Source organism: Phaenicophaeus curvirostris, chromosome 1, assembly GCF_032191515.1.
Source record: "Phaenicophaeus curvirostris isolate KB17595 chromosome 1, BPBGC_Pcur_1.0, whole genome shotgun sequence".
Lineage (NCBI taxonomy): Eukaryota > Metazoa > Chordata > Aves > Cuculiformes > Cuculidae > Phaenicophaeus > Phaenicophaeus curvirostris.
The window spans coordinates 85186737-85308632 of NC_091392.1; the positions used below are offsets into that span (position 1 = coordinate 85186737).

The window sequence follows — 121896 nt, forward strand, 5'->3', positions numbered from 1 at the left end:
GACTAGACATAAGAAGGAATTTATTCACAATGAGGGTGATGAGGCACTGGCACAGGTTGTCCAGGGAACCTGTGGCTGCCCCACCCCTGGAGGTGCTCAAGGCCAGGTTGGATGGGCAGCCTGATCTAGTGGGAGGTGTCCCTGCCCACAGCAGGGAGGTTGGGAGTGGATGATCTTTAACGCCCTTTCCAACTCAAACCATTCTATGATTCTGATACATTGCATAATCAAACTACTTTTTTAGGAAGTATTCATACTTGCCCCAGCCTTGCTCATTTGTTGAGAGCAGGCAAACCTCTAGGAGCTGGCGTATTTTCAGATTATATGTATCTCTTTAACACTAAGAATCTCACTAGGCTTGAGAATCTCACTGATCAGACTTGGTCACAGCCTCATCCAAGCTCCTGCACTTGTTAAATCTTGACCAGATCATTCTCTTGTGCTTAAGTGGCTTGGGTTTTGAAGTATCCAGTTACTTACATATGTTCTACAGTCATACCACTCCAACTGGTATTAATACACTTTTGTCTTTTTAAATGTTCCAGGTTTCTATTATGGCCAGGTGCTTCCTGACAACTACAGAATAATTGAGGCCTCACCTTCTTCAGCCCCAAGTATTTGTGAAGACTGCAGCTGCCAAGGTCATACTAGACAGACCTAAGCCAGTTAACTCTTGCCTATCAGGAACTGTTTAAAACCCAGACATATAGTTTCCTAACATGCATTAACATAGTGCATGGAATGCTTTTTAAGCAAGATTCAAAGTGCAGCTGTTGTCATTTCATGCCTGTCCTCCTCCAGCTTTTCATTTTTGAACAGCTCATTTGAGCTGTCACCTCCTACATGAGTCAAATCCTAGATAAAACATACAGTAAGGTAAAAATGCTCCTGCAGAAGTGATTTCTGCCCTTGAGCGTAAATTGCTGCCTTACAAGCTTTGCTGCTGTGGGTCACATTAGCTCCAGCAGCACAAAACAAACGTCTGATTTGGAAGACGGTTAGTCCAGGACAAATCAAGGCATTCTTCAAACTCGATCTTTAAAACTGCAATGCAACATAAACCCAGAGGCACCAAGCCTGCCAGCACCTGCTCTCGGGCACTTCAAACACATTCAAGCATATTTCATCTTAAATCACTACATTTTCATTAAATCCTTCAGATTACTTAAACAGTCTTCCATGACTTCTGGCTCAAGCTGCAAGTGCTTTCAGCTACGACCTCTGAAAGCACTCCCTCCATTTCTACTCATGTGCAGTCTTTTCAGCAGCTATGACAACACTCGCAGACCACTCAGCAACCAGAAAGGACTGGGAGCAGTGTTTCCCACTCCACACGCTTCGTTCTGCCTAGCCAGGCTCATTTAGGAAAGCAACAGGCATTGCTGCCCCTGTTGGGGGGAAGATGAAGTATTTCGTTTCCAGGGAAGAGTTTAATTCACAGGCTTGTCTACTTATGAAGCCTCCCACCCCCAAACCACTCAGACATTTGCTTACTCTGCAAGATTTACATTAGTGACAACATAATCTCAGTGACTTCAAAGTCCTTGGGATGCAAGCAGTTTGCATGCCACTTGTTGCACAGAATCATAATGGTTTGAGTTGGAAGGGCCCTTAAAGATCATCCAGTTACAACCCCCTGCCATGGGTAGGGACACCTCCCACTGGATCAGGTGTCTGCAAGCACCATGCAGCCTGGCTTGGAACACCTCCAGGGATGGGGGAGCCACAACTTCTATGGGCAACCAGTTCCAGTGCATCCACACCCTCACAGAAAAACATTTCCTCCTAGCAGCTAATCCAAATCTCTCCTCTTTCAGGTTAAAACCATTACCCCTCTTCCTCTTCCTGCACTCCCCGATACAGAGCCCCTGCCCCACTGTCCTATAGCTCCTTTAAGTACTGGAAGGCTGCCCCAAGGTCTCCCTGGAACCTTCTCTTCTCCAGGCTGAAGAACCCCAGCTGTCTTAGCCTGATCTCACAGGGGAGGCACTCCATCCCTCTGATCATCTTCATGGCCTCCTCTCGACTCACTCAAACAGACCCATGTCCATCCTGAGCTGAGGACTCTAGATGACCATTCACTGGGAAGAAAAAAAACTCAGAAGCAGAGATAGTCACTACCTATTTTTAATACCAAGAGCAAAGAGTATCATAGCTTCACTTGGATGCATACCTCGAATCAGAGGCAGGAGAGAGGACAGCATGCATTCACCTCTATCCTGCTGAAGTGCAACATCCTGCAGCAGGTGACTTCCCTGTAAGATACGCAACTTGACACAACACCTGAAAAACTTCATAGGCAGCCATACCTGCAGCACCCTTGTGACACACAGATACCTTCCATACCACCACAGCACTACAAGACCTCCCTAAACCCCCACTGCACTGAAGGTGGGGAGGCTCTGCTGCCTTTAAAAGCTATTTGTCTCTACAGTGATACCAAAAATGCTAGCAAATAAACTCTAAGACTCATTTGGGAGTTTTAGAATGCAAGCACCCTTTATCAGGGCTGGGCAACATGAGGAATGATCTCCATCAATTGTGTGCAGTGCGACAAGAGCTAGGACAGAACAAATTTCCCAACTGCATACGGATAAATTCTCCCAGAAACGTTATGCATATTCTATCACTTTCCAAGGACTCATTTTAATGTTATTATGGGCTTCACAACAGCCAAATCTCTTGCTAACTTGGAGCTTTGGAGCCAGCCCTGCCCAACCTTGCATTTGAGACAGGGAAAGGCTGCGAGCAGGGACTGCAGGGGGAGAGACACCTGTTCAGCACAGATCACACCGAGCACAAGGAGGAACAGAGGAGGAACAGTGCCTGGAGAAACACTGCTGGAAAGAAAACACGCTCTCAGAGCGACATTCAGTCTGACTTTCAAGAAGACGCAATTGCTTAGATGAAACTTAACCTTAAACCAAAAATATTCCACAGTTTGTAACAGTAACTGCTTCTTGTATCAGGGGCAGAGCTGGCTCCAAACCTCCAAATGAGCAAGAGATCCGGCTGTTGTGAAGCTCACAGTAACATTAAAATGAGTCCTTAGAAAGTAATAAAACATGCACAAGATTTCTGGGGGAATTTATCCACGTGCCTGTCAGTAGGAAACGTTTTCTGTCCTCGCACCTGTCTGGCTGCACCCGACGGATGGAGAGGGCTGCTGCCCGGCCCCATAAAGGGTGTTCGCTTTCTAAAACTCCAAAGCGAGTCCTGGAAAGCTTATTCCTCGGCCTTTCTGAAATAATAATAAACCCTGTCCCGAAAAGGAAACACGCTCTCAGAGGGACACTGCCTGGCTTTCAAAGAACGCCAATCCTTACACTGAACTCCACTTTAGCTCAAATCAAAGATATTCCCCTTTGGGTCACAGCGACCGCTGCTTGTATCCCAAAAGCCTGATACCCGAGGCGGTTCCTCAACGCAAGCGCCCCCTGAGCCTCCATCTCCCCCCACCCCGGGCCCCCGGTGCTCACCGGTCAAGCTCAGCCGCGCACCCCGAGCGACCGCGACCGCCCCGCCGCCCCCGGCGCTTTATCGCCGCCGCCTTAAGCCCCGCCCACTGCCCCTTCCGCCCCGCCCACCCCACGCGGCCCCGCTTAAGCCCCGCCCACTCTCAGTCCAGCCCCGCCCACTCATCATCATACCCGCCTACGCCCCGCCCACTCCTGCCCGGAGGAGACGGACCTGGGGGTGTTGGTTGACAGCGACTGAACATGAGCCAGCAGTGTGCCCAGGTGGCCAAGAAGGCCAATGGCATCTTGGCTTGTATCAGAAACGGCGCGACCAGCAGGTCCAGGGAGGTTATTCTCCCTCTGTACTCGGCACTGGTGAGACCGCTCCTCGAATGCTGTGTTCAGTTCTGGGCCCCTCACCACAAGAAGGATGTTGAGGCTCTGGAGCGAGTCCAGAGAAGAGCAACAAAGCTGGTGAAGGGGATGGAGAACAAGCCTTATGAGGAACGGCTGAGAGAGCTGGGGTTGTTTAGCCTGGAGGAGGCTGAGGGTAGACCTTATGGCTCTCTATAACTACCTGAAAGGAGGTTGTGGAGAGGAGGGTGCTGGCCTCTTCTCCCAAGTGACAGGGGACAGGACAAGAGGGAATGGCCTCAAGCTCCGCCAGGGGAGGTTTAGGCTGGACATCAGGAAAAAACTTTTCATGGAAAATGTCATTGGGCACTGGCAGAGGCTGCCCAGGGAGGTGGTTGATTCACCTTCCCTGGAGGTGTTTAAAAGACGGGTGGATGAGGCACTGAAGGACATGGTTTAGTGATTGATGGGAATGGCTCGACTCAATGATCTGGTGGATCTTTTCCAATCTGGTTATTCTGTGATTCTATGATTCACACCCTCACAAGCCATGCCCACTCACCTACCTCCCCTGCCACGCCCTGGCCATTTCCAACCCATTCCCCAGCTCCACCCCGCCCATTCACAGTCACGCCCCGCCCACCTTCACAGCTCCTCCTTCTTCCCCGGGGCCACCGAGCCACAAACTTGCTAAGGGCGCACTCAATGCCTCCATCCAGGTCATTGATAAAGACATTGAACAGGGCTGGACCCAGCACTGAGCCCTGGGGAACCCCACTTGTCACTGGCCTCCAGCTGGATTTCACACCATTTACCCCCACTCTCTGGGCCCGGCCATCCAACCAGTTTTCCACCCAGGAGAGTGCGCGCCTGTCCAGTCCAGAGGTCCCTTCCAACCTAAACCATTCTATTGACTGCATATAGGGCTTTCCCAAACATACCCATTCTCTGACAGAGCAATCGCCAGCTAAGGTTTCCAGGCTTTGCCAAGAGTTTGCCACTGTGACATGTCAGAAACAGACAAATTAGAAGTTACGACAAGAACTGCACGGCTGCTCAGGCTGAAGTGTTGAAACAGCACGTGAAAAGGAGAAACAGCACTGTGGGAAGCACAGGAGGCATGGAGGAGGATGGAACTACTGGACAGAAGGCCTGTTTAATAGTACAGGGCGCAAGGTCATGTGCTGCTGGGATAAAGAATTATTACAGCCAGAAAGGACCTCTAAGATCATCTAGTCCAACCACCAGCCCAGCACCACTGTGCCCACTAAACCATGCCCCAACGTACCACATCTACGTGTTTTTTTAACACTTCCAGGGGTGGAGGCCCCAGCCCTCCCCTGGGCAGCCTCTCCCAGTGCTTCACCACCACTCTTTCAGTACAGAAATTTATTCCTGATATCCTATCTAAACCTCCCCTGGTGCAACTTGAGGCCACAGTTTCTACTGTAAACCCTCACTGTTTCAGCAAAAGAGGAAAGAAAGCACCTGGGGTATTTGCCTTTTGAAGGATAATCAGGAATCAGTAAAGGAGGAAAATCCAAAACATCCTAGGAACACACCAGTTGACGTGTTTCTAGTAGAACTAAAAAAAAGGTTTCACGAAATGTCGGGAAAGACCCAGAACATCTGTTGTCCTCTTTGGTCATACGCGGTCAAGAAAGATGAATAAAAACCTGCACACACAAGGAGAGGAGCCCACCTTGTAAGTGGAAACTGAAAAGTTCCTCTCTGTCCATCGAACACAAATACACTTGCCTTGTTTCACAAACAAAGCCAAAGCTGAGCAGGATTATGGGTGGGTTAGTTCATTCGTTTCTTTTTCTCCAATAGTGCACAATTGAGATAAACAACAGGAAAAAATAGTTATATATATTAAAGGATAACATTGACAAAAGAATCAGATTCAGTGCAAGTTACCATCTCTTTGTCCAATAAGATAATCATTAATTCAGAACATCACGGAGGGGAAGGAGGGGAATAAAATTTGTTTCAAGATGGAGCTAGAAAAAAAAATACGTAATCTGATTGTCTGCAGAGTTGGATGTAAGGAACCTATGTCTCTGTCAACAGTTTTTTCCTCTGTTTCTAAAACAAGAAGGAAAAATAGGGAACTGAAACAGTAGTAGCAGAAATGATGGAGGCATAACCGCCAGTTAGGAAATCTCTCCCTTAGAGGTCAAAAGAGCAAATAATTTTCCCTCTTATGAATATTTCTTCAGCAATATTCCTGCCTGAAATATTACCATTTGATGGCAATAACTGATTATTTTGCATACTACATTTTCTGTTGCCCTACAGGCAAACAGCAATTAAATTACAGATCAATATATATTGTTGACTTGCAATATTCATTCTAGCCAAGCTCATAAATCGAGCTTTAAACTAGATGTGAAGGGGGAGGGGGTTGAGCCCAGGCTAGACAGGAACGAGCCTGGACGTGGGGAATTGGTGATTGGAAGAGGGTGCGCGGGCGAGGACCACCAGTACCTCACCGCACAAAAAGTGGGGGAGAACACACCTCGGGGTGTTAAGGGAGATGCAGGCACTCTGGTGTCAACTACTCCAGTTACCAGGCAGTTGGGAACGAACCCTGTTCCCTCTAGGAGGGCTGAAGGCTCGGCAGCTCAGCTGAAGTGCATTTACACCAATGCACGCAGCATGGGAAATAAGAAGGAAGAGCTGGAAGCTGTCGTAGGGCAAGGGGCCTATGATGTCGTTGCCATCACGGAAACGTGGTGGGACGACTCATATAACTGGAGTACGGCTATGGTGGGGTATAAGCTTTTCAGGCGGGACAGGAAGGGTAGGAGAGGAGGTGGGGTAGCCCTCTTTGTAAGGGAGGACTTGGACATCACTGAGATGGATTGTGGAGATGAGGAGGTTGAGTGCCTGTGGGTCAAAATCAGAGGAGCCCACCAGAATGTAGATTTTGTGATGGGAGTCTGTTACAGACCACCCAACCAAGGAGAAGCAGCTGATGAGCTCTTCTATAAACAGCTGCGGTCAATCTCTAGATCGATGCCTCTCGTTCTGGTGGGACACTTCAATCTGCCTGATATCTGCTGGGTGTACAACACAGCAGAAAGGAAGCAGTCTAGGAGGTTCCTGGAGTGCGTGGGAGATAACTTCCTCGCACAGCTGGTGAATGAACCAACCAGGGAAGGTGCCCTCCTGGACCTCCTGTTGGTGAACAGAGAAGGCCTTGTAGGGGATGTGGCGGTAGGTGGACGCCTAGGACTAAGCGACCATGAGATTATAAAATTTTCTGTTCTAGGTGAAGTGAAGAGGGTGGTTAGCAAGACGGTAACATTAAATTTCCAGAGGGCAGACTTTGATCTCTTCAGCAGGCTGGTTGGTGAAGTCTCATGGGAGACAGTACTCAAGGGCAAGGGAGCCCAGGAGGGCTGGGAGCTCTTCAAAAAGGAAATCCTAGCAGCTCAGGAGAAAGCCATCCCCGTGGTCCGGAAAAAAAGCCGGCAGGGGAGAAAGCCAGCTTGGTTGAATAGAGAGATCTTGAGGGATGTCAAGAAGAAAAGAAATGTTTATGGCCTCTGGAAGAAGGGACAGGCCTCTTGGGTGGACTACAGGAGGGAAGTGAGATTGTGTAGGGAAAAAATCAGAAGGGCTAAGGCTCAGCTAGAAATTGGATTGGCCAAGTCAGTGAAAGATAACAAAAAATCTTTCTACAAATATATAAATAATAAAAGGCGGACTAGGGAGATCATACAGTCCCTATTGGACGCAGAAGGAACAACAGTGACAGGGGATGAGGAAAAGGCTGAGGTACTTAATGCCTTCTTTGCCTCAGTCTTTAGTCGTAAGGAGGGTTGTTCCGTCTGTGTACAAACCCAGGAGCTAGAGGAGCATAATGAGGCTCCCATGATCCAAGAGGAGGTGGTCAGAGCCTTGCTAGCCCGACTGGACAGCCACAAGTCTATGGGGTCGGATGGGATTCACCCTAGGGTACTGAAGGAGCTGGCGGATGTGCTGGCCAAACCCCTTTCCATTGTATTCCAGCAGTCCTGGAAGACTGGGGAAGTCCCACTGGACTGGAGGCTGGCTGATGTTGTGCCCATCTACAAAAAGGGCCGCAGGGAGGACCCAGGAAACTACAGGCCTGTCAGTCTGACCTCAGTGCCAGGGAAAGTCATGGAACAGGTGATCTTGAGTGCTATCATGAAGCACATGCAAGAGAACCGGGTGATCAGGCCCAGTCAACATGGGTTCACAAAGGCAGGTCTTGCCAGACTAACCTGATCGCCTTCTATGACAAAGTGACCCGGCTACTGGATGAGGGAAAGGCTGTGGATGTGGTCTTCCTGGACTTCAGCAAAGCCTTTGACACAGTTTCTCACAGCATTCTGCTTGAGAAACTGTCAGCCTCTGGCCTGGACAGGCGCACACTCTCCTGGGTGGGAAACTGGTTGGATGGCCGGGCCCAGAGAGTGGTGGGAAATGGTGTGAAATCCAGCTGGAGGCCAGTGACAAGTGGGGTTCCCCAGGGCTCAGTGCTGGGTCCAGCCCTGTTCAATGTCTTCATCAATGATCTGGATGAAGGCATCGAGTGCACCCTTAGCAAGTTTGCGGACGACACTAAGCTGGGTGGAAGTGTCGATCTGCTGGAGGGTCGGGAGGCTCTGCAAAGGGATCTGAACAGGCTGGACCGCTGGGCAGAGTCCAATGGCATGAGGTTTAACAAGGCCAAATGCCGGGTCCTGCACTTGGGGCACAACAACCCTGTGCAGTGCTACAGACTAGGAGAAGTCTGTCTAGAAAGCTGCCTGGAGGAGAGGGACCTGGGGGTGTTGGTTGACAGCCGACTGAATATGAGCCAGCAGTGTGCCCAGGTGGCCAAGAAGGCCAATGGCATCTTGGCTTGTATCAGAAACGGCGTGACCAGCAGGTCCAGGGAGGTTATCCTCCCTCTGTACTCGGCACTGGTGAGACCGCTCCTCGAATACTGTGTTCAGTTCTGGGCCCCTCACCACAAGAAGGATGTTGAGGCTCTGGAGAGAGTCCAGAGAAGAGCAACAAAGCTGGTGAAAGGGCTGGAGAACAGGCCTTATGAGGAGCGGCTGAGAGAGCTGGGGTTGTTTAGCCTGGAGAAGAGGAGGCTGAGGGGTGACCTCATTGCTCTCTACAACTACCTGAAAGGACGTTGTAGAGAGGAGGGTGCTGGCCTCTTCTCCCAAGTGACAGGGGACAGGACAAGAGGGAATGGCCTCAAGCTCCGCCAGGGGAGGTTTAGGCTAGACGTTAGGAAAAAATTCTTTACAGAAAGGGTCATTGGGCACTGGAACAGGCTGCCCAGGGAGGTGGTTGAGTCACCTTCCCTGGAGGTGTTTAAGGCACGGGTGGATGAGGTGCTGAGGGATATGGTTTAGTGTTTGGTAGGAACGGTTGGACTCGGTGATCCGGTGGGTCTCTTCCAACCTGGTTATTCTGTGATTCTGTGATTCATTAGATATCAATAAAGGCAAAAATAAACCACAGCACATGCTGCTGTTACAGATGTTGAAGTATGAATAAAAGGTTCACACTTTACATTATTTGTTTACAAGTTCTTGTTTCACAAAAATGTAAAAATTAAGAGGCCACAGCCCCTCTCTGCCCTTGGACAACCACCATCTCGCCCTTGTGCTGCTGCTGCTCAATCCCCCATCTCTGCCCATGTCCCCTGCACCTTCTCCCAGCTACAGTCCCTCCTCTCCTGTTCTGTGTGTACTCCCTTTTGGGATACACACCACAGGACCTGTTTCAAAGGGAGGATGGGGAAAGAAGAAGGACCAAATGGCTCTTGGGATGGCAGCATGACAGTGGGGAGTAGGGTCTGGGAGCTGCCAAAAAGGGTCTGGGAGCTGCCAAAACAAAGGCAAGTATGGAGTTTTGTATGAACATAGTACAACTTGTTCATTTTAATCCAGGGCAGCAAATTTGGCAGAAGAAACACACTAAAAAACATGTAAGTCAGCTCAGTGACCTGGCACTGTCAGATTAGTTCCCTTACGTGATGCATTGCTGAACGTAATGTGTCACTATAAATCTTGGTTGGTGCAGCTGCTAAAGCCATAAAGTGAAGCAGAGTTATTAATACACTGTAGTAGTAGCTGTCATGCTCTGTTCTGTAATTGAGCATCAAATCAGCAGTTGGGAAACACTTCTGTTTTGTCTGACATGTGAAGTAACTGCATTTTTGCAGATGCTGAGGCCATGGAGACAGGTAGAAACGTCCCACCCACATGGGGTTATGGTGAAATTCTCCTGCAGAGTATCAGAGTGAGCCCCTTCCTCTGCTACTAGCTGCCTTTACAAGTCTTTGAGGTTTCCTGTGGGGATTTGCAGCAATCCTTCCTCCTGATATATGGCCAAAAGTAGGCACAAAGTTCAGGATAGACACACAGAGTGTACTAATGCAGGGAACTGCATTCTTTCAAAAATCTGAGGTCAAATTTCCCACTAGAAGCACAGCAACAGCTGGGAATTTCCTGGTCCAAGGGATGATATGCTACTGTGTAGGGCTTCCCAGTTCCCACCAAGGCCTGAGCTCAGCAAAAGCCAAGAGATAAGAGATGCTCCTCAAAGAAGCAAGAAATGCCACCAAGCGCCTTCACCACAGGACTTGTGCAAGCTTCTGCTGTGTTTAGACCTGAGGAGGACAGAAAATCCCAGAGCCGCTCTATCTCTCATGAATATCTTTTTTTAACATGTCCCCACTCATTAGGCTTTCAACTGCTTTGCTGCATGCCACTTTCGGCAACTCAGGCTGTGGGCTGCAAACTTTTCTTCTCATGAACCCTCTGCTGTAGATGCCCAAAACTGGGGGTGTGGGTGGATGAAAAGCTCAACAGGAGCTGGCAATGCGCGCTTGCAGCCCAGAAAGCCAATTGTATCCCGAGCTGCAGCAAAAGAAGTGTTAGCAGCAGGTCAAGGAAGGTGATTTTACCCATCTACTCTGCTCTTGTAAGACCTCACCTGGAGTTCTTTGTTCAGTTCTGAAGTCCTTAGCACAGGAAGGACATGGATCTGTTTGAGTGAGTCCAGAGGAGGGACATGAAGATGATCAGAGGGCTGGAGCACTTTGCAAATGAGAACAGGCTGAGAGTTGGGCTTGCTTAGTCTAGAGAAAAGAAGGATCTGGGAAGACCTTATAGCAACCTTCCAGTACTTAAAGGAGGCTACAGGAAAGCTGGGGAAGGGCTTTTTATCAGAGAGTGCAGGAATAGAATGAGGAGGAATGGCTTTAAGCTGAGAGAGGGGAGATTGAGATGAGATATTAGGAAGAAATGTTTTCCTGTGAGGGTGGTGAGGCCCTGGCACAGGTTATTCAGAGAAGTCATGGCTGCCCCATCCCTGGAGGTGTTCAAGGCCAGGTTGGATGGGGTTTTGAGCAACCTGATCCAGTGGGAGGTGTCCCTGCCCACGGCAGGGGGTGGAACTGAATGATCTTTAATGTCCCTTCCAACCCAAACCATTCTATGATTCTATGAAAACTTTTTAAAAGCCTGAGGGAGCAGAACCATTTGAACGTGTGACAAAGTACACAAGCCATATTCTTCCAGTATGGAAGAGGGGGTTCCACCTCTGCTCAGACTCCCAGAACTTTTGCTTCCACAGCAGGAGACTCAGTTTTGCTGATCCAATATGCTGTGAGGCCCAGGAAAGCCCAGTTTTCTTTTCCCTTACGAAGTAGCAGGGTAGACACATGCTGAGATGGAATGTGCTCACTGGAGTGAGTGGGCAGCGGTCGGTCATCTGACTTGTTTTTCCCTTGCACCTGAGCTTGCCCCAACCACTTAATTAGTCACATGGTTTCCTGGAACCCAGGGGGGAAACGAACAGTCAAAAATTTCAGTGATGCAGGAGAAGAAGACAAAGGCTGAAGGGGGAAGCAGAAGTGGGGGGAGAATGAGGGTTTGCAAATCAGACTGAAAAAAATATTGACTCTATTTTGGGAGTCATGAGCGACTCAGGACACATCACCTCAAGCTGCAGGTGGCAAACACAGCGAAGGGGGGTACAGAGAAACAGTGAGGTTGTTCAGGCTGTGCAGCTTTGGTTGTGTGAAGCCCTTTCATGCCGAGCTGCCCATGGGCTCTTTCCCACAGATTTTGTACTTTTCCCTCGCTACAGGTTTTCACTTTGAAATCAAATCTTTTACATATTCTCTTGTCATCCACGGTCCCAGAAGCCGGTGTGGAGTGTATTGGTTACACCATGACCTGACCAGCCCCCTGGGAGCCTGCATCTGTGAGCCCTGCATCTGTGAGCTCTGCCTCTTGCCTCTGCCACTGTTTTTAGTTGCAGGTGATCCTGTTAGCCCCCCACAAATCACAGACTGGAAAGCTAACAGAGATGATTAACCATCTCTTAGCAGTGAGTGGATGAAGGTAACAGTTTTAAGCTGAAAGAAGGGAGATTTAGATTAACTATAAGGAAGAAATGTTTCCTGTGAGGGTGGTGAGGCACAGGTTGCCAAGGGAAGCTGTGTCTGCCCCATCCCTGGAGGTGTTCAAGACCAAGTTGAATGAGGCTTTGAGCAACCTGATCCAGTGGGATGTGTCCCTGCCCATGGCAGGGCGGTTGGAAGTAGATGATCTTTAAGGTCCTTTCTGACCCAAACCATTCCATGATTATATGTTTCTAAGACATAATCCCTGAATAATACACTCTTGCCATAAAACTCATAACCCCTTCAAGAATTTGCATTTGCCTGCAGTCTTTCTTCAAATCTCCCACAAGGTGGATAATCCAGGGTTTCTCCAAGGTAATTGTTAACTGCTTTCATGACCAAAGGTCCATACACAGTTTGATCTGGTTTTAATTTCTGCCTTTCTTTTCAGTATACTTTTTTTGCTTTTTAGATTATAGGGGGGGTTATTGAAAAACTACAATCTTTTAAGGCTTTTTAAACAGGCTCTTTGTCTCTAGTTGGTGGCAATGACTACTGGAAAGGAGGTTTCATACAGGTAATGCAGTTCGGTAGCTTAAAATAATCTAAATGAAAGCTGTCAGAGACTCCCCATGCTCAGATACACAGTCACATCCTTTCCTTTGGGTCAGGTTTATGTGATTTAAAACTAATCCATCCAAAAAGAGGATTTGCCTTTGGCTGGAGCAGCTTGCCAGCCAGGCTGCTGCACAATCACACAGGTAATACAGCAAACAAGGGAGGTGAAGCAGGATGACAGCAAACTCTAAGCTGCAGTAGACTGGCACTCTTGGAAGCCTTGGGGCCCATCTAAACAACAAAGAGATGTCTTAGTCTGCTCAGTGGACCACCAGCACCACACAGAAATTCTACAGCCGTGGGAGGTGCTGTCCTGCCGTCTGTCACCCAGTCAGACTGACAACTGGTGCGTGGTCCCTGCTGGAATCCTTGAAGAGCACATGGATAGCATCCACCAGGATCTCCATGGTGGCCTGTCCGTTCTGCACCATGACAGCTGCTCAATCCACCTCTCCTGCAGGAAGGGGTAACAGTCTCCTTTCCCACCAGGTTTCAGTCTTATCCTATCAGGTCAGAAGCAACTGCTGGTCTCACCTCCTCTGCAGCCAGCCAGTGTCCCACAAGGATCCAAGAGGTCCTCACAGGCTATTTTTGCAACGGTTTTGCCTACAGCTGTCTTGTACAGAGCTGCACAAGAACAATCCTTGCAGAAACAGACAATGAGGACTGTCCAGCTCTCTTATCTCATATAGGGGAGGTAGGGCAAGGTTACACACTCCACCTGGGGAGATAGCTTTACCATAACTCTTTCAAATGAAATCTGACATTTTATCTCTGCTCAGAAACTTGCGAAGTCTGGCCAATGCTGGGGAAAACTCACAGCTATGTGGTAAACCGCTTAGGACAAAAAGGTTTGAGGAGAAAGTGAAGTGTTGGGGTCTCTGGAGGTGAGAAGGAAAAGCTAAGTCTGGTGATGTCTTGGGTTGTAATGTTTTGCACAGGCATCCTGCTAAGAGCCAAGGAAGAGTATCCATATCTATGGGTTGAAAAGTGAATACTCTGTCTCCTTTCACCAAAGAATAGACCTGAATCTTATGATGGGCAGATGAAAAAGCGGTGGCACCAAGGTTTCTGCACTGCCCCATATTCTTCAGCGGTGTCACACATAACAAACTTTGGAATCAAGGAAGATTACCAGAAGATGTGATCCCTCTTGTCTACATCACATCAGATTTCAGTGCTGAATGCAAGTCATAGCTCACTTAGCAGTGAGGCATCATAATAAAAAACTAGATTTAGTTATAATTCCTGTTTTGCAGTTCAAAATCTACTGGTTGCATGAGAGCTACCATAAAACAGAGGAGTGAAGCAGCTTCCAAGATGATGGGCCAGACATTTGATTTTCAGTGACAAGAGCTTAGTCAGATGTTTCAAACAAGGCCAGTAATGCATTATTTGGTATGTCTTCCAGTTTAGGTTGCAGTGGGAAGCATTAGTGGTGCATAACAAAAAAGGCTCACAGGGATGCAAAAAAAATTAAAAGGATGCTTGCAGTTTGAGTCCTCAATGAGAAGCCTCAATCTAGGAAGAGTTAAGGCTAACTGCTGTCAGCTTTCTTCTGCCTGTGGACCACCCTGCCAAGTGGGATGTGGATTAAAGGTGGATGTAGACCTGTAACAGACCGTAGCAGCAAGCTGATGCATTTCCCAGCAGACTTTCCATCTACTTGATTTCCTGTAGGCAAACTCAGCTCAGACAAAGAATCCTGCTCGTGGTGACCATCACACAAAGCAGCCAGAGATCACTCACTAACTGAAGGCTCCTCCAAGCCAGTGATTCACAATCACAAATCTTGATCCCAGTGTGACTTCCCCGGGTTTCCCAGATAACTGTTCTTCTAGGCCTCCTTTCTGCACCACACATGCCATTGGCATTCACAGATCTGCTCTGAGGATTGATGATAGGACCTGAGGGAATGGCAGGAAGAGCTGCCAGTGGACGTTTAGGTTGAATGTTAGGAAAAGTTTCTTCACCCAGAGGTTGGTGGACCACTGGAACAGGCTTCCCAAGGAAGCAGTCATGGTGCCAAGCCTGACAATATTCAAGAAACATTTGGACAGCTGCCTCAGGCACATGGTATGAATTTGGGGATCGTCCTATGCAGGGACAGGAGTCGGACTTGATGATCCTTGTGGGTCCCTTCCAACTCTGGATATTCTATGATTCTATGGTAGCAGAAATTGGAATTGGAAGTACAGATGTTGGATTTTCCAGTGGTGCTCTCCTCTGATCACCATCTATATCTATTCTATCCCACACTGGATGTTGCACTGAAGCAAACTCCAGATATCGATCTCGAAAGAGTAGCCCACTGACTCCATGATGAAGAAACGAGTTACTAGAAATCCACTCTGAGGTTGTCCAAGAGTCATCTCTACCTCATTACCAAAGTGAAAAAAAAGTCAATGCAAAACATACAAACAATAGCAAACCGGGGGTTCAGAAACACAAGACTAATTTAAAAATAATAGGATTTTAATAACATATTGAGAGATTCTTTAATGATATCTGTTTGCTTCCTGAGTATTTGTAAGATGACAGGGCTGGGAGGTGGGAAAACCTTCAATATGAGCAAGGATGAGATGAGATGGAGAACTGCAGACGTGGGGAACTGTGTGTTCCCAGGTGTGTGAGGATCAGTATGGAAATTACTACTTAAATACTGGCTGTTACCATAAATGCTGGTCACAATAAAACTCTCTAAGACTCTTTTTGGAGTTTTAAAAGCAGGCATCCTTTATTCAGCGCTGAGTGCTTGGGGGATCAGCTCCTCCTAAGACATGCAAGCCCAGATACTATACTAGAGTTCTTTATCTTCTCATGACGTGGGTACGTATCTTATTCCTCAAAAAGGCTTTACATATTCACACTGTTTCTCGGAACCAATCTTAATAATGGCACACTCATTACGCTTGCCATATCTACTCTAGGATCTCTCTGGTGATGTTCAGGACCTGCTTCAAAGCATCTTTTTTTTGAGGAACTGGCCTGCTGGGCATGCATGGCGATGTGCAACACATCCCCTCCTCAAGGCTGCCCTCCTCCACCTGGGCAATTCTGGCTTTCCAGTCCCAAAGAACATTAAGCGATCATTATTGTATATGGCTATAAGTCTGTACAGGCTGTCATCGATATAAGAAGCAGTCACTAATACAAAAAGCGGGACGTTTTGATTTAAGCTAAAGTAAATTTTAGTTTAAGCAATTGCGTTCTTTGAGAGTCAGCCATAACGTCCCTCTGAGAGCGTGTTTTCTTTCCAGCAGGGTTTCTCCAGGCGCTGCTCCTCCTCGGGAGCTGAGAGCGCCTTGTGCTCGGTGTGATCTGTGCTGAACAGGTGTCTCTCCCCCTGCAGTCCCTGCTCGCAGCCTTTCCCTGCCTCACACGCAAGGTCGGGCAGGGCTGGCTCCAGAGCTACAAATGGGTGAGAAATTTGCCTGTTGTGAAGCCCATAACAACATTAAAACGAGTCCTTGGGAAGTGATAGAACACGCGTTAAGATTTCTGGGAGAATTTATCCACGCGCCTGTCAGTGGGAGATCTGTTCTGTCCCAGCTCCTGTCTGGCTGCACCCGATGGATGGAGATCGCTCCTCGTGTTGCCCAGGCCTGATAAAGGGCGATCGCTTTCTAAAACTCCCAAACGAGTCTTGTTGAGTTTATTTGCTGGCGGTTTCTATCTCGACATCACGGCAATGGAGAAAGAAAGCGCCCCGACATCATCCTCCAGAGCCTCACGCCCGCCGTGCTTGCCAGCACCGACCGCCGGAGCCGCCAGCGCTGCGAGCCTGCAGGTGAGGCCCCGGCGCCATCTTGGGCGCGGCTGAGGCGGCTCCGCCATGTTGGGAGTGGCCCCGCCATACTGGGAGTGGCTAAGGCAGCTACCCCGTGTTGGGAACGGCTGATAGTCCGCCATGCTGGGCGCGGGTGAGGCAGCCCCGCCATGTTGAGAGCGGCTACGCCATTCTGGGGGCGGCTGAGGCGGCTCCGCCATGTTGGGAGCGGACATGCCGTGCTGGGAGCGACTAAGGCGGCTCCGCCATTTTGGGGGCGGCTGAGGCGCCTCCGCCATGCTGAGCGTGGCTGAAGAGGTTCCGCCATGTTGGGAGCGGCCCCGCCATGCTGGGAGCGGCTGAGGCTTCATGTTGGGAACCCTGAGGCGGCCCCACCATGTTGGGAGCGGCCACGACATGTTGGAAGCGGCCTCAGCCTCTCCGCCATGTTGGAAGTAGCCGCGCCGTGTTGGGAGTGGTTGAGGTGGCTCCGCCATGTTGGGAGCGGCCACGCCATGTTGGGAGAGGCTGAGGCGGCTCCGCCATGTTGGGAGCGGCCATACCATGCTGGGAGCGGCTGAGGCGGCTCCGCCATGTTGTGGGCGGTCCCGCCGTGCTGTGGGCGGCCCCCGCCGCCGCCATGTCGGTGCTCACGGGCGGCCCGGTGCCGGTGGCGGTGTGGCCGGGCCTGTTGGTGGGCGGTGCGGAGTCATGCGGGTCCGCGGAGGCGCTGCGGGCGGCGGGGGTGTCGGCCGTGCTGACGGTGGGCGCGGAGGAGGAGGCGGCGGTGGTGCCGGGGCTGCGGTGCCTGCAGGTGCGGGCGCGGGACGAGCCCCGCGCCGACCTGCTGAGCCGCCTAGACGAGTGCGCGGCCTTCATCGACGCCGCCCGCGACGGGGAGGGCGCCGTCCTGGTGCGATGGTGAGCGGGGAGGGGCCACGGCACCGGGCCGGTACCGCGGCCCCGGGGGAGCGGGTCGCCCTAGGGCTCGTTTGGGAGCTTTAGACAGCGAGCGGCCTTTATCGGGGCTGGGCAACACCAGGAGCGATCTCCATCCGTCGGGTGCAGCCAAACAGGAGCTGGGTCAGAACAGATTTCCCACTGACAGACATATGGATAAATTGCGCTAGAAATCTCACGCGTGTTCTATCACTTTCCAGGGATTTGTTTTAATGTTATTATGAACGTCACAACAGCCAAATCTCTTGTGAATTCAGAGCCACCTCTGCTTGACTTTGAGACATGCTAACCTATTATATATTTGAGTATAATGTATAGGTTTTGTGGTTTGAAAACTAAAATGTAGGATTAGCTTGAGTAATAACTTTTAGCTAGCCCGTGCCTGGATACTGCAGTACCTGAAGGAAAGGTGGAAAGGGACTTTTTACAAAGGCTTGTAGTGATAGGACTAGGGGCAATGGGTATAAACTGGAGAGGGGCAGATTTAGACTAGACATAAGGAGGAATTCCTTCACCATGAGGGTGGTGAGACACTGGCACAGGTTGCCCAGAGAAGCTGTGGCTGTCCCATCCCTGGAGGTGCTCAAGGCCAGGTTGGATGGGGCCTTGGGTAACCTGATCTAGTGGGAGGTGTCCCTGCCCACGGCAGGAGGGTTGGAACTGCATGATCTTTAAGGTCCCTTCCTACCCAATCCTTGCTATGATTCTGTTTATGCTCAAGTAAGGACTTTGAGCAAGACTGCAGTTAGAAAGGATGTGAAAAGAATGTATGTAATTAGCCAGATAACAGGGACTAGGACCAGATGCGGCCTTGAAGAGGAGCCTAAGGAGTCTTAAGAGCATGCGCAAGAAGGGGATTTGAGAAGTTCAGCTGTTAGGGAGACCTGCGGCCTTCATCCAAAGACCTCCAGAAGACCCCCCCAGAGGGCAGAGTGCATGCACCAAGGGGAAAAAACTTATGTAAATAGATTCCGGGAACTGAGTATAATAGAGGCACCTATTCCAGGAAAAATAATGAGTATGTAACGTGTTTCCTGAATTCTATATGAATATGTATATTTAACCAGTATAAAATTCATGAAACCAGCCTCAATAATTGCACACACATTAAATGGAGCAACCCCCTGTGTGCCTGGCACTACACAGGAAAGAGTAATAATCAAATTGGCATTAATTATTGAGTTTGGCTTTTTCACGGCATCAAAACGGAGGTGATTAGAGAAGAAGAGATATCTGTTCAGCACAGATCACACTGAATAGAAGACGTTATCACCTCCAAAGAATGAGCAGTGTCTGGAAAAACCCTTTTTGAAAGAAAACATGCTAATCAGCGGGATGTTGTCTGACTTCCAAAATCACAATTACTTAAATGAAATTTAACCCTACTTTAGCTTAATTAAAAAATACTCCACTTTTTGTAATAGTAACTGCTTCTTGTATCAATCCTGTCCTTGCAGCCATGCCGGGGTGAGCCGCAGCGTGGCCGTGGTGACCGCCTACCTGATGAAGACGGAAGGGCTGAGCTGGGAGGAGGCATACGCTGCCGTCAGGGCCGCCAAACCAGATGCAGAGTGGGTGCCTGTCCCCCCATTCCCCCAGCCGGTGCCCCTTTTTCCCCCCTGTCCCGCACCCTGTGCCCTTCTCTGTACTTCGAATGCTAGAAAATTGATGAAAGAAGTAGTTACTGTTACAAAATTGGAATATTTTTTATTTAAGCTAAAGTAGGATTAAGTGTCATTTCAGTAATTGTGTTCTTTGCAAGTCAGACAGAATGTCCCTTTGATGGCCTCTTTTCTTTCCACCAGGGTTTCTCCAGGCACTGCTCCTCCTCTGGAGCTGATAACGCCTTGTGCTTGGTGTGATCTGTGCTGGACAGGTGTGTCTTCCTTTGCAATACCCTCTGCTTGCAGCCTTTCCCTGTCTCAAACACAAGGTCAGGCAGAGCTGGCTGAAAATTCAGAAGAGTTTTGACCATTGTGAAGTTCATAATAACATTAAAATTAGTCCTTGGAAAATAACAGAATATGCATAAGAGAATGCATAAGAGTATGCAAACACCCTTTATTAGGGCTGAGCAACATGAGGAGCGATCTCCATCAATCATGTGCAGCCAGACAAGAGCTGGGACAGAACAGTTTTCCCACTCACATGCATGTGTATAAACGTTCCCAGAAATCTTATGCCTGACTTTGCGTTTGAGACAGGGAAAGGCTGCAACAGAGGTGATTCCAGAAGAAGAGACATCTGTTCAGCACAGATCACACTGAACACAAGAGGTTATCATTTCCAAAAGAGCAAAGTGTGTAACAGTATCTGGAAAAACACTCTCAGAGGGACATTCTGTCTTTCAAATAATACAGTTGCTTGGATGAAAACTTAACTCAAGACATTAACTTAAATGGAAACATTTCCAGTTTTTGTAGTAGTAACCACTTCTTGTATCACTCTTGCCCCACAGAATGAACCCTGGCTTCCAGGCGCAGCTGAAGCTGTACGAGGCCATGGGCTGCACCGTGGATGCGAGCAGCCCCCTCTACAAGCAGTACCGGCTGCAGGTGCTGACCGAGCGCTACTCTGGTGAGTGGCGGGGGGCTGGGAGCGGAGCTTGGGGCTGGCTCCCAAGGAGGCTGGAGCCAGGCGGGAGCAGAGCGGAACAGGGAGTTCTGTTTCAGAGTTGGTTGGCTTTGAGTATTGCCCTCAAAGTGGCTGAGCCCCAAGCTGGCTGGGCAAACTTTTGCAGTGTGCTGGCTCTAGGGAGTTCCAGCTCATCAGTGGTGGGGAAAGATGCTTGAGAAATAATATCAGTAAGGAACTGTTCTCTTTAGCAAAATGCAGAAATGGTCAAGGTCACTTTGGTGTGTTTCCTGATTTTTGATGTACCTGGCTAGGTAACCTTAACACCATCTAAAGAGAAGACAATGAAATTAAAAAAATAAAAGTAGCAAATGCAAACTTGGAAGTTGAAATCAAGGTATGAAGTCAGCTTTCATATTTTAATTTGCAAAAGGCTGACTGTAGTAGATGTGTGTTCATAGGTGTAATTTTATAATAAAATAGTCATGGAAACCTAGAATGGTTGGAATGGACCGTAAAGATCATCCAGTTCCAACCTCCGTGCCATGGGCAGGGACACCTCCCACTGGATCAGGCTGCCCAAAGCCTTGTCCAGCCTGGCCTGGAACACCTCCAGGGATGTGGTAGCCACGACTTCTCTGCACAGCCTGTGCCATTGCCTCACCACCCTCACAGGAAAACATTTCTCTCTAATAGCTAATTTTGTAGGATGTCAGATCTGTTCTATCTCCTACTGTGTCTACTTCATGTTCAAATAAGAACATAAAGCAAAGTGCAACCAATTTACTGTTGTTAAGGCCAAAGTCTAGATGCCAGTTCCTTGCATTAAGTGAATCCCCATCTTAGGTGTGGTGGCATGAAGCTTTTTCATTTTAGCTTACCTAATGGTGAGTAGATGAATGAATGCAAAGAAGGTGGCTTCTGCATGCCATAACTGGGGCAGAGGGACAGCGCTGCGTCATCTCGCAGAAGTGCAGTGTGGCTGTGTTGGCCTGACTCACAGCTTAGTCTTGACCCTTCTGCAGAACTTCAAGACTTGCCCCGAGAAGTCTTTGCTGCTGATCCAACCGGTATGTGTCAAACTCCAGACACAGAGATTCTCTACAGGTGCAGGAAATGCAGGTACCAAACCTTTTGTATTTCTCCATAAAATGTCATTTGAAATCAGATAGTGCTTGTAAATCAACGGGTACGTCATTATTGCCAGGACAGGGATGAGCTCTTGCCTACGTTTCTTTACTGTGTGCACCACAGCACTATAGACAAATAAAAGTATCTGGTGAAATACAAATGTTTTTATTCCTTGGAGTTGTGCAGCACTTGTGCAGCCCACCCTGGCATGTTCTGCAGGCATATATAATTCCCCTCAGCTCTGTGAAGGTGCCTGCTCTGAAACCATAACTTCCAGTTTGGTTTTGACAATCGGTTTCTCCAGAAGAAAATTCTTGTAGATTTTGGGGTTTGGTACATTTCAGTCCTTTATGGATTGCTTAAAGTGAAACCAAGTTATCCTGTTGTTTCCCAGGGGCAGGTTGCTTCAAGTATAGGAGCGTAGATTTGAAGGTTTAGTAGGCAGGAATTGTTTAAATGTAGATCTGTTGAGGAAAGAGCGCAGAGCTGGTGGCAGAGCTCAAACCACACCAATCCCCAGATTTGCTGGGAAGCAGCGTTGAACAGAGTCAGCGCGGGCTGACCTGTTGCAGGGTTTGTAATCCTCGTTACTCAGTGTCGAGAGCTCCATGTCCCCGTTTTCTACTGTCTCTAGGTTTGCCCAGTTAAAAATCAACTATTTAACTTCTTTTTCCCTGCTCTGTCCTGGAGGGCAGGCGTGCTCTGTTCCGTAGCTCCAGCATTTTGTCCCACACGGAAGGGAGTGGCCCAACAGCCTTTGCCCACAAGAGGATAACGGGCTCTGCTCAGCTGCGTGGAGGCAGCCGTGAGACGTGCACCTCTTACTTCACCGAGCCTGTGCAGTGGATGGAGCCAGCGTTGCTCGGAGTGCTGGAAGGACAGGTGACAGGGAGCATCCACTTCGGTTTTTCATTTGTTTGGGTTTCTTTTGGGTTTTTTGGTTTTTGGGTTTGTTTGTTTTTTTGGCAAAGGCAGAACAATTTGTTTCTGTTCCTGGATGAGAAAGCCCCCACAGAATGAGCGAGGCCTCCCAGCCTTTCTTGCCTGAATTCTGCAGCTTATAAACAGATTCTTACATGTTAAATATCCTTCTCTAAGGAAACAAGCTGATGGTCTTGTTGGACTGAGAACACTAGCCAAGGTGTCGGACAAGGGATTGCTGCTGTTTCTTTTTAGTATGAGAAAAAGGGTTTGTGGGCCTTACAGAAACCTGTTGTGGTCTCAGGCTGACTGAGCCTTTCTGGAAACCAGCAAAACTGTCCTGGAAGCACACCGGGTCCAAGCAGCTGCATTTCCACACCCTTCCTGCTGCCAGCACAGCTGCCTGCTACACCCCAGGGCACGGCCAACATCAGCCGTGCTGCTTTAGCTCTTTTCAGCCCATTTACCTTCTGAGAAGCGTTACAAGGGAGGGAGCTGGCTCAGCGCATGTTACCGCCATTCAGTGCACCATAATCAGAGCTGCGTCTGCGTGTGCCTTATGGTGCGTCACATCTGTTTCCCTTGCAGCTTCTGTGTCCCAAATGTGCTTCAAAGCTGGGCTCCTTCAGCTGGCGGGGGGAGCAGTGTTCCTGTGGCCGCTGGGTGACACCTGCCTTCCAGATCCACAAAAGTCGAGTGGATGAAGCGAGGACACTTCCCCTTGGTAACATCCAAGCTGCCAAAACCTGAACTTACTGCTTCTTTCGACGGATTTCTCGACGTCCACAGAGGACTGACTAGTCTGTGGTTGCCAGGAGTAAGCTTGCGACTTCCACCCCTGTGTAATGCAGTGGTGTTACTTGAGTTTATTTTGCTTCATTCCAGTTTGCTGTATCTCCAGTATATATAAAACAGCCAAACCCTTCCTGGGTAGAGGTGTTATCCGCTGCTCATATATGTACAGAAATGCCCAAATGTAACCTTTTTTGTATATTCTTACTTCATCTGTTGCACATTCCAGAGAGTCTCAACTCCCTGTGTAAAAAGAATGCTAACATGTTACTCTCAGGCAAAGGCCAGTGGTGCTGCTTATCTTCCACTCCAGAAATTCCCAAAACACACAGGTGAGATCCCACAAGGATTTCACAGCATGAGCTACACGGCAGGGAAATATTTTAAGGCTCAGCAGTGCCATAAAGCAGTAGAGTTACAAGTGTGGCGTTGGCACACACGGCAGCTATGAGTAGGGAAAGGCCTGTTCACAAACCTGTGCTGCCATACAACTAGTCCTCAAACTCTCTGCCCCAAGGACAGTTCCTGCACTGTAACGCTTCCTTCCGTGTGGTAGCCATGCAATGGGAGAACTAAGAAATGCTTAGCAGTTTAAAGAGTGCAGGCAAATAAGATTTTAAGGAAGCACAGTGTGCCGGGTGCACCACTGTGGCACAGGTTTTGCTTGACAGAAGAGAAGAGGACATAAAGGCCTACCTTAAATCCATTTTATTCTCATTGACTTCAACATTTTTTTAATAATTTTTGTTTTTATAACACAATTTCCAGCAACGTACATTATGAAATATACAAGATAAAGTAGGTGGGGGATCTGCCCAGCTTGTCATTCCCCCCAAAGCTGTGGAGGGAGGACACGCAGGACACGGTGAACATCAGAATCTCAACACTGAAAACAGACACAACTCAAAAAAAGACAAAAATATATATGAAACTGTTTGAACTGGTCACGCCTTAGGGCCAGGTACAGCACAATAAATATTAGAACTGCATTATCTTAGACATCTGTAAGATTTATAACATCCTCTATTTAAAGAGATAAGAACATCTGGTTTCTAGCATGAAATGCTACATAGTACAGTGGTGGAGGATACGAACGATGAGGAATCCATCAGGGCTTGGATGGCAACTACTCATTCACACATGCTCATCAGTAAAATAAGCAGCATACACCGAAAGTTTAGTGAGCTGTAAACTTAACCATTCACTACCAGAATATCAGCTGGAGGAGCAGCTCCTTTGGGAGAACAAAAGATAGTCGATCCCTTCAAGTTTCTCCCTGACAAACAGTGTGTTGATACCGTAATGGAAGTGGCAGTGTTTGGTCCGTAGTGCGAGATACTTTTGCATCGCTGCCGTTCAAAGCAGGCAGCCGGAGGAAATGCTTTAGTGCAGAATTAATGCTTATGCAGCCCCACTGCTGCCTGCCTCGGGGCTAGAACAAAGCAGCAGCCCTCAGCTGGAACCCAGCTGGGCACAGTGCCGCACCACAAAGCGGCACTGGATGTCGCCTCACACAAGCGAGAGGGAAAGACTAGAGAAGGTGCCAGCATTTCTCTCTGCAGCAATGATATGCGTGCTGGCCTCCCGGAGTCGGACAGAAAGGCTGCTCTACGCTCATTCCTCAGCTCATAGTTTTGCTGATGAACAGCAGTTGCGGCTGCTTGACAGTGTTTGCAGAGCACAGAGCAGAAGACCAAAGTCACTGTTTTCTCTTGTATCGTTACCAACAAGGCAGGAGCAAACACATTTTGTACTTGCCAGCCTTCCCCCATGCATCCCCTGCCCCCAGAGGTGGAGCATCATACATTCCTCCTACACGAGAACCGGGGGCCTTCTGTGCGACTGCCAAAGAGGCCACATGAGCACAGGTGGAGGAGGAAGGGTAAGCACACGCTTTCTTTAGCATGACCTGAGCATTGCCCCGGGAGGCAGCTGTGCTGGCAGGCGGAGCACCACTGAGGAAGGACTGTATTCCTGGTCCACACAACGTGGCATCACTGTCACTGCTATCTAACAGCAGTAGTCACAAGCTTCACTAACTAAAGCAGCCAAGTGTCATGAAATTCTATGGGTGAGCGTGAGGCAAGGTGAAATCCTGCTGGAAGCTGAGCCCCTATGGCTTTGATTTTAGCTGATGCCGAATGCAACAGATCTATCTGTACTACGTAGGAAAATCAAGCTCTGTTCTCCAGCGTACAAAAGTAATACTGGCTGCTTGTACGTGCTAATCTTATAGCTAGCCCCTTCCTGGGGAGATTCAGAACTACTACGTTTCAATACCAACAGACGCAGAAAGGACAGAGTGGGGAAGAATTTTTGGTTGTATCAACATGTCATCAGAAAACAGTCAAAAATCCTGTTTGAGACTAGGGAGTTCTACCTCATGATAGTCACTGAGCAAAGTGCCACAGCTAAATGCCCTTGCCACTAACTTACAGCTTCAGACCGTACCGCGTGACTGCATTAAGATCTACACTCCCTCTGCCAGAACAGCTCAACTGGTCACATCCCAAGGGGAAAGGCTGGTAACCAAGAGAGCCGGGAGAGGCGAGGTGAAAGTTTTCCCACCCTAGAAGTGTACAACAGCGCTTCCTCACTCAGCCAGGCCCATTCACACATCACTCGCCATTCCAGACACACAAAGCAATGCCAAACACAACTAAGAGGAATGTTTTGTAAGGACACTCTGAGTATGAACAGGGAAAACAGAGGGCTATTTATCAACTCAAGTACTGTTGCATCATTCTTTTAAGGTAGGGAAGCAGAGGAGCTGAGATGAGGAATTGAGAGGACAAACTGGAGTGGTCACAAAGGTCGAGTCTAGTCTTCCAGACTGCGAAATGCATTCTGCATATCCTCAAACAGCTGAGCATAGTCCGCCTTGATTTTTGCTTCACCATCTTTCACAGGGTCCTGAAAGACAACACAGCGAATGAACAGATCGGTCAGGAAAAGCCTCAGTACTTAAGACAGTCTTGCTTTGCCAGTGCTGTAACTTCTCGACCTCAGGATTAACACTTGTGAACTCCAGAGCAGGCATTATAGCTCCATCTCTGCCTCCCATCTGTATTATGAACAGCCACAAGGTTTAAAACTCACCCTCCTTCCATGTTTGGTGAGCAGGCAGTATGGATACTGGACAGAATTGTTTCCCCACGCCATGAGCAGTGCTTCCTTTATTGAAAAGCAACAGATTTGGAGGGGATTCAGCAATGCCAAGGGTCTGAGTTAAAGCTCTGGGATTCAGGAGCTTCAGAGATCAGTTCTAGCTCCTTTCTATCCCCAATCCAGAGTAAGGATCTTTGTGACTCAGAAATGCTCTGCTGTACTTTTAGGGGTGCATCTCTAATACGAGGAAGAGCTACTTTGCTATCACTCGGAGGTTGCTTGGTTCCAAGCAAAATCATATTGTGAAATCATAACAAGCTCAAGATTATCTTTGTACAGCTTCATTTTCTCAGAATGCTTTTCATGAAGGAAAAGGGAAAAACTGTAATGATCAGCTTTGCTCTAAGGCTGCAAGACCTTTCCCACAAGAAGCAATAACTGCCAGGCTGTGAAACCTGTTCAGTGCCTTAACCACTCCCTTCTCAGCACGGCTTTCCTCTGGGTCAGTGCAGCCCCTGGGAAACACAGAGGACTCTCACATATGAGCGCACCACTGCTTCCTTGTCTCTCCAAAGCACACAGACTGCAGGATGCAGAACGTTTGAATTCTCATGCCTTTCAGACTGTTACCCAGGAAATAAAATTACCTTTCATAACTATCACTGTATTAGAGGGCCAGCTCTGCTACTGCTGTATGCCAGATGTCTTGTGGTGGCCAAGGTTTGTAAACAGCCTATTACTTCCCCTGTCTCTATACAACCTGCTCTCAAAGAAGATCATGTCCCCACGCGTATCCTGTTATGTTCTTGATGATCTGAGAATATATACGAGGAATCTGCTGCAGAAACAAGGAACCCAGCAGGAACAGAATACCTGGGGTGCCAGAATACCTCATTTTAAACATAATTTTACCTTACAGTACTTGTTCTTGAAAGAGCCACAATATTGGCTATAAGCCAATTTATATATAAGCCAATACAACTCAATAATAATCATCATGGAATAGTTTGGGTTGGAAAGGACCTTAAAGCCCATCCAGTTCCAACCCCTCTGCCATGGGCAGGGACACTTCCCACTGGATCAGGCTGCCCAAGGCCCCATCCAACCCGGCCTTGAACACCTCCAGGGATGGGGCAGCCAGGACTTCTCTGGGCAACCTGTGCCAGTGCCTCACCACTCTCATGGTGAAGAAATTCTTCCTTATGTCTAGTCTAAATCTGCCCCTCTCCAGTTTATACCCATTGCCCCTAGTCCTATCACTACAAGCCTTTGTGAACAGTTCCTCCCCAGCTTTCCTGTAGCCCCTTCAGGTACTGGAAGGTCGCTATACGATCTCCTGGGAGCCTTCTCTTCTCCAGGCTGAACAAGCCCGACTCTCTCAGCCTGTCCTTGTATGGCAGGTGCTCCAGTCCTTGGATCATCTTTGCAGCCCTCCTCTGGACCCATTCCAACATCATTATCGTCATCCAATTTATAACTCTTTGTGAGAGTTATAACAGGATAAACATCATGCTTCACAGAGAATATTCCTGCGCTACTTCAACATCAGCCAGCACCACAGGTTACCGTCCTACCAGTAAGCGCTGCACCAGCACACTCTGGGTTTAGAAGAGCTGTTCCCCAACAAGTCAGCTACCGCAGTTACCCAGACCAGATGCTCCAAGCCACTTGTTTGCTCTGTAGCCTATGTTGAAGCTACTCCTCCCTTCCTCTCATTTCAGTTACCCGCCTCAGGCCCTGAAGCCAAACGCAGGGAACACCACAATTACTGCAGGAGACCTGCACTGCTTTCCTTGACTTCTGTGTAAACAGCTCAATCAACTTTTCTATCATTCACTTTTTAGCATGTTTGTGGATTTGAACTTCGGGCTGCTTCTATCTGTTAATACAGCTGCCTGTGAACAAGTCATGATCTTTTTACAGAATTTTATCACAAAAACCCCCAAACAACCAGCAAAGGTGCTTGTACGATCACCATGAATATGTGAATATGTGTAGCGTAAGAGACCTTTGAAGGTGGGGTTACCAAGGCGCTGCAGCCACTGTCGCCCAACTAGATTTCTGCACTGCCCGCTCCTGTGCTCACAAACTAAAACCAGTTGTTAAGTACGTTCAAAACAACAGCCAAAAGCCTCTGTCTGTCCTCCTTGAGCTAAGGCAACTGATGGCCACCTTTCAGTAGGAGCCTTCCAGAGGCGCTGGAAGCTCACAAAAGAAGTGCAACCCAACTCCTTATGGTCATACCTTGAATTTCATGGAGGTAAGTCTGTAGAGGATTTCGCTCATGTTCTCTCGGATGATGGACCACGTGATCTTATTGTCGCTCTGGGCTGTGGTTTCTACAGCACGGCGTGCCATGTCATAAAATGCAATCATATTGGAAAGCATTCCCACGGTTTTATAGAAAGGGCAGAACCTGATGGAACAGAAGAGGATCTGTCAGGCATTTTGTAACAGCTAACAGGACAAGCCTTTGCTGCTGCCTTCACAATGACTCCGATTTCTCAGGTGAAAGAGAGCACGGGCTTTTGGGTACCTCCCATCACAGGAGAGAGACTGCCTCTGGCAGGTTCCACGCTTTTCAATAAGCAAACCATAAGCTAAGACAACCATTCTGAAACGAGGTTTCTGAAGCAGCACCCAAATGCCGGGCAAAACAGGAGAGAACAGGAACCATCGCTGGACAAGTCTCACATCTCAATCTGCGCCAATGCTAACAAGAAAGGGAAAACACCAGAGCAGCAAACGGAAGCTGTCCTTCCTGTTTTATCCATCATGGGATCACGCTTCCTCCAAGCAGCCTGGGTTGACCCGACAGGTCTGCAGTTTTCTTTGCTCACAGGAAAGGGAGTGTTTCTGTAACAAGAGCATTCACAGGCAAAAAGCTCCATTTTTAATGGGCAGATGACTGCCATGGAAGGCACCTCGCCATCATTTATATGCTACATCATGCTACTTCCAGTGCTTCCTTACGGCATAGAAGCGTACCTGCGCTAGGAACCTAACCAAAGGCACGCACCAGTATAGAACGATGCACGTCTAAATTTTTAGTGACAAGTATCTCAAGACCTCCTGATCTACCTGGGCTGGGGAGTGAGATGAAGTACAAAAGGACCCTTGTCAGGCTGTTAAAACACACAGATAACATGGAAAAAAGCAAAGCTGACAGGAATAACAAGCATTGCACTGAGGAAAAGATCCAGTAAGTTTTTTTGATGGATCAAACATACTCAAGAATTGTGCAACAGTGACTGAAAACAGGTTTTTGCAGTCCCCAAAGTGTTGCTAGAATAAACAGGGAGACTTTGGGTGTTGACTGTGAAAACAGTGGTCTCCTCCTAAGGAAGATAAGAGGATACGCTATTGCAGAAACACTGGCTGACTGAACAATAGATGAGGGCCTGAGAAACCCAAAGGGTGTGCCTGCATTTGGAAAATGTCTGCAGGTTTTGGGTAAGACAATGCAAATCCAGCATTCCATGGCCTACCTGAGCACAGTTCTCCCATTTGTTTACAGTAAGTACAATTAATTTCTGCACTGATTGGTTTCCAAGTAAAACAGCTGTCTAAATCCAGACTACACAAGACCCAGAGGGCAGAGAGGCCGGTCAGATCTCACCTGTCGTAAGGCGTATAACCATTCTGTTGCAAGAAGTCATCTTTTATCAGCTTGGCAACCTCCAAGGTAATTTTATCTGTTTCTGCCAAGGAAGCCTAGAAAAGTAAGGTATGTTGTTAGTTTAGCGCTCAGGTCTGTGAGGACACAGTACATCCTGGCCAAGAACCATTACCTTTCAGCAGCTGCTTTCCTCCCACCCTCTTACGGCGATAGCTTCCAGCAGAATTCTGTCTTTTGGGCATTTGCTACAGAACAGCCTATTTAATTGGCTGCCAAATTAAAATGGCAAACAGTCAATAACTCTACTTTAAGCCCATCTCATGATAAACAATGGGAAGCAATTTTCCTTCAGGTAACAGAAAAGCCACCGGACATGCAAGATGCACTTGGCTCTGCTGTGAGGTACACTGCAACATCACCTTCCTGCACAAAGAGGTAAATTAATTTTTACTCTCCTCGATTCTTATGTCCGTGGGAGGAAAACTAGATCTCAGCATGCTAAAGCAATAAGTAATCTTCAGGATTTGATAGTAGCCTCCACAGCTACCAATGTGCTTTCTCTGTCTGGCATTCAAGACAAGTAAATGAATTGATGACAATGCCTGTCAGTCTGCAGGACAGTCACAGCCCTGCTGCTGCTGGCACCACAGGTCATTCTTCTCTGCCTTCACTATCCTTCTGCTAAAGAGGGCAGAGCAAGTTTTAAGTACCACTGCTTGCTCTCTAGACAGTAAGTTTGGACTTCTTTTTTCTAGAGGATACTAACCGAATTCAGAGCTAAAAATTAAAAAAAGAAGTATCTGATCCTTCTTCCACAATTCCCCGTTTCTAGAGGTTTGTTGCAGTTGTTAGCCAAGCCCAGACTAAAAGAAACTGTTAAAGATAACATCTCTGAGAACAAGATCACTAATTCCAGTACTTCTGTCATGAGAATAATGCCTAATTACAAGCACCTGTTTATCAAAATCTCTTCCACACCAAGGAACTGATTCTACCCTACTCTGTAAACTAGTCTTTTAGAAAGTGTTTTGTAAATTGAAAATTGCAGAGGACCCTTAGATCACATTTCTTTTTCTTTGAAGACACATCTAGAGAAAGAACTCTGCTAGGCAAGATCTGGTGAAAGGCCCCATGTCAGCTGGGCTAGAACAGCAGTGAATATGAGTTGCACCAGGACCAAACTCTCTCCAGACAATTGCAGTCAATACGTGTTACCGCACTGCCACTGCGGTGTTAATCAGCCAGCTCTTTTGAACCTCATATGATTAAGTTACCATTGAATATGTGCTAGGCAGCTGTCAACTACCTGTCCCACATGAGGACAGGCTGAGAGACCTGGGCTTGTTAAGCCTGGAGAAAAGAAGGCTCTAGGAAGACCTTAAAGCAGCCTCCCAGTACGGAAAGGGAACAGGAAAACTGGGAGGGGCTCTCTATCAGGGAGTGCAGGGATAGGACGAGGGGTGAAGGTTTTAAGCTGAAAGAGGGGAGATTGAAATTGGACATTAGGAAGAAATGTTCTCCTGTGAGGGTGGTGAGGCACTGGCACAGGTTGCCCAGAGAAGTCCCAGCTGCCCCACCCCAGGAGGTGTTCAAGGCCAGGTCGGATGAGGGTTTGAGCAACCTGACCCAGTGGGAGGTGTCTCTGCCCATGGCAGGGGATGGAACCGGATGGGCTTTGAGGTCCCTCCCAGTCATTCTATGATTCTATAATTACCATATTTACAGTTCTATGCTGAAACACAGGGTTTTCACTGGGTCCCCTTTTGAGAGCTCTCAAGGGAAATCTTCCAGTCCAAGTTCTGCTTTCTCTCCAAAACAATGAACTAAGCAAAGGAAATTAAAGAATGCCTGTAAAACGGAGCCATATGTCATGACAGAGGTTTCCACAGGGAAGCCAGGTAATTGCCAGTTTTTAGAAAAAGCAGACAGACATCACTTCTGTTTCTGCAGGCCAGCTTGTAAATGCCAACACCTCTGTTCTCCAGCTGGCAAGAGAGTTTCTAATAAAATGCAACCCTTCAGATGACTTCAACAGTAAAGATCAGTTTATATTACTTCTCTAACAAAGATCACTCTCAATGGAGTACTATCGTAGATCGCAAAAAAGGGCACTTCAGCAGGACTAGAACAGGGAAACAAGTGAAGTTTAACTCCAGCATTAGATGCACTGCAACCTAATTTATGTGAGAAAACTAACATCAAGCCAAGGTTTATCCAGTCTAAAGAAGTATTTGTCATTAGAAGTCAAACAACATGTAAGAAACAAGAGTTAGAGGCAGGAGTGTCTGACATGAGCCAGCGGTGGGCCCAAGTAGCCAAGAAGGTCAATGGCATCCTGGCTTGTACTAGAAACAGTGTGGCCAGCAGGAGCAGGGAAGTCATCCTTACCCTGTACTCAGCACTGGTGAGGCCACACTCAAATCCTGAGCTCAGTTTTGGGCTCCTCACTACAAGAAAGACATTGAGCTGCTGAAGCGCATCCAGAGCAGGGCAATGAAGCCACTGAAGGGGCTGGAGAACAAGTCTTATGAGGAGCAACTGGGGGACTGGCATTGTTTAGCCTGGAAAAGAAGAGGCTGAGGGGAGACCTTCTCACACCCTACAACTGCCTGAAATGAGGTTGTAGTGAGGTGGGTGCTGGTCTCTCCTCCCAAGTAGGAAGTGATAGGACAAGAGGAAATGGCTTCAAGTTGCATCAGGGAAGCTTCAGATTGGATATCAGGAAAAGTTTCTTCACAGAAAGGGTTCTTGGGCACTGGCACAGGCTGCCCAGGGTGATGGTGGAGTCCCCATCCCTGGAGATGTTAAAAAGACAGGCAGACGAGGTACTCAGGTTTAGTAGTGCACAGGCATGGTTGGACTGAATCATCTCAAAGGTCTTTTCCAACCAAATGATTCTGTGATTCTAAGTCTGGTCTAAGATATGGTCCAAAGCCTGCACTGGTGACAAGGAAGTAGAGGATGGCTCACCAACACCACATTTCCTCACAGCTGGTTACTCACCTTCCCCACAAGCTGCACAATCTCTGCAAGGTCCTCTTCCTCTTGTAGGATCTCTTTGGCCTTTGTCCTGAGAGGGACAAACTCTGTAAAATGCTTGTCATAGTACTCATCCAGGGCACGAGTGTATTTGCTGTAACTGATCAGCCAGTTGACAGAGGGGAAGTGCTTGCGTTGTGCCAGCTTCTTATCCAGACCCCAGAAAACCTGTCAGAAGCCAGAAAGATCGACCAGTGTTCCAGATGAAAAACAAACTCAAATAATTCAAGGCAATAAAAAAAAGCCAAACGCAACACAGAAAAGAAGTTTGAGTAAAAACAACATTGCAAGACTATCACAAATGAAAGCCTGAGAGAGAAAAAGAGTCTTCCTTCTGTTCATTTAACTACGGCAGTGACTTCCAAATACACTTCCCACAAAATGATGCATCTTTTAAACTGAGTTCAGACTTATTCAGCTTGAGACTCCTTGTGAGGGAGAAATCAGCCATTAAAAAGACAATATCAATAGTGGAGTCTAAGTGGAGACCTTTTAAATCTAACTCCTTTTCCCAAAACTGGGCTGCAATCAGTTGCAAGACATTCTTCTCCCAGTCAGGTGCTCTGGGGACTTTTTTGGGGGGTCTCAATGCACCTGTTGAGAGTGGTCACTTTCCATCTCAGCTGAGTGCAGCCACATTTGAAGTGCAACTCAACAGGCAGCAATTGGGAAGCACATGGATATTCCTGAACAGTCAGCATTAGAAGGAATTGCGATCTTTTCCCCCTCTTCCAAAGGGGTCTCAAACATGTCAGTTTGGAAAGACCGTCTCGCAAAGTCACCTTTTACACTGTTAGAACATTTTCCAAAGCACTCTACAAAGCTGCCTGTGTCACATCAAAGCTCTCGCGCCCCAGCCACTGGCACAAACACACCGAAGCACAATCATTTTGAGTCTAACAAAGTGGACAGAAGAGCCGCAGCATTATGGGATGTACCTGAACAATGCCCAGTGTAGCAGATGTGACAGGATCAGAGAAGTCACCACCTGGGGGAGAGACACTGAGCAGGAAAAGATAAGGAAGAGTTATCAGTGTTGCTTTCACAGTTTAAACTGAAGTACTGAATGTATGACTGCACAGTTCAGTGATCGCAGAAACCAGAAGAGTCAACACCATTTCATGTTAACAGATTGCAAGCTTCCACTGCAGAAAGTGCTCAACGTGTCCCCACACAGATGCAACATCAAGCGTATCATGAAACACAGTTACATCAGTGGCTGATTGACAGTACCAAGGTATGATGTCAGTCACTTTAGCTCCAGGCAGTAACTCCCAGCTTGGATTATCAAACCTATCTCAATTGCAACAGATTCAGCAAGCATACGCATAGGACACCATGAAACCCAGTGCAGTGATTATTTTACAGAAAACAATATCTCAATTTGAAATTATTTCAGATATTCACTTACACAATAACCATTTCAACTTCATGTGAGCTCAACACCCTAATTTATGTCTTTCCAGAGATAAAAAATACATGTATCTTCCAATCTCAAAAGCACAATGCATTTCTGTACGTACACTGTGGACAGCAGAACAAAGCAGAGCAAAGAACAGACTCTAGGTGTTCTTGCAGATATTAAAGGTCCTCCTGAAAACGTGCAGGGAGGATATTTACTTTGCCCACAGTATGATATAAAAATCAATACACCCTAAGAGAACGTCAGGGGATCACATGCTATTCAGACATCGTGCCTTGAGATATGCTGCTGCATGTAATTCTACCCTATTTAAGCAAGAGAATCGTGAGTCATTATGCCCCCCAAGTGCACTCAGCTGCTGCTCCTGCTGCCTCTTCTTTCCTGCTCTGAGCACTTTGACATACTTTTCAGCGACAGCTCTAGGACATTCTGCCCTGAGACGTTTACTCAGATTGCTGCAAGTGACTGCTACTCCACACCTCACAGAACTACTTGTCCACATTCATTTGCTGCCCCCACAAACAATTTAGCAGTAGTTGAGGGTGAACAGAGACTAAATATCTACCTACTCGTTCGTATATTTTTAGTTCTGCAGCTACACAGCACAACGTTACCTTCTTTTTGTCTGAAAAGAGGTACTTTTACATTCAAATTCACAGAGGAAGAACTGCAGCCAACGCAAAGCAAAGAAATGCAACACTCACGCTCCAACAATGCTGACACTGCCTTCCCTTTCAGGATTTCCCAGACACTTCACTCTGCCAGCTCGCTCATAGAAAGATGCTAGACGGGCACCAAGGTAGGCTGGATAACCACTGTCTGCAAATACCAACACACAGCAATTGAGTCAAAGGCTCGGGGTTTAAGGGATGCATTTAGAAGACTAAGCTGAGAAAAGACTACTCACCAGCTGGCATTTCAGCCAGTCGCCCTGAAATTTCTCTGAGGGCCTCAGCCCACCGGGAAGTAGAGTCTGCCATCATACTGACGTGATAGCCCATGTCCCGGAAGTACTCTGACAGGGTGATCCCTAGAACAAAGACAACAGCGTGCTGCAGATACAGTTCAGAAAGGAATACTATGCTAGTCTGTTCTCACTAAGATGCTAGTAAGCCACATTATTTAAGTTTACAATTTGATGGCAATAGACACTGAAAATTCTTCTTTCTTCCCACAAGATCATGTTCTTGCTGTCTTTTCTTCATTCACCACTTCTCACTGTCCTCATTTTTGCTTAAGAACCTCTCTGGCTGATCTTGCATTCCTGTGTACTTCTTTGAGGATACACAACAACGTCATTGATGTTACTCCTTGCCTCATTGAAGCCACGAACAAAGCCTCTTACTGTAAAATGTCTCCTTCCCTTTCAAACTACCACAATGCTGCCATGAAAAAAGATCATGTTTTATATGAGTTATCTGACAACTTCTCATAAAAAAGAATTTAAAAATCCTAAGAGCCTGCAAACGTAAGAAGATTAGCCTGACAACTCAATACTATTCCTGCCCATTAAGCCAGTGTATTCATCAGCAAAAAGCTATTTAGAAACAAAAACTTACATTAATTAAAAAAATCTACATGAGAGCTGATGCTGTAAGTTCACTTCAAGAGCAAAATCAACTAAAATTTGAAAATGATAGTTATAAACAAGCAGGTCAAATCAAATTACAGTACTAGGACTTTGTGCAGACAAGGTCTGAAAGGGTTGACTTCTGAAACCAAGCATGTTTCTTGGTACTAACCATCTCAGTAACCGAAAATAATAGAGCATGATGGTATCCTCTACCCATGCAGCCTTTTCCAGCCTCCTGTAAATCTTACCTGTATAGATAGAGGCTTCTCTGGCAGCCACAGGCATGTTGGAGGTATTTGCTACCAGAGCTGTTCTCTTCATGATGCTTTCCACCTTGCCGTCAACCTCCATTGTTAACTAAAATGCAAGGAAAGAAAAATAAATAAAAAAAAAAAAGTAACAGTAGCAAATATTTTTGGGGTTTTTTGTTGTTTGGTTTTTTTTTTTAATATCTTACTTGCCTTGTATCAGGATACTCCTCTCAAAGCTACTCTACCAAAAGCAGAAACTCGATTGAAGATTTCAGGACACTATGCTGCTTTGCCTTCCAGATTGCACACAGCTTAACTCTTCCATGTAAAAGCCTCAGCCTTATCTTATCTTCTGCAATTGGCAAGTCCTTATTGATCCCATTCAAATAACTAATGGTAAACCCACTGCATAAGGAAGTACATTATCCTCACTCAGCCTACTAGGCTGAGTAAGAGCCAAAAATCTTCGCCTCCTCTGTCATATGCCCGTTAGGATTAAGAGCTTTTTTTCCCCACCAACACCGATCAGAGCTAGTCTTTTGACAACTGGACATAAAATAACCCAGGTGAAGCCTCACAAGCACCTGAAAAACACAATGCATATCCTGACAATTGTGTAGAATTCCACTTCTGAATATCCTGGGATATACTTTTTTTCATGGCCACTTCAGCTTGCCTTTCTCATCTTGTAATCAGTCAACACACCAAGGCCTTTTATCCCGTATTCCTGTCAGGGGAGTTTCAACCTAACAGCTCAGACTGTTTTCTGGTTTCTTTCCCATATTTTACAGAAGACTCTGCCACACCTAACTCACTAACATATAACATCAGGTAGAAGGATTGGTAAACTTGTTGCTACCTTTTCTTTTTTTTATCTTTTAAACCAGGCATTTTCTACTTCCTTCAGAAGGTATTCCTAACATGTCAAAAATAATACCCGCTGTTTGTATCACCACCCTGTAAATACAGATGCTGCATTCGCTATGCATGGTTAAGCCAAATGTTAGACATTACCCGTCAAAGGGAAAGTGCTTATAACTGGGACAAATTACACCCTAGCATTCATTTTGGCTTTACTTTAAACAAGCTAAAAGGTAGACCCAAAAAAACCTCCAGATGTTTACTGAGGGGCACTGAAATCATTCCTGAATGAGCAAGAAGGGATTTTTGCTACTACAGTCAGAACTTGCAGCAGGGAGACAAGATTATAATTTCAAGTCACTCGACCAATATGATATTTTATTCTGTTACAATACCAGTACAACAGCAAGTCTTCCCAAGGTTTATTCTCCATGAATTCTCCATACTAACCTCAGGGAAATCTCTCAGTACTTCAGACATTTCATTTCCTCTTTCTCCACAGCCTACATAAATGATGACATCACTGTTCGAGTACTTGGAGAGAGACTGAGAGATCACAGTCTTCCCACAACCAAACGCCCCAGGAATCGCTGTTGTACCCCCTTGCACACACCTGAGTAAAGAAAAAGGACTCTGATTTGGAAGGAACTTAAAACAAACTTAGTTTTATTTTCAAATAAAACTCACTAATTAAAAGCAGAGTGACAGGAGTGGCATTCAGTGTTCTGGGCGAGAAGCACAGAGGTATTCTGCTAAACCAAAAGACTGAGGGAATAAACTATCCTTTTGTTCTACTGTCCTTGGAGTACACGAGTTATGCTGGTACAACAACTAGACTTCCAGGCTTGAAACATAGCAGTTTTCACAGCTGGAAGCACTGATGGAATGCGAGCGTTAAAAGAATGACTGTACTTAGCTGTGCATTGTAAGAATAAACAGCACAGTATTTTAGGATCAAAATTACTGAATTCATTGTCTTGGAAGTTAGCTGCTTAAATGAGCATTTTGTTTTACAGTTAAGTGCAATGGTTTTCCTAAGTGGTAACCTCAAAACCATTAGGATCTACACACCCTCAGGACCACAGAAAGTGATCCTACTTGTGTGCTCGAACAGAGATATCAAGCTTGAAAGTATCTAGCCATTCTATAGATTTGGTGCAATTATGTTTAATTTATACTTGTCCATTCTTTTCTAGACTAATGCATTAGAATTATCTTGTTAACTTCCTTCTCCTTTTTGCATCAGTACGTTCTCCTGCCAAATACAGAAATATGAGGCATTCAACTAAATAGTTTTTGAGATTAGTGAAAGCTTGGGGTTTGCTTGCCCTTCTAAAAAAAAATAAGACCTCTCCCTTCCCTTCAAAAGAGAGATTTCTTACCTACTAGAAAATAAAAGATAGCACTTACGGAAAGAGGGCATCCAGGACCCGTTGGCCAGTTAATAACGGATGATTGGCTGGTAACTTCTCAGTAACAGGACGGACTTGACGTACAGGCCAGACCTGGACCATAGTGAATTTCTCCTTCACACCTTCAAACTCCAGCTCCAAGACAACATCCTAACAGAGAGCAGCAGACATCTGAAGTAAGCAAACAGCTGCACGCTGGATCAGCAAGTGAACTGTCACCTCAACGACTGCACAGCTAGATCTTTGATACCACCACAGATTTCTCAGAACCTCAACACACCATCATCCTCTCCCAAGGCAAGGCTCTTTTCCATATTTCCAAAGCCACTGGGGAAGAAAAGTGCAAACCGAAGCTTCAACTGAAAACATACTTTTGAAGAGCAACTGAATTTCACGTATCCATAAGACCCTGCAGATCCACACAGAGGTCAGGAAACATGGGATCCTGCTCTGCCATTGGGAAGCCATACACATAGAAAGGAACTGCCTAAGATAATTCTGTGATCCCTGCAGGCAGGGTAGCATAAGCAATTGTTAACCGAGGCATCTTGTTGCATGAAATATCTCCTAGCTGGTGTCATGCAGAACAGAAAGAGTGCATCAGCCATATGAAAGAAAAATGGAATATACCAGCAACTGCTCTTTAGGAGACTTACTGAAGTGTCATAGTTTCCTGGCGGAGCAATGTATGTAACTGTACCCCTGTTCCGTGGGGGCAGCATGATTTTGTGTTTGATAAGGGAGTTTTCATTCACCACACCATAAATATCTCCACCAGTGATGTGGCTGCCGACCTAAAATAAGAACAGGCCTATTAGTCAGAAGTGGGAACTACAGTTTTAAAAAGAACCTTGACAAAGAACAGCATAAAGTAACTATCACTGTTAAGTCTAGCACCGCGATTACTCCCTTTATAAATGTGTTGTTACAGCACAGTAGCATATCTACATAACTCATTACCCTAAAAGCACATTGCTAGCAACACTATCTGGGCTCAGACACCTTTCAAGCTTCAGACAGCAGCAATTACTGACTGATGCAATGAATTCTCCTCATTTCTTTTATGCCTCTCAACTTAATGTGTTACATTGAGAAAGAATGGCATATGCTAACCTGTACGGTTGGAAAAAAGATGCTGCCAGGGGCTACAGCCATGACACTTTCCAACTCTAAGGTACCTTCACGATTTGTGAAACATGTGCTGCATTCATTCTTTTTGTTCAGGTAACACCCACTCATGCTAATGCTCAGTACAACTTCATTAGCTTCCTTGCTGTTTTGTAAATACATTAAAACTTCACAAGTTTCTCATATGCAGTAACAACACATCATGAGCCACATCAAGTAAGTTTTGGTGATCCCCGTTCCGGTCTCAAACATCACTACCACCTCCTACTACCCCTTTTTACAAACTTAAATGCAGCATTAACCCTAGTTCCCAGCAGTTACAGCCCTGGCACACTGTTCCAGACCCAAGCTCTGCAGGAAGAGTAGCAAGAGTTCTGAAAGACAGGCTTGTTAGAACCTACCCGCAGATTTTTTGAAGGCGTGAAGTCCCATTTGACATCTCGGCTCAAAGCTGACACGTTGACACCTCTAGGGATATAGATACTTTTGGTCAGAGCGCTAATGTCTGAAAGCGGCCTCTGGATACCATCAAAAATAGCTCCCATAATGCCAGGCCCTAGTTCCACTGACAGGGGTTTGCCAGTACGGAGTACAGGATCTCCTACAGAGACACCAGCTAAAGATTTGCTGAGGAAAAGTTCATCCAGAGAAAAGGAAAGAAACAGGGCATCACATTCACAACACCTTAAACCACTTTTCTGACTTTCAGGTAATATTTTTATTACTGTATTACACACCATCATTTGAAAAGCATGTAGGCTTTATACTAAACTCAATGTGAAATTGCTAAAGCAACAAAGCTGTTCATCCTCCAGAGAGGCAAAGTAGGGGTAAATATTTTGCTTTATGACCATTAGTTCAGGTCAACCATATAGATGAGTTTACTGGAGTGCCAGGCAGCAGGATGACATAATGTCAGATATTTCTTAAATCTTCAAATCCAGAAAACAAGTTTGACTTTTAAAGTCAAACAATGCTATGAAATACGTATTTTTTTGCTCCAGAATTTGTTAGAGGGCAAAACTATTTTAACCTTGAGCCTTGCATACCCTTCTTGACAGCAGCCTAATTTTAAAGGGAGTTTGTCCAAGACCAGCATTATTATTTCTCTCCTCTCTAGAATCAAGTTGTCCAGTCTACGCACTGTCTAAGCTCCACAGATGCACAATGAGATCCTCTGCAAAGTACCAGCAGTTTGGCAAAAGGCTCTGCTAGAACACAAAAGAAGCCCCCAAAACCCTATGCAAGAGCTGAGATTATTTGCAAATTGACTTCAGAGAGCCCTGTGACAGAGCACTTTCATCAGAAACCTAACAATAAACTATATTCAAACTTAGTCCATGTACTGACGGGAGGCTACTAGATGTTACAATGATGATGCCATCTAAAATGTTAAATTATTAGGTATAGACAGGAGCTAGTCACCAGTTTACTATTCTGCTCCTCAGGACAAAGCTTTGCGAGCCAGCGCAGGTTTTTTTCTTAGCCTCTACAGATACACAGAGCCAACTCTTAAGTTAAATAGAAAATGAGGGGGGAAAAAAAAGTCTGACTTCAAGTTTTATGACCTCTTTTCTTGCATTCTCTTGTGCATAAGAGAAAATACATTTTAAGTTAACTAGATGTTAGAATACACACTGCATCCTAGCTGGACCAAGAGTCTGCAAGCGCACTTGCACAAGCAAAAGGAGTGATCTATTACATCTGGCAATCACTTTACCCAGAAGAAGACATTCTGCCCACTTTACATTTCCTGTTTAAGAGTTATACAAGCATAGTTTTCAAAAGCAAAGAAGAAACGCAACAAAGGCTGCTTGGTAGTTTTGCCATTCACACTGGACATTTGTCAAACAACTACCTTTAAAAAGAGCTGTAACGTTTAAATAAAAATCAACTTCAACTCTAAAGGAGACATTATTTGATTTTCACTTAAACTAAAAAAAAAACTCCTCAGTATCAGACAAGTATGATTTACCTCCAAAGCATCAGAATTCACAAAACACACACAAAACAGCTGTCCTGCTGGCACCAGAACTGCCATGCACTGGTCCCAGTCAGCTTTGTTCATCGTCTTCTCCCCAGTTACCACCTGGACTGCACAGTCTGGCAGGCCCAGAGGGATCAGTGAAAAGGATACATGTTTCTTCATACACCTGGACAGTTGCCAAATCACCTTCCAGTCGGATAATCTCCCCCACCAGCTCGCTGTGGCCTACTCGTACCAGTTCATACATAGCAGCCCCTGCCATGTTGCACGCCGTAACCACTGTAGAAGACAGGCGGATAAGTGAATATTTTCACTGTAGCTGAGGAAATTTACTTACCAGAGGTCAGTAAGGACTGCACAGCATAAGCCTGATATTACCCCAGATCACAAGCATGTTCTTAATTTTACAAAAGGAATAACTTGGCTACCACAAATCTTGACATTTTTAGTTATAAATCCGAAGAAAAAGTTCCCGTGTTCTTTTCACTCTGTTCCTTTATGCTCAATAAGATGACACTATCAGAACATATTAGTTCACAATTTATACCATAATCTCTCTTATCTATCTTGACAGATGACGAATGTTTAGGGTTTTACAGAGGCAGTGAACTTTGATAGACATTATATAGGCACTTGTCTCTAAGTTAGCTGGGCCACAATCCCGCCTGACTAAATTAAAACATTCAAGAAAACGAAGAAGCTCACCTGACAGCTGGTAGTTACATAAACCTGAGGTGAGGATCAGCATTTTCAACCCACTCAAACCTCTGTTTACCTTGGTAGCATCTGGATGCCAACATAAACTATTCCCACGTACAGATCAAGCCAAGCTGCTTGCTAAAGGCAAGCCATGTCCCTGTATCCAGAGTGGCAGATACCTACAAAGCTTTTAAGGAATTGCTATTTTGATGTTTTATTTTGTAGAAAAGTGATGTAGATACCAAGGCACTTAAATTAACCTTCATCAGATGAAGAATGTTTTATAGCACGTTTAGGGCCTGAAACCTCCTACTGTTTTCAGTTAGATATCAGCAGGTCGTACAAGAGGCTAAGGTACTTTAGGACAAAATTTATCATGTCTTTTACATTATAATATCAATCTTGCATACACGGTCATGTATTTACACAAAAATACGTCTTCTACGTCTTAGGGAAAAAAGCTCTATCAGTTTAAAATTTTTTTAAGTATCACTTCCGTAGTGAAGAAATTGGCAGTTAAAGAACAGGCATTTATTTAGGTAAATATGAGCCATGGGATTTTCTTATTCATCAAATAAGCTGCATTATCAAAAATATATGCCATTCTTCTGTTCTCACATTCCCATTTTGTCCTTCAGCTCTTGAGGAGAAGGCAGGAGGGAGCAGAAAAAACAGTACAGTCTGCACATATTCAAAAGCTGTTACTATCAGAGCCTAAAGAAGCTATTTAAGCTGATAAAGACAGAGGCAGAGTCCTCTGCCTCCCAGTTGCACTATCGCCACTTTGTCACCTTCCCTGACCCTTGTAGCTCCTTGCTGAGCTCCTCCAGTTTGCGGTGTAGTAACATAGAATGGCTTGACACAGGCAGTATTCCAGAGAGTGCGGGGTCAAACTGCGTTTCAGTGAGAATGGATTATGCATTTCACACCCTTTTAAAGAAGCTTAAAACACTGGGCCTGCAGGTTTCTGACCAAGTGGCTTTATTTCATCCAGAAAGCTTATGACATTTTTATTATTATTCATCAGCCTGCTTCTGTTCACTGCATTTTTAAATAAAAATAATTAGCAGTAGCATCTTGTCAGTGTATTTCTTAATATTTTATCAGACTATAAGTCAAAGTCATTGATCCTTCTTAAAAACCAGCCTTACCCCCCACAGAGCTCTACTATACCTCTCTGCTTCCGAGTTCACTTCCAAGTTAACAAGACTAGTAAGACACTAGAAGAAACAGAACCTATGATTTCCTTTATAAATTAGTACCTACCGGGTCCCGAGACTCCATGGACATAGCCAACAAAAGCCTCTCTGTCCTCATCACGGATTTTGGGTAGCTTGGAGAAGTCCATTTTGGCTGTTCAACTGTACAGAAGGAAAAATGGAGTCAGTCCTGAAGAATACACACATGTACTCGGTTCCTCCTATTCTTCCACTCTGCTGTCTCCTTGTTTCCAGTCAGGAAGAATTCTGAACATAAATAGTCTGAAGTACCTTAACCACACTGACTTTAAAGGTGTAGAAAGTTAAAAAGTAACTCATTTAAAATAAACGAAAGAACTAACATCACCTATTGCAGAAACACAGGGGTAGAACATCACTCCATACTACGCTCCACAAAGCATAGTTAAAAACACAGTTACACTCCAAAAACGCCATACCACCACTGGAATTTTTTCAGGCCTAATAACAGGATATTTAAACAAGGTAAAATATCTGTGGTCTTCCACATCTCATCTACTCTACTTCAAAATATGAAGTTTTCCAAGATTCTGAGTGAGAGGTTGTTCTGGGGTTGCTTTACCTTCTGGGGTTGCTTTTTAGTCTCTAAAAAGCAATACCGCAAATATTAGTGGTGAAAATTCCATTTTAGCTCTCTTAATCTGCTGAATCTGAGCGTTCAGAGGAAGAAACATATATTTTCACCAACATTAGCACACAAACACACAAGTCCTCTGTGTGCATCACAGCTAGGTATCACGCAGTCTTGTGTCTCAGTGAAACACAGGGAGCTTTGTGGAATTGTGCTGAATAATGGCTGAAAATCCAGCTTGCAACAGTTAAACAACCAACTGACATCTCCTGCCCCTAATCATTTAGAAAATTGAAACAACTGACACAAGAAAAGCTGGTTTAGAAACAGACCTCCTCCTCCATCCATCTTTGGGCTGTAACTGACAGTCGGGGTGTCCTGCCTCTGGTGCCGATAAGAGTCTGTAATGGCTTTGCTGTGTTGGCCCTTAACGTGCTTTGTGTTACCTTGGAAACTGAACAGTGTTAAGAGAACTGCAAGGCAACTCTACCCATTTCTACTGTAGTGACACACGGTACCGCGCTGGTGAAAGGTGCGGTTTGGCAGCCCCAGCACGCCATGCTCTCTGTGTACACACAGGGCCCGGCCAGCAAAAGCTCATGGTTCGGTGAAGAAAATCAAGTGACGCATCTGTTGACACAGTCCTTGCGAGAAGCTTAACCTAACTCAGCACCTTTTGCAAGATGGCAAATACAGAGGCATAGTCAGGCTTGAGAACCCGCTCTGTGGACAATGAGGAAGACAACTACACTGCCAGCTCTTACACTATCATTACAGGATGCTTCTCTACCTGCTCTTCAGGAGCAGTAGGTAGTTGCTGTTCTTAAAATCTCATGACTGTTTTCCAGCTTTTTAACACCATATTACAGAGCCTCTTTATATTTAAATGTTTTAAACCTATGGCTCTGCTCTGCAAGAAATGGATCTCCAATGATTCCAAACTTCTATTCATCCAGAAGGAAGAGCTTCTTCCAGGTTCCATGTCTGGCTGGAGTGGATTGTGTAACATGGCTACTGCTCATTCATTGCCCAACAGCCACCCCAACAGTCGATCACGACTCGGTCACCAGCTGGGAGCAGAACTGCTAACTGTTCTGGAGCTCGATGGCCCTGCAGGTCAGATATCCATTAGATCCCTCCCCTCTCCACAGCAATCTTTTGTCCTTTAAGCTGCCTGTTGCTCAGGCCCAGAAGACAATTTCAATTTCACTACTTATTTCTCAAAAGTCTAGTCTAGCAAATGGCAGAAGGGAGGCCCTTGCAAAGCAAGGTGCAGTCCCTGAGCATCAAGGTAAGAGCTGGTTCTGATCAGACCAACAGGACGACTACTTAATCTTATTTGCCTTTAACAATTAAAACATTGCAAAACTAAAGCACAATTACTGTTCATACTGAAAAGACACAATTGATCTTATAAATACACATCCAAAACATTTACTTCAACATACCATAAAGAACATCTCTATGGTCCTACCACCAAAACCTTCTACAGAAGTACAACAAAGAGAGAGCTCAAAAAAAATTTGTGTAACTGAACTAGTGACGCTGTTTGGCAGTTAGTATAGGCTCCCATATGGAAGAGTTAATTCACAAAGGCAAGGAGAGGCAGAAGAACACTGGCCAGTTTTAATTTAAATCAAATTTTCTTCATATCCAAAACCTGCAGGTCAGCTAGCTGACCGCCACTTGAAGCGATGGCTTATCTTTCAGGGGCACAAATCAGAACCTAGGAACAATCAATCTGCAGTTAAAATGGCATCATGACACCCAGCACCTGCCTCTCTTGTTCCTGTGGCTGCTCTGCTCCCTCTCTCTTCCAACAGCCACCTTCCCAAATTACTGGCCTTGCCAACTCAAACAGAATGGGATCACTCTGCTACACTACCTACTAACACATCGATAAACCCTGTCTTTGTCCTGATCTTTAGCATCTGCACCAACTGCTTTTGAACACACACCTATTACTATTCCGAGGGCAAAAGACACGGTGAATTTCTCCCCACCTTTGTTCCATCCCTCCTATGCACCTCCAAACAAAGTACATACAGCCTAAAAGCCAATGCTGACCCAGGCAACCGACCTCTTTTTTATGAGGCTACACATCTTTCAACATCTAACACGAATTAAGGGGAAAAAAAATGCTGTTATTTGTCTCTGCATACTTTTATCATGCTTGTGTATTAATGTTATGGATTTTCATTCTAGACAGAAAAGTGTTTGAGGGCAGGAATGTTGCTTTACTTACCTACACTTAAATGTTTTCATTGCCAATACTCACATAAAATGCAGTTCTCTAAGGCACATCAGAATTTGCCAAACATACATGCGTGCAAACAGCATGTACTTGATCCAGAAGCCACGGTATCTTGCCATTTTAGAAATCTACTGAGTTCCTATGGCCTTTCACAGGCCTCTCGTCAACACTGGTTGTTAGGCACTACATGCAATCCACTCATACAAAGCTCACTAGCACACCTACACAGGGAATTAGGGTAAATTTAATTCCCTTATGAGCAAAGATGCATCTTGTATCCTTTACAACTTAAAAAAAAAAAGATTTTCCCTTGTCTTAAAGAGTTCAACAATTGACTTTAAGCGTTCTTTTAAGGTCACATTCTGCCTAACATGCCAGAAACCAAAATATTACTTGCTGCAGAACCATCTCCGATTGAAAGGTGATTTATTAAAACAATTTTATAGTCATAATTAAACAAGAAAGGGCCTATGGCCTGAGCCTTCTACCACAGCACAGCAATTTGGCTACAGAGTAACCCCAAAATGTAACCATCCTGCTCTCAATGCCAGAGAAAGCTGTTCACTATAACAGTTCCTTGTTTTTGCTTCAAACATTCGATCAGTTCCAGAATTTCCACAATTAATTCTTCAAAATTAAGACTCTAGTGAGATTTTTAGAAAGATCCTTCTTGCAGCAAGGAAGAAAACAGATGACTATTTTACCATATAAACACAGACTCTTACCTTATTTTGCAGAAACAGGGAGGAACAAAAATCCACAGGCCCACTGAAGTGAAGCCAGAATTCAGCAGTTAAGCTCCACTAACAAAATAATTGTCCTTCTAGTGCCCCTACACAGAGGGATGAGAAAGCCTGCTGCAGAGAGGAAAGAGATTTCTGACACACAGCAGAGGCATAACCACCTGACTTGATGAGTCATCAGTCTGTCTCTCCCCACCAGCACCGAGGAATGCCGCAATAGCAAATGAGGCTACCTAGAGCCCAGCTGAACTCCCATCTGTGTCCTTCCGACTGCACAGGAGCGAGCATCAGAAATTAAAAGCAGCATTCCACATTCACATTAAGAACTTCCTACAGAGCCAACAATCCCAATGTCTCAAACGGTACACACCACAATGTAAAAATCCTTGAAAGAGAAATAACGTGCTTCCTGCTAGAATCTGTCTACCTACCAGCCTTTCAGAGTAATGTATCCATGTCAATGTGTGCTTTATTCTGGAAGAGCTTAACAGAACAACTGCTTAACAACACACTGCACAAGGAGGCGCTGAAGACACTGCAATCCTAATTGCTTTAGTATGTAGAGCAGATATGGATTGTTGTCAAAATACGGAGTCTTGCAGGGCTTACTGCTACTGACTCGATGATCCAGCAGGTCCTTTCCAACCTAGCGATTCTATGATTCTAATGCAAGAACCACTTCCCCCAACTAGCAGAGGCACTGATGCAAATGCACAAGATCCAACACCTTAGCAAAGCAGATTCATGTGCCACTTCAAGTGACAGCTGCTAGAATTGGTTGTTGAAGACCAGACAGGCATAGGCATTGCCCTACACGTCATACAGGAGACAAGCAGATACATGGTCTCTCCTCCAAGAAGCTGCATGAGCTGAAGAGTTCCCTGCAGTCTTCGGAACTTCTTAAAACTATCTTCGCAAGTTCTATGATTAGCAACACTTCAAACTGGCAGAAAAGCTTAAATACGCTAAACTATAGTAAATAGCACAAGATCAGTAATTTAGAAGTAGCAGCATTACATTAATAAAGTAACCAGTGCTAGGATTCATTCTGCTGCAGTAATTTGGAAAAAGGTCATAGATTTCACTACATCTGAAAGACTCATGTGTTTTGACATCCTCCAGTAGAAAAACTGAGTCAGAATAGAAGCTCATACATTCTATATGCAAGAAAACTTAATAGGCATATACAGTAAAACACAGCTAAACAAACACCTCTTTCTGTTCTTAGTAGAAACCTAGACATTACAGGACAGTAAAGATCCACAATCCACATGGGACAATGAGCTTAGTGTCACATTTGAATCATGCTTTAGAATCAAGATTGCTAACGTTTACTGTGTTCTCCCGAGGAGACTTTGGTACAATGCATAAATCCCACTTCCTGGCTGTATGAGGATGTGTTGCAAAGGCCTCATAAATAACTGACTAATTACTACCATAGATTTCTTGTAACTTGGACACTTTGTGCTTCCTCTTCCAACAGACAGGATTTTTAAGAGGAAGTACTAATGAAAAATACAGTGCTGAAATACTAGACAAATGCAGAAGTTCAGGAGCATTTCTGCATCTAGAAACCATGATATTGCCCTAGAAGAAACAGCATGCCCAGAACTCTAACACAGGTCACTTGGAAGGGAAGCCAAATAATATTCTCAGGAAATCTGCTCCTTCATACTATGCAGAGTTATAATTTTACTGTAACACAGTAGGGAAAATGACTCCAGAGTTCTTAGCCTCCATACAACAGAATTGTTGTGGTTGGAAGGCATCTCTAGAGATCATCTAGATCCAACTTCCTGCTCAAAACAAGTAAAAACAGGCTGCTCAGGGCCACATCCAGCAGGTTTTGATTATCTCCAAGGATGGAGACCGCACAACTCTCTTGGCAACCTGTTCCAGTGCTCAGTCACACTTACAGGAGAGTTTTCTTATATTCAAAAGGAGTTACCTGTATCTTGGTCTGAGCCCATTGCTCTTTGTTATTTCAGCAAAAACTGCTGAAAAGAGCCTGGCTCCATCATCTTTGCTCCCTCACATTAGGTGCTTCTATACATTAAAATAAGATTCTCTAAGCCTTCTCTTCCAATGGTGTATTATCCCAGGTCTCTCAGCCTTTCCTCATATGAGGATGCTCCAAACCCTTAATGGACTTTGTGGCCCTTTTCTGGGCCCACTCCATTAAGTCCATGTCTTCCTCCTCCTGGAAAGCCTGTAACTGGATGCAGCGCTCCAGACACAGTTTCCCTAGAGCTTAACTGAGGTGAAAAAACACCTCCCTCAACATGCTGGCAACGTTCTTCCTAATGCAGCTCAGGATGATTATGTCGGCCTTCTTTACCAGAGGGGCACATTGCTGGCTCATGTTCAGCTTTGTGTCCACCAGGACCCATAGTCCTTTTTGGAAAAGCCATTTTACAGTCAATCCATCCTCAGCCTGCAGCAGGATGTGTGGTTATTCCTCCCCAGGTGCAGGACTTGACATTTAATTAACTTCATGATGTTCCAGTCAGCCTATTTTTCCAATCTGCCAAGATCCCTCTGAATGGCAGCAGAGCCCACTGGTATATCAAACACCTTCCAACTTCCTATCACCTGCAAGCTAAAAAAACCACGCCGGAGTGTCCTCCTGTGCTCAAGGCAGTGATGTGGCTTAGTCTTCTCACCACACAGAAACCAAGAAGCTAACTGTATCAACCTTCTTACCTTAACCTCAGAGTTAGAAGTATAATTGTTCCTTAAACTCAACAATATAAACATTCTTCCATTTAATTATTCATACAATTCCAGTTGCCACAGGGCACTTTGAGGCCACCTCTGCACTCAGTAGGTCAGGAATCTGCTTAAGTGATGCTCAGCTACATACTGTGGATCCACCTGCAACCATACAAAACAATTCATCTTTCATGCAACTTGTTCTTGGGTGTTATAAGGCCCCTTCTTCTCACATGAGGCTTGCTACTCCACACATACACAGTTAAATCCAGTTGTATTCAAGAAAAAAAGATAAGAAATAGAACTGTGCTGCCACCGTCAGCACCATACACAGTGGCTACAGAGCAAGACTGTGAAACACGGCAATTCATGAAGCGCATCACAAGCTCCTAACACCTTCTTCCTCAAAACAGACTGGGACTTACCTGGGGGTATGCCAATACATGCAAGCCTGATATTTCAGGCAAACATCATGCTTTGTACATAAGCTAACTATGTGTTTATATTTAATACATATATACGGCATAAGAGACTCTTCCCTACCACAAAGATGAGGTGTGAAGTCTGTTCACGCAAGAAATACCAATACCTCAAATTGTTATTCAAGCACTCAAGTTTTTATTGAGAAGCTTAGATTTCTTCAGTTAGCCCAGAACAGGACTAGAAGAACATTTTGTTTGAACGTGTCTAAGAATTTAGCACTAGTGATTAAACTAGATGGTTTTCCATAACTGCTTTGACCCACTGAAGATTTCAGCTCAGTAGCGAACTGTCCTTCTGACTACAGATGCAGTTGTCATGCTATATTTAAAATTAATAAAGATCTTAGTTTTACCAACTAAAATACTCTTGTTACTAGAGAAAACCACATTTGTTCACATGAAAGAAGTCTTCATCAGCTGACTGGCTATATGCTACAGTTTTCCATAGTAGGGTTTTCAACATCAGTTCTTTCCTCTCAGTCCAGAAGGTTTCTCCATACAAGCTCTAGAGATGGAAATGTATGAGCATCACCCACCCCCCACATTTCATACTTGCTACACTGCTTCACAAGTTTCCTACTGCAAAAAAATTAACATTCCTTTCAGCGTGCTACACATCCTGCCCCTTCTTCGGCTTGATAAAGACTTTCACATAAAATAAAGATCTAATGCAACTGAGATCCAAGCCATAACACACAATACTAATGCAATATTCACTTCTGTGACCCACAGTCATCTTCTTATCCTGATTCTGTCACCTAGCTGGTAGGGCTGAAAAGTTCATCAGCCCCCTGCTTAGTGTAATGTTCAGTCATTTCCTCTAGACCAGCAATATTTTCATTGACCTTACTAACATTACTGCAAAGCTAAAACCCACCTTTGCTTTTGTTAAATAGAAGTCACTCTACTTTTTGGCATCACTCCTTGAAATACTTTTTGTTGCTCTAACCTTTAAGATAATAAACATCAGAATGAGATGAATGCAAAGCCGTAAGCAATTACAGCAGCAAACTTGACTACAGATCAGTAGAGTAACTTCTGAATAGTTGAAGACTCTTACCTTAAGAGACGAAAGGTACACAATTTCATAAAACAACTATTGTTAGATTTGCAAGCACAGCTCAGTTTCACATGCTTAAACATATTAGTCATTCAGGCTCTCTGAAACACACTGGCTCCTCTACAAGCCTCACCACTGTCTAACCCCATGTCCCTAAGAGCAAGAGTTAAAATACTGAGCACAAGTTTGGAATAAGCATTTCATCATTACGCTTAAACTTTCAGAGTGGTCCTTAAAGTCAGGATATTATTGAATCTTCAGTTTATTACATGAGGTACTTGATGGCTAATTTGAAGAGCTGAACCAGGAGGAAGTTAGCATGAAAGTCTTTGGGAAACATCCAATACCCCTAGCAGGTAGAAGTACTCTTTTGCAGCACTTAGGTCTAATGAAACACTTGGTTGGAATGACAACACACACTGGCACTGGATTCTAGTAAAAGGAAATTAACCTGGGGTCGACTTTTGCTGTAACAGAAAACTTCATCTTTATGTTTTAAAGGAAGTTAAGCCGCATTTGGCAATTTTATGTTCAATTACCTGCAGCATTTACAGCTTCTTTAGGACAGAGCCCCTCCAACATATTAAATTCTAATATTGTTTAAACTACATATTGTGGTAGTTGTCTGAATATCTACCAGGTGAAGCAAATTTACCTCATAATAACAAAATCCTGACGACTTTAAGGATCAAGAGGAAATTAACATAAGAGAATCACCTTACCAATGTTACCTGCAATTAACCAGAAATACCATTTTATTTTTTTCTGAAGAGCTGTTTTTTATGGTACTACTATCATAATGAGAAACAAATTAAGGATATAAATGTAATAATGAGGAGGACCAAATGTTTGTCCCAGTAACTGAATTTCTTGGAAGATGCAGCTTCTTTCCTACAATATTAAAAACCAGTCAAGTCATTCTTCAGGCTATTAAAGGGAACTTGCATACCTGCTATTTCTCCAGCTAAAATAAACTATTCTAACAAAGGCACATTTTTCTCTCTATAAAGCTAGTAGCTTTTCCCGTAACCTTTCCATCTTTCACCACCCCGACCATCCCAGCCACAACACGACTGCTCTTCACGTACAGGGCACACAATGCAGACCAGCAGCACAGACATACAGAACACCTATCTCTTACATAGTTTTAATAACAAATCACTCCAGCAAGTGAAGATAGCTTATAGCATCCTAAAAATGGAACACAGTGAGGGGAACACTTAGGCATTTTTCTTGAGATGCCACCTGGCAAAAGGAGTTAGGTGGACAGACTTGTCAGCTGAAACTCAGCAGCACACCAGCGTTGCAACTTGGGCATGAAAATCCTTACAACATGAGCGATCTTCAACTGATTAAGAAGGACAAAGAGAAGACTTTTACATTACAGAGACAGCCTCTAGGAACACTGCTTCTTTCCAGCGTTTGCATCCACAATGGGTCCATTTTCAGCAGATGTTGTAGTTCAGTTAGCCGTTTAGCAGGATGAGGCTCAGCTCCCTGGGTCTTCAAAACTGTCTCAGCAACAGTCTTAAAAATTCTTCACATGATTACACTCATGTCAGACAGCTAACACAGAAATCTCAGCACTAAAAAAATGTGGCCACAATGCCAGCTTCCTATGCTTGTTCTAGTACTTCCTGATTACTTTTGATATGGACATTTTAAGACACCCACAATGGACTCCCCAAAATGTTGTAAACCATGACAAAAGTAAAGAACTGTAAACGGGCACCAGGCATGTATTAGATCACTGTCAGGCAAATTATTTGTAAAGAAAGTGAGCACTGACACTGAAATTCACCGTTGCACAAGTTCAGAGGAATAATCAAGCTGATGAAACAAGAAAATTAATTGAGCAGCTAACACTGATCTTCATTGACTTTCAGGACATAACCACACATACCTTACTGTTTTTCAGAGTAAGTGTACCATTTCATTAAGGACAGGCATTAAAAGGAAAAGCTTGTTATAGCAGCCTTATCATATATGGAAGTGTAAAAAGCTAGCAGTGAATGGCCAATCTTTCTAAGAAGTGGGGGTGTTTAGCTCTGATATAATTCCACAAACATGGGGAAAATAAATGCATAGACAAAATAAAGTAACCAAACCAAAAATACTTACGAGACTGCAGAACTTATTGCCATGGGATATGACCAAACCCAAGAATTTAGTACAAGCTTAGCCGTCCCCTTTCAAAGGAGGGGAAGGAGCAAACACAACAACAACAACAAAACGTTTTCAGAACATAAAAGAAGGTACAACAATAACTACCAGAAGATCCAGTCTAAGCCAGTTTTGCATGTTGGACTTTTAGGTCATTACTGGCTTAATCTGTACAAGGAGAAAAGGTCAAAAAGTTTAGGTTCATTCCACTTCCTCAGCTGGAATAGAGCTCTATTTCTGTCTGTCCAGTTGGAAAACTAAAGAAGTCACATGTTTTAAGAGAGTGAGTAAGAGTGAATGAGCATGATATTCCAGCTGACCACAATGTCCATTTTCCTTAGTATAAATCCACTCTAAAAAAAAATCATGTGGATGCCATTGTTCAACAATACCTCAATACTTCCAAGCCTAAAATTCCTCACTTTTCTTTGTACCAAATGACAGAAGTCTGGAGGAAAAATTCTAGGCAATGTAGTGTTGGGTGGTTGTGTGGAAGGACAGACAGAGAAACAGGGAGACAGACAGAGAAACAGGAAAAACATAGGGAATATTACTTGGCCAGCAATAGCATGCAAAATTTTATGGTAAATACCAATGTAACCAAAGACATCAACTAGGTTACCCTGTAATCCTCTTACTCTTTATAAAAGAGTAATTTGGAACACAATCTTAGCTCACACCCAAGCTCAAGGAAAAAATGTCTGTAGGAATTTTCAGGGCTCAGGAATTCAAATTATTATGGTACCAAAACACCAGAGGTGAAGTATAGTGCCTCTAAATGTACCTCCAGGGAATCACTTAGTAATCTGCTTGTCTATAGTGGCTTTGGATGACAACATGCAATACCAGTACCCATGTGGCTCTGGAAGATAAACGCACAAAGCCATATCTAGGCGGAAAAATTAGACAACAGCAGCAAACCGAAGCCTGCAGACTTTGCAAATTTGGATTAATGAGGTATATAACAGCTAATCATAGAATCATAGAATAACCAGGTTGGAAGAGACCCACCGGATCATCGAGTCCAACCATTCCTATCAAACACTAAACCATGCCCCTTAGCACCTCGTCCACCCATCCCTTAAACACCTCCAGGGAAGGTGAATCAACCACCTCCCTGGGCAGCCTCTGCCAGTGCCCAATGACCCCTTCTGTGAAAATTTTTTTCCTAATGTCCAGCCTAAATCTCCCCTGGCGGAGCTTGAGGCCATTCCCTCTTGTCCTGTCCCCTGTCACTTGGGAGAAGAGGCCAGCACCCTCCTCTCCACAACCTCCTTTCAGGTAGTTATAGAGAGCAATGAGGTCTCCCTTCAGCCTCCTCTTCTCCAGGCTAAACAACCCCAGCTCTCTCAGCCGTTCCTCATAAGGTCTGTTCTCCAGACCCTTCACCAGCTTTGTTGCTCTTCTCTGGACTCGCTCCAGAGCCTCAACATCCCTCTTGTGGTGAGGGGCCCAGAACTGAACACAGGATTCAAGAAGCGGTCTTACCAGTGCTGAGTACAGAGGGAGAATAACCTCCCTGGACCTGCTGGTCACGCCGTTTCTGATACAAGCCAAGATGCCATTGGCCTTCTTGGCCACCTGGGCACACTGCTGGCTCATGCTCAGTCGCTGTCAACCAACACTCCCAGATCCTTCTCCTCCAAGCAGCTTTCTAGCCAGACTTTTCCTAGTCTGTAGCACTGCACAGGGTTGTTGTGCCCCAAGTGCAGGACCCGGCATTTGGCCTGGTTAAACCTCATGCCATTGGACTCAGCCCAGCGGTCCAGCCTGTTCAGATCCCTTTGCAGAGCCTCCCTGCCCTCCAGCAGATCCACACTTCCACCCAGTATATATACTTAGATCCAGATAAGAGCTAACATAAAAATTAAGCAATACTAACTGTTCATGGCTGAATTTTAATATGAGCACTATCTGTAGAAAATGGTTCTTGATCTGGAAAATGGAAATGCTGCATTCAGAGGAAACACAGATCTCATTGCAACACAAGACTTCAACCCCCATTTGAACAATCAGCTGATACCAGCATTCATTTCCCAGCATTGCCTTAACTTCTCCTTCCCCATCCTCTCAAGCTAATGTCCGTGGTGGTTTATCAGTTTTGAATGCCATGCTTTGTTCCCTGATTATAAAATTAAATATAAGGTTTTTCCCCCCCAGATAATAGAGAAAATTGTTTTCAAGAAGACTTGACATAATAAACTGACAAGCACAGCAAAAATAACGTGCAGTATTTTGGTAATTCAATGACCCACAGACACTGATCTCACTTCACATATCTTTAAGCAAAATATAACAATGTGTAGACAAATACGTATGCTTGCTGTGCATTGAAAAAGCCTTTGAAAGTACTGCATAAAGAAGCCAAACATTCACCTGCTGGAGATCTGTGGTGCGAAGGCCAGAACAAACACAGCAACTTAAAATATACTGAGGTTCTGCTGCAGTTATACAAACTTCCACTTGTAAATGCCAGCCTACACTCGGCATGTTCTCACTGAAGTACTATACAAACGGGTGGGTTAATAAACCACCTTAAGCATGCTGTCAGCAGGTTCTCCTCCTTTTCCACCCCCTCTCCACTTCACCAAGTGGTATTAGCATTTGAAATACTGTGCTAGATCAAATAGCCAGTGTACTTGGCTGAAGTATTTTATTACAATGAACAAAACTATCATCAAATTGCTTTTATTCTCAGCTGGAGTGCAAATTCTCTGACGGAAGCTAGTAAAATCTTAGGAATAAATGTCTGTGGGCAACTGCACTGAATGGATAGATCTCGATACATACGCATCACATAAGCTGAAGTCACAGCTATCTATAATGTGTATAAAAACATCCAGAACCCAGTCACACAGAATTCACTTTATGACAAAATTTAAATTTTTAGTGTGATGTTTGTAACATCCCTTCTAAGTCAGGGTTTTGTCACTAGCTCCAGGGATAGAAAACATATTTGATTTGCGATTGGTATTTTCAACTGCAAAACAACAGGTGGGCCTTTTTACTAAGAAAGAGTTGGGGTCAGAAACCAACAGCAGCATTCCCATTCCATAACGCTGTTGCTTGCTCACAGCGGAGCTACAGTCAAAGCACAGATTAATTTCCACCCACCCAAGATGGTGAGGTGACCCAGCACAGAAACCCAGCTACTGCCATCACTTCACTTTATAATGGATTCTGGGACACCTCTTTGCTTTTCAGAGCACTCAGCACCTTTCTTAGTGGGAGAAGCCCCACTGGGGTGGTCTGCTCTCTTCTCTCTGTTGACCAATGAAAAGACCCAAGGGAATGGCAGAAAGATCATAGAGTCTGAGAATAGTTTGGGTTGGAAGAGACCTTAAAGATCATCCAGTTCCAACCCCCCTGCCATGGGCAGGGACACCTCCCACCAGACCAGGCTGCCCAAGGCCCCATCCAACCTGGCCTTGAACACCTCCAGATGGAGATGGGGCAGCCACAGCTTCCCTGGGCAACCTGTGCCAGTGTCTCATCACTCTCATGGTGAAGAAATTCTTCCTTACGTCTAGTCTAAATCTGCCCCTCTCCAGTTTATACCCATTGCCCCTAGTCCTATCACTACAAGTCTTTGTAAAAAGTCCCTCTCCAGCTTTCCTGTAGCCCCTTTCAGGTACTGGAAGATGTGCCAGTAAAGGTTTAGGTGGCATATTAGGGAAAGGTTCTTCAGTCAGAGAGTGGTGGAACACTGGAACAGTTCCCCAGAGAAGCAGTTATGGCACCAACCATGACAAGACTCCAGAAGCATTTGGGCAACACCCTCAGACACATGGTGTGAAGGTTGGAGTTGTCCTTTGCCAGGACAGGAGTTAGACTTCAGAGTCATTGTGGGTCCCTTACAACTCAGGTCATTCTGTGAGTCTGTTTTCCTTTCCTCCATGAGAAAAGGCCTCTCCTCCATGAGAAACACCACCAGGAAGGGCACAGCCACCATACTGGGCAACCTCTCCCTGACTCTCTCCAGCCAGACTCCACTGTGCAGGAAACCTGGGAAGGGACATTTTATGAGGGTGTAAAGTGACAGGATGAGGGGGAATTGTTTTAAATTGTAAGAGGCAGATTTAGACCAGACATAAGGAAGAATTTCTTCACCATGAGAGTGGTGAGGCACTGGCACAGGTTGCCCAGGGAAACTGTGGCTGTCCCATTCCTGGAGATGTTCAAGGCTAGGCTGGATGGGGCCTTAGGCAGCCTGATCCAGTGGGAGGTGTCCCTGCCCATGACACGGGGGTTGGAACCGGATGATCTTTCAGGTCCCTTCAACCCAACCCATCCTACGATCCCACGACCCGGCCAGTGGGCGGCACACGCTCGGCCTCCACCGCCCCGCCGGGCCGTGCGGGCAGGCGAGCGAGGCCAAGGCGGGTGTGGGGGTGCCAGGGGGTGTCCAGAGGCCCTGTCCGAGGAGACACCGGCCCCGCACAGCGCTCGACGGGAGCTGCTGCTGCCCCCCTCCCCCACTCCGGGCCCTAAGGCGGGAGCGGCCGTTGGGGCGCGCGTTCCCTCAGGACGAGTAACGCCGGGGAAACGGGGAGAGAGGAGATGGGGAGGAAAAGACGACACAGACACCATCACCCCCAAACGGCCCTCCCACCGCCTCCTTGGCACCGAGAAAGGAGCGAGGCTAAAGAGAGAAACCGCCTCACCTGCGCTCCCGCAGCGCCGCGTCCCTCCGCCGGGAGGATCAGCTGATGCCGGCACGGCCTCTCCGTTCCCTTCCCCCGCCACCGCCCGCGCATGCGCCGCGGAGTCCCCGCCCACTTCCGGACGGGGGCGGGGGGGGAACTCGCCCCGCGATTGGCTGCTGCACCCGCCACGTGACCACCCCATCCGCGCAGGAACGCCTCGCCCAAGTCACGTGGGGGAGAGGCATGGCCACGCCCCTCCTCCTCCCCTCCTCCTCCCCCATCCCATACCTCCTTCTCCTCCTCCTTCTGCCTCCTCCCCTGTGCCCCTGCACTTGGGGCACAACAACCCTATGCAGTGCTACAGACTAGGAGAAGTCTGTCTAGAAAGCTGCCTGGAGGAGAGGGACCTGGGGGTGTTGGTTGACAGCCGACTGAATATGAGCCAGCAGTGTGCCCAGGTGGCCAAGAAGGCCAATGGCATCTTGGCTTGTATCAGAAACGGCGTGACCAGCAGGTCCAGGGAGGTTATTCTCCCTCTGGACTCGGCACTGGTGAGACCGCTCCTCGAATCCTGTGTTCAGTTCTGGGCCCCTCACCACAAGAAGGATGTTGAGGCTCTGGAGCGAGTCCAGAGGAAGAGCAACAAAGCTGGTGAAGGGTCTGGAGAACAGGCCTTATGAGGAGCGGCTGAGAGAGCTGGGGTTGTTTAGCCTGGAGAAGAGGAGGCTGAGGGGAGACCTCATTGCTCTCTACAACTACCTGAAAAGAGGTTGTGGAGAGGAGGGTGCTGGCCTCTTCTCCCAAGTGACAGGGGACAGGACAAGAGGGAATGGCCTCAAGCTCCGCCAGGGGAGATTTAGGCTGGACATTAGGAAAAAAATTTTCACAGAAAGGGTCATTGGGCACTGGAAGAGGCTGCCCAGGGAGGTGGTTGATTCACCTTCCCTGGAGGTGTTTAAGGGACGGGTGGATGAGGTGCTGAGGGGCATGTTTTAGTGTTTGATAGGAATGGTTGGACTCGATGATCCAGTGGGTCTCTTCCAACCTGGTGATTCTATGATTCTCCTCTCTCCTCGTCCCCCCTCCTCGCGGTGAGGCCCAGCGCATGCGCAGAAGGAGTGTCGGGGAGGGGTGTCGTGCGCTCGCGCGCGGCGTGAGGTGAGGGGTCACGTGGGCGGGGCGGCGAGGCGGGCGGTGAGGCAGACGGCGGCCCATGTGGAGCGGGCGCGGGAGGAGGAGGGGGAGGCCGCTGAGGCTGAGCCGCCGACGTAGGAGGAGGCCGGAGCCTCACCCGCACCGCCGGGCCCTGAACGAAGAGAGCGCGGACGCCGGCGGCGCCCAGGCCGCGGCGGCACCATGAAGGGGTGAGTGAGGGAGCGCGGGCCCGGCGCGAGCCGCCTTCCCTTCCCGCCCGTCCCCCCCCCCACCCCCTGCTCCCGCGCGGGGCTCGCGCCGGGCCGGGCGCGAGAGGGAGCGGCGCGCGCCGCGGTCCCGCTTCCGCCGCGATCGTCGAGGGGCGGTGTCGGGGCGACTCTCCTCTTACCCGCCGCCTCCGGGGGGGCTCTCAGAGGATCGTAGAGCGGTTTGGGTTGGAAGGGACCTCAAAGCCCAACCCGTTCCACCCCCCTGCCATGTGCAGGGACACCTCCCACCAGATCAGGCTGCCCAAGGCCCCATCCAGCCTGGCCTTGAACACCTCCAGATGGAGATGGGGCAGCCACAGCTTCCCTGGGCAACCTGTGCCAGTGCCTCACCACCCTCGTTGTGAAGAATTTCTTCTTAATGTGTAGTCTAAATCTGCATCTTCTGATTTGAAGCCGTTCCTCCTTATCCCATCACTCTATGCCGTCGTAAAAAGTCCCTCCCCAGCTTTTCTGTAGCCCCTTCAGATACTGAAGGCTGCTATGAGGTCTGCCCGGAACGTTCTCTTCTGCAGGCTGAACAAGCCCAACTCTCTCAGCCTGTCCTCGTAGCAGAGGTGCTTTGCTCTCTGATCATCTTCATAGTCCTCTGGATGTTTTCCAACAGTTCTATATCCTTCTTATGTTGGGGATTCCAGAACTGGTCACAGTACTCTGGGTGGGATCTCAAAAGACTGGAGTAGAGGTGGAGAATCTCCTCCCTTGACCTGCTCGACACGCTTCTTTTAATGCAGCCCAGGATACGGTTAGCCTTCTCTCCCCCATCTCCTGGATAGGGGGCCGGCCGCCACCGCAGGACAAGCCGGGGGATGTGTGTGGATATGTACAGGCAGGAGGGGTATTAGTTCATCTCTAGGTGCCGCAGGGGGCTGGAGCTCTGTTCTGGGAAGATAAACCAGCGACCCCTTCGCTGTTTAGTGGAGCCCTTTCAGCCGAGTGACAGCTCCCTCACTGTAAAATCTGTTTTGCTGCTGGAGTAAAGACTCTCCACGTCCGGCCCCTGAGCGACCCAGCGGCTCCTGAGTGATTCCAGGTTACAGGCTCTACCTGTCAGCTGAACACAGTCGACGGTGGGGGGGGGCATGCTGGCCAGTCTCCTGTGCATGTCTGGCAATAGTGAAGAAGTACTGTTGGTTCTGTCAAAAAAAGCTGCCAGCCACAGTTGAGTAGTTTTCGAGTCGTAGAATGGTTTAGTTTAGAAGGGACCTCAAAGATCATCCAGTTCCAACCCCCCTGCAAGGCCACCTCCCACTGGATCAGATTCCTCATAGGCTCTTCCAGCCTGGCCTGGAGCACCTCCAGGGATAGGGCATCCAGGTTTTGCAGTGCTTTTGTTTGTAACATCCTCTTAGCACTTTTGTGGGCTTAGGTCTTCAGCATTTATCTTCATGGAGGCTGTATGATGTGAATGGATGAAAACGAGCTGTGTTTTTTGTCTGATTTTTGTACCAGGCTGCTTTGGGCCTGGCTTCACATCTTGGTGGCTCTTGAAAACGTAGAGATTTCAGATGTGTTTGGCTGAAACACTCACTTTCCTGCTCGGTGGAGGCAGCTAGGTGCAGTGTCTGAACACGGGACTGGAGACCTTTAGTGTCAGTGTTCTGCTCTGGAGGCAGAGAGCCTGCCTGACCTTGGATAGGTCACTTTGGGACAGGTTTTTCAGTGTTAGTTAAATCACCTAATGTTTATTAATCTCGGTGTCACCCATTCCCCACAAAATGTGATCCTTCCACTCCATGCCTCAGTTTCCTCTTACGCACAAAGAAAGTTTTCCGCAACTGTTTCTCAAAGGAGTATTAGACCAATCCCCTTGAACCTGGTGTTATGCAATGCTGGGTATTATTATACCAGTTTGGCAGCTTAAGGCAGGGTTGAATGGAAGCCGAAGCACTTAAGCTTTTACTAAGAAATGGTAAGGGGTTTAGCTTATTAGTGATTGGGGTGAGGTCACACACAAGACTGGTTGACAACAGATACTTAGTTTATTTCTCACAGTGTGTAAGCAGCTTCAGGCATCATGAGGGGCTGGTAGGTATCTGTAGAAAGAGGCTCAATGATGATTGCATAAACTGACTTTCAGCTGGCATTAAAGAGGTGTGTTTGAGATATCGGGCAATCCTTTCTTCACCTGCACTGCCCTGAATGAAACAGGGCATCCTGCTTCTTAGTCACCTCGTAACGAGGATGACAGAATTTGCAAGAAGAGCAGAAGCACTGATCAGCTAAGATGAAGTGGCAATTGATGTGATTGTTGTTCAGCAGCGCTCCTGACAAAACTGGGTTTCCTTTTATCTTCTGTTGACCATTCTGCTGGTTTTCCCAGCTTAGCCCTGTGTGGGCTATACATCAGACTTGAGTTGAGGGACAGGGTTACTGGGGCCTGGATGTGTGAGGCAGAAAGTGGCCTGGACAGGTCAGGGCAGCCATGCTGCGGCTCTCCCCGAGGGGCTGAGCACTGGCTTTGCTTGCACTGCTCAGCAGTTCTCACTTTGGGGAATTGTTTACTTTTTGTAACTTTTTTTTGAAAGAATAAAGCTATGGAGAAAAAAACCAACCACCCCCCTCTTCTGCTTCCAGAGCACTAAACTTTATTTCTGTTACTTTATGTTCATGTACAGGAGGCTGATCTTTTGGGGTTCTGTACTTGAGTATTTCCACTTTTTCTGGTACTCCTTCATGTCTTTGAAGAGAAGCATATTCCTCTCTCGTCAAAATACTGTTGGCATCACGCAGCAAGTTCTTGTGCAGAATCAAAAATCTTCTAATTGAATCCAGGTGTTCTCTAAAAATTCAGATTGAAGCAAATAGGCCATAGAACTCAAATTGAAAAATAACCCAATTTAAATACAATGAGAAAATCAAAGTAGTAGACAGATTTCAGAAGTGGTGTAGTAAATTACACAGGGAAACTCTGTAACAAAACCAAATTGTTATTCAAGCTACAAAGGTTGGAGGAGATCCCTAAAAAACAAGCACTGTCAGAAGATAGGTCCAAAAATAGATCTAAAGCTTCAGCTCCTGACATACAGAAACTAATGTGGTGTTTGAAGGATCCGATCTGTCTTCAGTATTGAATCCAATATTGTGGATCAGTCCTTTTGAACAAACTGACTCCATCAGAGAATTCTTTCTGGAAGTGTAATGCCTTGCACAGGAATCCACACCACAAAGTACAGATATAATTTTGGGAGCACTAAGCTCCATAACATCATTTGTGATTATGAATAGTCTGCTTTGGCAGGCAAAGAATTAAAAAAAGAAACTAGCAAGTTCTCTGATGTTTTGAAATTTCAAATCGAAGAGATCGTGTAGTCAATGTGTGTCGCTTGCAGCCCTCCTTAGCTCTGAACTCAAAATAGCATGTAGCGGTGTGTTAGTGCATAGGGGATTTTAGCGTGTCTGTCATCAGGGTGTTTGAGGTTAGGTACTTCTTTTTTCAGAGGACCTGTAGTTTCAGAATTAGTGAAAGATGGTTTTGCTTTCTGACCTGCTTAAAAATTGTGGGTTTTCTCTTATTTGATGAGTTTCTGAACTGGTAGTTACTATTTCCTCCCACATGCTTTTGTGATACTTGCTTTATGTTCACTCTATCCTCATCTGCTGAACGATTTTAATAGTTTAGAGATTTGTTATGTTTCCTCTTTTTTTGAACACAAATTTTAAAAAACTGAGGTAATTCACTGTTCTGTCAGTGAACTTGATGATCCTCTGGAGATTAATTTCTTTTTTTCATGTATTGTATTCCCAAAGGTTGTTATTGTTAGTTCTGGAATTTGAAAATCTATTTTAGAACTGGCTTTGCATGAGAATAATAGCAGTGGAATGGCCTTGGATTCTACTTTTTCTTGTAGTAATTTGCCTGTTTTTGTAGAGCACATGTAAATGATACTCCATGCACTTAACTGCTTTTGCAGTGTTGATTCACTTGTTGCTCCCCGTTTTTGTATTTTCATTAGAGTAGTTATGCTACTAGTTTCAAGGGAAGAAAAAAAAATCTTGCATCAATTCTTCAGCATTTGCTGGTCGCTGTCTGTGGCCTTTTGATGTCTTGCAGTAAGAGTGCTTTCCTGACCTGTTGAAGTTGAGATGAAGCCTGTGAGAATGAGTCATCTGGCCTTTCCTTGTTGCCCCTGCCTAAAATCCTCATTACCCTAGGGGCGTAACGCAGGACACGTGCTCCGTTGTGTGCTTGTACCTGCAATGTGACTAGGAGCGCCAGCTCATGTACAGAGCATGTAGCGCATGTTACAAGCAGGGCCCAATGCCTGCACGTGTGTTTTGTCACACTGACCAAACCTCTCTCTAGTTTTGTTGGGAAACAGCTTTGGGTTTGTGCTGTGGCACCGTATGTTTAGCCATTTGATGAAAAACTGGTGGAAACGGGCAGCAGAGTGCTGTTACACTGCTGTCTTAGAAAGTAACGTGCACTACTCTTCAGTAAGAAGCTTCTAGGATGATGCCTCTAAACTTTTACATGTTTGCAGTTAAGTTTTAGGTTCTGTAGTTTCTAAGGGTCCTGTCTTGCTGCAGAAGAGCCCTTCAGACCAGATGCTACACAACAGGGAGCTGCTGCTGCGGACAGCTTTGTTACTGATAGGCTTTGAAACCTAGTGAGTGCTATTCTGGCTGCCTTTGGAGAAGAGATATCCCAGCAGCTGGGAAATACTAAGCATAACAGAAAAATAACAGTAGTGTATTTACAGTACAGTGAATTGTTATGGGTAAGCTCTGATATCTCTGCTTGTCTTGCCCAGATTTATTAAATAAACCCTTCAAGGTCTTGAAGCTGTGTGTGTTTCTCGTGAGAACACGGATGGTTTTATCTCTGCTTTTCTGAGATGGTATTGCAAAGCTTATGCAGAACTATTGATCTGCTTCCACTTGCAAGGCACAGTGCTAAGCTCAATGTACATGGGTAGAAGTTCCAAGTTTTTGAGAAAACTGCTGAATTGTCATATGCACTGGATGCAAGACAAGAAGTGCTAATTGAGCTTGAAAATCACTGTTTGGTTTTAGGATTGTTTGGAATCTAGAAATATCAAAGCATGAGCTATACTTTCTCCATTTAATTTCATGGATGGTAAATTTAGACCATTACAGAAGGCTTAATATCTTCATCTGGTAAATTAAGTTTATAAAAACTCAGTGCAGTTTATTATCAGTACTTTAACCTAATTTATAACTCTTACCACTTCAAATTTAGTTCTGTAACCAGATTAAAGATATTCTATGAAGTAGGAAGTATTGTGAGGATAGGAAGGTAGCATAGGGATTATAGCTGTTTCATTGAAGCACCCTAGAACCCAGTCTTGGCTTTTGAGTTGTGGTTGACCATTCCATTATTTTTATGTGTCTGTGTGGCTAGTTAGTATGTAGATTGGCTTGCTAGGTTGGGACACTTCTGTGAAAAATGTAGTATTGTTAGTTAATCACCAAGTGCCACAGAGTCTGCTGCCATCTCCCAAGGATGAGATAAATGATGCATCCTCCTTTGCCATGCTAAATCTCTTCTAAAATGGGGAATAATGGATGATGGTTGAGCCAGAAAAATGCTTTTATCTGAGTGGAAATTATTCAGAACTTGAAGCTTGCCCATTTTGCAACCATTAGAAGTGTTCAGACCAATAATCTGAGAAGGTATAAAGAACTTTTACCCAGAGGGGGAAGGGACAGGAGAAGTCAGATCTTTATATTTGCTTGGGAGTTAATAAGAGAGAAGTGCTCTAAGTGAAGCAGGCAATGTCAGGATTACTTTCTGCTCCCTGCTAACAGAGGGGAAGGGAAGAAGTGAACTATGTGGGAGCTTAAGGGCAGCAAAAGTTTGTCAAAAGGGAGATTGGAGGTGAGAAAGCAGGGTGGAGGGGGAGAGAGAAGCAGACTATGCATAGAAGGATTGCTGGTTATTTGGAGACTCTTGGACTTGAAGACTGCGAACAGAGAAGCGCAGCATTGAAATGGGGTAACTGTACTTGTGTCAAAGCATATTGAATTAATTCATTATGGGAAGGAAAAAATATGAGGCTTTATAGAAAACAGAGACAAAATCATTTCCACAACACTGTCACTAGGTAACTAAGATCAAGGTATTTGAATTTTCTTGGTGGCAGCATGATTTTTTTTAAAATGGATTGAAAACACTGGGCTGCACGGTAAGGTCTTAGTGCATGAAGTACTTCCTGAGCTCTCTTGGCCTTCCTCTTCTCCACCCCTTCCCCCCACCCCCCCATTCTTTTCCAGGTTTCATGTAATTTTGAGCTGTTAGCAGACTGGAGTCTCTATCCCTGAAAAAAAAATTCCCATTTCCATCATCTGACTGTTGTATTTATTTTCTCTTGAGAGTATAGGGTGAAATCCAGGGCAGCAGTTTAAGGCTTGTGAAAGTTTCCTGTACATGGCACTTGAAATTTCTTGTGAGTGAAGATCACAAATGAGGTTGAAAATTGCTATTAAAGGGGAGTTATTGGTTTTTAATAATTAGCTCTTTAGAGTATATTTTCATTTGATAACAATTCATTTTTACTGAAAGCTGGGAAAAGGACAGAGGAAAACAGTAGCTTTTTGTGCTTGGTAAATTAGGTATTTGCAATTATTGTTGCCTTATAAGTATTTGAAGATAGGTGCATAAAACTGATAGCACATTTTGTGAATTTTTCACCGTGTATTCTTTATATAATTCATGATTTGAACACCTCTAAAAGACACCAACCCCGAGACTGAAATCCAAAATACAGGCAAGAGACGCATAATGACCTGCTGTTTTTTTCTTTGCTAATCTAATGGACACAGGCATTTGTAAAGAAAGATGTTTCAGTGGCTTGTAGAAATAGTTTGTGTGAAGCAATAGTCAATTCTATAGTTTGTTACCCAACATAAGTACAAGAAGTGCCTTTGAGCTATGTAGATTTATGTAAATAAGACACTTTGTGAACCCAGCATCACTTCTATTTTGAGTGTGAAGGTGAGCTTGTGTTCTCACCTGAAGATCTTCTAGGTACTCTGGGAACACTACTTAGCGAAAGTTCACAATCTGCTGGGAGGCAACTAAGGTTTATAATTGTTAGATCTCAGGACACTGAGGGTATGGAAAGTGGCAATAACTGTTAAGATGTCTCAAGGTGTTGGTAATGGAGACACTGAACTAATTTTGAGCTAAGTTGTTTCGAACTGGTGAAGTACTTCTGCTTTGCAATCGTGGTTCAAAATCTGAATGTTCTTCTGAGATTACTTGAATAATAAGGAAAAGTGGTTAGACCAACAATGGAGAGTTGGGATTTCTGGCAGCTCTTTATTTGCTGTATGGTCAGAGGCAAGTTGCTTCCTCTTTCACCTGACTGATGCACGTGAGATAGGCAGATGTAATATCTAACCCTTTACCTCTTGAGATGCTCTGAAACAAAGTTCTAGATCAACCCCACTGTGTTCTGATATTTTGGAGTTTGAAAGTCCTGCCTGAAAATTCCTGCTGTTTGTAACCAGCTGCAGGATGAGATGGCTTTTAATTTTCTTGGGAAAGTTTATTTTTATTTGACACTTGTTGAAATGACCCTTGCACTCGCATAATCAGACAGCTGAGATACTTTGTGATTGTACTGCTGCTTTAGCTTTAGGATTGTCTTTTTTGAGATCAGAGTTGAGTCTAGATTTGAGGCCCAGCACGACTCTTGAAGAAGAGAAGAACAGGCTTCAGCTGGGAAAATTGTGAGGCTATTACAGCATAACTTTACTTCTTGCATGTGAAGACTGACTTGTCTTTTCTACAGTGGTCGAGGTTTTCTAGGTTGAAGCAGAGTGAATTATCCAAATACAATAAAAAAACCTTGACTGTAATATGCTATGTATTTTTTACTCCAGAGAGGCAAAGTATGAAGTGGGAAATTATGATGCATGCCAGTGAAACCTATTCACACTGAGATCCATTTGAATCACAAGTCTTGAGGGAGGCCTTGTGTTAATTCTGATTCTAAAATTGCTTAGCTTTCCTCTGTACATCACTGCCCTTCTTCAGTCCAGCACACAGCTGGGGGCAACTTCCAGCAGGGTGTCAGATGTCATGCAAATGCATGTTTTCAGTAGTAAGTGGGACTAAAAAAGATCAGGTGTCTCAGAAGCAAATTGGTAAGATTGCATGCTAGGCTTGTACTTCTGCTTTTCTGATAAGTGAAGCAGATTAGATTTACAGCCCACAGATCTTCTAGATAATTGAAAACATACTGGTCTGTCCACAGCAATTAGGCTAACTTTTGCACCTAGCAAGACAGCTTAACTGTTGAGGAAAAAAAACCCCAAAACCTAAAAAAACCAATGACCCCCCAAAACCAAACCAAAGAAAACAAAAAAAAAAGCCCCACCTGCCAAATAACAACCAACCCTGAGACACTAGAGAGGCCTTTTCTGGCTTTGGAGTTGAATCTAAGCAAAGCCACAACCTTCAGGTCTATAGCTTTGATAGCTCTGGTTTGGTTTTATTTTATGAGTGGATTATCCTGTCTAGACTCCTGCTTTGACTTGGAAGCCAAAATAGAAGCAATAAAGCTAGTTGGCCGCTTAGTGGGTGACAAACCTTCTCTTAACTTGTTAGGGCCCTTTTCTCCCCTTGCTCCCTCTCATGACTGTTCGATGATACCTCAGTCAGTTTTGAGAGTTGCAGATAGAGCTCTGCTAAATTTAGCATGCCGGATGCCTGAGCCTAGCTATCATTTACACCGAGGTCTCTTTCAGTCAGGCACATCCCTCTGGGGAAAGGCTTGTGCTATTTAAAGTTGAATGAGACTGAGATTCTTGCAGGATTAGGAAACTTGGAATTCCCCCTTTTTCTTCTAGGTGTTGGTTCCGAACTTGTGTTCAATACTTGTTAATCCTTGGGACTGAATCTACGTTTCCTCTTGAGCTGTAACTCTGGAAATTGGCTCGGTCCTAAGCTATCGTTCTGTATAGCAGTTCTTCCTCAGTATGTGTTGAGAAGCAAAATGCAGCCTTAGCGTAAGCAAACACAAAAGTCTTATTTAGCCTGTGTTAGTTGGCATTATAGGGAAAAGTTTGAATGGCAGCCCTGTAGTAGGCTGCGGATAGAGGAATGCAGCTGCAGTAGGGCTAACTGGATTGCATTTGGTCCTAGAAAAAGCAATTTTTCCAAGCAATTGTTTGAAGGATCTTGGGGCACTGGCATGCAAGAGCAGGAGCATTAACGCTGACATTCTGGGCATGCATCCAGTTTCAGTAATGCTGCATGTCACCTCACTAACGTCCCACTTCCATTAGGATTTCTCGGATCACTGTTCACTTCCGCTGTTGCCTAGCTGGGCGGTGTCATTGCGGGACAGCAGCCTTATGCACCAGAAACCAGTTCCCTTCACTAGTGAAGTCTTAGCACATGGGTTTTTTCCTCAGTAGCCGAGTCAATGTATGTTGCATTTGTGAGAAACACAAACATAGGCTAAGGATATGTTAGGAAAATGCTTCCAGTAAAGATGGGAACACCTTGCTACCCTTGTATAAGGCAACAGTAAGTATTGGGGTGCCGTAAGCAGTTTTGATTAGCCATGTTTAAGGAGAATTGATCTGAAGAACTGGAAAGGAGAGCTAGTATGACAATGGGAGGAATTAAGATCCAGTCTTAAAAGAGGAGGTCAGGAGCTTGACTTCAGCTACAGGAAGGAAAGTATAAAGAGGTTATGGTAGCTCTCTGAAAAGGCACATGCAATAGGCTTTATTAGTACCCGTCAGCTACTGAAGCTAATGAGCAATGAGGCACAGCATATGGGTAGAGCTTGAGTATGTTTAGAATGGAGTCAGAAGAAAGTGTAGCTATAGGAATAATGGTAGCTTGGAAACAGCCTTGCGGTGGAAGGTATTTAAGCGGCTTAAGAGGCCTGATATTCCATCTAGGAAAGAGTGTGGATTTGTAGAGCTTTGTAGTAATAAGAAGCCGGACACGATGAGCCGAGTCTGTCATTCCTCCATATTAAAAACAGTTGCTTGGGATGCGGTGGCTGACTTCGTCCAGAAACTTTAACACCTTGGATTAATACAGTTGACTATTGCATGCTCTTATGAAGTGCTATTTGGGATGTGGGATGCGGGTAATAATTGTGTGTCTTCTTAGGCATGTTACTGGCATAATGGAATCAAATGACCTGTTAAGGAAGAGTAAGTCTCTCTGGGCACTTCAGGCTCTTTACCCATCTTTATGTTCTATCATATGCTAATTTGAACTCTTGATTTAATCTTTTTCTTTGCAACAGCAGAGGATAGGTGTTCCTGGTACAGCCTATGCTAGGCTGGAGTGCAGGACTGGCCTAATCAGACCTAGCTTATACAGTGAACTTATGTTAACGATTTGGCTGAGAGATAACATGAAGAAGCAAGTCTACCTGTAAAATAGCTATTAACAAGCGTTCAAAGCTGTTTCCATTACTGCAATGAAAAGAAAGGGGTGACTAGTTTGTCAGGTGCTTTGTCTTGGATATTTTGAGTTTAAAGTCCTTAGCTTCTAAGTGCATCTTATTTGCTAAATGATAAGGTGTGCCACAAAATCATGCAGATACTGGATGATCCCTGTGCTCCTCTTCTATAGTACTTCCAGTTTAAACTAGGGTAGGCTGCCACTTCTGCTCAAGAACTATCCAATTCTGCCTTGGGCAACTTTTTTCTCCTCTTTGTGCTGGCAGAAGACTGATGTCGAAAGTCCAGTCAAGGGACTGATGTGGGTTAAAACTAAACTTTTTTTCTGGGGTAGGTTAGTTTTAATTGGGGTTGGTTCACCACATTGTTGCACAAATGTTTGTGCCAGCAAAGTGATGTAAATGAGTGGCTTGGGGACAGCAAGACTGCTGCTTTTGGCAGCAGTGCCAGCTTTCTTGTGTTTTCACTTGAGGCTGTATCGGCACTTCTGCCGCACTGTCCTTGGGCAAAGTGATGATGTGGGTCTTCCTTCCCTGTCCTCGTTTAGTTTGCTTATTAAATGATTTTGTGTGTAAGAGATACAGTGCTGATTTAACCAGCTAGTGCTAGACATTAAAGTAATTTATGGTTTGAGTAGGTGCTATTTAAACAAACTTATTTTACACACTTAAGTAGGTTATAGCTCAGTGCAGTGTTTCTCAAACCTTTTTCATATTGTCCTCCAGGATAAATTACTGGACCTGTTGCGACTCTTGAGCAACACAGAAACAGCTAGTGACAGAGCGCAGGAGGCAGGCAGAGAGAGATGGCACCAGAGAGCAATGAATGTGGCAAGTGGTGAGGGCTGTGGGGGAGCCCAAGAGCTTGGGGAAATCTGTCCACAGGACCTTTTAGCCACCTGCCACTGGAACTTGTTCTTCTGGCCTGATGCCAGCCTCAGAGGTGATATCTTGGCTCAGCAGCTATGCTGTAAACATAAATATTCCATAGTGACTGTCTTCTAATACCTGATTGATTCATGCATTCATTAATAACCAATTAATTAAAAAATAATATTGCAAAACATGCTACCTGGTAATAGTCTATGTTGGAGATTTTTGCTCAGATATGAAGAGGACTTGCTCTGTAACAGTTTTGCTGTGAGCTCATTGTAAGAGTTCATGCTGCCATTGCTGACCTACTGAAGCTTGTATCTGTGGATAAAAAAAGCATATCACCAAGGCTAATATACTATTAAATCTTTTGGACAAGAGGTCTAGGCTTTCAAGGAACTGAGCGTGAATGTGAGGTTTTCCTTTGCCCTTATGGCCGTCCTGCTCTGCAGTTAATCAGGGCTAACTGGGCAGTTGGGACCTGCTCCCTTTGGCTTGCACTCTAATGCAGTCTGCAGCAAAAGAGGCTGCTGGGTCTTTTCATCACTCCTGGTATGAGATTATCAGGGTGCACTACTCCAGCAAAATTCTCTCCCAGACACAAATACACCCAGGAGTCCACATGCTACAGTTTTTTTCCTGCCCTTTGTGAGGAAAAGGTAGCAGTGCTGCTGGCTGGGGTTAGAAAAGGGCACAACTTGCCTTCTATGTGCCTGAAGAAGCTCTGCCTTGCTAGGATGAAGAGCTGTGCTAAGCAGCGCAGAAAGCAAGTATGACAGTTACCCCATGATCTAATAACTTTGATAGCATGCTGTTTACAATGGGAGTACTTCTGTGGTGTGAGGAGATCATCCTTACTAGCTCAGTACTTGCTTTGTTGGAATATAATTATCAAAGGGGATTCCGCAAGTGGTGATACATGAAGAAAGGAGTCCTGAGAGCAAAAATAATCTAAAAGATGGAAGAAGCTGTGAAACAAAGGGCTGGTGGGGGTAGGAGTCATGGAATAGAGATACTGCAGACCGTTTCAGCACAATGAAGTGGTTTATAGCTAGGGACCCTAGAAATATATCCCATTGCTGTTGTTTTTAATATGCCTGGGTATTTTTACATGGATGAGATGCCAGAACATGGACACTATTTCTTCTTCTGTCACTCTTGAGATCACTGTTGCAGAACATGCTGCCCAGTTCTAGTGAAACGTCTCTCAAAAAATTGCTGTACAATTGGGCAGACTGTATTTGTTGCTTAGCAGTTGCCCTTGCAGTGAGGGAGGAAAAAGATAGACATCTTCAGGGTGGTGGGGGGAAGACATGAGAAACTGCCTGGAAAGATTATGGATACCCATACAGGCATGAGAGTGCTTGGCACCAGGGGGCTTTTGAATCTCTTCAGCAAATGAGTGATAAAAGATGAGACTTCAGAGCCAGCAAAGTTCAATGTGTAAATGCCATCCATAAAGTCTGAATAGTAACTGAAACACATAATTCGATGGAGAACTACGAAATCACCAGCAGTCAATCAGTCAATCCTGGGTGGTTCTCCTTGCAAGTGTTTTAGCTTCTGCTGGGTTTCCTAAGGAGGCTCATCTGTGTCTTACCAGAGTGGGCAATGGTGATCTTTGATGTCTTTGCAGAACTGAAAACTGTGCCTTCCTGTAACAGAAAAGGAGTGTGAGGGCAAGTTAAGCTTCTTAAAGTAAATGTTAAAGGCTCCATTCCTGTAGCTTTTTCTGATAGCCTAGCAGGCTGCAGGACGGTGCCTAGAAAGCATCATGTATTTATTACCCATCATTGGTAGCGACAATTAAAACTGATATGATATCTGGGCTACCATTTGTTTTAGGGTTTTTGATGTATAAGCAAGGTCAGTTAATAAAGCAGAGGCAGATTTTACTCCACGTTGCTTAGTGCAGTTCTTGAAGGAAAAAAAAAATGAGGAAAAAAAAATCTGAAAGAACAAGCTGCCTCGGCACAAGAGGCAGTGGAGATGGAAAGCAGCTAGAAGAAAAAAAGCATTAATGGAAAGCATTACTAGAATGAACAAATTTGTGTCTTCACCAATGTTTGGACAGAAAACAATCTGATTTGTCTGTATATATTCAGTAAAGCAAAGCTGAGATGAACCCAGAATTGTGTGTGTTTCTAACTCAACACACATTGGCTTTGTACTTGCCTGCGTGTTTTGGTGACAGTTTGGGAAAATATTTTGGTTATCTTGGGGTTTTATTTTCTATGAATTTGCACACACTATTGTTGGTTTTTAGAGTCTAGTAAAGACTTTGACTAAGCATAAGCGTTATATTGATAGGTGGTAAAATTAAGGCTGTCTTTGAAGCAAGGATAGGACTTAATTTTCTTGGTCACTATTCCAGCCTCCTGTCTTTCCCATCTTTTCTTTGTTTTTTGTTTCTCCCCTTCATCCTGCCTTGTGATTTTGATGATTAGTGAGGAAACTAATAGGGTAAAGTTAAAGCTAATGCTCTTACAGAAATTCATGTTCTCCTGTCTCTTACCTGATAAACCACACGTGCACTATCAGTGTTAAGTGTGGCCTGAGAAACTTGTGACTGTATAGTATGACTGAAATTGGGTTTGGGAGTTAAATCAGCCACCAATGGAATCCTTAATTGTATGGGTTGAACATTGCAGACCAGATAGGTATTGAACTGACTATTAGGTGGGACAGTTCTCTAAGCATAAATAAAATAATTAATTTTGGGTGTCCTTAGAAATTTTGCAGCGTGCCAGATGTTAAGCATGTTTTGATTTGTTCCAGTAGCCGGATCGAGCTGGGAGATGTGACGCCACACAACATTAAGCAGCTGAAGAGGCTAAACCAGGTCATTTTTCCTGTCAGCTACAATGACAAGTTCTACAAGGATGTACTGGAGGTTGGCGAACTAGCCAAATTAGGTACGAAAGATTTTTGCTGGTCATTGTGCGCTGTGGTGGCAGAAGTGCTCGTCATTGCTATCTGTAATGGTTTTGAATAGCAGATCTGTCTGTTTTGTTGTCTTACATGAAGAAAAATTAACTGTTTGGGAACATAAAAAAAACCTATAGTCCTGACTTCAGAGGCTTTGTGTTCTAAATAGATTCCATTTTGCTGAGAACAAAGTATGATTTCTATTACAGCAGAAAACTTGAGAGATGGTGCTGCCAGTGTACCTCTTGCCATCGCTGCTAGTTGGTTTGAGCTGCGTTAAGCCAACCACTGTCAGAGCATTATTGGTAGCTTCACTCCAAGTGCTAAGCCACAATGTATGATATTTTGGATGAGAGAATTAGTAAGAGGGAAGGAGGGAAAATGCAGGGTTTAAATGAAAGAGCTGTATGTACAGTTTGAGACTTGTGACTGATAATACTTTGTTTCCCTCCCTGGCAGCCTATTTCAATGATATTGCAGTGGGAGCAGTGTGCTGTAGGGTGGATCACTCCCAGAATCAGAAGAGACTGTACATCATGACACTCGGATGCCTGGCACCCTACCGAAGGCTAGGAATAGGTAAGTAGGATCTTTTTTTCTGTCTGACTCATCAAAGAAACCAGGTTGCTGTTCAGCCTTTTAAATGCTCCTTCAGAGTTTTAACCAAGATAGTGCACTTTCAGACCACTGATTTCTTTGGAAAGGTTCTTGGGGAAGTGTATGATTTATAATGTGATCTAGTTTTCCTGCCTGATTTCTTTTAGAAATGGATTTCTTGTACAACTTTCAAATTCAGGATTTCAGATTATTTTAATCTTAATTGCATTATCATACTGTGATGTAAATGTTGTGCTTCTATATATGTGAAAATTGATGCACCGAGATATGCAATAATTTGTTAGAGGTATGCAACCAATGTGCAAGTCATGTGTAAGTAGAACACAACATTTCTTCATTAGGTTATCTCTTCATTCTTCTAAATGTAGGGGTCTTTTTCCTATTTATTTTGTCTTTATCACTGCTGATAATTGCTGCTCGGGATAGTAACTACTCCTGTCTATACTGCAATTTGTTCTTTTCTATGTCACAAATCCATGGCCTAGATTAATCAAGACCTTACATTAACCTGTTTGTTTTGACAAACTGGAATTAAATGATAACTTTATTTTAAATTATTTTACTAGGTGTTTATTAAAAAAACTTACTCTCACTGCTTTATACTTTTCTCACCTGCTCTCACTGCTTTATTCATTGTTTTGACCATATTTTGAGGTGGGTTTGAGACCTTGAAGCTAGTATTTAAATTGGATGAATCATATATATGCTTCTGGGCTGTTTGGTTTTGTTTCTTTCCTGCAAAAAAACCTCAATAAATTAAATTTTGTTAGCAGTCAGAAAGATAGTGAAATACTTACACACCGTATTTTATTTGCCTTTCCTGGTTCTTACAAAGCCCTATAATTTTATCCTACTTATAGTTAACATGCCTTTCCTCAAGGAGGCCCTTAGCTATGTACAGACTTGATTGCGCGCTTCTGATTTTAAGTATCTCTTTACCTTTTTAACAGGAACTAAAATGTTGAATCATGTCTTAAACATCTGTGAAAAAGATGGCACTTTTGACAACATCTATCTGTAAGTAAATGAGTTGCACTCATACATTTTTGGAGGGATGGATAGAGCCATATATTGGAGCAAAGGGAGGGAGATCCAAGAGCATTTTTAGGATGTATTTCAGCGGGGTCATGGGACATCCCTAGAAAGAAAGCTAGAGAACATACTCTGGGCTCGTTGTGTGCAAAGAAAACCAAAAGCTTGCTTGCTTTAGAAGAGCTTCTGAAAATTTACAAAGTCTGAAAGTAGTTTAGTCACAAAATGACATTCACTATATGACTAAAAAAAATTTGCAAAAGAATTCTCTTTTTATGATACAGTGTAATCCTCAGAATAGAAAATACCATGAGTCGCGCATGCAGTTTAGATGAGTTTGCTGTCTGTCTTTTGTGACAGTGCTGTGTAGATCAGAACATCAGATCAGAGGTGCTTGTAAGAGTCTAGGTTCACATCCAGCAGCAAGGCCCAACTGCTGATTCTCATTCTTGCACTGTGCCAGGTCAGCTCTTTGTGCAGCAACACAGTAAAGTAGGTCAATGACCTGACCCAGCAGGGGAAGCTGGTTTTGGTTTTGTTGGGTGTTGGTTTTGGTTTTAGTGTGGCTTTGGGGTTTGGTTGGGTGGTTTTTTTTTAATACCTGCATGTCTACATAAGCACTTGGCATGACGCAGACATGAGAACGATCACTGAGGTGAGGACAGAGCTGCTTAAAAGAGCACTGTCATCGGAGTAGGTCCCCATGGAAACAGCCTGAAATCCGTAGATGCCAAAGCTTTGCTTCCCCCTTGCTGATGGCTGCACACTTCTGCTTCTTCCTGTGCATGTTGTCTGTGCTTTACCAAGTGAGCTGAAGCAGTTTTTGGCCAGATGGCTTTCCTGAATCAGCTTCTTCCTTGTCCATCACTGGTTGCTTTTACCAGTACAGTCACAGTGCACTGGTAGGGAAAGTCCCACAGCAGCTATGGCTGCCACGGAACTGCACCCTGAACTCTTTCTAGGACTGTTGAAGATGCTTGGTGAGGAGTATTTCATAAGCTAGTATCACTGTAAATGGAATGACTTTTTCCTCTAGCTTAGTTCCCCTCTGCCAAGGACATGCAAAGTCTTCCAAGAGCTCTGCTATTGTAGCTTTGTACCATCTCTGTAAGAGGAATGGGAGATTTAAAGAGGAGTTTGAGTGAAGCTGGTTTTGGCTTGTATTCCTGTCTCAGAAGAAGTGGTAATGAACTCTCTTCTCAGGTGCCTGCTAGTTGACATATGCTTTCCTTTTTGCTTTCGCACCATGTGCACAGGAAAGGAACTGCGTGCTTTTTTTAATGCAAAAAAACAAGTCCTTTGTAATCCCTCTTTCCACTTTCCAAAGTAACTTTCTGGAATACCAATAAATAGCCCCCAAAACTGGGCATAACAAAGTTCTTTCAGTAGTTTATGGATTTTATTAGTATGTCTGTTGCTTGTGCACTATCTGAAAATGTTATGCAGCTTAGTACACAAGTTGATATCAGTGGCTAAACTCGTCATTATTATGGAGTTTCCTTTTAGCTATTTGATGTTTATTGGGCTTAACAGCAAGATCTTTTTATTCTGCTGTTGCTTCCAGAGTTGTCTTGGTTTTATGGTTATGCAGCATGTCGTCATGACAGAGTCATTCATTGGGCTTGTGCCGTGTCCGCTGAATTTTGGGAGTGTTAAATGAATGCCTTTTTTCTGAGCCAAACATGATTTATTTTTTTAATAGAACTTGTCCTAGTAGTTTGGAATGAAGAGCCAATGGCTGCTTGTTTTGTAGACCTTGAAATTGTTTAAATGTGCTATCGGGATCTGTAAAACTCTGGGGGAGGTAGATAAAAGGGGAAAGGACCTTGTAAGTTCATAGGGCTACTTTGTGCTGCCACAGCTTTTTGTGAGGAGAGTGTAGTTAGAAACAAGTGTTTCATTCTGTAGGGATCATGGGTCAGACAACTGTTTTGGTCATCTAAGAAGTGTCACTACAGGAAGTTAAAATTGGCTCTGCAGTGAGACTTTGTTATGTATTTCCACAAAATATCTGTCACTTCTAGATTAAGAAAAATGGGAACTACTAAGATAGTAAGGCTTCAGAGAGTCTCTGCTATTTGTGTTCGTTAAAAGAGCTTTACTGAGGGGAAACATTTGCTACTTCTCAGAATGATTGCCACAGGCTGTCCAGGAGCTGTGCGTTAGCTCAGGATTGATTTGGGAAGGCTGAAATTTCCAGTCCTAAACTTAGGCTGTTGTTCCTGCCTCTCTCCAGATAGCTCCTTTTTTTACCTTGTCTTTGACTGTTCTGAGTATGAGGCAGAATAGCTGATACTTGTGTCTCTGTCCTCCCTTCTGTCCCAGGCATGTCCAGATCAGCAATGAGTCTGCAATTGACTTCTACAGAAAGTTTGGCTTTGAGATCATCGAGACGAAGAAAAACTACTACAAGAGGATAGAGCCCGCAGATGCTCACGTGCTGCAGAAAAACCTCAAAGCCCCTTGTCTTGGCCAGAACGCAGATGTGCAAAAGACCGACAACTGAACAAAACCCCAACGAACACTTTCTTGCACTTGCTTGTCGCCAAATAAGGAAAGAGAGGCCTCTTGATATTTTTTTCTTTTTCTTTCTTTTTTTTTTTTGTTTTTACTCAACCCCGTCATCCTTTTTTTTTTCTTGACCTCTCTCCAACAAAATGTAATGCTTCTTCCAAGGATTCTCCAATCATGTTTGGGGTTATTTGTTTGGGTTGTTGTTTTTTTTTTGAGCTCTCCTTTCTGTGTTTTTTTTTCTTTGTTTTAGGTTTCTTTGGGGGATTTATTTCCTCTTTCTGGGGGTGGGAAAAGGTGTGCAGATCTCTTAAGTTTGAGGTGTGGAGGGCTTGAGCAGGTTATCCTGATGACAAGTTTCCTTCAGAATTATTTCTTTCAGTAAGCAGAATGTAAATCTAATGGGGGGGAAAAGGAAAAGCAGTATCTTGTCCTTTGACTCCTACATTATTGTGGTTTTTTTTAGAACCTACAGGGTACTTTACCACCCCCCCCCAACCTTTGAATGTTACATAAGTACTTGGGATCCTTCCTTTTAATTCCCTCCACCTCAAAAAAGTATGTTTAGTTCTCCCCAATATTTTTTGAGTATGGCTTTTTCCTCCATCTTTTGCTGAGAAGGGTGGGCTACTTAACCATACCTTTTCACTCTGTCTGGCCTGATCTTTTTGAATGCGCTTTTTTTTTTAAGTAGTCCTCACCCAAGCTGGTGCTACACTTCTTAACTGACCGTGAAGAGGGTTTAGAGTGGTCTTGGTTTTCTGTTTTGTTTTTTTTCTCATTTACCCAACTCCCAGCAGATTCTGCCAGAGTAAGAGCTCTTCCACACAACTGCAGGTGTTGGCAAGAGTATACTTGTAAAAATATGAATCCTGAGGCAAGACCCTTGCTTTAGCAATGGGTGAGATGCTGTAGGATTCATGGAGAGTTAGTTTTATCTGTGTTGTTGGGATGGGAAAAGTGACTGTGACCACCTTTCCAGCTTTGATCACATAAGGCAAGCACCCATCTCCAGATAAATCTGCTACAGCTACTAAATCTGTGGTGACAAATCTGAGATGAGGCAAGCGTGGAGGGAGTTGGGCAGCAAGGCTGAGAAGGCAAACATGAATCTGACCCTAATCGCATTGCTTTGCAGGAGTCTCCTGGATTTGCTTGGGATTGGCTTGGCTTGCTGTGTTTGTGCTCCTTCAGGAAGAGGTGGTTAAGAACTGCACGGTTTGCTCCTTTGAAGATTCTTTTCCCCTTTCTCCCTGTTCAGTTGTAATAATGCAGTTCTCCTCTCATGAGAGGGTGTTCACAGAACACCAGAGAAAGCAGCATATATTAGAGAATTTTATGGGTTTGGAAAATAGGCTGACTGGCTTCTTCCTAGTACTGTAACTTCAAAGCTACAGTAAACTCTACTAAGCTCTGCGTTGCATCCTTTCAGGCTTTGTTTGCGTGAATATCAGTGCACCTTTCTATGCACTGTTGCCAGCATTTTCATGTATGCCAATACAAATACCATCTTGAGCTTGGACTCCTCTCCAAGCACCTGGGAAAGTGCACTGAGCTGAGACAACACCAACCTGTCCCATCCCCCAAGTTGATATGGAACTGCAATCCCTTTCCTGTTTGTTTTTTAAAGTTTATATCTGCATCTGAATTTATCCGCTTTGAAAACCTCCAACCTGTAGTGCGCATTGCAGGAAGTATCTGGTTCATAGGTGCTGTCTGGTCATTCAAGGGTGACTTGGGAACCAAGGATTTTGAGATGGGAATTGCGCTGAGGCAAGGGACTGCACCATTCATTGCACATTATGTGGTCTTTGATACCTGAGGGGTGACTATACAAGCTGCTTCAGAATTAGTCCTTCTTTCCCAGAGGTGCGTAGCATTTGTTGGAATGCATCTTGACATACCTATGCTGGAAAACAGCTACTCTTATTTGCTGGGTTTGCACTAATTGAGTCTTGGGAATGGGCAGATCTCTAACAAGAGCCCTTCTGCATGGCCCGAGCACCTGTGTTGGCACCACTCGGTGGCAGACTCTGGCTAGAAAGATGCAAATGGTTTCCTTGGCCAGAGGCAGCCTGGTTTTGACAAAAGCTTATTTTTAGTACTGCTAGGACCTGCTTGCTCTGGTTGTGTTGGCAGTTCCAGCATCTTTTTAGAAGGGGATGTATTGAAGCACAATTAACTTGTCCTATGCCAACATAGTTTCCCTGGCCATCTGTAGACCAAACCAAGAGAAGTATGTGGGGGGAGTGAGATAGTATTGTATTTGAGGATGTTTGCGCAGCACAGCTGTAACTCAGACCATAGCTGCCTCTGGTGCCAAGCAAAGTGCTCTTCATTCTTCTAGAAATAAGTGATAAGTGTTTGGGTTGTGTAGATGGGTGTTGGGATATGAACTCTTAGGATTTGCTGTTGTCGTAGGCTTCCACAAATCAGTGTGTTTCACAGACAGTTTTCCTTCAGGTTTAAAAGTACGAGTCTGATGTCTGAACTTACTTGGATTAATCTTTGTTTCTGTCTCTGTTTGCTTTGGGCTGCCATCATTCTATGAATGTATCCCTGAAAACAATTCTTAAAGCTCCTATTACGCAGCAAGCCTGCCTCATTATAACTTCTGATAAAATGTTTTGTAGGAGGTGGAAGAGAGAGCAACCACCACAAATATAAGACTCCTTTTCCCGGGCTATTAATCTTGGAAAACGGTTTTTGTATGTGGATCACAAGGTTTAATCTAAATCTCAATAGAAAGCTGTGTTCCCTGTACATGAATAAGGGCGAGTAAAGGTCAGTAGTTCTGAATGACAAACAGTTGTGGTTTATTTAGTGTATCAGCCATGTGGAGTGTGGGAAGAGAATGCTTTATCTTAGTGCTGTTACCCAGAGACGCTGAAATGGTGAGAAGTATGGGCTTACTGCAGAGAACTTCAGTTACTTTGTGCTGCAGGACCTCCTTTTAGCTTGAAACAGCAGCAGATGAACAACTAAATTTTTTAAAAGTTGGGAGTTTCAGTGGAAAAAAACAAACCACCGGCACTTCCTGTTCTGGATGAAGATCTAGCATGAAAAATGTGTGCGACTAACAGCTTTAGAGTGTAAATTGTGTATATATGAGTTGTTCCCCGAATCTCTGCAACTGGTTTTGTCATACGTCAGCTGAAGTATGAAGATATTGCCTACAAAAGACTCCTACTGGAGGAAACCATGGTACAGGGGAAGAAGAATCATCCAGGAGAGGTATTCCTTGTTTTTGGGAAGGGGAAGGGAGAGATTTTATTTTGTGTATACAGAACCTGGCTGAGTTTGTGATGCAGCTAATGGTTAAACCTGCCAACTAAATATGACATATTGTTACAATTAAAACAAACTTATGTGATGTTTTGTTAATTCTTGATGGTGCCCTGTGTCTAGTGACAATTCGATCCTTTAAATCATTTTATTCTCCCCCATGTTGTAATCCAGGGTCAGCTGCTATGCACAAAGTCTGTGTTTTGTAAAGTGTTTGCTGACTTGGATGTTTCTTTTGAATCTGCAACTGCTTCCTGATTAATTTGGTGAAGACCACCCCTGTTCTCTTGAGTTAAGGTTTAGTCAAAGGTATGCTGTATGCAGTTTACAGATGTATTTTCGATGTTACAAGTTAAGTTGCAGGGGGAGCAAATTCTTTACAATAAGATGGTCCATTTTGAATCTATATCATTGCCCTTGTTGTACATCGGGAGCATGTTTTTGTTTTTCTCAAACTCTTTAGAAATACCGTTCAGAATAAACGTGCACTATTTGAGTTATGTCATTTATGAGTTGTCTTGTGCATTTTTTTTTTTGCAGTCCAGCCGTTTCCCTCTGATCTGGTAGAGAATATTCCTCAGGTGCTTCATAAACAGTGTAACTCTCAAGATTTCTAACACGAATTGTGAATTAGGCTGCTGTGATGAATGTCATGGGTGTCTGACAGCTGAGGATAGTGGGGTCTGTTTGGTTTTTTCCCTGAAGTTATGAGCCTTTTCTCAGAATTACTCTCCCTTGTGGGTTGGGAAGGACAGGAGGAGGAGAAACTACCCTGGAATACTTCTGCATTTGCTAGTGAACAGTCTAGAAACAAACAGATGGGGCATCAGGAACTCTGTGTTTTGAACATTATAGGTTAAATACTGTAAAGTGTTCAAATGAATTGCTAGCTGTTGCAAATCTTAACAACAATGTTTGAAAAACTATGGTCTGTATCTGTAAAAGTAGCTGGTCTTAAGATGCAGTGAGTACTCTTACATTCTGATGTTTCTCAGAAGAGTATTTAAGTAAAACTTGCCTCTCTTAATTATTCCCATCTCTTCTGTTAAAGCCATTTTTTGCCTGTAGTTTCTTTCTGCTCTTCTGCTTTCAAGTGCCATTTATGAAGTGATAAAATGGCACTGTGGTACAGTTTCTGGGGAGAAAAATGTTACCCCAAATATTCTACAGCATATCCTATATTCTGTTCATATATACATTCTGTCTGCTTATTTTAAGTTCCTCCGGAAACTGCTTTATCAGTAGATAGAATTGCCACATTGATTAAGGTAGCATGCAAAAGCAAAGCTCAGGCTCTGAAGCTGGACAGTCATCTTGGGCTGCTGCTACCAGCTGTCTTCCCTGACCTCTGCTGGAGGGCCTGGAAGGCATAGCTGGAGATGAACTGCTATGAGGAGGGCAGCCTTCATCCCTCTGGCCTCATCAGCGGCTGCAGAAGCTGGAAAACTTCTGTTCTACTTAAACTGCCGCAGCCGTTCTCCAAACCACTTAGCTCTTAGTGGCCTCTGTCACATTTCTATCCTTCTCCACCCTCATCCGAGTCACCTCTCTAACAACCTGTACAGTTTATAGATAATTCAGTTGCTCCTTTATAGGAAAAATAACGGATTAACCCCATCATTCACATTGCCCTTTCCCAAAGCTTTTGCTGGTTCTACGGGCAGTTCTGTTCCCCTCACTATATTAAAAACTTGAGTGTTTACAGGGTCATTGTAATAACTTGCAGTGAGCTGTTCTCTCTTGGTTATAACAGTTTGCTTTTTTTTTGTTACCGAGATGATTATTTAAAGAACACTTACAATGCCGGGGTCTAGTAAGTGAGCAAGTTATTCACTTCACATGAAAAACGGGGATTGTTTTTTTTCCCCTAGCGTGTGCAGCTCTTCGTTGACCTGTGCCAGATATAGTTTCCTGTTACACTGCCCAGTCACTCAGTGTTAGAAGGTTCACCTCTCGTTCCTCATTTTTATTACCTCGACTAACGTCCAGCAAATTTTCACCTTACCCTACTTCCTTTTTTAAAATACTGTTGAGAAGTATAGAACCCAACTGTTGACCGGCCATTAGTGTGAAAACTGATCTTTTATTCCATACCCTGTGATTTCTGTCTTTTGATCAGCTTTCTCTGCTTCTCAGGATGCTACCCTTAGATGCTATAATAGCTTAGACTACTTAAGAGCTTTTGGATAGGGACCTTTTAGGTGAAGTGCTTTTGAATATCTACCAAACCAATCTGTCAGCTGACTGTTGTAATCTGTTCCTGCCTGTATTGATTTTCTTCCCACAGGGGTTCTCCAAAATTCAACCCATCTAGTCTAGATGCTTTCTATGGGATGTGATTCTTGCTTGCTGTTGCTGTATGTCCTTTTCTCTTGCCCCTAAAGAGACATGAGGTAAAACAGATGATGGAAAGGTTACCCTATCCCTCCCTTTATCCTGCCTTATTTCCTCTCCAGTGCTCTCATACTGTAAAAGCACTCAGTTTTAACGGCTGATTTGCCAAAAGGCTTTGAGGCAACACCATCGCAAGCTCTCTTGGCTGCTGAGTTGCCAGCTTTCTCTTTCGCTTGAGTGTATATGGCCCCCAGTCTGAGAAACTCCTGCACATGGGGAAGAGAGCATAGAATGGTTTGGGTTGAAAGGGACCTTAAAGATCATCCTGTTCCAAGCACTGACCTGTCTTCCGCTCACCTTGCTATTACCTCTTCTATCGCATCATACAGAGTTAGACCATTTCTATTCACTAAACTACTGAGCCCAGACCCATGTTACAGCCAGGTGTTATGCCTTTGTTCAAAAAATAATGCAGTCAAGTTGTTCTTAGTTAAGGCAGTTTAAATATAGCTGCAGAAACTCTTGCTTTTCACCTGTCACAGTAACAACAAATCATCTCATCCAGTCAACAGAAACATTTTCTAAATGTTTGTGCAAAATCCATTTGGTTTGGGTTTTTTTAAAAGCTATCTTGCCATCTAATTGCTAGTCTGTATTTTAGAATCATAGAATAGTTTGGGTTGTAAGGACCTTAATGATCATCTAGTTCCACCTCCCCCTGCCATGGGCAGGGACATCCTGCTAGATCAGTATTCACTACTGGAAGAAGGCTCCTGATGTGCAGCAGTTTCCTGTTCTATAGGATTTCACCAGTAGTTTTGCCTAGTGCTGGATTTCAGGTATCCAACACTGTCCTGGTAATCCGAAGACTTATAAGCTCAAACGCTCCAGTGCCCCTTAAGGGTAGCAGAAGGTGAACTTGATTTTGCTGCTTTTGACAGGGGGTGCCTTTCTTAGTGAAAACCTTCAATGAAAAAGCAAACTACCCTTTAAAAAAGCGGGGGGGAAGTAACTCAGCTTATAATGGAATAAATTGACAGAGCCTAGTTTAGTTCAGAGCACAGGTATTTCAGATTTCCCCAACTTTGGTTGTATCATATCAGAACTAAAAAAAGTTGAAAAAAAAGCACATTAATACTGTGAAGCTGCTATTTAACTTCAGAATTTCTCTGCAAAACCAGCTTGGGCCTTAAATCTTCACAGCTGGCAAACAGGTGTTCCACTTCAGTGCCAGTGGCAAGATTATTTTGTGAGCAGCAGCTATTCATAAGGAAAAGGTTTTCCACCCAGGAGAGTGTGCACCTGTCCAGTCCAGAGGCTGACAGTTTCCGAAGCAGAATGCTCCAAACCATTCTATGATTCTGTAGACGTAACTGCTGCAGAACACCTGTAGAAGAAAACTTAGGAGGATGGAAATAGGAAGCTATGTTATGACTAGTAATTGGAAGGGAAGGGTTGGCAGGAATTGTAGAAGGGTTTGGGTTGGAAGGGACTTTAAAGATCATCCAGTTGCAACCCGCTGCCATGGGCAGGGACACCTCCCAGTCAATCAGAGTTCTCCAAGCTTCATCCAACCTGGCCTTGAACACCTCCAGGGAGGGGGCAGCCACGGCTTCCCTGGGCAGCCTGCGCCAGCGCCTCACCACCCTCATGGTGAAGAGTTTAATGTCTAAGCTAAACCTTCCCCTTTCAACTTAAAGCCATCCCCCCTCATCCTATCCCTCCACGGATTTAGAAAAAGCCCCTCCCCAGCTTTCCCGCAGCCCCCTCAGGCACTGGAAGGCCGCTGTAAGGTCTCCCCGGAGCCGAACAACCCCCGCCCTCCCGCCCTGCCCTCAGCGAGGCGCTCAGGCACCGTCCTCCTCACGCCGGGCACGTTGCGACAGGCGCTCGCTTTACGGCTCCGTGTCCCCTTTAAGAGCCTCCCCGGCACTTCCCGTTTCGGACCCTTCCCTCGCTGTGGGCTCCCCCGCCTCGCGATTGGCCGGCGGCACCGCCTCTCGCCGCTCCCATTGGCCGGCGGCCCCCTCGGCCCCGCCCCCCGGCCCCCGCCCATTGGCCGCGCCGCCCCGCCCCCGCGCGCTCGCCATTGGCCGCCCCCGCGCCGCGCGTGCGAGCGGCGGGGCCCCGGCGCGACGCGGAGGATGGTCCGGGCCGTGGGGCGGCCCCCGCCCGGGCCCGCGGTGAGACACCGGGGACGGGACCCGCCTCTTGACAGGGGCTCCCGGCGGCGGGGAGGGGCGCGGGGCGGCGCTGGGGGGGGCTGGGAGGTGCTGCCGGGGCAGGTGGAGGTGGTGCTGCCGGTGGTGGAGGTGCCGGTGGACGTGGAGATGGTGCTGGTGGGCTTGAAGATGCTGCGGGTGGTGCGGGTGGTGCTGGTGGAGGTGGAGGATGTGGAGGTGCTGCTGCTGTTGAAGGTGATGCTGCTGGTGCAGGTGGTGATGGTGGAGAGGATGCTGGTACTGGTGGTAGTGGTGCCGGAGGTGCTGGTGAAGGTGGGAGTGGTACTGGTGGGCTTGAAGATGCTGCAGGTGGTGTGGGTGGTGCACATGGGTGGAGGTGGTGGTGCTAGTGGTGATAGAGGTGCTGGTGTTGGTGCTAGTGGAGGTGGAAGCAGTGGAGATGGTGCAGGATGTGGAGGTGGTGCTGCTGGTGAAGGTGATGATGGTGGAGAGGGTGCTGGCACTGGTGCTAGTGGTGATAGAGGTGCTGGTGTTGGTGCTGGTGGAGGTGGAGGCCATGGAGATGGTGCGGGTTACGGAGATGGAAGTGGTACTGGTGGAACTGAAGATCGTGCTGCTGGTACAGGTGGTGATGGTGGAGAGGGTGCTTGTACTGGTGCTAGTGGTAACAGAGGTGCTGGTAGAGGTGGAAGTCGTACTGGCGGACTTGAAGATGGTGCTGCTGGTGGTGATGGTACTGGTGCTAGTGGTGATAGACATGCTCGTGTTGGTGCTAGTGGAGGTGGAGGCGGTGGAGATAGTGCAGGAAGTGGAGATGATGCTGCTGGTGAAGGTGCTGTTGCTTGTGCAGGTGGTGATGGTGGGGAGGATACTGGTACTGGTGCTAGTGGTGATAGAGGTGGAAGTGGTACTGGTGGGCTTGAAGATGCTGTAGGTGCTGGTGGAGGTGGTGGTGGTACTGCTGCTAGTGGAGATACTCGTGCTGGTGTTGGTGCTAGTGGAGGTAGAGGCAGTGGAGATGGTGGAGGATGTGGAGATGGAAGTGGTACTGGTGGTCTTGAAGATCATGCTGCTGGTGCAGGTGGTGATGGTGGAGAAGATGCTGGTACTGATGCTAGTGTTGATAGAAGTGCTGGTGGAGGTGGAAGTGGTACTGATGAACTCGAAGATGGTGCTGGTGGAAGTGGTGGTGGTGCTGCTGTGGGTGCTAGTGGTGGAGATGGTACTAGTGCTAGTGGTGATAGAGGTGCTGGTGGTGGTGGTGGTACTGGTGCGAATGGTGGTAGAGGTGTGCTGCTGGTGCAGGTGGCAACGGTGGAGATGGAGGAGAAGGAGGTGGAGATGGAGGTGCTGATGCTGCTGGTGGAGGAGAAGGAGGTAGAACTGGGGTACTTGAAGGTGGTGATGGCGGAGATGGTACTGGTGGTGGTACTAGCGCTAGTGGTGGTACAGGTGCTGGTGGAGGTGCTGCTGGGGGTGGTGCTGCTGGTGGAGGAGAAGGAGATGGAAGTGATACTGGTGCTGCTGGTGCCGGTGGAGGTTGGTGCTGGTGCTGTTGGCAGTGCTGGTGGAAATGATGGCAGTGCTGGTGGAGGTGCTGGTGCTGATGGTAGTGGTGGTGGTGCCCAGGGTTTACGATTCTGAGAAGTTTGTTTGCTTCAATTGTGCGTGTTGGGTCTCCCAAGTGTGGTCTGGGAGTGTGTAGCAATGAAGGCAGCTGAGTTTTGGAGACTGTGATGTTGTTAGTGTTTTGAAGTCTTGATGATGAGGGCAGGCTGAGACAGCTGGGTTCTTCCGTCTGGAGAAGAGAAGGCTCTGGGGAGACCTTAGAGCAGCGTCCAGTACTGAAAGGGGCTGCAGGAAAGCTGGGGAGGGACTTTTTCCAAGGGCATGAGTGATAGGACAAGGGGGAATGCCTTTAGATTGGAAGGGGGGAGATGTAGATTAGAGATTAGGAAGAAATTTTTCATAAGGGTAGTGAGCCTGTGGCACAAGTCACCCAGAGAACTCGTGGCTGCCCCATCCCTGGAAGTGTTAAAGGCCAGGCTGGATGGGGCTTTGAGCAGCCTGATCTGTTGGGAGGTGTCCCTGCCCATGGCGGGTTGGAACTGGCTCAACTTTAAGGTCCATTCTAACCCCAAACCATTCTATGATCTGAGGCAATTGATCATAAATTGCTGTTTAGAAAGGCAGCTTTGGAGCGAGCAGAACACGGGCACTGTTTCTCAACTGTAGCATCTTTTCAGCGTAGTCTAGGGTAGCAAATGTGCTGTGCATCACCTCTGCGTGCTCGTGTGACGTCTCAGCCTGGAGGTTCATAGAATCATTGAATGGTTCCAACCCTCCTGCCATGGACAGGGACACCTTCCACTGGATCAGGCTGCTCAAAGCCTCATCCAACCTGGCCTTGAACACCTCCAGGGATGGGGCAGCCAGGACTTCTCTGGGCAACCTGTGCCAGTGCCTCATCACCCTCACAGAAAAACATTTCTTCCTCATATCTAATGTAAATCTCCCCTCTTTCAGCTTAAGCCCATTTCCCCTCATTCTGTCCTGGCACTCCATGATAAATATCCCCTCCCCAGCTTAGCCGCGTTAGTCAGCTTCAGAGTACACTGTAAAAGTTCATCTTTTCTTACTTACAATTCAGTTCCCAGGAACTGACTTCTCCTGTTGTGTGTGCTTTCAGCTTGATCTCCTAAGGAAAGAAGGCTTGTGGGCCTCCTCTGTCTATTCCTTCTCCACTTAGTAGTTTTAGCTCTCTGGCCAATTTCAATCAAATGTGCCAGCAGCAGAGGTCTTAAGGAGGTTGAGATCCATAGTTTCATGGAAATTTGCAATGACAAATTGCAGAAGATCACAGTTATTGTTCACTCTAAGAGCAGGCCACCTAGAATCCCTCTCCTTGTGACTGACGACAGCACAGGTGTACGGAGTCCATCAGCATACATGTGGCTGGATACACTGTAGCACACGATGCCATTTGTCCAGGGAAGCTTGTGGAGGAAAGGTGGAAGTCAGGAGAAGACAGGAATAGTGCTGTGTTGAGCTGCTGACCGTAAACACATAGCAAATGGCATGTCTTTATTTTTAGTTTTCATGTAACAGCTCGGCCCTCTATTAGACTCGACCCAGACATATGAGTATTAAATACTTTAAGGATAGGTAACTTAATGGTTGGACAGTTACGCATTCAGAAGTTAGGTAATGTAGCAGCTCAGCTTGGAAATGTGATTTTAACTTTGGTGTTTCGTATACGACGCGTTGGGACAGTCTGAATTATGTGACTATGTTACATAGCACTTTAACAAACTGCAGGGTGTCCTTGTCACTTACTCATCATTTGTGTGCAGTAATTGGAGAAAGGAGAGGGAAGAAACTTCTATGGTGAAAATGGTTATTATTATTTTAATTTTGACTTTCAATTAGTGCCGTGATGATAGTGATCCACAGGTACATTTTGCAGCAAAATAGATTTGACAGCTGAAAATACATTTTTCACTGAATGGGAAATAAGCTTAGAAAATGCTCACATGAGTGTGATTTTGAAGTGCTTATGTTCAAAATAACATATGGGGTGTGTGAAGCAGTTTGAGAATGGTTGCAAACTTGGAAGTATTTGGGTATTACTTATTCCCTTAGAGACTTACTTTTCCCCTTTGGTTATAGATAAATGGGATGATTTTAACGGAGTAGGTGAAAACGATAGTGGATCCTGGAGGAGTCTGACAACTGTAAAGAGATAATTAGGGTGTAAGTGCTTGATAGTGGCTTTGCTGCTTTCATTCCTGGTTTTCCAAGTAATGTTCCCCGGGAGCTGACCAGGGACAGACTGATGTGACTGTCACTCAGGTGGCGCTGTGATGCGTGCCTGCCACGTTCCTGTTCTGTGTGCATTGTGGACTCTGCATTTGTAGCTGGAGTTTAGTCGTAATCTGAAATTCCAAAGACATCTGACAGACAAGAAGCCAAACATTCAGCAAACATGTCCCACTGACAACGCTGACCAAGCTACTCCAGCTGCTTTTCACCTTATCTCTCCCTAGGTGAACGTGAAGGATAATTCTGACTTTTTGAAAGGGAGGATTTAAAGAGCTACTTTTTGCAGGTTGGTTTCTTGTTGGTGGCTTCTCCCCCATGTGCTGAAATTGCGAGAGCCTACCTGGCTTCCAGGTGTTAAGGCGTAACAAACTGGGTAGCAGAGGGATTTGAAATAGTGCTCTATTCCAGCATCCTTTTTATTTGCAAAGTGTGCTGGCATAAGGTGTGTGAGGACGTAACTGACACGTCCTGCTTGGATGTGAATTAATGCAATGTGTGGGGTGAAGCTGGATACTTCACAGGGTAGAATAAATAAATAAAAGTGTAGGGAAGGGCTGGGACATGCTGGGTTTGACAAGAACTGTGCTGCTGTTTAATTTTTGTACTGTAGTGCTTGTGTTTTTGTGATAAGTGTTTGGAGCCACGATGGTTTTAAAAATAACTTTGTAAATGACATGTGATTGGGGCGAGGTATAAGTAGCACAGCGTTTGATCTGAAAGGATTCTCAATGAATCATAGCTGTTTGCATCTTAAGAACTTGTCAAAAATTCCCTGAAGTCTATGCCGCTTTGAAGAGTAGCGAATAACTATCGCAGCACAGTGTTTCAGCTGACACAGTTTTCAATTAAATAGCAATATTGAGCATTGTACTCAATTATCAAATTGCCAGCGGAGACGTGTGCCTGGCTGTGTGTACAAACCAGGTGTTTAAATGAAAATGGATATGTAAAATCTGTGTGCGTGTAGCATCTGACAGCTTTCATATTCCTTCTAATTTCATAATGGGTCTCGATGTAACTCTCAGGCTTCTGAAGAAGCGTTATACTTGTCTCCAGCCTCACTCATAGTGTTGCTGGTCACTTTATAACTTAGTTCCTGTGCTAATATTCTTCATCTCAGTCATGTTTGTGACTCCTTTATTCGAGTTATGTTAAAAGGAACACGTTTTAATATTTTGAAGGGCATTAGTCGTAAGGTGAGGGAGGGATGTGTTCTGGAAAAATTGAGTGAAGACACTTCAGGTTGGATGGCTGAGCAGTAGGGCTTCCTTTGTTTTGTATTGCAGTTAAACATGTAAAGGTCACAGCTCTGATGAAGAAACGATGTGCCATGCCCAGTTTATATAATTCAAACCTAACTTGCTGGTTAAGATACAATTCCAGCTTTTACATGTGCGTATCATATGACCAAAGAGTGCTATGGTTTGACCTTACAAGTGTAGCACTGTTGTCATGTTCTGAGTAAACACCAAAGTGGTTCTGCTGTGTGCTCAGCACTTAAAAATTGTGTGTAAACTCCGTGTATCTCCTGTATGGAAAGCTAGGGCATTGGGCTTTTAAAAGGAATGAGTTAGTTTTGCAACTAACTAACATGCAATAGCAATCTTTTACATCAGCCAGTGTGCCATTGTGATTCACATAAGAAGAAAGTAGCAGACTGTTGGAAGTGTTTTGTGCTTCCTATTAACAGGTGCCTGTCTCACCCAGTTACCTGGACTTCTATCAGGTTAATTGACCGAGACAGAAGACTGTGAAATGAGATCAATGCCATTTAAAAGCATATCTCGGTCATGCCTGCACTCTCATACCAAAATGAGTTCTTTGTGGACCGTCTCTAGTGAGGCTGGAATGATCAGTGTGGATCTATTAACTTTTAGGTCTAAACGCAGGTTTCTCAAGTCTTGTGATGTGGAAGTCACTGATGTGGTGGGCGGTGCCATGAGGAGATTATTGAAAACACTGTTCCTTAGGCTGCTGACTCTGTTAAAAGAAGTGTAAAGGTTTTATGGGAAGAGGAGAATTTAACTTTAAAATGTTCTGTTCCCTCTTCAAGTAACTGAAGTTTAAAGTGCGGGAAAATGTTGGCCATTTGGAGCGTCTGCCTGCATCTGTAATGAGCGGGAGGCTTGTGGGACATTTAATTCATGCCAGTCTTCAACCTTTGAAGTTGGACTCTGCTTTGCTTTCATGCATCAGTGAAGTTGTTAGCTAGAAATTGAACACAGATCAGTTGGAAATTGCCTTTTGCTCAGTACTACAGCTGCTCTTACTGCACTAATAAAATGATGCAAGGCCAACACTGAGCAACTCCACATCAGGAAGAAGATAAGGAACACCATTTTTTTACCATTGGAGGATCCATAACATTCGGAGATGCTGTTTAAATATTGTGTATCAGTAGTTTAAATGCTTGATTCTTCTATGTAAGTCTCTCGCTTGCTGTAAATTCTGAGACTTCCCATGTAATCGAAGTTTAACTAGTTCTGGCATCATCTTGCATCATAGTTCCACAAACATTAAGCCAATGCTGCCACTGCAAGAAGCAATCTTTTACCAACATAAGCAGTTTCAGTGTACTTTTCTGGGAGTAGGGGGCGTCTTTGCAATCCTTTTACGGAGTAAATTCTAAATTGAAGTTATATTGTCATCTGGCTTCCTGTGTGCGTGCCAGGGAAGCTGGGGAGAGGCCACATCTCTCAGCAGACAGGATGCAAGCAGGGGGTAACCATCTTACATACTTCTCTAATACTGCTGTAAGGGCAATTTGCTAATTAAGGAAAATTAAGTGGCCAGTTTAGCATATGTTGCAGTGTAACTCATTGTAACTCAGATTCTGATAAAATAACTAATACAAGCAAAAACTATTACTTTGCGATGCATCAGGTTTCAGCTGTAGGTTACCTCAATGTAACTCAAATCTCAGTGTGAGCAGAGTTGAATTGAGAACAGGCTGAAGGGCTGGTCCCAGAAGGTGGTGAGCACAAACTCTGTTTGGAGGCCAGTGACTAGTGCTGTGTTCCAGGGGTTCATACTGGCTCCGATCCTGTTGAACACCTTCATTAATGATCTGGGTGACAGGACAGAGTGTATCCTCAGGGACTTTGTTGATGACACCGAACTGTGAGGAGTGGCTGATAGACCAGAGGATCACGCTGCCAGCCAGAGGGACCTCGATAAGCTGGAGAAATCGGCTGTCAGGAACTTCATGAAGTTCAACAAGGGGCAGTGCAGCCCTTTACCTGGGGATGGACAACTCCATGCAGCAGTACACGCTGGGGGCCACCCAGCCTGATAGCAGCTTGGCAGAAAAGGATCTGAGGGGTCTTGGTGGACACTAATGTGAACATGAGTCTGCAGTGAGACCTCGCTGCAAGGAAAGCGCGTGGTATCCTTATCTGGTAAACCATTGCCAGCAAGTCAAGGGAGGTGATCGCTCCCCTTTATTCAGCGCTGGTGAGGCCACACTTGGAGTTCTGTGTCCAGTTTTGGGCTCCTCAGTACGAGAGAGATGGACATACTGAAGAGAGTCCAGTGAAGGGCCAAAAAGATGGTGAAGGGACTCCAGTGTCTCTCCTGTGAGATGAGGCTGAAAGAGCTGGGGCTGTTCAACCTGAAGAAGAGAAGGCCTAGGGGGGATCTCATCAAAATACATAAATACCTAAAGGAAGGGTGCAGAGAAAGATGGAGACAGATTATTTTCAGCAGTGCACAGTGACAAAACAAGAGATAATGGACACAAGCAGGAATGTCCATCTGAACATCAGAAAACACGTTTTTTACTGTGAGGGTGGCAGCCCTGGAGCAGGTTGTACATGGAGGCTGTGGAGTCTCCATCCTTGGAGGTATTCAAAAGCTGTCTGGACGAGGTCTCAGGCAACTGGCTGTATGTGGCCCTGCTTTAGCAGGGGGAGGTTGGACCAAATGTCCTCCAGAGGTCCCTTCCAACCTCAACTGTTCTGTGATTCTGTAATACTGTAACCTACTTTAGGACCTAAGAATCTCTCAGAAGAGTGCATTAAAAGAAAGTAAGAGTCAATAATTATAATGCTGTAGTCACATCTTGCCTACATGACGACTGGCCTGTCATCATTATCTTTAGTTAAAACTGCAGCAGTTACCATTTGTATCCAAACTATTAAAAATACTGATGATTACTATTTGTTATAGCGTTCACCTTTATTCAGTCAGCATGCCAGCGTTCCATACTTCTCAGTTGCAATTTCCTTGCTCTGAGGTGTTAGCTGAGGGCTGCAGCTCTGCCTCTGAGCTTCTGACCACTCGCATACCCAACACTTGCACACTCTTTCTTCTCTCTTGCTCTCTCCGTGGCTCCGGTTCACAATGTCTGTTGGAGGCAGCTGTCAGGCACTTAGCTGATGTCAGTGTCCGATTAAATGGAAGTGGGGGAGGGTTGAGGGCTTCTTAGATTTGTTTTTGTTTAAGTCAGTGACCAAAAGTGATGCACAGTCTCAAAAGTGGATCATTTGGATTATTAAATACTGCCTTTATCTGAATAGTGGCGTCTGTCGAGGTCGTGTTTTACAGTTGCTGTGGTTGCCATGATGTAGAGATTCCCACCTGTAAATTGGCTCAAGAGGGTTTGCAGTCACTTTGGCTGTGTTTTTTCTGTTTTACTCTGGGCAGGGTTAGGAAGACCATGTCTTTCTTCACTTGGAAAACTTACCTGTTTGAGCTGGCTCCTTGCTAAGTAGCGCAGAGGAGATGGCAAGGATATTTTGAGTATCACTTCAAAATATCCTTGCCAAGTCAGTCTCAGGTGGCAATAGGGAAGTGATTTCGGATGGTTATAGAAGAAGAAGGTGGAGGTAAGGCATTTTCTAATGAAGTATAACTTGCAGGATCATGGCATGGTATCAGTCTGTCCGTTTCCTTTATCCATTCCTTTCAAACCTCTGTGAAGTAATAACTTGGAAATCTGGTTTTAGTTTCTGCTGTGTTGTCAGTGCTAAGTTTCTGCAGGAGTCTTATTTGCTTTTTCTAGTGCTTTCAGAACTATTTATTTACCCCTGGATAGCTCATGCACAGCAATTCTCCTAAGCTAAATAAATAATTTCTAAAGTGCTGGAACTGATGAATCCTATGGGTTTGCATCTATTGGTTCCATTTTCTGGTGCCTGATATATACTGATCTTGTTTTTAAATTTCCTCTTTGAAAGTGGTTGTTAAGAAGGCGTGCCTACTTTCCCCGATCACTGGGGCTCAGGTATCTTTAGTTTGAACATCTCTGTTAAATCTAACTGAAATAATTTGCAGCTTTATCTCTGGCAGTAATGTTCAAAACTATCTGGCAAGCATCCACATCGCAAGATGAGTGGCAGCAGCTCACGTCTTGGATGCAAACCTCTCCTTGAATAGTTTTCAGAACATCATGAGCGAGTAAAATACTTGGTTCGTTAGGCATGATCTCTCTGTCTCTCTGCCCCTCCTCTAAGGTTTAAAAATAAATGAGGCTGTACTAACATAGGCAGACCTTAGGGGCAACAACAGTAGAGCAAGAAGAATAAATGTGAGAGATGATTCTTTTGGTGATTCATAGGGAAGTTTCTTTTTTTCCTGAAGTTTCTGAAGCAGATCTGGTCAGGATTCTCAGAATCATAGAATATGAGGAGCAGCTGAGGAAACTGGGGTTGTTTAGCCTGGAGAAGAGGAGGCTGAGGGGACCTTACTGCTCTCTATAACTACCTGAAAGGAGGTTGTGGTGAGGTGGATGTTAGTCTCTTCTCCCAAGCGACAAGTGGTAGGACAAGGAGGAATGGCCTCAAGTTGCACCAGGGGAAGTTTAGATTGGAAATGAGGAAAAATTTCTTTACTGACAGAGTGATGAAGCTGTGGCACAGGCTGCCCAGGGAGGTGGTGGAGTCTCCGTCCCTTGGAGGTATTTAAAAGGTGGATAGATGAGGTACTTAAGGATATGGTTTAGTGGCAGATAGGTATGGTTGGACTCGGTGATCTCAGAGGTCTCTTCCAACCTGGTGACTCTAGATTCTATGATTCTACAGAATCATAGAACTGTGATTCTATTCTATAATTCTATGAACTATGCTGTCCTGAATCTGCTTGTTAGTAAATGGTCGTGAGCAATTATGTCTTTAATGTTATGAAAATTATAAATGAAAACAAAAATAATTTAGATATGAAGGAATATAACTTGAGTGATAACCCTGCTTCTTCCTCCAATGCTGTTAAAAAAGAAAGAGGAAGTTTTCTTTCTGTTTCTCTTGCATGTTCTTGTAAATTGTTTTTCTGAAACTTTTATTACTTTAGGTCAGCAGGAGGAAGAATACCAATGTATTTGAGTTTAGATGGTGCAAACAAAAGAGGTAGAGAAAACAATTCTAAAAGCAGTGAAGTTGTTTTCCATCTGTTATGTATCTATGTGTTTTTAAGGTGTCTGCAGACACCTTAAAAAAAAAAGTGTCTGGCTTGTTTAACAGGTTTTACTTTACTGGCATTGATTTTCTTTTCTTAACTTTTGCAGAAGCTCTGGGAGCAATCTGGTTACCCTAGGAAACTGTTGGCTGGTTTGCATCAGGAATGTGTTTTTTGTGAAAAGTTGAGATAGGTCTTTCCTGCCCTTTAATACCTCATATATCTTCCTCGGCAAAAGCTGGTGCATGCTGTGACCAGTCTGACGCCAGCTCATCACGGACCTGAGCAGTATCCACTCACTTAACGGTTGGCACTGACCTCACTCCTCTTTCTCTGCTCGGTGTCAGGGGTTGGTAAACATCTCAGAACTTAGTGTTGTTGAGAGACTTCGCTGGGTTCAGTCTGTGGGACCAGCTGTTGTGAGTGGATGGATGAAGAGGCATGAAGCAGTAGCAAGAAAACCTTCAGAAACCAAACTGAAAGATATCAAAGGGATTTTTTACTCTTACCAGGAAATACAGTCCTTTTTGATTAGGCTTAACAGGTTACCTTTATAGGCAAAATTAGTCAGTACACATAGTTAACAATCACAAGGTAAGCTGTCAAGTTTCATTTCTTGCAATTGCTTTATTAGGTAAATGCAAAATCAGAATAGAAATGTTTCAAGGGGGAATACAGAAAAGGCAGTAAATCGTGTCTCTTTTTCTCAAGGGCTCCTTGCTTGTGATTAAAAGCTTGGATTAAGGCCCTGGTTGAGGCTCACCTTGCTTTAAACATGCATGGAAGGCTGGAAAAGAGAGCTCCAGCAGTCACACAAATGAAGAGGACACTGTCTTGCCGAAAAGAAAAATATCATTTGAGTAGTTACTATCCATGCCTTGGAACTGATCTTAGCTGTAAATCATGGTGAACTGCATGAGGTGTACAAAACTACTAAGAGCTGTAAGGTTGTAGCAATGCAACAGTGTAAGCTTGCTAGAGTATGTTAAGAGCAAGAAAGATTTGGATTGCTGGTAATTTTACAGAATATGCGTAGCTAAAAATTGAAGACTCTGCTTCAAGTAGAGAAATGGAGTAGCTTTATTAATTTGAGGAAGGTTGAAACACTTCCTAAATAAAGAGTGAAAAGTTAAGCATGGAATCATAGAATTGTTTGGGTTGGAAGGGATCTTAAAGATCATCCAGTTCCAATCCCCTGCCATAGGTGGGGGTACCTTCCACTGGATCAGGTTGCTTAAAGCCCTATCCAACCTGGTCTTGGATGTCAAATAAAATAATCTAAACTAAGTTTTTCTTTAAAAACTAAATCTGCTGAGTGCATATGTTCTGAAGAAAAGATTTCATAAAATGAGTTGCTGAATGCTGCAAAGGTGGGTGGTAGACAAGAAAGCGTTTCAAAACAATTTGGTTTTTAGTTTCCTAGCCCACCTTTTCAGAACTATAGACAAGATTAAAGTCCATTGAACTTAAATCTCCAGAACACAAAATAGATTTTCATTTCTGGGGATGACATTACATTTAAATTAAAATCAGTATTTCAGGTTGATATTGTAAGAGCTGTAAACTGCATAAAGCTTGAGGGAACCTTAATAGCAAATAAATATAAATGTTGAATTGTTTCTTCATTGTGGGAGTGATGAGGAAAAAAAACCTGCTTTGAAGCTTTTGAGGAGACATTGGTTGAATGATAAACTTCTAACTTAAAAAAATTCAACAGTAAAGTGAGATTAGAATAAAATTCATTGCATTCCTGTACCCCATCTTCTATATGAAATGGGCTGTAGATCCCAGCAAAGTTGAAGTATACCAAATACAAATTTTAAGGTTTTTGTGTTTGATAGTTTGTGAGGCTCACGCTGTCATTGTATATTGTGTGGCATCTGTCTTGGAATGTGCAGTGAATGGCATCATTCGGGCATAATTTCAAAAAGAAAAGGTAGGGGGAGAAGAAAAATACCAGAGTCTTTGACACCGTGTAATAAGAACTTTCTGTTACAAGCTGTAGTAATAAATTACAGCACAAACTTCTAAGGCCTTGCATATATTCTCAAATATTATATGCAGTATATTGCTGAATCATTTAAGGCATCTGCTAAGGCGGAAGAAATAAGGCAATCAGAAAACTGTGTAGATTGGGAGATAAGAATGCTGGTAATAGGAACAAGAATTGAGCTGAAGAGACGTGGACCCTGGGCAGAAGAATGTAGAAGTACGAAGAGCCTGTGTTGGGATGGAGAAATGGGTGCTCTGAGTTGGGGCAGTGGGGAGATGGGGTTGTGGATGTTATCTGGATTGTGTGCGGGGAGAAGCAGGTGGTGTCAGAAGAGCTTTGTCTGTTCTGGAGGAGGGTGTTTGTGGTTGGGTGCTTTTTTACACCCTTTACCCCGACATAGTTGTGCTTTATCTGTAGCCTTGCATGGCACTTAGGAATCTGAGTTCACACTAATGCTTTCTATATTAAGTACACTGCAATACAGAAATATTCCTGAAGTTGCGTAAATTTGCAAGATTAAAAAATCTGGTTGCTTGGTGAATACATTAGTCTTTAAAAAAATGTTAAGTTCATGAAAACTAAGACCTGTTTTCCTCCAATTTCCATTATCCTTGCCATGGTCTAATAGTACCCAGTAACAGATGCAACAACTCTGTCCTTATAGACAGTGCAGAAAAATGAAGAAACTGGGTACGAGACTGCCACACGATGCCATCCAGCATCTTCCCTTTTGTAAGCGCAACATTTGTGAGCTTTGCTGTACCATAACTATGTCTGCATTCTCTTTGCTCACATTCTTACCCCACTACACAGTGTATGCAGTGCTGTTTCTAAATTAAATGACCCCTTTGCCCCCTTGAGTAGCTATTTTACCCTGTACACAAGGCATGATCTTAATGATGGATATACAAGAGCATAGTGTTACTGGCTACCCTGCTTCTTGTGTCTTTGCTGATAGCCTTAATGGATATAAATTCTGCTGGGCTGCTTTGACACAGCTGGAAAAAACCCCACTGAAACAAGGTGTGCTGACCTCGGTCTCTCAGTGTATGTGTGAACATCTCTGTGGTTGCCAGCAGTGTAAAAGATGCCTTGGCTCTAACCAGGTTTTCCTTTTATATATATTATATATATGAAATCATAATTGCATACCAGCTAAACTCTCCTAGAGAACTGGCCTAGTCTTACTACGCATACACAAAAATGAAACTCTTGGCAAATTAAGCTAAATGGATTTAAAGGAGAGGAAATATCTTTTTAAGATGAAGTAGCACAAGGTAATTTATAAGAGAGTGAATGAAAGTGCTGAAGTTGTGCCACTACTTTCTCACACAGTAACAGACTCTGTTAACTTTGTTTTTTCGTAATTCATGCAGAGCATGGCCACTGGGAATGGAAAAAGCAAAGCCTGTAGGGAAATATAAATAGAAAGTGATATGCTTTCATTGATGGGCTAGGAAAGTTTGTGGCGATCATGTTTCGGGTAGGCTGTATGTAATGCCCAGTGGAGTGGTGTAATGCTGTAATTCGTCTTGGAGGTGTGAACACTGTTGTGTAGGTGGAGGAGTTGGATTAGGTTCCTAAAGACTTTATGCATTTTTGAGTTCCCCAAGCTGGATCTTATTCACAGGATATCACCTGTTTGCTTTACTTCATGGTTTGCCAGCATTTCCCGTGTCTTCACAGGACTAGAGAAAGTCCTTAAAGAAGGGGTAGAATGGTCAACAGCATCAGTTCCCATGTTTCTCTTCAGTTAATCTTTACTGAATGATAGCGCTACATTCAATTAACCTTTCAGAATACAGAGACTGGGGAATATAATCCGAGTTCTGCTCTGGCACACTAAAGATTATTTCTATTAATTTTACACACAGACGCGTGCAGAGAACCTTTTCCAAAGCGTATGCTTCAATGGTCTGGGGGCTCTAAAGATGGTTGGTTTTCTGGTTTGTAAGGATTTTCTTTTCTTGTTTTTGATGTTAGTGTCAGTAATGGTAGGCTCGCTTTACTGTTCTGTGTTGAAAGTTATATTAAAAACCACCCCCACTTCCTTGCAGTACAAACAAACAAACAAAAAAATACCCTAAAGATACGAAGCCTGTTAAAAGAAGCTGATGAGCTTTCCAGGAGGAGCCAGGGAGAGGTGAAGCCACGAGGAGCCTGAGGGCCCATGGGAAGAGTTGCAGTAACAGGTTGGTTGGTGAGAGAATGAGCAGAAGCATGAAACTAAATGAGACCTCAGCCCTATCAAAACCAGATTTCTTTTTCTTAATTTCCTGTTGCGATCTACAGTATACTGTGTTACTTGCTCTTTAAAATTTATTCCTCTGGCAGATACATGCTCAACCATCATTGATTTTATCTAACCTTTTTTCATAATGATTTTATTTGTCTAAATACAGGCTACTGATGTGTTCAAGCTGAGGACCAGTTAGATGCAATTTGTTAGGCTGTTATGTATAACTTTATTTCATAACTTTATTTCTAACTGAGTTTTATGTATCTTGAGAACTGAGGGTGTAAAAATTCTTGACCATTTTAAGTGTACATTAATTCAATAGCAAGTGAGTTTTGTAATTTGCTACATTAACAACGTTGTTAATCTGTCTAATTAAATGTCCTCATTATAGCTTGTATTTTGCTTAGCATTCGTGTTTTACTTAGAACTGGGAATTGAGTGCTTATTCAGTTAGGAAGGGCTGATGAAAGAGAGTTCATCTATACTTCTTCCCATTCAAAAAACAATCATACACTCTAATTTTCCTTCTTGATTCCTTACAGTGGTTGGAAATATAGTTGTTTTTATATTTAAAGTAATTGAGGAAAAGGAAACCAGTTCATCATAGAGAGCAGCAGTTAATAAAGTATCCCAATAGGTAGCATAATTCTTTTTTTAATGGCCAACCATTGTAGATCAAGGTGATGGACTTGTGCATACATTGTGGTATGGCCCTGTCCTTGTGGTTGAAGGCAAAACGATGTAACAAATGTCATGTGTTAAGAGTTCTAATGATTGCAGGAGTTGTTAATTCCTTCCACGTTTTCTTTAGGCTCTCTTCTCCGAAACCATGCCAGAGATGACAGAGAATGAGACTCCTACTAAGAAGCAACATCGGTGAGTTTCTGTGGGAAAGAGACTGTTTTGTAGTTCTGTAGTCTGTGGTCACATCCAGTTATGTAGTTTCTAGCTTAAAGTTTGGCAGTAAGGGTATTGACAAGAAGTTCTGAGTGTTGACCTGGGCTGATCAAAAAGTTTGGGAACTATGGCTGCAAAACTTCATTTCTCTCTTCCCCTGTCTGCGCCGCATTATTCATTGAGGAGGACATGCCTTCCTGGGCCACCCAGGCAATGGAGATTCTTTGATTATTGCATCTACCGCTCTGATGTGCATAAAACTGTGTCACTAGCTTGATTAGAGTGCAACTGTATTATTATAGAGTCTCCTTGTAGAGATCAAGGGGGGTCACTACACTAGTTTTGACAGAATAAGTTAGATCTCTTCCTCAGCTCCCAGTGGAATGTGGATCTTGCATCTCAAACCTCTGCTGGAACACAAAATGCATCTTGAGATTGAACAGCAGTGGTATGACCAAAGTTTGTAGCAGAGAGACTCGGTACTCATTAAAAGTTTTCCAGGTTTTCATTTGTTGTTAATCTGGTTCCTGATTGGTGGGGGAATCTTTCAGTCCCTGGTTAAATATAGCATTCATCTCATGCTAACTAGCCATGTAGGATATGATTTATGATAAGAAAAGCTCAGAGATAGAATTGGTTTGTCCTTCATGGATTTTGTGACTCTTTCTTACCCCACTAATAGATTATTTTTGGTTCTGTATTGGTAATGGGAATTAAAGGGCAGCTGGGCCTCTCCAGCCCTTATATTCTTGTCTATATTTAGGATATATGATCAGTTCTGACTGGCAGATGATTGGTTTGGGTATAAGTGGGAGATCTGTATTTTACTGTAAAATAAGAAAACACTTAAAATGATAGTTATAACATTCATTCCTGTTCTGGTGGTGCAAGTTTTCAATGAGCAGAAGATGAATCACTTCTTTAATAGTTGTAGAACAGGTGTGCAGCCTTCAATTGGTATTTATTAGACTTGAAGGTGCTCATCTTTAGGCATTATTTCTTAGTAAATGTCTCCAGATCTGACCATCTGCAGTAGCATTACTGTCTTGTGATCATTGTCGGAGTTACTCTGGAAGCACAGTACTTTTGATGAGTTACCAGAAATAAATGTGTCTCAACTCAAAGCGCAAAGGATACATGCCCCAGTGTGTCATCCACGTGTCTTGCTTCTCCCTTCAGATTCCTTGTTAGTTCTGGACTGTGCTGTAATGGTGGACACTGCTCTTTGCATAATCCAGACAAACATCTAGACTGAGAGTGCACTGCTGGACAGAAATCTTTTGAAAGATACTTTTTTTCTAGAATATTTCTATTTCCAGAAAACAAGTCCTTTTCTTTACTGTATTTCCTGAAGGCATTTGGATTGCTGCATGTATACCGTACATCTGATTTGTGTGTGTAGAGTATACATTTGGAAGTTAGTGACTTCCAGCAAAGCAATTTGAGGCATTGCACAGTGATTCTGACCTGGTTGCCATTGGTCCAGAAATTCAAGGTGCACATCTGAAAGCAAAGACAACCCTCACGTGCCCAGATTACACCTAGGCAGAATTTTGAAGCATTAAAGAAGAGCTGCGGAGGAATGGTAATTCTGGTTTCTTACACAAATGCAGCACATCTGATAGCAGAAGGTGTGATGTTTAAAGGTAACATGTCTAGAAAGATCAGTTTGCGTGGTAACATTTTCTCCTGTTTCGTTGATCCAGTGAATGGAAAGCAACATTTCAGTCAAATACTTAACTGCCTTGTTGCTCAGAAATTAGTTCTATTTTTATTATTATTTGGCCTTATTGAACGCTGGGCTGTGTAACAGTTGTCACTGAGCAGAAACATAAAAATTCAGCTCTGCCCTATAAATATGTAACAATAATCAAATGGAGCATTATGCTGTGTCTCATTATACTGAAATTTAAATCTAAACATGTATGAGTTTTTGTCAGAAATTATTTAATTTCAATGTTAAAGACAAGTCCTTGTTAATGTGACTTATACTACCTTCTTGCTCACAGAACAGAATATAACATTTAGTAATTTTAGCTGTAATGGAAATAACAGAAACATGTGTTGTGCAGATTTTTTTCCTTCTGTCTCACGTCTCTGTTTTCGCTTTATATTTCACAGTAAGAAAAACCGGGAGACACATAATGCAGGTATGAATGTTGTACTTCGTTGTTTGGTTTGGAAATAAGGACAGATGCTTTGAACTATTAAAATGTATTTTGCATGGAGAAGGTTACTCCGTAGAAGTTTATCATACTAAAAGAAAAACCCCTACCAAACACATTTCTCTGCTCTTGCACAGAATGTCTGTGCAGAAGGGCTTCTTGATTGATCTCTAGTTTGCTGTTTTCCACAGGACAAGGTTACAGTAGTGTAGAATCATAGAATGGTTTGGATTGGAAGGGACCTTAAAGATCATCCAGTTCCATCCCCCCTGCCATGGGCAGGGACACTTCCCACCAGACCAGGCTGCCCAAGGCCCCATCCAACCTGGCCTTGAACATCTCCACGATGAGGCAGCCACACCTTCCCTGGGCAACCTGTGCCAGTGCCTCACCACCCTAGTAGGGAAGAAATTCTTCCTTATGTCTAGTCTAAATCTGCCCCTCTCCAGTTTAAAGCCATTCCCCGTAGTCCCATCACTGCAATATAAGTCCCAAGGACCATGGGTTTTACTGTTTATACAGCTTCTCTGATTTATATGGTCAATTTAATGCAGAAGAGACTTTGTCTTGCTATGTTTAGTGTATTTAGGTCTGTCTCTTTCACCATCGCCAGTCTGTCCTAAGATACGAAAGTAATTTAGTAGTTTAAAAAATGTAAATTGAAGTAACATACTGAAATAAAACTGTTTTAAATTAAAGCAGTATATCCTTTGTAAAGGAGCACAAAGATGTATACTCACCGATCATTGCCTGTTTCTGCGTGCCACCAAAAGCAGCACAACACACAATACTCTGATAAAAGTGTTTCCAGGCTCTTTGGGAAAAAAATGCATCTCATAGTTTTAGTTTGCATAGAACACCAAAACATCTCAGTCAAAAAAACAGCTACATGAGAGTGAACTGTATTTGAAGGAAACTGACTGTGGTGGGTGGAAAGATTAATACTGTCTGAAGAAAACAGGCCCAAAGGTACTTACACTGGTAGACTTGTAGTGCAGAGCCTTTGCACCAGTGTTTAGGCCTCGTGAAGAGGTAAATTATGTCAACAGAGAACTATAAATGAAGCATTTTCTGACCTGCAGGTACTGCTCATTAAATATTTTCTTTATTCCCAGTCATAATTAGACCTTGCAGAACAGTTACACCTTTGAGCATATAAAAGCGTGACTGATAGTCCATATACCTAGAGCTTCAGCTGCTTTCAGTGTTGGCTGCTCCATCAATATAAATTTAAAATTAAGACTGAAAACTGACAAAATCTAAATGATTTCTTTTTGGTGCTAAGCTTGATATTAGCATTTACAAGACACTGATTTCCTTATGAAATTGGAAATTGATTCTTTCCATAATCTTGGTTAATTTGCTTTCTGTATGCCTGAATGTAATCAGACTGCCTTGTGAAAAGATTTTCATAAAACTTATCTAGAAAGCATTACAAAACCTGAATTTGGAGTTGCAGTAACTTCTTTTTTCCACAAAGGGGTCCAGAACATCCCCAGCTTTTAAAGATATTGCTTCTTATGTTACAGGTCTTGTTCCCACGAAGTATTAAATCAGTAACTGTGGTTTACTTTAGAGGAAATTTTTTCCTCTCTCAGATTATTATGGGTTCCGATACATCATGATATAGTGTATTTTTGAGCCCTTACATTGGTACTAGGTTTGCTGCTGTTGTGCTCACTTGCCTAAGCAGATGACACGGCACGTATTATTTTTGCTTAGTGGAGAGACATCGAAAGAAGAAGATTAATGCTGGGATAAACAGAATCGGAGAACTCATTCCCTGCTCTCCAGCACTTAAGCAGGTGAGTGTCTGTTCAGAAGTTTCATGTAAAATGCTTGTGAGTTTCCTTGTCTGTAGAAGTATAAATACTTATTTTGCTATGTCCTAGGAAGAAGGCAAAACTGTCTGAACTAATATGCTTGAAAATCTTACTAGTTATTAGCATTTACAAAATTGTTTGTAATAGAGTTCCTTTTTTGGAAGTGCAGAGCCACATGAATGTAATTACATGGATTTTGAGCTTTTTAGCTGAAAGTGTTGCTCATGACTGCTGAAGGAAGGAAACTGTGCGAGTTGGACATGTGACTGATCTCCTCAATTCGTACATGCAGTATTTCTGAGCAAGCGTAAGCTAGACTAATTTGCCCATAGTGATTTGTTCAGCTTGTTGATGTCTGCCGGTGTGTTTGATTCACGGCCTCCCAAAGATCTCATTCAGGGTGCATGAGTGTTGTTGACAATTGAAGGTAAAAATCTTCTCACCTACTGCCTGCTCTGTTGCATTGAGGAGATGGGTAACAGTTAACCCTTTCCTTTTTACGTGGTGCAACTCCTGTTTGTCAAAGCCATTTTCTACTGGTGCCATTTAATGTAGTCTGTGTGATGCTTGAGTGGTGAAAGCTATGGGTTAAGCAAGGTCTTTTTTCAAGTCAATTCTCCAGTCCCTTCTCTGCTCTTTACTGCTGTTCACTTAATGCCCTAAGATTTAAATAGAATTGCATGCATGCTTATTTTTGTCATGTTACATTTAGTGAGATGAAAGCAATTCAGAAAATTAAGTAGTAATAATAAATTAAGACGTTGTCATTATGAAAGATGAAGCAAGAGAGATGGTTTGAGGCTGATGCACAGAAATGTATTTTTCAAGACAGAGCCATCTACAGCAGAGGCTGTTCTACCAAACTGCAGAATGAGAAAGAAATTAAAAAGTGAACAAGAGGTTTTGCAGACAGAATGAACATAGTTTCATAAAAGGAAGATGGCGGAGGGGTGGTAGCATATTTTCTCTTCCCATTTTCTACAGTATATTCATTTCAAATTATGCATACACCTCCCTGGATAATTGTTCCATGTTTATATCTTTCCTAATAAAATATTTACAAGGCAGTACCCTGGAAATTTCCTGTGACATATATGTTTATTAGTGAGGAAAAATATTAGGCTGCTCAGCAAGCATGATGCTTGCTGTTTGGGTTCTGTGGCCTCAGTATCTAGCTTCGGTCATCGGAAAATGTCAGCTCCAGCATTGAAAATGTTATTCTGTAAAAAAATCACAGCATTTTAGGGTCAGTGTCATTCATTAAACCTGTAGTTCATCTGGAAAAAAAAATGTAAAACGAGGAAAAAAAAACCCCACATCTCCTCCCCCTCCCTCGCCCCCCCAGTATTCAGAGAATCATTCGGGGTAGCACATTTGTAAAATGAAAAGGCTTGGAGCAAGTGTAGTCCCATCATTAATGGGTCTACCAATGATAGCCCTTTCTCCTAATTTTATATGTTTTCTTCTAAAGAGCAAGAACATGATCCTGGATCAGGCCTTTAAGTATATAACAGAAATGAAAAGACAGAATGATGAACTTCTGCTAAATGGAGGGAACAATGAGCAGGGTAAGTACAGATGCTGCTGGAGGCTCTAGAATTTCTGTCTCTCACTGTGTCTGCTAGTACTGACTAGCAACAGGACCTGGACTGACAAACTTGGGAATCCCAAGGCATTATGCACATCCAAGAAAAATTCAGCTCCTTAGAATATCTCGAGAAAAGAAACCAACAGAATGCCCAAGTGTGTGTTCTTGCATGTAGCTACAAGATAATGAAGCAATTGCTTTGTGGTTACAGAGCTTATAGGTGATGTGACATCATCTAGTAGGTTCCATCCTGGTTTTTTATTCTGTTGTAGTTACCACAGCGATTTCTTAAAAAATTTAGAGTTAGATTTTTTTTACTGAAAACATGGAGTTTCCTTCATGCATAGAGTTATAGTGTTTTTTTCCTTTCAAAAGCTGTGAAAATGATAACAGCCTATTTTATAAAAATATAAAGCATCATCTTTTTGAACAGATGTGAAAAATACAGTGATGGAGATGTGACAGAAAAAATCTCAGAGCTAATGTTGTGGTTTGTGATTTTTATTGCTACATGTAGAATGCAATTCTAAATAGTTCATTTTTATCTTGTCAATGTGTTTGAAAAACCTCGATGATTTTCCTAGTTAGGTGAGGATAGTAACAGAACAGTCTGTGAAGTTCATTCACTTTCCCACTCAGTAGAGAGGCTTTTTAGGATAAGAGTCTGTGTTTCTGTTATGTTAACCAGTTGAAGTGAGCATACATTATTAACAATTTATTTCAGTCTTACATAGTATTTATTCTCCAAGTCATGTGGTACCATTACCTCGTATTTGCTCTGGTGCTGATCTAATGGAACGCTCTCGCTGTTTTGTAGCTGAAGAGATAAAAAAGCTCCGGAAACAGTTGGAGGAACTGCAAAAGGAAAATGGGAGATACATTGAACTACTGAAAGCAAATGATATTTGCCTCTATGATGACCCTACAATCCACTGGAAGGGAAATCTCAAAAATGCAAAGGTCTCAGTTGTCATTCCCAGTGATCAAGTTCAAAAGAACATCATTGTCTATTCAAATGGAAGTCAACCCAATGGAAATAACCAAGGAGCATCTGTCCAGGGAATAACATTTAATGTTGGTCATAATTTACAGAAGCAAACAGCCAATGTTGTGCCAGTCCAGAGAACTTGCAACCTAGTGACTCCTGTGACGATTTCTGGTATTTACCCCACAGAAAACAAGCCATGGTCGCAAACTACAGTTTCTCCACTGGCATCTGCTCAAGCAGCCCCAGCAGGGAATGTTCTTGAGCTTTCCGCCCCAGAGAATGAGCGAGGTGTGCTTGTTGCTGCTACTGCCAGCTCACAGAGCACGTCTCGATCTGAAACAGAACAGGAACTACAGAGTTCTAGTAATGCACCACAAAATGATCAAAATCTCTCCAAAAGTAAAAATGATGAGGAGAGCACTAAATTAACTAAGAAAACAGTTCTGCAGGGAATGAACCTTCCTTCCAGTGTCTCCACAGAAGCCTCCCAGGTTCAACAGGTGACTGCAACTCGCTCAAATACAGACAGTTCTAGGAGTGACGTTCAGGAAGGCTGTGTTGTTTCAACCACAGACACAGCTTGTGTACCATCCTTGAGACTGTCCATTGCAGAAGGTTTTTCCACTGTAAATGTCCTTAAAAGTACAGACCAAGTCAGTAGTGCTGGAATGCCTGTGTCTTCTGCAGCAGGAGTTAAGGCTGTGATGACCATAAGCACTCTCCCTGCCAGTCCCCTAGAGAACTGCTGGTCTTTTTCAGGCTCTTCAGGTGTTGGTACTTCAGACTTGAAAAACATGAGTAGCCTTTCACGGATGCCTTCGGCTGGAAACACACAGACCACGTGGACAACTTTGCAGCTAGCGGGAAATACTGTTCAGCCACTAAGCCAAACACCATCCAGTATAATGACTGCACTACTAAACGAGCCAGTTAATGGTGCTGGTACCGTATCTTCTGCTCACAGCAGGCCTTTGACTACAAGTATCAGTTTGAATACTTCTCTGCCTGGGGATGGCCAGGCAACTGAACAGATTGTAGTTACCTTGCCCTCGTGCCCACCCTTACCTATGCAGCCCTTAATCAGCCAGGCACAGGTTAAAACTCAGGCTGCGGGAAATATCCTTCCATTAAATTCAGCTATGCAGGTGATTCAGATGGCTCAGCCAGTCGTGTCAGCTGTTACAGGAGCACCATCCAACCAGAACGTCATAATCCTCCAGCCTCCAAACCCCGCTCCATGCCCTCCGATCGTGAGAGCGGACGTTCCTAGCCAAAATGTTAGTCAGCAAATTGTAATTATACAGGCTGCTAGTCAGAACCCTATTCCCCTCCTCTCTGCTCAGCCTTCTGCTTCTGTAAGAGTTCCTGTGAACGGGCCGACTGCAATTGCGAACTCTAGCAGCTCGGTACAAAATGCCCCTCTTCCACAGACTTTTGGAGGGAAACACCTTGTCCATATATTACCAAGACCATCTTCTTTGCCATCTTCTAGCTCTACGCAAACGTTTTCAGTTACAATGTCCAATCAACAGCATCCTCAAACTATCTCATTGAACGGGCAGCTTTTTGCATTGCAGCCTGTGATGTCTTCGTCTGGAGCTTCGAATCAAGCCCCTATGCAAATTATTCAACCCACCACCAGCGAAGATCCCAATACCAATGTTGCCCTCAATACATTTGGTGCTTTAGCTAACCTCAATCAAAGCATATCACAGATGGCTGGGCAGAGCTGCTTACACTTGTCTCTCAGCCACCCTACCAATCCCGCAAGTGTCAATAACCAGATTGCCACAGTCAACTGTGTGTCATTACCAACTTCTGTGGCATCTTCAGTACCTGTGGAGGTTTCGATATTAACCAGTGTGTCTAATTCAATAAATGCTTCCCCCAAAAAAGTGGTTTCTGGCTTGCCATCCGGTGCAAAATCAAAAAGGACAAACAAAAAGCCAAGTACAAAGAAACACCAAGCAGCCAACAGCAATGTGTCCTGTCCGACAGCTCCTTGCAAAGATGCAGGGAAGGTGGTGGACCGCGCTCCCATGGAAACGGTAGCAAAGCATTCAAACAGCGAGGGGCTGCTCGAAAGTGCTCCCGCAGTATCACAAGCTTCGACAGCATCGCAGGTGATCAGTGTGTCAGCGTCAAGTGGCATCAGTGTTCCTAACTGTCATTCCAAAGAGACTGCGAGCTCTGAACAGGCAGCAAAAACCTGCTCCGTCCCTGAGCCAAGCTCAGCAGAGGCACCCACTTCCTCGCCACTGGCATCTGTGGTGTCGGAGCAGCTGTCACTCATCCCACCAACTGCCAAGGACGCTGCTCCTCGCCAGCAGGCCCCCGGATCTCAGAACCGTCCACCAACCAGCTCTGCCTTGCCAGAGTCTCCCAAGCCCTGCGAACCCCCCAGCACCTTAGCGTCCTCTCGTACTGAAGCACATGTGACACATTCTCAGGTTGCTGGGACGTCAGCAGCGCAGGGCAGCACAGCCAGTCACACTTCCAAGGCAGGGATGATTTCAGAGGCCTACAATGTTGCGCAGGATTCCTCAGTGGTAATTCAAGATGCAGACTTGCTAGAAGGACAGGGTCTGACCAGAATGCTGTCTCATCTCACAAAAGAAAGAACAGCTGTGGAAAAAAACTCCTCATTTACCGTTCAGAGGGAGCACATTAATTTTCCCATGGAAAACTCTAAGTCAGCAGAACCAAACGTTGATTTGCCTGAGAAGCAGGAACTCTTGCTAATGAGCACAGAAAGTGATACTCTCTCCCAGCATCACTCCTGTGTTTCTGACCAAGAAGTAGTCAGTGCCTCCCTTGTCGCTAGCAGGCAGGCAGACTCCCCGATGTCAACCAGCTCTGGCAGTAGTCGAGGCTTCTCAGTCGCATCTATGCTGCCAGATACCACCAGAGAAGATGTCACTAGCAGCACCTCAACCAGTACATGTAACAGCTGCCCATTTTCAGAACAAACTGATATTGTAGCTCTTGCTGCAAGAGCCATTTTTGACCAGGAAAGCCTTGAGAAAGGTGAAGGAGGGATACAGGCTAACATGAGGGATGCCACCTCTAAGTCAACCGAGGCTGCATCTTTGAAGAGAGAGCAACAGGCTTTTAAACCTCAACCAGTGAAAGAAAACAATGCAGGGTCATTGGAAGTGGGGGCAAGCAAATTCAGTGCTCAAGATGCAGTACAGACAGGTGTTGACAGACAGGTTGAAAAGCCAAGCTGCCCTGTAGGAAGCGTAGAAACGTCAAATGCTTCTTTGCAGGTTTCTGCTTCCCAGTCACCAAGCATAACCAGTTTAAGTGTGAATAACCTAATACACCAGAGTCGCATTGTGCATCCCCTTGTGAGTTGTTCAAGTTTATCCCAGTCTTCGGAGCCAGCAAGCATCCCTGCAACTGTGAGCCTCTCCCTTCCGTCTAGCACATACATCAATCAGTCTCCAGGACCCGCTATGATGAGTGAGTATGCTCAGGAACAACTGAATGCTATTAGGGCAAGCACCATGCAGGCGCCCCAGCTGCAGGAATCCCACTTAAAGCAGCAAAATCACGAAGGTCGCAAGGACTCCGCTAAGCGAGCTGTTCAAGACGACCTTCTACTTTCTACGGCAAAGAGGCAAAAGCAGTGCCAGACAACACCCATCAGGCTTGAAGGGATGGCATTGATGAACCGAACGCCAGAGAGTATTGCTGATCAAACGCAGATGCTAGTTAGCCAGATTCCTCCTAATTCGTCCAATTCGGTGGCATCGGTGAGCAATCAAGGGCATGCGGATGGTCTAAATAGGTTATTCCCCTCAAACAGCAACTTTGTAACACCAGCTCTGAGACAAAATGAAGTTCAGTGTGCTCCTCAACCATCAATTTCAGAGCAGCAAGGCCAAGCAGGGCAGCATTTGCAGCCAATTCAACATGTTCCTGCTCAAGGCATATCCCACCTTCACAGTAATCATCCGTACTTAAAGCAGCAACAGGCTGGTCAGTTAAGGGAAAGGCACCACTTATATCAACTGCAGCACCATGTCACTCATGGGGAAAACTCGGTCCACTCTCAACCCCACGGTGTCCACCAACAGCGAACAATACAGCAGGAGGTGCAGATGCAAAAGAAACGAAATCTCATCCAGGGAACACAAGCCACACAGCTTTCTCTACAAAAACACCATGGGAGTGATCAAGCACGGCAAAAAGGTCAGCCTCATCCTCACCACCAGCAAATGCAGCAGCAGATGCAGCAGCACTTTGGAGCTTCCCAGCCTGAAAAGAACTGTGAAAATCCTGCAACAAGCAGAAACCATCATAGCCACCCTCAGAGCCATATAAATCAGGATATTATGCATCAACAGCAACAAGATGTTAGCAGCAGACAGCAGGGTTCAGCTTCCGAACATGTGTCAGGGCACAATCAGATGCAAAGACTTATGACCTCAAGGGGCTTAGAGCAGCAAATGGTGTCCCAGGCAAGTATCGTAACCAGACCTTCGGAGATGACCTGCACCCCTCATAGGCAAGAAAGAAACAGAGTTTCCAGCTATTCTGCTGAGGCGCTCATCGGGAAGACGCCCTCTAATTCGGAACAGAGAATAGGAATATCTCTTCAAGGCCCTAGAGTCTCTGACCAGCTTGAAATGAGAAGCTATCTTGATGTTTCTAGAAATAAAGGGTTGGTCATTCATAACATGCAGGGGCGCTTAGCTGTTGACCATACAGTTGGCTCAGATGTGCAGCGGCTTTCTGATTGTCAAACGTTTAAGCCAGCTGGACCAAATCAACAGCCAATGGGTAATTTCGATGTACAGGCATCCAGAAACAATGAGATTGGTAATTCTGTGTCGTCCCTCAGGGGCATGCAGTCGCAAGCCTTTCGAATCGGTCAAAATACTGGGCCATCCATAGAGAGGCAGAAGAGATTGCCCTACCAGCCAGTTCATGGTATTCCAACGGGAAATACCCTGCCATCAAGGGAAAATGAAAACACGTGCCACCAAAGTTTTATGCAGAGTTTACTTGCCCCTCACCTTGGAGACCAAGTTAGTGGAAGCCAAAGATCAATCCCAGAACATCAAAGGAACACACAGTGTGGTACCTCCTCCACAATTGAGTACAATTGTCCCCCAGCACGAGAAAGCATCCACATCCGAAGAGATGGCGACGGCCAGAGCAGGGAGAGCTGTGATATGTCTATTGGTGCAATTAACACAAGGAGCAGTTCTTTGAATATTCCTTTTTCAAGTTCTTCTTCCTCAGGAGATATTCAGGGTCGCAATACAAGCCCAAACATTTCTGTGCAGAAGTCCAATCCCATGAGGATGACGGATAGTCATGGAACTAAGAGCCACATGAATACTCCTGTTTCTAGCAACATGCATGGAGGTGTGAGGCCAACTCACCCTCACCCTGCAGTTTCTCATGGAAATGGCGAGCAAGGGCAACCTTCTGTTCGTCAGCCAAATTCTTCAGTTACTCAGCGGTCGAGACATCCTTTGCAAGATAACGGAGGTTCTAAAATACGTCAGCCTGAAAGGAATCGTTCTGGAAATCAGAGACATGGAAATGTCTTTGACCCTAGTCTTCCCCATCTTCCCTTGTCTGCCGGCGGCAGTATGATCCTTGGGCGGCAGCAGTCTGCGATAGAAAAAAGAGGAAGCATTGTCCGATTTATGTCTGATGGCCCTCAAGTGTCTAATGATAATGCAGCCCCTGACCAACATACTCTCTCTCAGAATTTTGGATTCCCTTTTATTCCAGAGGGTGGCATGAATCCACCGATAAATGCCAATACCTCTTTCATCCCACCAGTCACTCAGCCTAGTGCCACTCGAACACCAGCATTAATCCCAGTCGATCCTCAGAATACGTTGCCATCCTTCTATCCACCTTACTCTCCTGCCCATCCTACCCTTTCCAATGACATTTCTCTCCCTTACTTTCCCAATCAAATGTTTCCTAACCCGACCACAGAGAAGCCCAGTAGTGGAAGTTTAAACAATCGATTTGGATCCATTTTATCTCCTCCCAGGCCTGTTGGTTTTGCTCAGCCAAGTTTTCCTTTGCTTCCGGATATGCCGCCGATGCACATGACCAACACGTCTCACTTATCCAATTTCAACTTGACGTCTTTGTTTCCAGAAATAGCCACCGCTCTTCCTCCAGATGGTTCAGCAATGTCGCCTTTGCTTTCCATTGCAAACACATCTGCTTCAGATTCTTCCAAGCAGTCCTCAAACCGCCCTGCCCACAATATAAGCCATATTCTAGGTCACGACTGCAGCTCAGCTGTATGAGAACTGAGAGACTGACTTCCAGTCTGATGTGTTGTTTATATATTTAAGAAGAAGAAAGTGGCTCTTACTGGCATCCCTGAAGAGACCATTCATAGCATCACTGTTTATTTGCCTAAATGTATGTATATGGGTACTTTTCATACACACTGTATTTCCATCCACCTCACTAACTCTAAAGCACCAGTGCCTATAGCAATGCTTACTTACTAATGAACAGTAAGGATGCAACATTTAGAGCTGTGCAAACATTGGTTGTTGATTTTCCAACAATCGGGTTTGATGTCCAATTGTTCCAGGGGAAGGGCCACCCTCAGTAATATGTAGATGTAAAGAAAGGAGTGACAGAATCCATAGAGGAGACAGGAAACAAATGCTACTGGTTTCATTTTGTTTCTGATGTGTTTGCCTGAAACTACAGATGAACTTGAAGTGGCTTGGGTTTGTCTTTTCCTATTGTAAAATGTCTTCAGCAGCCTCAACACAAGACAAGTCTGAGTTAACACAGTGTTAATTGATAAAGACATTGGTTGTGCAGCTTTTGTCTGTTTGAAGCTCGTCACATGCACTTGACTTAAGGCTGACTTTACCTGTCAAAAATTACTGTATGTTTCCGTGGTCAGCAACTGAAAATACTGGTTTAGAAAATTTGGTTTTCTTTAACCCATGACTTTCTGTTTCTAAGAATAATTTTGTTTGCGTTTGTTTTGACAATGGCTTCGGTTGCTGCTGAACTCGGTCAGCATTTTAATGTAGCTCACGACTCCTTCTGGTGTAGTCAGCAGAGACGGCAGTTGCATTTGTTGCCATTTTGTTGTTCATATGCTGCAAGTTACCTCAGGGTGGGTTTTGTACCTTATTTAGCACCTTCTTAATGTCTCTATCCCCCCTCACCCCCACCCCCTTTTTCTTTGGTCCATGCTCAAACGCCAGCTTTCTGTTTTCTGTGAGTGACAGCCCTTTGTTGTACCAGGCAGCACATGGGAGGAGGACTGAACCTCTGGCGTCCTGCGAAATGAGTGGGAATCCCTGTGGGCCCAGTTTTCACTTACATTGCTGACAGGATTGGCCCTGAGTCGATATCGGTACTCTGCACTTGAATGCACCTTTTGTCTACACCCATATGATTGTGGCTGAAGGAGGACCATGAATGTGTCAAGACTGAAACGCTGTGTAACATGAAGATGTCATGATTTGAGCACCACGAGGAAGGGGGATGTGTCTGTATGTGCATGAGAGATGGAGTGAATGTGTGTGCACTGGCTGAGTCTCCTGTACTCCTGACAAATTTCAGTCCCGTTTCTTTTAAAGAAAAGGGAAGAACTAGGTAAGTTTTATTTATTTAATGGTTCTGCAGTGTGATTTTTCTTAAAACAAAGTGGAATACTTTGTCTTTTATTTTTATGTGCTTGGAAATACCATCCTGGGTTTGATTCTTCAAATAACATAGGAACTTCAGGTCGCCTTGTATGGAATCCTCTCTTTACCAGCCTTGGAGTGGCAAAAACTGTTCTGAGGCTTCTTGCCTTGGCAGGTTAATCTTGACACACTTGTGTGTTGCCCACCAGCGCATCGGCTTGCTGCTTCTGGGATATGTCATAGGTTCTTCCCAGTGCCTCTCCTAGCAGGGAGGACTGGGGAAGAGTCAGCTCCCTGGGATTTCCTATGGGATTTTATTTTTATTATTTGAAAAGTGGAAAGGAAGATGTTCCTCCATCTCCAGGAACAGGATGCACAAAGAGGGACCTGAAAGATTTTTCCAGAGCTTGACTGCTTAGGACTCATTTTTGCTAAGTCCTTTTACACTCATCCAGGAAAGGAAAAGAGGCATTAGCATAAAAAAGAACTGGGCTCTGTCTGTAGTCAGTCCTGACAACATCTCTGCTCTTGTGACCTGGGGTGTGATGTTCTCCTGTGATGTTAAGTATTAATAAAACGGTTCTGATTCAAATTTGGAATCACTTTTTAATTCAGTTGGAGCTTATTTTAGGACACTAAACAAAATGGTGCATCGGTTCTCTGTGTTTATTAAAAATAATATATTGAATATTTATTTCGCTTCAAAACAAGGCTTTGTTTGACTGTGATGTGGGGTTCCAAAGTGCAGTTACCGACCGAACAGCAGCAACTGGCCTGTTCAGAGCAGGAAGGTTTGAAGTGACAGTCAGTCCTCAACTCCATCTAAGAGCACTGCAGGTCTGGGTGTTATCTAATGAGACACTGGTCAGATTGATTTCCCTAACACAGTAGATCCTGAAGGGGTTGCCTCAGGTGGTGAAATGAGTTCCATAACAATGAGTGGCTCTGTGTATTGTGGATGATAAGGATCAGGAGATGGAATCAGCAGCTATGTTGTGCATTACATATTTGTCTATAATGCTAGGAGGGGAGCAAACCAGCCATTTTTGCTGTCTTTGAATGGCATTGATTGTGCAGCAGTGCATTTGGCTTTCAAGACGCATCAGTGAAAAAAATCAAGCCTTGGCTTCCAGGACTTTTATGTAAAATATATTAATCTTGTTCATCCTTCCAGACATTCACATAGTACCACGTTAGTTCCCCCTGCTGGGAAAACTCCACTACTTCATGATGTCTTTGAAAACTGGAGTCTGCTTGTAAGCTTATGTGGACCAGTTGTATCAGTTGAATGTTCACAAGTCCATGAGGCCTGATGGGATTCATCCCAAAGTACTGAAGGAGCCCACAGATTTTACAGCAGGACCCCTCTCAATCATCCACCAGAGGTCTTGGGAGTCTGGAGAGGTCCCTAATGACTGGAAGTTAGCCAGTGTTTTTCTGATCTACAAAAGGGTGTGAGGAAAGAAACCAGGGAACTAAAGGACTGTTAGTCTAACCTCAGTTCCTAGAAAAATTATGGAGAAGATCATACTGAGTACTATTGAAAGGCATTTAGAATAACAACGCAATCCTCGGACACAGTCATCACGGGTTCACAAAGGGAGAGTCTTGTACAACTGGTCTGATATCCTTCTATGATAAGGTGGATCCACTCACCTAGTGAATGAAGGGAAGGCAGTGGATGTAGGTTTTCTGGATTTTAAGTAAGGATACCGTACCTCACAGCATCCTTCTGGACAAGTTGTCCAGCTGTGGGATGAGCAGGTTCATGGTGCACTGGGTGAAGAACTGGCTGAAGGGCAGAGCTCAAAGGGTTATGGTGAATGGGGTGGTCTGGCTGGCAACCAGTCCCCAGCCCTGCAGGGCTTGTCTAGTTTGGAGAAAAGAAAGCTGAGAGGGGCAACCTCTGCAGCTTCCTGAGGAGATGTGGAGAGGGAGGTGCTGGTCTCTTCTTCCTGGTATCCAGTGACAGGACACATGGGAATGATTCAAAGCTGTGCCAGGAAAGGTTTAGACCAGACATCAGAAAGCATTTCTCTACTGAGAGGGTGGTCAGACCCTGGAACGGGCTTCCTAGAGAAGTGGTCGATGCCCCAAGCCTGATGATGTTTAAGAGGGATTTGGACAATGCCTCTAATAGCATGCTTTAACTTAGTCAGCCCTCAAGTGATCAGGCAGACTAGATGATCATTGTACATCCCTTCCATGTTCTGTTCTATTCTATTCTATTCTATTCTATTCTATTCTATTCTATTCTATTCTATTCTATTCTATTCTATTCTATTCTATTCTATTCTATTCTATTCTACTTATTTATTCCTTCATAGTGATTTGACTATTAATTTCAATGGTGTTATACTGAGGTTAAATGTGATCCTGAGTATTCACGGTAGTTGTTTGTCTTTTTTTAAATATTGGACATAATTTTCTTAAGAGGCAGTAACTTGTGTGCCCATTTTCTCTTGGCAAATGTGACCAAAAATAGTTACTTTGTTCACAGGACACCTGAAATGCAGGAAATCACAACAAAGGCATTTTAGTGATATAAAGACTATTGCGATTTTGCAGGAGCTGCATGGTTCTGTGGCATGTGACTCAAAACCAATTACCATGTGATTTACCCTCAGTCTTTCCCAGAGGGTTGTACCCTGCATTGCTGGGACAGGGATCCCTGCATTATCACACCACTTTGTCATCCTTTCTGGGACTTTTTATGAAACCTGCCAAGACCAAGATCATAGAATCGTAGAATAGTTAAGGTTGGAAGGGACCTTAAAGATCATCTAGTTCCAACCCCCCTGCCATGGGCAGGGACATCCCACTAGATCAGGGGGATGAAAGATGGGGAAATATGATTTTGTTGCCCTCTTTCAACATGGCACTTTCTGTTGAAGTTCAACCATGTACCAGTGTGAGTCTTTCTATGTGCTGTAAGCGATGCTAAATGATGCTCTGGTGTTGGTGTGAGGTCAGGAAGACTGCTATGCAAAGAAAGGTAGGCAGACCTATCTGCAGGAGCTTCATAGAAATGCATTTGTGCAAATTCTGTTACTTACAGTGCTGACTGGCTTTTAGATCAATGATTAAATAAAAATTGGCTCTATTGTGCAATTTTTTAGTCTAATTGACTGTCCAAGATAGCCTTTGAATGCTGAATGTGGTTAAGTCCCCTAGTTTAAGAGCAGCTTGTGGGTTTGCTACAGATTTCAGCTACTCATGTGTTTGTGCTCATATGCCTTTAGGAAGAACAGTGGATGGACTGGATGTTTCACGTTAAAAGAGAGGAAATAAGTAATTTTTGTTCATTTTTAATTGTGCAGTTGTTTTAGTTTTCCTTTTCACCATACACTAATCACCCTTGCCATTTCACATTAGCCAGGCCACAGCTCAGGTTCTTGTAGGTCAGTTTGTGCCACTGACAGGTTGGTGTTTCAGCTTCCAACTGCTGGCCCTTTTCCAGGGCTTTAGGCTCTGCTCTCAGGAAGAGGAGCAATTCTAACATCTTTGCCATTGAATGGAAACTATTCTCTCCTCTTTCTTTTGTTTGTCCTTTCTCCTACCATTGAAGCTTTGTGTTTGGCTTATATCTATATATATATGGGTCTTATCAGGGTGACAGGACTTTAAGGAAGGTTCACTTTACCTCGATATATGCTTGGGGCGTGGGGGGAGTTTGAGCAAGGAGCTGCTTTAAATTTGGCAGATCAAATAATTGTTTTGTTTATTGTAATAACGATTTGACAAGCAAATACATTTTCTTCAGCAAACAACTGGGACACCAACAATTTGTTATCTTTTTCTCCTAAGAGTTAGCTGGTAACTCACAGTTGCTTTGCTTTTCAAGATACATAAGGAAAAGATTTTGTGGTTTTAATTGCGATTTGTTAGCACAAGAATGGCATTTTCTTTTCCATAATACCTTTTTGAAGGTTACTTAGGCTAAGTGGGGGATATTTTGTTTTGAAGAAAGGAAAAATACTAGTACTGCCAAATCTAGCAAAATAAGTAGCAGAAGGGAAAGGTTCAGAGCTACCTCTAGGGTGGGACCCACAGCTGACAAGTGGGATCTCTCTGTGGCTTTCAGCTTGGTCTAAATGACTTCAGCAAACAGTAGCCAGTGGTGTAGGGCTGGATTGCATGTGCGTCCGTGTAGTCCTTGACTAATCCCTTAAGAAGCATAGGAGAACAAGTCTGACAAGAGTCATTGAAAACAGGCAATAAAATAGCAATGTATTAACATCTAGATACCTTTTCATCGAGAGAAAGGACCCGGCTCAAGAGCAGCTAAGGAAACTGAGAACTGAAGTGATCTGAGCTGGTGGCCGAGCCGTAGTGGATCGTGTTTTCTAGCTCCTGTCCCCTGCTTCTGTCACTGTGCTGCTACCCAGGTGGAAGAGCATGTCTGTGAAAAAAGAAATAGGCTGTGCTGGTGCAGAGCCTCCTGAACTTTGCACAGATTTCCTACTGCACTTTAAGGCTGGGCCGGTGCTGCTGTGGTTGGTGACTGTAGTGCTATTGCAGAAAACAAATCATGTGGCAGGGCAACTGCAGAGGGTCATTTTGGTATTTTCTCATCTCCTGGTATCTCTTCTCCTTATTCAGATGTACTTGTGCAGTCTTGGCTCAAGGACTTCGTCACAAACTCATGCTGTAATCTGTTTCTGGATGACCAAGTGTAGGCAGTTGTGCTAGGAGCTGTGATCTTTTGCCGTTCCCCAGATAAGTTTCATGCTCATGACTCTAATAATGACACATTATAGGAAGACAGATTAGCAATTAATCTATTTATATGAAATCAGTCAAATTTGTGTTGGTTTGTGATGAAGTGGTATAAGGAGCTCCATTCTTTATCATCATCTAAACTAAGTTATCTGCTACTGTTTTTCCCCTCTCTTGCTGTCACTGATCCAGTGCTGGCAGCAGCCACATGCTAGTGCAGACATAGGTTTGTGTGTGAGTGTGTGTCAACCTCCTACTGCCTCTGCAATCCTTAGAGTAAATCTAAAACCTGAAAGCATCAACATTTTCTTCCCGCTAGTTGTACTGACAACAAGCTGCTCTGTGAACTGGTGAAAGAGCAGAGGGTTTTGGTCATAACGATATGAAACCATCTTCTCTCTGTGAACAAGCCCTGCTTTGTTGCACAGAAGCCATTTATTATTTGCTGTTACCAGTTTTTATGAGATAAATTATAAAAAAAAAAAATACAAAGGCATTTCTTTCTGCTTCACTAAACGTAGTTTTACAAGTCAGTTCCAAGTTTGCAATATGCGCTGCTGTTTTGGCAATCACACGTGCGAAACAACCGAGCTCGCAGTGAGAAGGGAAGCAAATATGGATTTTGCCACAGGAGATTAATCAAAGATGCTGTTGCCCTCCGTGATGTAAATTATTTATATTCAGTCCAGAGTTTTCTGCTGTGCTTGTTTTATACAGCTGTAAATTACTTGGATACAGCCCCAATGGAAAGTCCTTCCTATTTTGTAATGGAAAAAAAGGAATTCTGCAGTAGAAATCTATAATGAATGAACAGGAACATCATCTTCCAATTGTAAATAAGATCTTGTTCTGTTTATTTTGACATCTTTTTACAAATATGTTGCATTCAAGTGTAAATATCCCAGACCATGATCTTGTTCAGAGTTTGGAGATTTCTATTGTTAAATGTAATACTTTGTTTAATAGCTGTAATAATTATTTGTATAGACATGAACACGATAGTATTTTATTAAAAAAAAAAAAAAGAAAAGCACTCTGTGAATACTGTATGCTTTTTGGTACAGCTTCTTTCCCCATGGAAAGCCACACATTCCGCTCTTCAAAGCAGATAAAAATAAAAATGTTGGTTTGAGACTGGGAACTTACACGTAGAGTTCTCCACTGATGTGTATCCCTCCATATACAGAGTTGTTCATCACTTTATTTGGATATTGAAAACTACACAATCCAGGAGAAACGGGTAGTGATAATGAAGTATCTAAGCAATGTGTAGTAGGTGCTGTCCCTGACCAGGTGACAGCGATCACAGTGTTGAGATACAACTCCAGCTTTACCAAATGCTTCTCATCACAGACTGACGGGTTGTTTGTTAAGTGCTCTGAGATAGTTCTTTTGTCACAGTTTGAATCTAAAGGATGCGGTTTGGATGACACCGGTAAAGAGATGCTGCAAGGTAAGCGACAGCTTCTAGGGACGTTGCACCGCACAGAAGTAGCTGGCAGAATTGCTCTGAAGCAATTCCTTTGGGTGCTCCAGGATGCCTTGCTTGCAAACCTCAAAATTCTCATGAATGCTGAAGATATCTTTATGGAAGATGATTTTTTAAAAATTATTACTTTAATTATTATTAGAATTTAGTATTAAGACAGATTTGGTTTTATTTTATATTGCCAGCGTATCCAGCTGAATGAGGCGACTGTTTCAGGATGGCTGTGGTGAAGTAGAACACAGAGAAGCTGCAAGCAGGAGTAGGGGCAGTCTCTGGGCAGTCACAGTACTCTCAGCCCACTTTCCCTACCCTGAAAGGGCAGCTCAGCACTGGGCTAGTTAACTGCACTGTGCACTGCCCGAGAGCAGCAGCCCAAACTTCAATGCCAGCAACCACATCAAGGCAGAGTTCCCTGCTCTTGCCTAATGTGGTAGAGGGGCAGGGAAACGGGACACGAGACATCTGAAGACCTTCAAGGATGGACTGTTCCCCTCACCAAATACATCCTGTTGATGTACTGGAGAATCATAGAATCACCAGGTTGGAAAAGACCCACCGGGTCATAGAGTCCAACCATTCCCATCAATCACTAAACCATGCCCCTCAGTACCTCA

General features: G+C 44.4%; 4 protein-coding genes across 11 annotated transcripts; 3 read left to right on the forward strand and 1 right to left on the reverse strand.

Annotated features, from left to right (window-relative positions):
• Nucleotides 1-17217: 17217 nt before the first annotated feature.
• DUSP12 (dual specificity phosphatase 12) lies at nucleotides 17218-23102 on the forward strand. The gene is made up of 6 exons (XM_069866690.1): nucleotides 17218-17512; nucleotides 19009-19122; nucleotides 20010-20128; nucleotides 21151-21247; nucleotides 21952-22138; nucleotides 22766-23102. The coding sequence occupies exons 1-6, from the start codon at nucleotides 17232-17234 to the stop codon at nucleotides 22925-22927; spliced, it is 960 nt and encodes a 319-aa protein (XP_069722791.1). The 5' UTR covers nucleotides 17218-17231; the 3' UTR covers nucleotides 22928-23102.
• A 560-nt stretch (nucleotides 23103-23662) lies between these two features.
• ATP6V1A (ATPase H+ transporting V1 subunit A) lies at nucleotides 23663-58046 on the reverse strand. Of its 2 annotated transcripts, none has more exons than XM_069866653.1 (15): nucleotides 57957-58046; nucleotides 43336-43430; nucleotides 41521-41649; nucleotides 39785-39999; nucleotides 38912-39049; nucleotides 38254-38405; nucleotides 37294-37456; nucleotides 35980-36088; nucleotides 35066-35188; nucleotides 34863-34977; nucleotides 33674-33737; nucleotides 32700-32903; nucleotides 29697-29791; nucleotides 28322-28493; nucleotides 23663-25882 (listed from the first exon to the last, which is right to left on the reverse strand). In XM_069866653.1, exons 2-15 carry the CDS (start codon nucleotides 43415-43417, stop codon nucleotides 25790-25792), a joined length of 1854 nt encoding a protein of 617 aa, XP_069722754.1. In that variant the 5' UTR covers nucleotides 43418-43430; nucleotides 57957-58046; the 3' UTR covers nucleotides 23663-25789. The 2 variants fall into 2 exon arrangements, with proteins under 2 accessions (XP_069722754.1, XP_069722744.1); XM_069866643.1 differs by lacking the exon at nucleotides 57957-58046 and adding an exon at nucleotides 46858-47043.
• Nucleotides 58047-59126: 1080 nt separating this feature from the next.
• Nucleotides 59127-81511, forward strand: NAA50 (N-alpha-acetyltransferase 50, NatE catalytic subunit). Of its 2 annotated transcripts, none has more exons than XM_069866546.1 (5): nucleotides 59127-59302; nucleotides 73411-73547; nucleotides 74020-74139; nucleotides 75129-75195; nucleotides 77536-81511. In XM_069866546.1, exons 1-5 carry the CDS (start codon nucleotides 59295-59297, stop codon nucleotides 77714-77716), a joined length of 513 nt encoding a protein of 170 aa, XP_069722647.1. In that variant the 5' UTR covers nucleotides 59127-59294; the 3' UTR covers nucleotides 77717-81511. The 2 variants fall into 2 exon arrangements, with proteins under 2 accessions (XP_069722647.1, XP_069722654.1); XM_069866553.1 differs by having other exon boundaries at nucleotides 73414-73547.
• Nucleotides 81512-85463: 3952 nt separating this feature from the next.
• On the forward strand, nucleotides 85464-121595 carry USF3 (upstream transcription factor family member 3). Of its 6 annotated transcripts, none has more exons than XR_011338265.1 (7): nucleotides 85464-85523; nucleotides 100779-100843; nucleotides 102986-103014; nucleotides 104752-104834; nucleotides 106324-106420; nucleotides 107258-113836; nucleotides 121468-121595. XR_011338265.1 is itself a non-coding variant. In XM_069866587.1 (7 exons), the coding sequence occupies exons 3-7, from the start codon at nucleotides 100797-100799 to the stop codon at nucleotides 113716-113718; spliced, it is 6717 nt and encodes a 2238-aa protein (XP_069722688.1). In that variant the 5' UTR covers nucleotides 85469-85523; nucleotides 99786-99920; nucleotides 100779-100796; the 3' UTR covers nucleotides 113719-115666. The 6 variants fall into 6 exon arrangements, 4 of the variants coding, with proteins under 4 accessions (XP_069722669.1, XP_069722688.1, XP_069722697.1 ...); XR_011338264.1 differs by lacking the exon at nucleotides 121468-121595 and adding an exon at nucleotides 114689-115666; XM_069866587.1 differs by lacking the exon at nucleotides 121468-121595 and adding an exon at nucleotides 99786-99920 and having other exon boundaries at nucleotides 85469-85523; nucleotides 107258-115666.
• The last annotated feature ends 301 nt before the right edge of the window (nucleotides 121596-121896 follow it).

Excerpts from the sequence above, each read along its gene's own strand:
- DUSP12 (XM_069866690.1), top strand. The coding sequence starts at position 17,232 with ATGTCGGTGCTCACGGGCGGCCCGGTGCCGGTGGCGGTGTGGCCGGGC. Across the intron at positions 20,129-21,150 it reads GCTGACCGAGCGCTACTCTG|AACTTCAAGACTTGCCCCGA; the intron begins GTGAGTGGCGGG and ends ACCCTTCTGCAG. Across the intron at positions 22,139-22,765 it reads TCGGAGTGCTGGAAGGACAG|CTTCTGTGTCCCAAATGTGC; the intron begins GTGACAGGGAGC and ends TTTCCCTTGCAG.
- ATP6V1A (XM_069866653.1), bottom strand. The coding sequence starts at position 43,417 with ATGGACTTCTCCAAGCTACCCAAAATCCGTGATGAGGACAGAGAGGCT. Across the intron at positions 41,650-43,335 it reads CCATGGAGTCTCGGGACCCG|TGGTTACGGCGTGCAACATG; the intron begins GTAGGTACTAAT and ends TGTCTTCTACAG. Across the intron at positions 40,000-41,520 it reads CCAGGTGTATGAAGAAACAT|CTGGTGTCTCTGTAGGAGAT; the intron begins GTATCCTTTTCA and ends GCAAATCTTTAG.
- NAA50 (XM_069866546.1), top strand. Across the intron at positions 73,548-74,019 it reads TGGCGAACTAGCCAAATTAG|CCTATTTCAATGATATTGCA; the intron begins GTACGAAAGATT and ends CCTCCCTGGCAG. Across the intron at positions 74,140-75,128 it reads CTACCGAAGGCTAGGAATAG|GAACTAAAATGTTGAATCAT; the intron begins GTAAGTAGGATC and ends CCTTTTTAACAG.
- USF3 (XM_069866568.1), top strand. The coding sequence starts at position 85,485 with ATGGTCCGGGCCGTGGGGCGGCCCCCGCCCGGGCCCGCG. Across the intron at positions 85,524-100,778 it reads GGCCCCCGCCCGGGCCCGCG|GCTCTCTTCTCCGAAACCAT; the intron begins GTGAGACACCGG and ends CGTTTTCTTTAG. Across the intron at positions 100,844-102,985 it reads CCTACTAAGAAGCAACATCG|TAAGAAAAACCGGGAGACAC; the intron begins GTGAGTTTCTGT and ends TATATTTCACAG.